This window comes from Canis lupus, chromosome 29 (genome assembly GCF_048164855.1).
Source record: "Canis lupus baileyi chromosome 29, mCanLup2.hap1, whole genome shotgun sequence".
Classification (NCBI taxonomy): Eukaryota; Metazoa; Chordata; class Mammalia; order Carnivora; family Canidae; genus Canis; species Canis lupus.
In genome coordinates, this window is record NC_132866.1 from 7690654 (window position 1) to 7831578 (window position 140925).

At 53.0% G+C, this 140925-nt stretch overlaps 1 protein-coding gene and 1 long non-coding RNA gene across 11 annotated transcripts; one reads left to right on the forward strand and one right to left on the reverse strand.

The window, feature by feature from the left end:
• The first annotated feature begins 31989 nt into the window (after positions 1-31989).
• On the forward strand, positions 31990-106402 carry CHST15 (carbohydrate sulfotransferase 15). 10 transcript variants are annotated; one of them, XM_072804982.1, is made up of 10 exons: positions 31990-32177; positions 59118-59227; positions 66535-66638; positions 72922-73988; positions 74674-75013; positions 77209-77355; positions 80395-80551; positions 95807-95963; positions 102082-102229; positions 103855-106402. In XM_072804982.1, exons 4-10 carry the CDS (start codon positions 73443-73445, stop codon positions 104043-104045), a joined length of 1686 nt encoding a protein of 561 aa, XP_072661083.1. In that variant the 5' UTR covers positions 31990-32177; positions 59118-59227; positions 66535-66638; positions 72922-73442; the 3' UTR covers positions 104046-106402. The 10 variants fall into 10 exon arrangements, with proteins under 10 accessions (XP_072661083.1, XP_072661089.1, XP_072661082.1 ...); XM_072804979.1 differs by lacking the exons at positions 31990-32177; positions 59118-59227 and adding exons at positions 43757-44047; positions 46590-46716; XM_072804988.1 differs by lacking the exon at positions 66535-66638.
• LOC140620735 (uncharacterized) lies at positions 72079-75038 on the reverse strand. The gene is made up of 2 exons (XR_012020455.1): positions 74513-75038; positions 72079-74356 (listed from the first exon to the last, which is right to left on the reverse strand). It is a non-coding gene; the product is annotated as an uncharacterized lncRNA (long non-coding RNA).
• Positions 106403-140925: the final 34523 nt, after the last annotated feature.

A 140925-nucleotide genomic window follows, 5' to 3' on the forward strand; every position in this document is an offset into this window, starting at 1 on the left:
ACCGAACAGTGCATCTCCAGCTGGCATCTGGAACCCAGGGAGCACCAGGGAGGTCGAGAGAGGAGAGACTGGGAAACTGGAAAGCCACAGAGGGAAGGAGAACAGGGAGGGGCACTTTTTACCTGCCCCACCTGCCCCCACCCCACCACCCTGGTCGCAGTGTCTCTCCCCACAGCAGCTTCAGTCCCACTGGAGATTGGGGCAGTAGCTGGGAGGATGTTACTCGCCTGGCATCTGATGTCCTGGCCCTGAGCCCTGGGTAGCCATGCCCAGAGTGACGTAGCCTTCCACACCCTAAGGTGCTGCATTCCTGGGTGGCTGCCTCAGTTTCCCTGCTCAGCACTCCAGGTCTTAGGCCACTCCTGAAACCCGTCCTGAGCTGCTGGAACCCTGATGGGTGACTTGGCATCATTTAGGTTCTCCCCGGCCAGCCCAGACAGAGCAGCTTCCCGCATAGCAGGGTTCTTGCTCCAAGTCCCTTTAAATGCCCTTCTGACCCCTGCAGGCTAGCCTAGATTTCTGAGGCCCCTGTGCATCTCCAACCCCGGCCCACTGTGTGTGTGTATGCGCGTGTGAGGGTGCGTGTGGGCATGTGCACCAGGCTGTCGGGTGTCCTTTTCTCCATCCTTCTATTTTCAGGGAAGAAGCAATGCCTTCCAGCTTCTCCCCAGTGCACAAGGAAGGAGGAGCTACGTTCTTTCAAGCATCCTGCAGGGCAAAGAGGTGCCCACGGGGGATGGGTTTGTCACAGTGACCTGGCGCTTGTTGGGGCAGGGGGAAGAGGATGGCTTCTGGAGAATTGGAATCCTGGTCTTTCTGTGCGTGTGCATGTGTGTGTGCATGTGTGTGTGCGTGTGTGTGCGTGTGTGTGCATGTCTCTGTGTGTGTGTGCACGGTACCTAACCAGTCTGGGACTCAGAGAGCACACTTGTAAAAACACAGCACTGCTGACAACCTGCTTCTCAAAGCTTCTGTGAGCCTCGACCAGCCCTGGGCCAGTGTTTGCCTAGTAGGCGGAGCTCAGACACCAAGAGCCAGCCCACTGCCCCTCTGCCCTCGGGATCAGGCAATCTCGTTTCCAGCAGCCTCTCCTGTGGCGAGTCAGAGTAGCTGTTTCTAAACAGTGAGTGGAGGCTGAGGATTGGTGGCCGGGACTCCGAGATGGAGGCCAGGTCCTTGCGCAAGCAGGGTGTGCTGCCCGGCGGCGGCTGTCTCCCGCACCTTCACGCCCTGAGCCAGGCCTGGAACCCGGTGACGTGGGCCTCTTCCTTAACGACAAAAGGAAGCAGGTGCAAGGGGATGGAGCTCCTTCCAGTTGACAGATACTAAAGGCCTGGGTGCTTCTGGAAACATCTAGGGAGGAATTGTAGGGAGTCAAAGTCGCAGCCAGGATCGGACTTGGAAACCCCTGTATTACATTAATTACCCCACTCGGAGATGCGAGCAGTGCTTCCCAGGAAGCTTTTAACATCATGGTCCCAGAGACCCAGGGCTGCGCCCAGGGAGAACGAGGCTCATCAATTATACATGGGCCGGGCGAGCGAGGCGGGGGCGTCAGCCGGGCCCTGAGTGGTCGGGACTGGCGGCTGAGCCTCGGTCCACGATCCCCTGGGAGAGGGGAGGGGAGGTGTCTCCAGGCTTTTCCCCCCCTAGGCTGCGCCTCCCCTCGGGAGGGACCCGGAGTGAAAAAGAAATCACTGGAGTGGTTGAAGGTTAAACGGGAAAACGATGGTTGGGAGATGTGTGCATAACGGGGCTGGTTAAGGTATGAAGGTGGAGCCCCAGGAGCTGGTTTCTCACGTCGCTGGGCGCCCAGCGCTGGCCCCTGGGCCTGGATGCCCACAGCTGTGTGCTGGACAAACCAGGCAACCAGGCAGTGTCTACTCCGTGCTGCCAATTTGTGGGTGAGGGTGCAGAGAAGGGGACAGTGACCCACCCACCAAGGTCGCAGAGCGGGTGCATGGAAGGGTAAAGCATGGTGGAAAAGAGGGGGCGCACAGAGCAGCTGCTTGGGGAGAGCCCAGGAGGTTGGGTGGGGAGAGAAAACACTTGCTCCTCCACATTTTGTGGCATCACAGCTCCAGGGGCCTGGAGGCCTGCTGCTCACTCCCTGCCAGCCAGTTAAGGGCGGGGGGAGCCCCCCCAAGGCTTGCCTTCTGTGTACCCCCTCTCCACACACCCCCAGCCTCCCTTGAGGGTTTGGAGAAGGAAAGAGGAAGCAGAGGAGTGAGGAAGGAAGCGGACAGATTGAGGGCAGCAGGGAGCAGAGATGGACAAGGGGACGTGACGGGGCAGGGCTCGGCAGAGGGGGCCTCGCACCGTCAGCAAGGGGCTGGCTTGGACGTTGCGGACCATTTCCCTCTCCCTGGGCTGTGCTCCCCATTCCCGCAACGAAGGGTGTTGGACGCCCTGGCATCTCAGACTTCTCCCAGGCAGATAGTCACTGATTCTGTTCTCTCTGGTGGGTTCCAGATGGTTCTCAGTCACCTCTCCTGTCCCACCCCTTGCCCCTGGGGACCAGGGAGCTCAGTCCTGGCCCAGTCCCCAGCCTCAGGGCCCCTGCCCCCAAGCGGAGTAGAGGGCGCCCTGCATCAGCTCTCTAGGCCAGGGGCAGAATGGTGATGGGCTTTCTGTCCACTCTGGGGATTGGCCTCAGTTTTATTTATTTATTTATTTATTTATTTATTTATTTATTTATTTATGTTTTTAAAAATAATTTATTTATTTGAAAGAGAGAGAGAGAGAGCACAAGCAGGGGGAGCGGTAGAGGGAGAAGCAGGCTCCCTGCTGAGTAGGGAGTCCGATGCAGGACTTGGTCCCAGGCCCCAAGATCACGACCAGAGCCAAAGGCAGATGCTCAACCTAGGCGCCCCCGGTTGGCCTCAGTTTTGAACACACACTGTTTATAAATTTTCCGAATATGTTTTTGATCTTCAGGTAACAGTAAGAGTTGAGCACCCTGCCCTGCGGCAAATACCCCGGGGCGGTGGGGATGGGGGGGCACCAGCAGGGTGCATAGCCTCTTCAGACTCCTGCAAGGCTTGCTTTGTCATCTTCTTCCCCAGAAGGGGATACCAAGGCCCAGTCACAGGGCAGTGGGGGGCAGGGCTGGGACTACTGCCTGGATCCTTGGGTCCCAAGGCTTTCCCTCTGCCCGACAAGGGAACCTCTGGTTACAGAATTTGGACACTGTCCTCAATCTTGTCACCACCGATGGCTCTCAGTGCTGCCAGCTGCCTCCCTGTTCTAGGGCCAGGGCTCCTGCAGCGCCCCAGGGCTCACAGGGTGGGCAAGGCCAGCTGTCCTATTGCTGGGCCATGGAGGCCCCGTGATGGGAAGCTGGGCACAGGGAAGCTGGGCACAGGCCCGAACAGTCACTGTCTTGCCTAAAACCTCCAGAAAGTCTATACTTCTCCTCGTCCCTAGGAACCTCGTACCGAGTCACAGCATGGACTGGGGGCTGCCCTCAGGGCCTCCCTGGCTGCTGGAGCCCATGGGTGCACACACCACCCCGGTCCCACTGGCTCAGTGCCTCTGCCCGCCTCTCCTCTCCTTTCTGGCCCAGCCCAGCACTCTGCAGTTAGCTGGGGGAGGGACAGAGCCCAGCAAAGGAGCACCCCGCTCAGGAGGAGCCTGAGGTCCCCCAGTGCCTGTCCCACTGCCCTGGTACTGAGGCTGGCTCTGCGGGGCTTCCTCGGCGTCTTCCACGAGGCCAGTGTGGTTTGGGGAGGAGGACGAGATGAAGGCGTGGGCTGATGGCTGGTCGGTGCTAGGAGGGGAAGAGGCTGGGGGGCAGGCCGGCTGGAATCTTCCGGGGGTCACACAGGGACTGGGGGCCTTGGGGCAGGTGATCGATCATTCCAGGGCTGGAGCAGCTGGGGTGGGCTGCTGCACGTACGTTGCTCAGATGGCCCTGACAGGCAGGTGGAAGGTGGTGGGGAATAGCTCTGATGTCCAGTCTGGGCTTTGCTTCCAGGTCCCCCTCCAAGCCTGCCTCTGGGCCTCCGGGTGCTCATCCTTCACCTGAGCGTGAACAGGAGTTCTCTTCGGCTCCTTCTGGGGGCTCTAGCCCCAGGAGGCTGGCATCCTGGGCCATCCCAGTGCGCAGGGCGGAGGGAGGAGGCCCCCTCATGGACCTTGGTGGGAGGGCGGGGAGGGCTTGCGGTGTCCGCTGAGCTCTCTCGGGGAAGAGGCCGTCGGGACTGCGCTCAGCTCAGAGGCTGGGGGAAGCCAGGGGCTCTGCAGCTGGGAGGTCGCACAGCCCACAGGGGCTAGATTTGGTGTCTGGCAAGAATACCATATTAAGGGGCCATTTTTCTTCTGTTATAAATCCATTAGGAAATTAAAAATCTAGGCTGTGGCTTTAAAATATGGAATGGAATTTCATTCCGGGCTCCTAGGTGTATATATATATATATATATATTTTTTTTTTTTTTTTCTGTAAATGCAGAAATGGAATGAATCTAAATCTCCTCGTTGAGGATAATGTTCCCAGAGGTGGCTCCCACTCCCTCCCCATCCTCTGACCTGCAGCTAGGTTGATGTTTTCGGAAATGTTAACATAATATCTGACAACGTGTGGGACGCCTGCGTGGCTCAGTGGTTGAGCGTCTGCCTTTAGCTCAGGGCATGACCCCGGGGTCATGGGATCGAGTCCCACCTCGACTCCCTGCTGGGAGCCTGCTTCTCCCTCTGCCTGTGTCTCTGCCTCTCTCTGTGTGCCTCTCATGAATAAATAAATAAAATCTTTGAAAATATCTGACAACGTTTGCCCTGGGCCGGAGCTGACATCTGTGCTCGTGAGCGTTAAGGACACCTACTAGGCGCCGGGACGCAGCACCTGCGGAGCCAGGGCCAAGGGGAAGGCAGGCAGGCCGGGGCGGCCTGCAGGTGGCTGAGGGGTGCCCCCATCCCAGAGCTCACAGCTGGTTTGAGAGACAGAGACCGTTTGACAAAGGTGCGGCCTAACTAGGCCAGGTAGGTCAACCGGGACAGCTAGTCTCCGGCGAGGGAGGCTAATGCGTAAGCAGGCTGAGGTGGTGTCCGACCAGGGAAGTCGGTGCGTAACCAGCTCAAGTTAGTGTGGACGAGGGCAAGCTAGTGTTCGAGGTGGATGTTCTGCTACCCCCACCCAGAGGTCGGACTTGGAGCAAACCTGAGTCCAGAACAGACTTGAGACCAGAGCTTGTAGGCCAAGTGGGATCTGCCCAGCCGGGCGCTTTCCTCTGGTCCTTCCCTCCACGTCTGCACGCCTCATGAGGCCCGGCCGAGGAGCCGGAGCCCGCCTGCCGTCAGCTAGCAGCCTTCGGCAGAGCCAGAAGCAAGAGCCCCGGAGGGACCCGCGGTCGGGTCGTTCAGAGCCCACCAGACTGCCTCAGACGTGAGATGGAGCAGACACGGCCGTGTGGACGCGGACTCGTGATGATCTTAAATCAAGAAAACTAGTTGTCACTGCGGAAGAATCCAAGAAGCACATGAAGATTTCATCGAGGCTTTTGACCAAAGTGGTTGAAATTCTAAAAACTCATGTCCTAAGGACGAATATCATTGACCTGGAGTATTTGATTTGATTTCATGCACCATCCTCTAAGCATGCTGGGTGAGTACGACCGTGTGGTATGTGTGGTGTGTGCGAGGTCTGTGTCTGGTATGTGCGTAGTGTGCGTGGGAGGGGTGCGTGCAATGTGTGTGTGTGGTACGTGTGCACAATGTGTGTATGTGATACATGTGTGGTACATATGAGATGCGTGTAGTATGTGTGTGTGGTGTGTGTGTGTAGTGTTTGTGGTGTGTGTGGAATGTATGACAAGTATGTGGGTGTGCATGATGTAAGTGTATGTGGTGTGTGAGGTGTGCATATTGTGTGTATGTGGTGTATGTGTGTGGTGTCTGAGGTGTGTGTGGCATGTGTGGTGTGTGTGAGGTACAAATGGTGTTCACATGGTGTGCGAGGTGTGCATATGGTTTATGTGGTGTGTTTGTGGTGTCTGAGGTGTGTGTGGTGTGTCTGAGGCATGTGTGGTGTGTCTGAGGTGTGTGTGGTGTGTCTGAGGTGTGTGTGGTGTGTGTGAGATGTGTGTGCTGTGTGTAGTGCATGTGGTGTGGTGTCTGAGGTGCGTGTGGTGTGTCTGAGGTGTGTGTGGTGTCTGAGACGTGCGTGTGGTGTGCGAGGTGTGTACGTGGTGTGAGTGTGGTGTGTGGGGGGCGGGGTCTGCGTGTGGTTGCTGACCTCGGGGCGGGGGGAGGGGGGCAAGGCCCTGGGAGCGGGAAAGGCAGAAGTGATTGAACGTGCAGTTTCGACTCCCTCCAAATCAGATAACGGTTTTCTCCAAATATTTTCATACAACTTGGTTGCGCTTAAACTCTCTCAACAAAGAGCCGTGTCCTTGGCAAAGACCCCAGCGGCGGCGTTGGAGGCTGAGAGCGCCACCCGGACCCGGACCTTGCAGACGCGGTTCGGAGCAGCAAGAGCGGTCATAGAGGTCATAGGCCCGATTAGGCACCAGGAGGCTGGATTCTCCGCCGGCTCCGCCCCCCCTCGCTGGGTGACCTGCTGCCACGACCTCACCGGTTTTCATTTTCGGCAGAATCTGCAAGATGAGGAGCCTCTCGAGACCCCAGCCCAGCCTGCACGAGAACCGCCTAGAAGGCTTTCTCCTAACGCGCCTGGCCAGTCACTCGGCCGATCGATCTACTGAATCAGCTCCCAGGGGGGAGCCGGGCCCGGGCGTCAAGGAAGCTCCACGAGTGATTTTAGCCACAAGATGCGGGCGGGGACCAGCTGCTTAGATCGTTCCAGCTCCTGCAACAAACACGCCCCCAAGTCTCACTGGGTCAACGTGATCGTCGTTTGTTCTCGGTCACGCGACCCTCCGAGCACATGCACCCGCAGCGACCCTCCAGGGGTGATTCGGCCCCGCGGACTCGAGCCTGTGCCTCTGCCGTCGTCACTGTCATCTTCGGGCTCAGGGGGGTGTCGTCTCCATCCCGGTGAGCACGGAGGATCTGTGGCGCGTGGATCCCTCCACGGCAGCCACGCGGCCCCACCTCCTGCAGGCCGCCTGGGCCCCTGCTCTGGTGGGGGGCGGCAGGGTCTGTCCCAGGGGGCATGATTGCTGAGGTTCTCACCAGCAGCACAGCTCCCGCATGGTCGCCCCTTTTGCTGCCACCATCACTGGGCCGGACCTCCCTGCAGAATGGGTTCAGTCCTCCAGTTTGCCCTGCATCAGTGTCTCCCCCCAGACACCGTGCTCCCTGCAGCAGGTGCTCCACCGTATTCATCACGCATGCTGCCCCCCAAAGCACCCAGCTCACTATTTTGCAAAGATTATGCACTCAAATGTTAGCTGAGTGGCTTATATATGTGATTTCTAACAAACCTGTAAGCCTTGGGGGGCAAAGGCAGGAGCCCTGGGATCTGCAGACCCAGATTCCATCCAGTTCTCTCTTTTACTCAACTGTGGCCCCTGCCCAAGCCTTGGCGTCAGGAAAATTGGCCAATAACCGTACCGGCCTCATAAAGCCGTGGTGAGGATGAATGAGGGAGTGCTCACGAGATGCTGAGCACGGGTCTGGGCGAACAATTGTACCTCCTCTCATCTCTGCGTGGGTTCGTGCCACCCTGAACCACGCTCAGCGGAGGTCACATCCACAGGCAAGCGGGACCCGGACAGATTGGCTCTGCTTGCCTATGCAAATGGCCTAGAAGCTTGGCACCATGGAAAATAATACCTAGAATGTTCAATACGTTACACAGGCGGTCCTGCTGACTCTTGAAGTCCTGGCAGCATAATTTCGCTATATAATTCCTTACATTCACATAGTACTTTGTGGCACTCATCGGTTTTTGACACCTGGGGGTCTTCGCTCAGGGTTCAGCCACCTTTCTCTGTAAAGTGCCAGATAGGAAATGTTGTAGGCTTATATAGACCACATAATCTCTGGCCTAACTACTCACTTTGCCAGCTTGGTGTGAAAGCAGCCACAGACAATATGTAAACAAATGCAGATGGTCACGGTCCAGTGAAACTTTATTTCCAAGACAGGTGGCCGGCTGGACCTGGCCGGCCTGGAGCTCCCCAGCAGCTTCAAGTTTAGTCATCAATTTGGCATCATGTGACTCTTCTTGCTGTAGCCGATTGCACCGGATGACAGTCATCCAAGACCAGTGACCAATCCAATTATTTCCCCAGAGCGATGGAATGACAGGGTGAGCCCATAAGGGTCACTCAGCCTTGCTCAACCTGTGTCCTGGTGCCACACAGTGTCTGGCAAACAAACGGTGGCACTTTATAGAAATTTCTGAAATGAAGTGCTAGACCAAGTGACCAGGAGGCTGGTCAGTGTGTGGTGGGCATTGAAGCAGCAACATCACACATACTCGTAGCAGATCGAGAGAGAGAGAGAGAGAGAGAGAGAGAGAAGAGAGAAAGGGGGAATGGAGAGACCACGTGGTCCAGGGAAGAGGGAAAGAGAGCCAGAGACTGAGACAGAGAAAGACAGAGACTCTGAGTCCTCATGACTTGCCAGCCCCACCTGAATCCTGCTCACCCTTAAGTCAACTCCCCTTCTGAGCCCTCTGTGTGGGTTTCTGCTCTGAACAAGGCACTGGTGTGGCCAGGATTAGGATTCAGGCCTCCTGAGCCGTCCCAGGACTTGTACTGATTAGTCAACAGTCCCTAACCCCCTTTTTCCATCACAAATCCTACTGAAAACCAGGATTCTCCAGGGGAGAAAGAGAGAGTGGGCTTTTCTAGAGAGGGTTACTGAGTCCTGGGCCCTCCGAGTCTTCTAGAGAGCTCCTAACCCCCTACAACTCCCCTGGATCCATCTTCCCATCCTTGGGGGCTGCACCCTCTGCCTGAACAACTCTTGGGTGTCAGAAAGCACCCCAGGCTGCAGTGGCCTTGGGTCCATCCGCATTTGTGAACGGAGTGCATTCCACGGGCAGTACACCAGCACATGCACCCCCCTCCCATTTCCTGTTTTTCTCACTATTGAGCCTACTGGCTGCTGGGTCTCCTCTTCACACCGCTACCATCTTCAGTGGGAGCCTTCTGGACAATTCTGCAATAGTCAGGCAGTGTTCCCAGTTGCCCTCATTTCCTCCTATTGTTTGAAGGGAATGTATTTGATGCCGAGTGTGTGTACATGTGTGAGTATGTGCGTAACTGAGGAAATGCCTGCAAGATGCTCTGTTTGTCAGGTTCACCAGTGAGAGGAAGGTGATTTTCAATTCTAATTCCTGGGGAAGAAGCATGGAGGGGAGGCAATCCCGTGTCCTCTCCTTCTGGCATTGGTAACACTGAGCACGTATTTGCCAAAGGCCCACCGTACTCAGCCCTTTACCGGGCACTGAGAAATGCTCAAGAGACGACAAAAGAAAATGAGACCTGGACCCACGTCTGGGGGCAGCTGACAACTTGCAGGTGTGAGGCAGAGGGAGAAAAAGCAGCCAACATTTGTGGAGCCCTTGCTGCAGGTGTGGGACCGCCCCAAGGAAGCCCCTTCCTCCACGCCACCCGGAAGGCGGGTTCCATTTTATAGATGAAGCCATCGAAGCTCTGTTAGAACATGACATAGCAAAAAAAAAAAAAAAAAAAAAGAACATGACATAGCTGTTAAGCGGGGAAGCTCACATTTGAGTCCAGGTCTGCCATGGCTATGTCACCAGACCAGACTGGCTCCAGAAATAAATAAAACTGGCAAAAGAAACCATCCCTGCCCACCAGATGTGAGCTGGGAGTGAGCCAGCTGCTGGACCTGCAGGTGCGTGGAAGGATTCAGGGAGTAGCCAAGAGTGAGGACAGGGCTCCCAGGCAGAGCGGTGTCTGGGTGGGGACACCCATCCCCACCAAGTGGCTTCCAGAAAGAGGTCCCTGCACAGGGGATGGGGACACTGAGCAGACCCAGCCTTGAACTGGTGGCCATTTCTGTGGCTTTAAGGTGGCCTTGACCCAACACACCCTGCTGCCTCTCCCCAACCCTCCCCACCCCTAGCCTCACCCTCCTGATGCTGGGTCTTCCCATGTCTGGAATGACCTCGTAGGCGAATCTGTTTCCTTAGGAGCAGAGAACTACATCTTTTACAAATAACTCTTTCTCAGATTTGTGGGGCCCTGAATAATATACCCCAATGGGAAAGGGACGTGGCTTTACACCATCCTTGAGGGTGTCTGCATGGCTGACGGATGCACCTGCTGTCGGGAAGTTAAAAGGTCTCAGGTGGCTGGAATCCCAGCTTGGGCCACAGCTCAGACATGGGGAGGAGTCAGGAGGAAGGCCGTCTCCACGGGCCCCGCAGCTGGTCCCACCAGCCCTGCAGCAAAGCCTGCCTGGCCCAGGAGTTTGGGGACCTGGGGTCCAGCTCAGGCTCTGAGATGGGCTGCTATGTGGGCAGGACAAATCCTACTTCCCTGTAGGTCAGGGGGCCATGGGCGAGACAGTGGCTGCCCGTTAGAATCATGGCAGCTCCAGGCCCTGAGACTCCAACTTAATTTGCTGCAAGTGGGGACCTGGTGGCCGGCGCTTCTAAAAATCTCCCCCAGCACTTTCCCAGGCCCTGCCTGGGACTAGAGGGCGCTCAGACTGGCCTCCGGGTCTCACGTAGGGGCACGAGGTCTTTGCCTCTGGGAGGAGAAACCAACCTGTTTGAAAATCAGAATTGTTTTCACTTCTGAACATCTGTCTCTTTATTTCGATGATCAGCGCAGAGAATGCGTAGGTACCTGACGGAGCTGGTGGTGGCTCTTGCTTCCGTATAATCAGGGCGTCTGACACGGAAGGAGGGCAGAGAGGTTTGCCCCGTCCCACGTGGTAGCCACCAGTCACGTGGGCTGATTTAAGTTCAAACTGATAAACATTATCTAAAATCAAAAATTCCATTCCTCGAGTGTTCAACACCCCCATGTGACCGGTGACCGCTGCGTTGGACGGCGTGGGTAGAGGAAGTGTCCATCATCGCAGAAAGTTCTACTTGGACGGTGCTGATCGGGAGACAAGACTTTGGTCCAACCTCATCATTTTATAGATGAGGAACCTGAGGCCCACTGAGGCTCGGTGGCTTTCTCATGGTCGCAGAGCTGAGGGAGGCGGGGGCCCCCGGGGTCCTGCATTCTGGGCCGGCTCCTACCCTTGAAGACAACTGGAGAAAGCAGTTAGGCTTTTGGGACTGGAGTTTCACAGATCCACATAATTTCTTTCTGCCTCGCTTCCTAATGTGCAGCGCTCAGTGTCTGGTCACCTCTGCCAACTCCTGGCACACACTGGGGGCTCAAGTGTTTGTTGACTGAATAAATGAAGATCAGAGCAGGCACAGAAGGGGCTGCAGGAGAAATCCTTTAAAAAGCAGGTGGAGGGGGAGCAGAGGAAAGGGAGCCCAATTAGAACAGTCACTTAAACTATTCCAGTTCTACCCCAGGGCCCTGAAAGTGGTGTGCTGATGGCACTATGGGTGTGAGCGGCGTCTCCGCTGGAAGATGAGAGGAGGGCACAGCTTCTTGGTGCTGCAAGTCGGCTCTAAAGATCTCATGGTGGCAGGAAGGCACCCCCGCCCCGGGGACACGGTGGCGATGTCATAAGATGTGTCGACTCCCCTTACGTCCCTAGAGGTCGGTGGGCAGGCAGTCACGGGGGCTCTCTGAGAAGCAAGCCCTCTCTGTCCTTAGGACAACAGTCCCAAATGCTGGCATGTGACAGAGGGTCAGAGCGCCCACTTCCCCAGGGGAGGCACTTGTGGCTTTGCAGCCACTTGTGGCTTAGCTCCTTGGGGTGGAACTAGGATTTGAACCCGGATTTCTCGCTCCAAATCACATGGGGTTCCCCTTCGACATACGAAGTTGTTCTTTGGGAAGCCTTAGTCCTCTCTGAGACTCTTTTCCTAGCTGGCAACTGGGTTTGTTGGGACAGATGAGTGGTTTGTCAACATGGATCATTGCCTCAGAGCTGGGGGCAGGGGGGTCCCCAGGTGTGGAAGCGGGATTGGAATGTGGGAAAGACTCTGGCACTGGAGTCACACTCTCTGGCCACAAATCTAGCTCTGAAGCCCCTTCTATGCTGGTAGGGGGCAGATTGCTTAACCTCCCCAAGCCATTGTATCATATCTGTGGAATGGGAATCTTTAAAGGATTATCCTCTCCCTCCCTCTCTCCCTCCCTCCCTCCCTCTCTCTCCCTCCCTTTCTCTCTCTCTCTGATTGCTAAAATTGACAAGTGGCATCCATGCACGGGATTTAGACCAGTGCCTGGCATATGCAAATAGGGGCATAATCCCGAAGCGCTGCTCGTCAGAATCTCCAGGGACATGAGTGGATTTGAAAAAAATGGCCCAAGATTTCTTCTAGAGGGACTACCGATGCGTGGAGGGTGGGTGGCCCATAAGTCCTCTGCGTTGCTGATTGGACTTTATGAAATCTTAGCTGGATGGTTAATTTTCTGTGGCAATTCCAGTGGGCCACAGGGTGCCCAGATACCTGGTTAGACATGATTTCCGGGGGTGTCCATGAGGTGTTTCTAGAAGAGATTAGCATTTGAATCTAGACCAAAGCAGAGCAGATTACCCGCCCCAAGGTTGGCAGGCATTGGCCCATCCGTTGAGGGGCCGAATAGAACAAAAATGTGCAGAAAGGTTGAATTTTATTTCTCTGTCTGCCTACTGAGCTGGGAAATTAATCTCCTGCCCTTGGACTAGGACGTACAGCCTTGGCGTCCCTGGTTCTCAGGCCTTTGGACTTGGATTGGAATTTACACCCCTGGATCTCCGGGGTCCCCAGCTTGCGGACGGCAGATGGTGGGGCTTCTCGGCCTCCGTGGTGAGCCAGTTCCTTGTAATCGCAATCCCACTCTTCCTCTACATCTATACCTACACCTGTACCTGTACCTGTTGCTCCCTCCCCAACCTTTTACTTCGCCTGTCCCTGATCTGTTTTTCCTTCTCACACTTGTCACCAGTGTTCCTCTCTGCTTGTCGCCTGCAGACCTCTAGAATTAATCTCTCTGAGGGTAGGGATTCGGTCTTCTTTATTTATCCAGCTGTCACTTGAGGTCCTAGGTCTGTGCTGGTGGAGAGCAGGGGCTAAATAAATATTTTTTAAATGAGTGAACGGATGATTTCAGAGATGACAAAATGCTTCCACCTCCATCAGTGAGTTGTTTTCCCCAACCCCCGGCCCCCAGGGCTGCTCTCCGTCAGCTTCCTTCTGCAGAAGAGAGAGACAGAAACATAGGAGGTTGATTAGCTCCCCCATGGTCCCTGGGTGAGGACGATGGCTCTGCTAGTTCAGTGCTCTATCCTTCTCCCCACGCCGGGTCCTGGTGGGAGGGCTTGCTGTGCACCCACCTCGCAACTGGGCCAGAGCCAGGGAGAAGGAAGCCAGGACTCAGGGAGCAGCAGACCACTGCTCTAACCCCAAAGCCCGGGGCGCTAGCAGTCCCCTCCCCCGGCCCAACGGGGCTGACCTTCCGTTGTCTCTCGAATCTCCCTAGTTCAGCTCAGCATCGATTGTGCGATGCTTTGGTTAAGATATTACATTTGGGGGGTGTAATTATTTCAAAGGCAATTAGGTATTCAATATTTCTTATTGTGCCTGCCGGTAGGAATTAATAGAAAACCTTTCAATCAGGAACAACTGCAAAACAATTTCTGACCCCAAAGATAATCAATATTACCCAGCAGAGCATTCTTCTTTCTTCGGGAGGCTGTTCATTTCTACTTTTAAAGCCAGAGGGGAATGTTCTATTTCCATCTTCATCAGAAGCCCCTGCCCGCATCCTTTACATACAGTCTTTAAAAAGAGGCAGAAATCTATACGGCTTTTCCTTACTGCCCATCTCCAGGGTGCTGGGCAGAGTGTTCTGCCCAGTGGGACAGTGGGTGATGGTCACGTTATTAAGAGTACTAGGTCCCAACTGCCTCTGACCAGATTTTCTGGGGTCCGTGGTGGGAATATGAGACCCTTAACCAAGCCACTAGGTGACATACCCTGCAGGTCCCCCAGGGCCCGTGAACCTGGCACCCTCTCAGGAGCACCTGTGGAGTAGTTGTTGGGGTCTTTCCTTCCCTCTGCCAAGCAGGCCCAGTTCCAGGGCTGGTCCCTGCCTCAGTTTCCCTGCTGTCACAAGGACTGGTGTTTGGCCTGCTTGGCAAGGTCCCTGACATCCTATTCAGCTCTTGTTGGGCTCCTCCCCAGGGTGGGAGCTGTAAGTACAGACACTAGGAGCAAAGGCTTATTGTTGGTTCCTGCTCCCTCTCTCCTTTCCCCTCACCATTTTTCTGTGTTCACGCCATGTTCTGCTCCTAAGTCTGCAGGAATTACAGAGGGGACTCAAGTAATGGCAATCAATAGAACAGGAAGATTTTTCATATGCTAATAGGAACAGCTGATCTCAGACCTCCATTTACACGCAACAGGGTTAGGAAAACTCTAGGGAAATGAGGTCAGGGGGCAAATGCAGAAAATGTTCTAGAACAAAGACATTCTTTGCATTGATTCTTGGATATGAGGATCCCATTTTCCCTGGAACCAATGTAATCTCTACACTTCCAGCCTCTACCACCAGAGACAGTGTGAATGTCTCATACCTTGGGTTCATTTGCAATGCTGGCTGCGTAGGCTGCTGTCTTGGGGACACTGTGGGAGTTTTGAAAGTAGATGGAAACACCACCACACAGGTACCTCTCAGGAAGGAGAAGAGGGACCTAGGATCCTTAAAGGTTTGAAGTCAAGGGCAAAAGGGAAGGGTGTCTCTAAGACCAGCTGAACATGAGGGTGGATTCAGGAGGGCTGCAGCTTAGCTGAGCCAACACAGAAAGCCTTGGAGAAACAACCCATCTGAGATGAACCCAAAGGTGTATTAGTGAATCTGCGGAAGAGAATATGATGCTAGGAAGGTACGAGTGACAGTGAGCGAATGCTCATTTCTAATTACAGACCCGAGGGCCATCTTCCAGCCCTGCGCTGCCACCCCGTGTTAATGGTCTGCTTCCAATTCCTCCAAAGAGCCATGCTCCTCTCCTCTGCCTGACATGGTCTCACAGCCCCCCTACCGTGTCACAGTTGGGGAAACTGAGGTACAGAGGCCTGAGGTGACTCCTTCATGGTTATCCAGTCAGAAGATGGAAGAGCCACAGTCTCAACTCAGGTACCTGTGATTCCACGTGCTTCACCCAGAAGAGGCACCCATGAGATTTTGAGATGACGCCCCACAAATGTCCCTTGAGGGCCCAGAACATCCCGTGGTCCATTTACCCAACATTTAATAAGCATTCAGAGGACGGTAGGTGTTTGCCTCAGGCTGCGTGGCTCATCTGAGCAGCAATATGACATCAAACGTCCTCATTTTGTGATCTGTTCTATTCTCTGAAGTTCCCACACTGGTCCTTCCTGGGCTTCAGGTTTCTGAGTTCTCCACTGTTGTTTATTGGTAAAGGGAATAAGGAAGGAATGGCTGTGATTACATGGTCCTGTTTCCAATTAAGCAAGATCTCCAATGTTGACAAGTTAGGTGCGGTGCTATCTCCAGGGCCGAGAGAGGATGGGCACTGTGCCCCTGGTGATGCCCTATTTCATTATATGTCTGATGTCCTTCTAGACCATGGCATGTCCTCAGTGGCTGGATGGACAGACTGCTCCATGTGTGGTTTCCCACACCTGGTGAAGGTTCTTGGAAAGGGTGAGGGGTGGCCTGGACTAGAGGGTCCTCAGCTCCTCCCAGACTCCAGTCCTACCTGCTCCTGATTCCCGAAGACCCCCTCAGAAGAGCCTTTGGAGCAACCTCATGCTTTTTGACCGAACAGTGCCTCTCTGTCTCGCCATCCATCCATCTATCACCCATCTACCCATCCATCCACCCATCCAACTATCCATCCATCCATCTATCCATCCATCCATCCATCCATCCACCAGCACATTTTCTATCTGTTCCCCACTGCCCCCAGCTCTGGGAAGACACAGACAAGTCACTGTACCAAGGAAGAAGAGGGACCCACCTCTCTGTCTCTTTTGATAGCCTTTGGTTGTGGATTTTCCAATCCCTAGATGGGAGCCATGAGCCAATCATGAAAAGTGAATCAAACCCAACTGGCTGTCTCAGGGGATCTCAAATCAGGCCAGGCTGGTGGAAAAAGACAAATACTACCTTCAGCTGATTCCTGGAGGCTGTGAGACTGGTCAGCTGAGCAGTCATCACAGCACAGTGGATGGCACTGTCTTTCTTCTCCCCAGAGCCTTGCATCACACCATCACAGCCAGCCATTAAAGGACACAATCCAAACTGTCTGCTCACCTGGCACCTCTCTTCCATGCCCCTCCTGGAGCTGGCCTCCCCAAGTCTTCCAAACAGTCTTCCCACTTGTTACTTTGGGTTTGCTTTTCTTTTTTGCCCGGGAAGGAAGATAATCAGCATAATGGCTCCCTTGTGCTGAATATAATGCCAGAAAGAGGTTACCAGAGCGGCTTGCAAGCTCCCCTTTTGCTCTCAATCCTGGCATCCGTGACCAGCAGCCTCAGGACTGGCCCAGTTTGCCTCCTCTGCCCCCCCCCCCCCCCAGAACAGAGGCAGCATGGAGTGGGGAAGGCCATGTGGGCTCCGATGGCAGAGAGTCTGCAGCTTGGCATCTTACTAGTTTGCCAAACAGGGGTAATTGCCCAACATCTCTGGCCCTGGATGTTCTCATCTAGGAAGAGGATAACCCGTATCTCAGAATCAAATAAGGTAAGACACTTGAAATGTGCTTTGCACACAGAGGAGGGCAGGAAACTCTTCTAGGACTGGGGGGACCAAAGCCTTGGAATTCTAGTGTCAAGGTAGAAGCATCCGATGAGGACTGTGATCATCCCATCCTCTTTAGTTTTCTTTAAAAAGAAAAAAAAAAAGGATCATCACAGAAATCTGCAAAATGAATTGAGAGGAATGTCTATAGCCCCCTGCCCTGGAGGGAAAGGGCCTGCTGAGGATCTTTCTAGGCATAACCTTCCACTTGTCCCTAGCACCCCTTGGGTAGTCGCGCCTTTCCCCCTGAGCCTCTACTGCATAAAAGGAAGGTCAGAAAGCAAGAGCCAGTTGTGTATTGATTCAACAAACTTCACTGAGCATCTACTGTGTGCTAGAACCTGTGCTAAGTGCCGGGGATATGAAAGTGGCTAAAGGAGGGGTCCAGCAGGGGTGGGTACCTGGGCTTGCACAGATGGCCCCTCAGCAGCCGGGCCCCCAAACAAACCTCATAACCTTTCTGAACTTCGGTCTCCTGGTCTGCAAAATGGGAACAATAAATGCTATGGACTAAGAGGATGATTATTGAGATAAGATGAGATGTGGAATGTGCGTAGAGCATTTAGACGGTAGTGAAGAAATGATAGATGCTGCTGATGGTGATGGTGACCATAGGGCAGATGAAGACAAAGTTCTTCCCCTTGGGGAAGCCCTAGGACACTCCAGAAGCCCAGAGTGGGGCCCTGAGATTCCCTGGGGGGCCTGGATAGCAGGCTTCTAGAGGAGGCAGCTCTTGGTTGTGTGAAGGGAAGGGAGCCCACCAGGCAGGCTGTCGATTCGGATGGACTGGGCCTCTGCTGTCATCACCACAACCCTCAAACCTTGGGGGTTTGACGTGTGTGATTTTTTTCTTGTTCACACACAAGCCTTGTATGTCCAGAGACTTAAGATCCAGCTGTCCTCCTTGTAATGGCTCAGTGACTGAGGCTGCCATCACCTGGGGTCCACTACCTCGCCAGCAAGCACACGGAGCTCCCACCGCTCCTCTAGGCTTCAGCCAGAAATGTCATCCTCCTGCCAGCACATTGGCCAGAACTCATCACGTGGCCAATCTAACTGCAAGGGGTGCTGGGAAATCCAGGGGAGCACATGGATCCTCAGTCAGCAATAAATGTGTGCCGCCCAGACGGGGATGGGGAGGGCCTCCCAGACTGGAGGAGCAATATATTCAAAGGCCCAGGGCCCAGAGGGAGGAGGGTATCTGGGAAACTGTGAGCAGCTCGGGGTTCCTGCAGCACTGAGAGCAAGAAAGGAAGGAGGCGTTGGGAGCCGAGTGGTGGTAAGGATGTGACAGTGGGTCAAGCTAGAGAGTGCTGGCTGCAGTGGATGGGGGGTGGGGGGTAGGCGGGAGGCAAAAGGCTGGAATGGTTGGAGGTTGGAGGTTGGAGGCCAGAGCTGGAATCTGCAGGAGGCCAGTAGAGGCCTGAGTTGGGGCCACGGCAACAGGACAAGAGAGGAGAGGATGTGTCCTTGAGCTATCAACAAGTGGGATCAAGAGACCAGCTAAAACTTAGGGGAGGGAGAGGGCAGGAGTTCAGGGCAATTCCAACCTCTGCATTTGGGTGATTGCCTTTCCCTGAGATGGCCATCAGGGAGGCGGCTTTGGGGGGAAATGGGGAGGGGGGCTCAGTGGTGCATCCAGTGGGATGCAATATTCTAGGGCTTTCAAGAGAGACCACAGCCGTCCCTGGCAGAGCCATGCTAGGCCCTGCTCGGAGGAGGAGGAGGCAGCCGCCAGCCAGTCCTACAAGAACTAGAGGGAGGCTGACAGATTAAAAAGCACCATCTGGTATCTCAGCCCCTGAAGTTCTGATCAATTTTCAGTCTGCAAGTTTCCAATGGGCAGGGGGAGCGGGGCAGAGGTAGGACAAAAAATTGAGGTGCTAATTGCCACCAGCAGAAGTATACCCTTAAGGCAGGGGACAAGCCACCCGGCTGGGGTGGGGAGTGGGGGCCCACCCTTCAATATCCTGCTTTGTAATTGTGGAGGTAATTGAGATGTGATTGACCCCCTGGGCTCTGGGATTGGGATTCCAATCTATGCTGAAGGGCTCCCTCCTGAAGGTGGCTCTCTCAGGGAGCCCCTCCGCAGACAGGAGCTGTTCCCATAAGCATCATAAAAAGCCTCGTGCATTATTAAGTAGCAGAGGTACTATCCGAGTGCCCCAAGTTCTTTTCTGTTTTTCCAGCCTGCGTTCCGGCATTTCTTTCTTTTTTAATAATAAATTTATTTTTTATTGGTGTTCAATTTGCCAACATACAGAATAACACCCAGTGCTCATCCCGTCAAGTGCCCCCCTCAGTGCCTGCCACCCAGTCACCCCCACCCCCCGCCACCTCCCCTTCCACCACCCCTAGTTCGTTTCCCAGAGTTAGGAGTCTTCCATGTTCTGTCTCCCTTTCTGATATTTCCCACTTATTTTTTCTCCTTTCCCCTTTATTCCCTTTCACAATTATTTATATTCCCCAAATGAATGAGACCATATAATGTTTGTCCTTCTCCGATTGACTTATTTCACTTGTTCCGGCATTTCAAAGGCTCCTTTCAAGTCCGCATAGACCCACAGGTCGACCTCCAGGGAGGAGTCCCCCCACCCCCAACAGGGAGACTATGAGGATGAATCAGAGGTGGGCCTTTTACAAGGCCATCAATACTTGCATTTGATTCTGGCCATTTTGCAGGCGGGTAAATGGAGGTGCAGAGGCGTTAAGTCCTCTGCTTGGCTCACTAGGAGAGTGAAGCTGGGGACAGAAGTGCCACTCTGGCTTATGTAAGTCATGGCTGCAGGTCCTCTGCAGAGGGAAGACCCAAGCCCTGCTACAAAAGCCGAGGGGTCCTCCCGAATGACTTGGCCCAGAGGTGGCAGGCGTGGGAAATACAGCCACACTTGCCTGAGCCTCTCTGCCCCGTAGAAAGGCCCGGCTGCCTTTTATTAAACAGAGGACTATTCAACAATAAATATTTCTCACACAGGGCCGGAGAAGTTACCATGGTTGGCTCCTGCCCAGCCTGCCTGAGTCAGCAGGAAATTAGCCAAGGTGCAGAAAACCTTGTGTTCTGTGGTCTCGGTGTGTTATTTTTTAAATACCGGGCTGGAAAGCAACAACGACTGAAAAACACACGTGAATGCCACCATCTCTGTGGGTTCCTAATCCCGGGGAAAAGCGGGTCAGGATCCTGGGGTGCCGGGAACGTCCTGGGGGTGGAAGGCTGGGTGCATGAACGTTACAAGGGATTTGGAAAGGCGCCCAAGACAGAGCTTCCCAACCTCAGTTTCTTACCTATGAAATGGGTCGAAGAACATCTACTCTCAGGGCTGGAGGGAGGTTGAGATTTTCTGCGAAGTAAAGAGGGTTTTTGGCAGGGAGAGCATTAGCCTGGGGTTTAATCCTTCCAGTTACACTTTTTAGTGGAGTCTGAGCAAGAACTGCCCCCTTTCAGAGCTACTGCTTCATTTATAAAAATGGTGCATTAGTATTTCCCATCTGGATCTTTATTTTATTTTTTTTAAAGACTTTATTTACCTGAGAGAGAGAAGAGAGTGTGTGCAGGAGTGGGGTGGGGGTGGCGGGAGGAGGGGCAGATGGAGAAGGAGAAGCAGACTCCTCACTGAGCAGGGCGCCCCATGTGGGGCTCTATCCCAGGGCCCTGGATCATGATCTGAGCCAAGACAGAGATGTTTAATCGACTGAGCCACCCGGGCACCCCTCTTGAATAGATATTTAAAAGCTGGAGTTGGGGGCTCAAAGACTGGACAAATATGAAAGTTTGTAAATTGTGAAGCCCCAGGCATGCCCAATGTGGGATTTGTTGGTGCTGCTGTGACCGCAGCACTTCGCCCGGAGCAGGTCCTGACGGCGTGTCCAGCTGCAGGTGAGACCTTGTTTATTTATGTTGGGCTTTTAGCCGAGACTAGGGACAGCTCCTTGGTTGGGGCTTAACAGAAAAGGGTTGGTTCTGTCCATCCCTTCCATAATTGATATTCCAAATAAGAATCATACAGTCGTTTCTATGAATATTTGATTCCTTGAATCTTCAAATATCAGCTCAGCTCTCGGGCTGAAGTGAAAGAAGAAATCATTGTTTTTACAATGACCCGAGCCAGGAAGGCAGCTCTAGGTCCTGGTCACAGCCTGAAAACTAATGACTCAGTTTGGTCGCTGAGATGTGTGATGTATGCGTCAGTGTCAGTGGCTTCTGGCGAGAGAGAGAAATGTCACTCAGCTCCTTGGAGGCAGACGTTTGAAGGCACCGGCTCCTCGAGAGCCCCGAGCCCCTGAGAGGCAGGAAGGAAGCCCCGTGTGAAGGCTGCACCCACGGCTCCTGGAAGCCCGGCCCCCCGAGGATGGGAGAGGGTGACTCTAGGCTTCATGTCCAGTGCAGCTTCCCCGAGTGGGTGCCTGTGGGAGGCAGGCAAGGACCAGGACTCAGGTGGCATACATCCCCATCCTCTTGGTGTAAGGACGATGGGTCTTCCTGGCTCTGGGAAGGGGGACGCCAGGCCCAGAGGCCTCTCTGCCCAGGAAAGGTCCTTCTTACTTCTTGGCTTCTTGGGTCCTGGGCTCCTCCCTCCCAGAATTCTCCCTCCCGAGGGGCCAACCAGAGGCCAGATACATCACATTTACCGTGATACAGCCTGGCGTGGGCCAGGCAATAAAAGGAGTAAACAAGAGATGACGAATGGCTCAGAGGACTTAATCGTAACATCGTCATCTGAAAATGGCTCACAGTCCTTGTTGGCATGTGCTACTGGTGAATAAATATGTGAATCAGGAGTGAGGTGACTGGTGGCTCTCTCAGGCTATTGAAAGAGACTCCTGACTGAGTGCTCCACCCTTTTGGTGCTAACCTGCTAGGGTAGGACACCTGGCCCATTTCTGGGATGAGGGGGGACCTCGAACAGAGCACTGAATCAAGGGGCAATGGGCCCTACCCTGTCTCCTGCTGTGCCACTGGTAAAGCTGTGTGCCTCTGGCCAACTACATGAGCCTCAGTTTGCTAACGTGTAAAATGGGGCAATATCCTCTTACCCTCACCCCGGCCATCACAGCTTAGCTGGTGTCTGGAAGTCACTGGTTTAAAGCTACAGAGGTTGTGATCCATGGACATCTTTCCTGTCTCCTGCAATCTGACTGGGTTGGCTCCTAATGTGTTGAACATTCCCCCCCCCTAGATTTAGTTGCCAATTCAATATTGTTTTGCAAATTGGGCTATTTCACAATAATACTCAGATTTCTGGCTCCCATGCTTCATCTAGCAGGAACCGGGAGCCAGCTGCTTCCTGGGATGGTGTGTGAGCTCCGTGGTGCCTCAGACCCCACCATTCCCTATCGGATACCTTGGTCTGCTTTGGCAGTGTCTCAGTCTAAGGTGATGGGCCAGGCCCCAGCACAGTGCCTGGATGCATGTCTTCCTCTGTCTCTTTGTAGTACTGAGGCTGGGAGAGCACCTGGTACTCCTGGGGAGGGACTGGTTCTCCTTTTGCTCCTTTTCCCTGTGGCCTCCATCCTGCCAGGCAATTGGCCCATCTTCTCACTCTGTCCATATCCTTGAGAGGCTGGGACAGGCTGGAGACCAGGCCTCTGAGAGATGCCAGGAGGTCAGGAGGCCTAACCCCACCACTGACCAGAAGGGCCCACAGCTCAATTCTGGATCGATGGCCCAGCTGTGAAGCCAGCCTCCTGTCTCAGCCTCTTCAGTGCTCAGGATGCCTAAGATTTAGAAGGTGACAAAGCAGGGCACCGTTAAGCAGCCAACTCTGGATTTCGGCTCAGGTTGTGATCTTGGGGTCGTGGGATCGAGCCCTGCATTGGGCTCTGTGCTTGGCATGGAGTTTGCTTATCCCTCCCTTTGTTCCTCCCCGTGTTTGCACACACATGTGCCCTTTCTCTAAAAGAAAGAAAGAAGGAAGGAAGGAAGGAAGGAAGGAAGGAAGGAAGGAAGGAAGGAAGGAAGGAAGGAAGGAAAAAAGAAAGAGAGAGAGAAAGAAAGAAAGAAAGAAAGAAAGAAAGAAAGAAAGAAAGAAAGAAAGAAAGAAAGAAAGAAAGAAAGAAAAAGGAAGGAAGGAAGGAAGGAAGGGAGGGAGGGAGGAAGGAAGGAAGGAAGGAAGGAAGGAAAAAATCTTAAAAAAAAAAAAAAAAAGAAGTATCTGACAAAGCCACCTGCAGTCTCTTCTATATCTGGGAGGGGAGGTGGTGCGCCAGGAGGCAAAACGCCTTAGTTGGTCATTCAGTGAAGGTGGAGGCCTAGGCTTTTTCCCAGGGCGGGCTTGCAGCTGAGGGTGGAGGTGTGAGCAGTGCTTGGGGTCTTGAGTCCTAAGGGGTGGCAGGAGGACAATTTAGAGAAGGAGGTCAGGTGCCCAAGCAAGGGGAGAGGCATCAAAGGTAGGCTTAGAACCCAAGCTTTCTTGCCTAAAGCAGCTCTCCCAGCTGGTCCCTCTTCACCCCCTGGCCCCTCCCTGACGCCCCCAGACAGCACACCACTGTTCCAGGCGGGGCCACTGCAGGGTCGGAAGGTGACTCAGAGCTCCTCTGACCACAGAGGCTATTAGGGATGCATGGATCCGGTGTTAAATACAACTTACTGAGTTGCTTACTGCTTTGTGCTTACTGAGAAAGATTTAAAGAAAGTTGATAAGTCTTCTCAAAAATGTATGCCAGTGAGGGGCACCTGGGTGGCTCAGCTGGTTAAATATCTGCCTTGGGCTCAGATCCTGATCTCTGGGTCATGGGATCGAGCCCTTTGAGGGGCTCTCGGCTCAGCAGGGAGTCTGTTTCTCCCTCTCTCTGCCCCTCCTCCCCCCATGCGTGCTCTCTCTCCCTTTCTCTTCCTCTCAAATAAATAAAATCTCAAAAAAAAAAAAAAAAAAAAAACCAAAACCTTACACCAATGAGAAAGTCCACTGAGCCCTTCCCTTAAATTCTGATACTTGCTAATCTCCTTGTTAACAAGGAGAAAATACCCATCAGTACCTGGCTGGGGTTTAATCACCTTGTTTTCTTTTAATTATATTTACTTTTTGATCATCTCTTATAGCAAATGAGAGTGGCCTTTCCATCCCTTCAAAATTCATTTGAAAAGCTCTTTTTATTGTGGACGTTTCCAAGCTCAGACCCAAAACGGAGATGGGTGCCTGACAGCCCACCTCCAGCGTCAACCATCATCGTCGGCCCGTGGCCAATGTCGTTCCTCTATTCCCCTGACTCTGCGCACACTTCATTATGGAAGCAACTCCCCACTTTGTCAGTGTGTTTCAGGATGTAAATCGCTTCCCCGTGAGTGTGTGGAAAGAACGCAGTAAAGTAAATCATCGCACAGGGAGATCCAGAAGGAGCAAAAGCTGAGAGTTGCCGGAATGCCTGGGAGTTGGGACCCTTGCCTGGGCCAGCTTCTTATGCGTGAGACACCTGTCCCCCATGGGCCCGGGGTCCGGGGCCCCAGGACAGGCACCTGGTTCTTTCTGTCTCTATCCTTTCCGATGGCGGGGGGGCTTCCAGAGGGCAAGGGTGCCATCTCAGAAGCTCAGCGGGGAGCATCCCCCACACACTCAGGAAATGTTTGCTGAAGGAATGGTCTGCAGGAGAGACCAGCCTATTGGACTTCCTTTTTTTTTTTTTTTTTAAGATTTTATTTATTCATTCACAAGACACACACACACACACACAGAGGCAGAGATATAGGAAGAGGGAGAAGCAGGCTCCCTGTGGGGAGCCCGATGTGGGACTTGATCCCAGGACCCCAGGATCATGACCTGAGCCAAAAGCAGACGCTCAACCACTGAACCACCCAGGTGCCCCCCTATTGGACTTCCTAACACAGATGGGTGGTCGGGTGAACTTTAACTGACCCCCATCACCTTTGTCCCTAGTGTCCTGCTTGTGAATGTGCTGGTTACATAGCAAAAAGGACCTTGCAGGTAGTTGAAGTCAACCTTCAGAGAGGGAGGTCACCGTGCATTACTAACATCCCAAATTCTCCTTGGTGGACTCAGCGTAACCACAGGAGCCCCAAAAGCAAGCAGAAGAGAAAGGCAGGGGAGAGCACATGAAAAGATGCAGGGGGGCCCCTAGGAGGAGAGAGAGCACCCCGGTTGATAACCACCGAGGAAATGGACACCTCAGTGACTGCAAGGAAACGAATATTGCCAACAACCTGAATGAGCTTGGAGGTGGTTCCTTCCCCAGGACCCGTGCATGAGAGCCCAGCCTCGCTGGCACCGTGACTTCATTCTCCTGAGACCTGGAGCAGAGAGCCCGCCAGACTTCTGACCTACAGAGCTCCAAGGTGACAGATGGATGTTGTCTTCAGCCGCTAAGTTTGGGGTAATTTGTTTCACAGCAGTGGAAGGCTGATAACGGATAGGGAACACTTTCTGCCGCTTCTCATTGATGGCATAATCAAGATCCGAATGACCCCCTTTGGCGAGAGCATAGTCTCAAGAGATAATCCAGTTCCCCACTTCATGTCAGGAGCAGGGAAGTGAGGTCCAGAGAAGGGAAGCCTCCCCCCACCCCCCAGGGTCTCAGAGCAAACCAGGGGGTCATCCAATTGCAGAACCTGAGCCTGGGGACTGGAAGCCCATTCACTAAGTACCCGAGTGCACCGAGCAAGGTTCAGCCGGGTTGGAGGGGAGGCCCCCTGAACCAGGTGCTCACTTCCTCCTAGCACCCCACACTGCACCATAGCCACAGCCACACTCACTGGGCTTTGTTCAGGGTCTTTGTTTTTTTGCTTAGACAACAGAAATTTGTTTTCTGGGATTCCCCGGGTGGTTCAGTGGTTGAGCGTCTGCCTCTGGCTCAGGGTGTGCTCCTGGAGTCCTGGGGATCGAGTCCCACATTGGGCTCCCTGCAAGGAGCCTGCTTCTCCCTCTGCCTGTGGCTCTGCCTCTCTCTCTCTGTGTCTCATGAATAAATAAATGAAATCTTAAAAAAAAAAAAAAAGAAATTTGTTTTCCCCCAGTTCTGGAGGCTGGGAAGTCAAAGATCAAGGTACCTCCCAGGTGGATCCCAGCCTGATGCTTCTCGTGGCTTGCAGGTGGCTGCCTTCCCACTGTGTGCTTCCATGACATCTTTGTGCATGCTTGGGAGACACATCTCTCTCTCCCTTTTCTCATAGGGCCACCAACCCTATAGGATTAAAGCAACAACAGAAGTAAATCTGATTGGTCACCACTGGAGGATGCTGGACAACCAAACCCTGCTTTTGAAAACAGTAAATGAAAGAATTTTTTACCTTTAAAATTAAGCATTTACCTTGCCTTCTCTTTACCAACTGTACCACAAGGTAAAACAGCAGTGGACAAGGGAAACTTCACTTTTATACAAGTATTCCATCTGATAAATGAAGAAAGAATAGTGGATTTTGAATATTAGAATTTTGGATTTAGAAACATTGTTAGCTATTAACATCACAAGAAGAAAGACAACCAGAGGTCATGTGCTCCACACACCACCATCCACCAAGCCTTCTTGCCAAAAATATCTGAGTCTGACCAACCAAGCCTGTATGACATCTTCTCTCTCTCTTTTTTAGAGACTCATTTTTTTAAAATTTTAGACAGAATGTGAGGGGTTGGGGGTGTGGAGGGGCAGAGGGAGAGGGAGAGAGAAAATCCCCAGCTGACTCCCCACAGAGCGTGGAGCCTGATGAGGGGGAGCCTTGATCTCATGACTCTGAAATCATGACCTGAACCAAAATCACAAGTCGGATCCACAACCGACTGAGCCACCCAGGTGCCTCAGGAATCCAAATTTTTAAAACCTCCCAGGCTTCTAAGGTGAGCCAGGCTTTGGGAAGAGGACAGTGGGTAACTGGAGGCCAAAGTGCTAAAGAAGACACTGGGACTTTGGCACCAGGCACCTGGGCAGGTGTGTGGTGGGGACCTGCACAGAAAGGGCTGTTGCAGAGCCTGAAGTGGGTCTGGATTGGACTCAGCAGCGAAGCCGGGCAGGGAGGGAGTGCAAATCGTGAACAGCCGCTCAGAGCCTCTGCGTGTGGGCGTCATTCCCATTACCCTCCCCGGCACTGCTTTGTAACATTTGACTGCATTAAATGCTCAGCCAGGAGAATGAAATGTATTTAGAAGGCTCAGGTATTTCACATCTAGGGCAGGCAATGCTGCTCTAAATTTACCAAGTCAACAGCTCATTTTTGCTGTTGGGTAGATTGTAGATCTTAGGACAGAAGCAAGTGAAAATGCTACCGGCTATAAACTTTCACCTTATTGGCAAAATGTCTATTATGCAGCTAGAAACACCTAGTTAATCGGCGCTGCCCTTCCACAATTGGTAGCAGCAGAGTCTCTGGCGGTGACAGCAATGACATTATGTCTCTTTCATCACCCGCACGTTCTTTGTATCGCCAATTACTGGCCCTTCATTCACTCCTGGCCTCAGACGCTGCAGGATAAAGAGGCTCTTCCCATGGCGCTGTCGTGGCTCAGATCAGCTGAGGTCCTCAACTGATTTGCCTTCAGGTTTTTGCCCCGGGTTTTGGGCTCTCCGATCTTCATTGGTGGGGAAGACATCTGATTCTAGGAAATTGTGAGAATCGTAGGAAGCTAAGTCTGATGGGCAAGGCACCAATCAAGCCAGGAGATTCCAGCTGGGTCATTGACCAGGCATTTAGCGGGTGTATCTGCAAGGCCAGGCTCTGAGCTGGGGCCGGGAATTCTGACACTCACAGGACCGTGCTCTGCCCTCCCTTCCAGGACTTCCAGCCGCGCAGTTCGGACTTCTCAGGTGATGCTTTCAGGCTGCAGCAGCACCTAAGGCGTAAGGGAGCTGCCCCTGGGGGAGGAGGCTGAGCTCAGGGTGCACACACAGGTTCCGATGACTGTCTCAAACTGGCCCCGTTCCTTTCTTCGTGGGAGTTTCGATGCAGAGCTGAAGTCTGCAGCTTTAAGGAACCACAATTTGTTATTACCCTAAATCCGGTAGAGGTTTTGGATCGGGTGTAGGAAATTTTCACAAGAACCTAAATTTCACGTCGATTTGTGATGGATTAGCATACCAAAATTGGCGTAAAGTGCACTTAATGGATGCATTACTGCAGAAGGGATCTGTCTAACCAGAGCATTTCTAAATTTATGAAATTGAAATGCACTTCAGGTTACCGAGCAGTCTAAATTTGTCAAAGTCACAGGGCTGGAGGCAGGTCGTTGCTGGTGGTGGAGATCCGAAGCCAGGTCCGCTGAACTGCATTCGAGAGCCTGTGCGCTGGTCCCCATGGACCCCTCACACCCAGGTGCAGGCCCTCCACACATAGGCGACTCCCCGTAGCCCTCCACCCCCATGCAGTCCCTTTGGAAACCACCTCAGCTGTGGGATCAAGGTGAAAGTGAACTGAAACTCCATCCCAGTGTCTGCTAATGTGCTAATTGAATATGAAGGTGTTAGCTGATAGCTAGGGCCTTTAGGTATCTAACATTGGGTTTTCTTTTGTGGGCTTTTACATTTTATTAGGGGGTGCCTGGAAGACCCCAAATGCTCAAGCCTCAATACTTTAATGGTGGAATGACCAATGACAAGGTTGCTGTTGGTTGAGCCTGGCCTTGTTTCCTTTCTTCCCCAGTGGTCTGCGGTCCCCACTTTCAAATAATGGCTCCAGTTCCCAGAATCATGATTCACATCCCTTAATATCCCCAAAAAAGGGACTTTCTACAGCAATTCCTCTTGAATTTGTAGCTCCGTAAAATGCCAGACTGTAGCTTTCAAGTCTTTCCCCCTCCAGTTGGAGACACAAAGTCCAGAGAGGGAGACAGCTGGTGGCTGGAGCAGAACCTGGGTCTTCTGAGCCTCAGTATTTCCCCAGTACTTAGCACATAGCTGGCATGGAGAGTGGCCCAAGCTGCGTTCACCCCTTTACTTGGTTCTCACTACACTATCCCATCAGGCGTGCCTGCCATTAAATTGAATTCATTGGCATCAGCTCACACGAATCTACAGATTTGGGCCCTTCCCCTATGTGGTTTGGTTTCAAAGCCTCTGTTCTTGCCTGAGAAATGAGGATCAGTCATACTGGCTCATTTTTGGCTTACAAGGCTGTGGTGAGGGTCAAGTGATGTAGCATGCAAAAGTGCTTAGCAGAGCGCTTCTCACATGGTGGGGCTCCAGAGGTCCTCATGTTTAGGAGGGGATGGAGACACAGACATCTTAGTGGCTCCAACATTTACTCCAGTGTGTGGCATGGAGCAGGTGTTTGGGGAATGGCTGCTGAATGAATGAGGGAGTGAATGAATGTCACTCGGTCACCATGGTAGGTCCCTGGCTTTTCAGTCTCTGATGTCCTCATAGTGTCTTGTATAGTCTTTATTTGAGCAATACTGGTTCACTTGTTCACAAGTGTGCAAGGGCCTATTCACAACCTTGGTCAAAAAATGTATTATGTGGGGGATCCCTGGGTGGCTCAGCGGTTTTGCGCCTGCCTTTGGCCCAGGGCGCAATCCTGGAGTCCCGGGATCGAGTCCCGCGTCGGGCTCCCGGCATGGAGCCTGCTTCTCCCTCTGCCTGTGTCTCTGCCTCTCTCTCTCTCTCTCTATGTCTATCATAAATAAATAAAAATAAATCTTAAAAAAATTTATTATATGACTGTTATGGATGGAATTACTTTCAATAATGTTGATTGCTAATCACAACAAATATTTCTGAGTTCTTACTATGTCCCAAGAATTGTGCTTAGTATTTTTCAAACATTTTGTCATGAATCTTCACACGAGCCCGCCAAGGGAATGCATCAGTCAGCTACTGTCGTGATAATGCTGCGTAACAACCTCTGGCATTCAGTGGCTTACAGCAAGCATTTCCCCCTTTGCTCATGGGTCTGTAGGTTGGCTGAGGCAGTTCTGTGGCCAGCTATAGGTGGGGTGACTTTGTTCCGGGCTACCAGCTGAGTTCAGGTCTGCTCCATGTGTGTTCCTTCTGTGATGGAAGAGGCAGCAGCTTCTTGTGACATCTTCTCATTATAAGCCACCAGAGTACAAGACAGCAAGCCTAGCCCTGCAAGACATCTCAATCTTCTTATTCAGTAACATTCCCTAAGATCTCATTGTCTAAAGCAAGTCATATGGCCAAGTCCAAAATCAAGGAATGGGGAAATATATTCCATGCTCTTTGAGGCCCCAACTAGGGTGTAGCAGTGTAATACCCCATGGGATCAGTTTAATTCGATTGACCACCAGTAGATGCTATTATTTATCCCAACTGAGGCACAGAAAGTCACATATACCCAACTAGTAGGTGTCAGAGATATGGCTTGAAACTGGGCAATTTAACTCCAGAATTATGGAAGGGCGTGCACATGGGGGAGGGGATATTTGTTTTCTTAAATTATCTTCATTTTTCCACCCATTATTAATTGACAGTGTCACACTGGCACCAACCTCCCTCACAGTTACGCATCTCACTGTCAATCCATCCGCTCACGGACACACATCTGGCATTTGGGGGTTCTCTCGACTCTCCAGAATAACAGACAAAGTGCAATTCTTGCATAATTTCGTGAAATGAATGCGGAGGGCAAAAAATTGCCCTCCAGTTAATCTCAGGCACGTGCATAAATACTTTTGGAAAGTCCCTAGTGGAATTCGTATCAAAGTGGTACCGAGATTTTACTTAAAAACAATTTGCTCCGTGTCAACCGTGATTTCTGACACCTGAATTTGAAAGTGATCCGGGTGGGCCCAGCGCCATCTCCATAACGGGGTCATGTGTTTACTTGGAGGGAGGAGAGGAAAGATGGAGGTATGTGTGGCCACGGAATAATGTTCCACACAGCCTTACAGGAGGGGATTTCCTCCTGCGTGTTTCCATAGAACCTTCCCTGTGTTTGTTTAAACCCATTGCACACTCTGGTCTGACAGCTGCCTGGCCCAGGGCCTCCCCCTACAACTGTACAACTAGCCCTCTTTAACAGCGCCCTGCACTGTGTCCCTCGATGCAATTACTTGAGTATATAAACTTCACTGAAAGGCAGGCTTTTCTTGGGAGCTAATAAATAAGCCCTAAAGCCACAACGTGTATAAGACCTTGAAAAATGGCATCATCATCTATTGGGAATTGTGAACCGTGCAAAAAGCAGCTCATTGTATTTTCAGAAAAAGGTTTTTGTTTAAAAAAATAATAATGAACAAAAGTCACCAAGTGGAGTCTACATGGAGAAAGCAATGCCGTCTGCCATTCTGAGGCTGGTCTCTTGCATCAATCTTTCTTCGCAGATTTTATGTAAGGGGCATTTATTTGCAGGAAAACAAGACACAGTTTTGAAGAACTCCCCTCTCATCCAGCTCCCCATCTGCAGTTATAATCCTCTGATTGTGACCTCCGAGTTAGTTGGGGGGAGGGGGGGTGGATGCTGAGCATCACTTTTAGGACCCCAGGGCAGGCTAGGGTGTTTGGGGGGGGGGTGGATAGGGGAAGTGAGATGAAGCCTCCTGAAATAGAGATCAGATTTTCAGAAGCAGAGGAGAGGCGGGCTGGGAAGGCAGGCCCAGGAAGCCCCCTTCAGCCGAGGGCCAGCACTCTGCAGCAGCACTTGGGAAACACTTTCAGCTTCACTTCTGGCTCCTCTGAGCACGAGGATGCTGGACCGTGGCCACGGGGACATGGGCAGGCAAAAGGCTGTGTGACTGAAGACAAAGATTTTTTTTTTTTTCTTCCCAGTCCCTTGGACCGGTTTCCTGAGATGCTGGGCTCGGTGCCCCAAGCGCCCCTGGAGTTGAGTCTTCCCGAATCCAGGGTCTTTTTTATTTTTTTAAGCGATGGCATCTTGGGTCAAGAGTCGGGGAGTGGATCCCTGGGGCCGCTTCCTCGGCCTCGGCCAGCCCAGGTGGTTTTCTGGAGCGGGCGCGTCCGGGCCACTGCGGCAGGGCTCCGGGGCCCGCCGAGCCTGCCCCTCCCGGCAGAAGCAAGCCGGCTGGGCCACGGAGCCCGGCAGGGCCTTGGCCTTCGCGGGCTGCAAAAATACAACAGAGGGCGCAGAACCCACCAGCGCCGTGGCCTTGCATACCGATGCACGGGCTGGCTGCAGACCGCCAAGTTCCTTAAAAATGTCTCTGGCAGACCCGAGGGGTTTCGGTTTGCTTTCTATTTAGAATCACCGCATCACCCCCGCCGTGTTTACTTGGAGGGGGCGGGGGGCGGGGGGCGGGGACCCAACCCACCGCGCGGCGCACACGCCTTGATCTCACATTCCAGACTCGAGCCGCTGGGTGTCAGCGCGACATGGGGCGGGGGGAGGGTTCTCTTCGGAGGTTTCATTCGCCATCCGCACGTCACTCCCAAACTTTTCCTCCCTGCGCTCGGGGAGTCAGGTTGACGCGCCCCGGATGCGGGGCTCGAGGCGCGGGGCTGGGCGCGCTCCCGCGGGGCCCGAGCCGCACAGGCTCCGGGGCTGCGCTCGGGCTTCGCAGGTACAAGTTGGCGCGGGGCGCGGGGCCGGGGCCGGGGCCGGGGCCGGGGCGGGGCGGGGCGGGGCGGGGCGGGGGGGTCCGGCTCGGGGCTGCGGCGCCCCTCGGCGATCCGGCCGGGCGGCGCGGGCGGCGGCGGGGCTGGGCGTGGGGAGTCCGGGCCGGCGGAGCTGCGCGCAGCCTCCCTCCCCGGCGCTCCCGGCGCGGCGGCGGCGGCCCAGGCAGACAATGAACTTGCGAGCGCGCCGAGCCCAGGCAGGTTGGAGCCCCGCGTCGCTCGGCCCGGCCTCCCCGAGGCCCCCGCGCCCCGCCGCGTCCCGGCCGCCTCCGGGCGCCCCGCGCGCCGGGGACCCCGCGGGGAGGGCTGCGGGGCGGCGGCGCCGGGGCTCGCGTGCCCCCTGCCTGGCTCGGGAGCGTGCCGCCGGGGCTCGGGGGCCGCGGACCGGGAGCAGGGGTGGCGGCGCCGCGCACAGCCGGAGGCCGGACGCACGGACACCCCGGGGTCTCCGCGGCGCGCGCGCTGGGGGCGGTGGAGGGGGCGGGGATCTCCCCAGCCGGAGGCTCCGCTCCCCCTCCCCGCGCACTTCGGGGAAGTTTCCAGGCGCAGCCCCGGGCAGGTAAGCGGGGCGTCCGCCTCTGTGTCCCCGGCTCCGGCGGGAGCCGCCTCCCGAGCTCCCGCTCCAGTCCCGCGGCCGCTTCGGGCGGAGGAGGCCGCCGCTGGGACCCGGCTCCGGGGGGGGGACCCCGCGGGGGCGGCCGTGGGGGGAGACGGGGGCGCGGCCGGGCCCCGAGCGGCCTGAACTTTTGCTCCCGCCCCCTCCCCCGTCCTCGGGCCCTCCGCCCCGCGCCCCCCCCCCCCCCGCGGCGGCCGTGGCTCGGGAGGCGCCGGGGCCCGGGGGTTGCCGGCGCTGCTCGGCGGGGGCGGCCCCGGGCGGGCGGCGGGGCGCGGGCGGCGGGGCGCGGGCAGCGGAGCGCGGCGGGTCGGAGCGGCCCCGGCGCGGGGGCGACGCGGGCGACCGTGCCGGGGCGCGGGGGCGTCGGGGTGAGTGTGCGGGAGGGGACGCCGCGTGGCGCACTGGCCCCCGCGGGCCCCGGGGTGGCGGGAGGGAGGCGCCCGGGGGGACGAACGTCGCCTTTGGGGAATGAATGAAGAGCCGTGACAGCGCCTGGAGACTCCTCGGGGCGAATGGCGGGGCCGGCGCGTGCGCGCGTGTCCAGGATTCGGAGCCGCCCGGGTCCTGGGCGGGGCGCCCCGTCGCGGCCCCGGGGCCCGCGTAGCCCCGCGCCCCGCGCCCCGGCCCGGCCCCCTCGCGGCTGGAGAGCCCGGCGGCACCCAAGGCTGGGCTCGGTTGCCGGCTGCTGGCGGCTGGATGTCTGCGCCGCGCGTGGGGAGGTTGGAGAAGCAGGCGGCAAGGCTGAGACTAGCTCCTGTGGAGGGGGGACCCCCCCGTTCTCCCATTCCCCGCGTGCACTGGGTAGGTCAGTGGCACGGAGTTTGGGGCATGAAGTTGTGCTCTCGGGAAGCCCCAGGACGCCCCGTGAAGGGACTTGGCGCGCCGATCAGCGACACTGAGCAGCGAGCTCCGGTTCCAGGCTCTTCGCTGGGTCCCCAGCCCCTTTATCAGCTGCGGTTGCTCTGAGCGCAGCCACCCGGCGACGGAGCAGAAAGCCACCTTGAGGGCATCTGCACCCCCTGCGGCACCCCCACCCCCACCCCGCAGGAAACTGAGGTCTGGAGATTTGCCCCAAGTTCCTCTCCAGCACCTTACCACTCGGCTCCTCACCCTGGCTTTCCTGCCCACGACCCCCCGCCCCCCGCTTTTGCAAAATCAGGAATCCTCCCTTACAGAAGATGGCACTTATTAATTTTACAAACTGCATGTTGAATCAGGATGGTTTAATTGGTACCTAAATACCTAGGAGTCATATAGGATTTTGCTTAAAATAGCGAGTGAATAAAAATACCTTTTAATTAGGTAGTTTTTAATCAGGTAAGTTTTTGTCTACAATACTCCCGGAAGACTGGCAGGAAAATGGTCTTCCTGCCTCCTCCTGGATGGGGAGCGTGAGCCAGCCAGGTGAGGCCACTTGCCGTGGTCTCCCTCTCCGTGTATATTTGAGCCAGAAGTGGAGCTGCAGGTCTGGCCTTCCCTTCAAGGTCTGGCTCCCCAGGAGAACCGTCTCTAGGGCCCTGGGAAGGAAATTCGACATTGTCTTTTCTCTTCGGATCATTGCATGACTGTAGTGAGCTGGCTCGTGGTGGAAGCAAGCAGCCAGCATTAATTTATCCAGGACATGGGAGGAGGGAGTGGTGGGAGAGTGGGGGCACGTTTGCCCCCACTGTGCCTTGCTTTTCTCTGATGACTAGAGCTTGTGATGCCTGAACCACTGTCTTGGCCGGGGATCCCAGCACTGTCACAGTGGCTTCTGTGAGGGCTGCTCTTTCTGCACCTTTCTCTCTTCTGTCTCTGCTGGCCCTGGCCAGGAGAGGCATTTGGTTTTCCACCTGCCAGAAAGAGAGAGGATTAATCTCTGCATCTGGAAGAGGCAGTGTTTGCGGGAGAGGTTAGGAGGTGGATTGTGCTTATTTGGTGTTTGGAGGAGAGCGTAAAAGAATCTCCCAAGTTAGCCAGCTGGGCCACAGGAACCCCAGGCCCTTTGAATCTGCACTGTGAGAAGCTTTAGACTCGTACCAGGTCGTGATTAGACTGTGGTTGTCCCAAGGCCACCTAGGGCCCAGCTGGAAATTGCTCTTGAAAGTGTAGGGGGAGTGTGAGGGGAGGGAGATTCTGGAGCTACCTGAGTAGGTGAGCCCCATAGGGGGCAGCTTTGACTCAGGCTTGGCCAGTTGGGGAAGAATGGACTTGCAGGTCTTGTTAATCTTCAAGAGAATTTTCAAGCGTGGATATTCAAGCGTGTGCTCAAGTTCTAGAATTGGACAAAAAGGTTGGGGCGGGTCCAGTGCCAGGGGGTTTGAAGCTTGACATCTGGCCCTGTGTATGTGTAATGGGAGGAGTGTCCCACCGTGGGAGATGTGACACATGATAGAAATGGGCTCAGAGCCCCAAGGGCTCAGAGACTAAGAGTTGACGGGTCTCCACGTGGCTGTGGCCCAAGCCGGGCTTCTTCATGTGTTTGTGTATCATGTACTCAGTGAGTGGCTACTTGATGAGCTCCCGTCAAGTGACGTGCCAAAACTTTTCATATAATTTCATTTACCAAATAGATCCCATGGTGGAACATCTGGGGATGGTACGGTTATAGGACAGGCCCAGCCCCGGCCCCTGGAGGATGGGGAGTACCAGAAGTACCTGTGCCAGATGGACAAATAAACCTCGAGTCAGGAGGGAGAGTATGGCAAGAACGGTGCTGGAAGGGGTGGGTTGTTTGGTGCTGGAGATGGTGGGTTGTTGGGGAGGAGTCTCCTTTTACAGATGTGGAAATCTGGGCTCAGAACAGTTGGGTGACTTGCCCAAGAGCCGGAAAGTGGAGAGTCAGTCTAGGTCTCTGATGCCTAGCTCCTGGGCCTGCTTTTTCTCCCCCACTATGCTGTGCGGGGGCCTCTTGGACGCTCCCAGGTGAATCCACACCCTCTGTGGTTGGCAGCTCTCACTTTTCCTGTCTGCTTCTTTGGAATCCATCCCCTTACCGGGGCCTCAGTAGGTCCAGGATTGCAGAGATGCCATTTGGAACCATGTGTCAGAGAGAGAGAGAGAGGACTTTCCTTAAATTCTAAAAGCAGAAGCTATGTTTGTTTAAACGTAGTGGCTGACACGGGAGGGTCATTTCTGGGAGCAGTCAAGCGGCGGTCACCCTTTAGCGGCGTGTCATTTAGAAGTGATCCTTCCCAGTGATCGTGGAGAATACTGCAGCCTGTCTTCCCCCCACCCTGCCACCCCAGTCTGTATGTTGGGAGGCTCGAGAGCGATATTCACTTCCTTCCATGGGTGATTTCGTTTCTGTCGTGTGAATCGGGAGATTGTGTTCTCACTTAGCCCACCAGGTATCGGGAGGCTGAATGTTTGGACATGCACAATGTATTTCTTTATTGTTCTCAAGTGCTGAGATCTGATTTCCTTACTGAGGCGCCCCTTCTTTACAGTAAAGCCCTGGGAGACGATGACCCGTGTTTTCACAGCACAAAACAAAGCATAAAGGTGGCAGGTACCTAGTTAGTCTATCCCATCTAGAGAGCTGAGAAGAAGAGTGAAGGTTTTGTGTTGATTTGGGCCAATACAGATTAAAAAAAATTTTTTTTAACCTATGGGGGTTGGGGAGGTAGACAGTCATGACAGCTGTCATTTGCTGGGTCCCTACTAGTTCCCAGCTGGCCCTGAGCCAGGCAGGTCAGATCGCTGTCCCCCGCTCTTTTGTTTCAATTAGAGGGTGGGGAGGTTGTTTGAGATCACCCAGACCAAGTTTTCAGCCTTCCAGCTGTACAGGAGGAGGGATGAAGAAATGACAGCAGAAGAGGGTAGAGAATAACAATCGTGGCCTCCCCAAAAGGGGAAGGCGAGCGTGAATCAGCAAGTGGTTAAGTTAGGGGGAGGTGGCCACGGAAAGGGGGTTCTCGGACTCTGCTGGTTTCAAAAGGGATGTGAGGCCTCGAGTGGCGTCTCTTTCATCCCTGGCAGCGATGTGCAGCATTTAGGTGGCCCCAGGTGTGGGCCTTGGGCCAGGTGCGCAGGGGCCTAGGGGCAGCACTGGGCATCAGGGCAGCACCCAATTAGTGGGCGAGGCAGAGCTTGCACAAGGCAGTTACATAAGGCTGCTGAGAGCGTGGCAGGGCATGGTTAGCAGCTCTGGGGTTGGAGAGGCCTGGGGTGACTTCATGCCCTGGCCTGACAGCTGCTGTCCTATACATGCATTGACACCTGCCAGGTGCTTGGAGGAGTGCCTGGCATACAGTAGGCACTCATAAACGTCAGCCCTTGTGGTATTTCTTGAGCTCTAGAGCTAGTAACCAGGGGCAGAGGATGTCTCTGAACTCCCTGAAATTGCACGTACAACTTTTGATGCAGATGGTAGATGCGTGTACTTTGGGGTTAGGAGGCATGATTTCTAGCAAATTCTACCCCAGAGGGCTTCTCTGACACCTCATAAGGCCAGGAGCCCCAGGACACCCAGATCCTATTCGGGTTTTCTTTGGCTGGTTGCTTCCCCCTCTCGGGGCTATTTCTTCTTGTGTGCGAGGGGCTGGATGAACAGCCTCTTTCTGACCCTTTCAGCTCACACTGTGGGCAGGCTGTGGATCCGTGGGGTTGTGTTCCCACTGGTCAGAATTAAGCAGGGGGCAGATGGGGCAGGTCTCCCCGGAAACGTGCTGGGTGGCTTGCTTTTGAATGTGACGTCTTGAGCCCCACTGTAAGCTTAAAAGGGTCCTGAGCAGGCTTGGGGGGGGGGGAAGGCCCTCTGGCTGGGGCGGGCTCTCTCTCCCTGACACCTATGCCACGTCTCTAGAGCTCGTCCTGGTCCAGGACTTTTGGGTCTCAGAAGAAAGTGAGGTTGGCAGATCCTCAGAAGCAGAGGGTGTCATTATAATGGAAACTTGGACACTCTCCAGAATTGTGTTTGTGATGAAAATATTGAAGCAGGCAGCCTAGTCACCCAGGTGCCTGGGAAATACCCCAACATGGGCAAATAATTAGATACAGACCGGCCGCAATTATTTTTTCCTGCAGTGTGCCGGGACCTGGTGGTTTCACGTTTTCTCTTGAAAGGGAATATGCTCCTACTACTGATCCGTTTGCTCCCTGTGGCAAACATGTCAGTGGTGGGCTCGGTGCGGGAGGCAAGACCACGGGGGCTGGTGAAAGCGTCCCTCCCGGGCCAGCCCTGGGTCAAGGGACGGTTCTGTCCTGCTCTACTGTGGCCTCGTAGGGACCCGCCCCAAGGGCCTGGGCCTGGCGCACCTTTGCTGTGAGCTTGGAAGCTGCGTCCCAGACTCTGGGAAGGTGGGATGTCGTGTCATCCCCTTGCTGAAAGGGGCTGGGTAGCTCTGTCTGCCCCTCGTGACACCCGTTTCCTTACGCTGATGCAAGTGAAGCTCAGCCTGCACCTTCATGTGTGCGGTGAACCAAGTGTTCGGTGCCTCCACGCAGACCTTCTTTTACCCCAGGTGGTGACTCCCTTGGAGGCCCCGGGAGCGCAGCGTGGGTGGTGGGTGAGCCTGGGCAAGTCCCTCCTCTGTTTCTTTCTTCTGTTACCCATGACCCTGGGCAAGTGGCTTGACCTTCCCTGATGAGCCTCAGTTTGCTCATCGGTAAGGAGGGGGTTAATAATTTCTACTTTGTATTGTGTTTTGAGTATTAGAGGTCACAGAACTTAGGGCTCAAGGGGTCTCCCCACGTCGAACTCCTCTTCCTGGCCGTCCGTCCCTGCTTGAAGCTGACGTCAGAGAAATGTGCCTGAACTGGTGGGCAGGCGGGCCTCGTGGCCCTGAACAGAGGGCATTGGGCAGGGGCGCCGACTATTGCCCCCGTGCTCCCCGCCCCCAGGTCATAGGCAGAGTGGGAAAGCTGCAGCTCCCCCCGGGGCAGCCCCCTCCTCCAGGGGCAGCTGGCAGGGCCAGATGCGTTCTACGGGTGGGAGAAGGCAAGACCGGGCTCCTCATGCCCGGCTCCTCCCCCCAGGCTGCTGGGACAGTGTAGACACCCCCAGGTGCAGACATGCAGGCGGAGCGCCCTCTGTGCAGGAGGAAACATTGGGCATGGGCTAGGAGAGTCCCTTGCGGACAGCGAGTAGTAATGCCGAGCCCTGGGCCTGGTCCTTGGTGGGGGTTGACAGATGGGGCCCATGAGGACGGGGGCATCGAGGTGAGGCGGCAAGACCTGTCAGTGACATGTTGTCACCTGCAGCACGTGGGAGTGATCACCGCGGTGAGATGATGATTCACTGGGCACCCCCAGGATGCATTCTAACTGCGAGGGGGGTCTCCCCAGGGGAGGTGCAGGCTCACCCAGAGCCTGGCCAGGAGAACCTCGTCCACCTCCTCTTGGCTCCCCACCAGGCCCCACAGCCCCCATCGCCTTCAGGAAACCTTTGCCAGGAAGTCACACCACGTCTGGCGCCTCTTCCCTGTGGCCCTCCATCCCTTATCCAAGCGCTGCTCTCCTCCTCTGAGCTGCATTCTACTCTGTCCAGCTCCACCTTGAGCCCAGTGCACTAGTCTCCTGCGTGCCACCTGCCCGCCCCAGCCCGGTGAGCCTCTCAAGGGTGGGGACGGTGTCTGGGAGGCCCGCTCATGGCTAGGCCCCTACGGAGTCTGGAGGGACTGGCGATGATTGAACTAATGCATCCACTGCAAATGATTCTTTCAAAAGCCCATTTTTCCTGGACTCTTCCTGGATTTTACATGGGCCCCTGGGTGTGACCCAGAGGATATCAAAGAGTCCCCAATTTGGTAGCACAGTATGGGAGTTAGCTTGCCACTAAATGTCTGAGAGTCAAGAGCCTAATGTAATAACCATGGATTTCCTGGCATTAGGTTTTTGGGCCATTAATTAGTTTTTTTGTGTGTCTTGAGTGTCTTGGGGAGAACTGTTATGGACATTTGGTTGGCTTTTCAGAAATATAAACAGGAGCCATCCACTCAGGGAAGAAATGTGGGGGCTGTTAGCATTTCTTATAGCTGGCGTAAATAGCTTGTCTTTAAGTTCCACGCGCCTTTGTTTGGAATGTAAATATTTGCATTAAAAATATAAAGTATATCCTGGCGTGTATTTATTGGGACCATAATTTCCAAACCTAAAATCAGACTATTGGTCTGCAGAGGATTATTTCCTCTGATTTGTGAACCTGTTTATATAGAGAGCCTTCCAGACGTACACACACAGAACCATATTTGCTTGTGCACGTGAGGGATTCCAGGGTTATTGGAGACCAGGGCTGCCCTGGGGAATCTGGGCCGCTTGTGCTTCCCAGCATGCATTTCTGATCACGCTGTCTGTTCAGTTGCAGCCACTCTGAGGATGGCCAAGTTTTGGCCCAGGTCCCATGGGATCGGCTGGCTGCTCTGTCCTCAGTTTCCTGGACATCCAGGCAGGGGGTTGGCTGCAGCTGGCTCATCTCTGGGTCATGTAACCAGACGCTTGATTTTAGCATTGCTGTTGCTTTAGGATGATGTGGAGAAGAAGGAGGGCTTGGTGGCCATCCTGTGGTCTGGTGAAGAGAGCAGGAAGTTCTCATTTCTGGTTCATGGCTGAACTCCAAAGGCCTCTGTTGGATGTCATCCTCCATTAGATTCTTGGGGACAGTTTGGCTTTTTATTCAAGTGTGAAGAACAGCCTGCTTTGTCAGATACTTGCTGGAGATGGAATATTACCATTTCACCTGTCTCTGCCCTCTTCTACTGAGTGAGGGGTTGGGGGCTGCAGTTGGGCCAGGCCAGGATGATGTTTCCTGATGTTTTGTGAATATGTGTGTGTGTGTGTGTGTGTGTGTGTGTGTGTGTGTGTGTGTGTGTTGGAGGGTGGAGGGAGTTGTTCTCAAAACCCTCTGTGGCAGCCCTGGTTAGAAACCCTGCCTCCCAAAGTCTCAACAAATGGAGAAGTAGAGGTCCGCTGCCCTGTTGGGAGACAACCAACCTGGGTGATAGGCCAGCTCCAAATCTAGGCTTGACCCACACCTGGCAAGCTCTCCATCATCACAGGGTGGAGGGCAGAGGGGAAGGGGGCATGGCCCCTGGTTGCCTAGTACCAGGGCCCATTTGTCCCTGCTTCCCAGCCATCCAGGCTCTTTACCTTGGGTGGGGCCGACTCCTCTTCATATGCTGCACCTGTTACCTTAGCACCGGACTTAGTTGAGGTAGCAAGAGTCCTCCATCTTGCCTTCCCCATCTCCATCTTGCAAAGGGCATAGCGTCCTCATTATAGGAGTTCAGGCCTCCCTGTGCTTGGGAGCTCTTCCTTCTTGGGCTCCCCAGATGCTGAGCCCGACATGGGAGAGGAAGTGAGGGACAGAGGTAGTCTGAGGGGAGAGGCTTGCAGAACCAGGGCTCAAACCCCCACGCTGCCCTGGGCTATCCAGTGTTAGGCATGGAAGTTCCTCTGGTTGGTTCTTACTTTGACCCATCAGTGAACATTCCTTATTCCTTATCCTAGTCCTTTTTGTCCGGCCTTAGAAATAGTGAGCCCTTTGGAAGGACTACTTCCTGTGTGCCTGGGTGTTCTTGATCTGCGGGAAACTCACAGTTGCCTTTTCTGTGGGCCTCTTTAACCTGACCCACAGTGATGTAAGCCTCCCCCCCCATATTCTCTGTCACGGTTCTTAATAAAGATCGCATGATCCTGGAAGGCCTGGGTGTGAAGCCCCACAGTGGGCCAGTAACCCAAGAGCGCTGTTCCAAAAGTCAGAGGAAATAGTTGCTTTTAGGACATGCTGAACTTGCCTTAGCATGTTATCAGTCTTATTGGAATAAATAAGAGGATGAAGGGACGCTCCGATTAATGAGAGTGGGAGCAGCCTGACCTTTGTGACGTCCTAGCTGAAAAGCTATTTATACCCACTATTGCCGCAACTGTGAGAAACTAGACATGAGAGAAGAGTGGGCACTAAATGTGGCCTCCTCAGGAGCACCTCCCGGGCCAAAAAAAAAAAACCAAACCCAAAAAAACAAAAACAAAAACAAAAAACCCCAAAAACCCACCTGCCCACAGGTTGATGGTTGCAAATCCAAGGATCCTTTACATTGGAAAAACTTGACTCAGAGAATAAAAATGATGTATTAAAAGCTAGGTGAAATGATGTATTAAAAGCTTGGTTGCCGTTTGGGTGGTAGAAAGGAAATTTGCTTTCAGCTGTTAAAACTGAAACAAATTGGTAGACAAAAATGCAGGCCTGCCCACGTTTGAGTCAGCAGTGTTTTTGGTTTATGGAAGAAGCAGATTTACCCACTGAAAATTAGCTCTGTACCTTTTGGACCAGCCGTGAAGCTGCAAAACTGTTGAGGGAGGGGTGTGTGTATGCGCGTGCATGTGCCTGCGTGTGTGTGTGTGTGTGTGTGTATTTATCTTACAAAGTTCTCATCTGGTTTATTTTTAACAATTATGCAACAGACTTTTTTTTTTTTTTTTGGTCCATTCAACCTATTCTTTTTTTAAAAAACAGCTCTATTGAGATGTAGTTCGCATACCACACGTTTAAATTAAATCCACCCATTTAAAGTATAGAAATCAGTAGTTTTGAGTATATTTACAGATACATGTGCAACCAGCATCACGTTCAATTTTAGAACATTTCATCATCTCAGAAAGAAGGCCTGTACCCGTTAGCTGTCAGCCCCCCGCCCCCCAGCCCTGAGCAGTGAGGAATCTACTTTTCCAGCTCTGTCGGTTTCTCTGTTCTGGACTTTTGTAGGACGGGAATCGTGGAACACGTGTCTTTTGTGACTGGCTTCTTGCACTTGCCATCGTAGTTTCAGTTCACCATGTTGTAGCATGTTCAGTACTGAAGTCCTTTTGATGGCAGATCATATTCCGTTGTATGGTTAGACCATTTTTTAAAAAAGATTTTATTTATTTACTCATGAGAGACACAGAGAGAGGCAGAGACATAGACAAAGGGAGAAGCAGGCTCCATGCAGGGAGCCCGATGTGGGACTCGATCCCGGGATGCCAGGATCACGCCCTGAGCCAAAGGCAGATGCTCAATCACTGAGCCACCTGGGTGCTCCAAGACTATGTTTTTTATAAACGTTTGCATTTTCTCCATCTTTAATGTCTTATGAATAAGGTTGCTGTAAACATTCATGTACAAGTTTTTGTGTGGACACATGTCCATTTCTAAGGTTATAGTTTACATTTTTACTTGCTCTTTTTTTGAAAGATTTTATTTATTTGATAGAGGAAGAGAGGGAGAGAGCAGGGGAAGGGACAGAGGGAGAGGGGGAAGCAGGCTCCCCCCCACAGAGCAGGGAGCCGGACGCGGGGTTCGATCCCAGGACCCTGAGATCACGCCTGAGCAGAAGGCAACTGCTCAACCGACTGAGCCACCCAGGCGCCCCTTTACTTGCTCTTAATGAGTCATTTGCTTTTTTTACTTTTTTCCCTGGCCCTAGGGAAGGCGTAATCTTCAGATGGGTTTCTGTGCCCCTTCTGGATTGTCTGACTTTTAGAGCTTGGAAGGGCCTTCGGGGAATCATAGTGTAGCCACACGTTGTAGCTGGGGAAACCGAGGCCCTCAGAGACCACACAGAGGCAGGACTGGATCCTGGTTTTCAGTCTGTCCACTTGCCCTGATCCTTCTTCCTGAACCCTTAGTTAAACTCCAGCTCATCCTCTTGCCTGGTGTGGGGTGGACCATGGGTGACCACCTTGCCAAGCCCGCTGTTGTCCCCCCCTCTGACCCGACAGAGGCCCGGGAATGGCTCATCCGCCCCCAGCTGCCAAACCAGAACTGGAACGTGCGGCGCCAGTGCCTTCTCATTCTTTTTCCCTGCGGCAATAGGAGGCCAACGCTTATCCGGGGAATAATTAAATTAGGAACCAATTCAGAGAATGAAATTTTATCTGATCTGGCTGAGCCTATAAACAAGGGGCTGTGGCTGTGACTTCAGGGTACATTATGAAGTTGTTCTTAAAACATTACACTGGGCCAGAGCATTGACAGACCCGCGCAGGCCAGCGGGGGCCCCTCCGGGGGCGCGGGCGGCTGGTGTGGCTAGGGGTTCACCCTGGAGTGTCGAGCTGTGTTACCAGACTAGGTTTTCTCGCACTCAGTTCCAGGTCCCGTTGAAGTTCTGATGCAGTAGATAGAAGTGTTTTAGGGCCTGAATGTTCTGGATGCTTCAGAAAGTCCATCTTCAAGATCCTCAGGGATACCTTTCACGTCGTCGTCAGGGACATCGTCCTGCACCTCTACACTGTGGTGAGAAGGTAACTTTGCAGGAAACCCACTGGCTCTAAGGTTGGGTGCTGAATTCAGAAACCCCCATGGAGCTTTTCAAAGGAAATACATGTGCTCCAGTCATTCATCAGGCCTGGGGGAGTGGGCCCTGGGCATCTGTGTGTGTGCGTGGGGACGCGTGTGCGGGCATTGTGTTAAGCTCTTTAGCTGAGAACCATTGGTGGGACTTAGCAGTGTTTATAATTATTCTAAGGAGAATTTCGAGTTCTTCCATGGCAAACGGGGGAGTAGATCGTCTCCACAGTGATCCTAAGGAACGAGCCTTTTTGTCTCTGTTGGGACTTGGATGGTTAGTTACTCTCTTTGGGTTTCTTGACCAGACTCCTTGGATGTGACCATCATATCTTTTCCATCACTCTGCTGCCTCTGTGGGGTTGTAGGTCTGTTTTCCTTCCCTGTGAGCTGCCCTGCCACCATCTCCACAGCGGCCCAGCCAGAGACCCAGGGGTCTCCCGTGGCGCTTAGCTGGTACTGCAGGGGTTGCTTCCTTAACATGTACCACTAAAGACACGTTACTTACCCTCTAAGACAGGAAGTGTGTCCTACTCAAGGCTACATTTCCAGGGCCTAGCCTATAGGAAAGAATGATTAGATGGATGGATGGACAGATAGATAGACACACGGGTGAAGGGAAGAAAGGCAAGAGTACACTGGGTAATTGAAAATCTTAGCCCCCAGTGTGGGGACAGCAAAGGTCTTACAGGTGCCCTGGTTCATTTTCCTGTCCTGCCCACAGCCCCTTTATACCTGGGGAAGCCACGACCTGTGGAGGTGAAGGGACCTACCCCTGATCCTTCAGCCTCATTAACATGAAGAATCATTTGGGAGCCTGACCCTTCAACCAGCTCTTTTGATTCAGTCTTTCTACCTTCCCTTAAGAGTCACTCTCCCGATTGAGGAATTACTCTGTGCCTGACACTGGGAATGAGTGAGCACCTGACACTGGGAATGAGTGAGCACCTGAGGTAGAAATGCAGCAGCACCTAGACAGACCGGTCCCTGTGGTCATGGAACATATATTCTCATGGGGACAAACAGTGGACAGTTTCACAAATATCAGAGAACAGAATGTTCTCTGGTGATCAGGGAAGGCCTTTCCAAGAAGGGGACATCTAGGCTGATCCTTGAATAAGAAGGCATTGCCACCTGAAGCTCTGAAAGAGAGTCCCAGGCAGTGGGAACAGCAAGTGCCAAGACCCCAAGAGGGGACCAGTTGATGGGAGAGGTGGTCAGAGGACCTGGTTTCTAGCACACTGGGGGGTGACATCCATTCTTTTGTCTTCCTCCAAATTATCATCTACAGCCCGGCCTTCTCACTCGCTGTACATCTCTGGGTAAAGAACACTTGTCTGATGCTGGCTGGCTCACAGCTGCTGCAGTTGCAGAAATAGGGCTAGCAGGAAACCAGGAGAAACCCCATCCTCCTTGTCCTCTCACTTAGGGTTTGGCTTGTGAGCAGAGGTTATTTTTATGTAAACATGTGCTTGAAGGCGAAGCCCTAGGGTGGGCAGCTGAAACTGTGTTCATCAACACAAGACTGAAATAGTGCCAGGAGGTTCCCAAGGTGAGTGCACGGCTGATGACCTGAATTTGTGACAGCTCCTTGAGGGCCCTGCCATTCATTGTCCCTTTCTTGGAATCATCTCCCTTCCCAACCCAGGTCCTGCCAAGCCATGAGCTCCATGGGATCAGCCAATTTGGTCTTCCGGCCTCTAGATCTTCCACTTCCTCTCTTGCAGGATACTCTGGGCCTTGTGCACACCTAGACTGCTCCATGCAACATGTAGTCAGTTCATGCCAGGACAGGTTAATGACAGCTTTTTTGGTGGGGAATCAGGTCCAAGGGCCCACTGGTCAACCTGACATATCATAGGGCCTCAACAGATTGTTTCTATCAATTCTTTCTATTTTTTAACATTTTATTTTTTAAAATTTATTCATGAGAGACACAGAAAAAGAGAGAGAGAGAGATAGAGACACAGGCAGAGGGAGAAGCAGACTTCATTCAGGGAGCCCGACGTGGGACTTGATCCCAGGTCTCCAGGATCATGCCCTGGACCGAAGGCAGGTGCTAAACTGCTGAGCCACCCGGGCTGCCCTCTATCGATTATTTTCAGACTTTAAATCTCTCTCTGGTCCTTCTTAAGGGTGTAAAGTAACATTGCAAAGTTTTCCTATAGATGTTTATCATTAGCTGTAGTAGATGTATAGCTCCATTTTTTATTGTTTGTGATGGGTTTTTAAACTCTGGACAAAACATAAATTTCCCTGAGTTTAGTAAATGGAAAAATAACAGAAAGAGGTTTCTCCCTCCGCCCCCCCCCGCCCCAATAGCCTGAATTAGAATCATTCCAGATGTTCACCCAGCGTCCTTTTCCAAATCCACGTGGGGCTATCCCGCCTGGAAACTGTGACTGTATTGACGTGTTGAAAACTTGCCGAGAATACCCTTAATCTTTTGGCATTCCTAGATGCTGCCTCATAATTTTATGGTAGCTTTTTATTTTGAAGGAATCTCGGACTCACATGAAGTTGCAAAAAATAGTACCAAGTTCCTGCGTGCTCTTCAATCAGCTTCCTGCAACAATAACCTCTTGTGTGACCATCGAACACTATCAAAACCAGGAGATTGACATTGGTAAAATACCGTCACTACGCCAAAGACCCTATTCTGTTGCCACTTAATTTTATTAAATCTAGGGATCTGCAGCACTTTAGAATTTCATAAACTTCAATGTTGTCGTTTATCTTTTAGATTGTCTTTGGATCTCTTCCAGTTGGCCATCAGTTAAAATTGGTTTCTATTGGTCAGCTGATACCAGAAGATCCGTGATGTGTGCGTGTTACATCCTCTCTGCGCCTACACAGTGCTCCCGGGGCGCATCACCCTTGGTGCCTGCACATAGGCAGCCTGCATCCTCTGATTTGAGGGATTCTCAGATCTAAGGGGCCCTAAGGAACAGTGTGTGATAGAGCCCAGAACAGGGAATCGGGAAGCTTGAGTCCAGGCTTTGAGTGGTTGTGCTGGTCTTTATCTACATTGTGTTTACTCTCGGCACCTCTTGATATAGACACGCTTCACACCCCCACTTACAGATGGGAAAACTGAGGCCAGAGAAGCTCACTGTGCCCATGTTCTGGCAGCTGGCGAAAGGTGGAGTGGGACTTGAATCCGGGTGGTCTGACTTCAGAGGTTGCATGCTTTCACCTTGTAGGGCTGCCTTCCTTGTTCAGGCGCTGACCCTTCTGGTCTCAGTTCTCACTGACGGCTGTGTGTCTTGGGGCTGCTTGCTTGACCTCTCTGAACCTCTTTCCTCAACTGCAACATAATGGGGCTTGGTGGAGAATCTGTCTTGTCCTTTCAATCAATCCATCCTTCCTTCCTTCCTTCCTTCCTTCCTTCCTTCCTTCCTTCCTTCCTTCCTTCCATGTTCCTTTAGTTTCTGAGTACAGTTGGTTTTACTGGTGAAAAAACAGTAGCTACTTTTAAGGTTGGGAAGATCTCTGCTGCCTGATTTAGTTTGATGGAAGCCTCAATTCCAATTGAATTATGCTCTGGTGTATTTTAATTAAACCATCTACAAGCCGATTTCTTAAAAATGCAAACTCCCCATGCAGCATGCTGTGTCTGAACCCCCTGTGCTCAGCTGTGGGTCAGAGTGATGCTCATAATAACCAGAAGGCATGTGTGAGGCTGCTCGCTGTCAGCCTCATGGGCAGCATTAATTGTGAGATGCCACCAAAACGAGATACGAGGGCATTATCAGCAGATACTTAATTGATTTTGCATTCTCCACAAAGGAAGGTTAAAATTAAGCTTGTTTGTAAATGGCGTTTAAACCTCGCAGTCTGGGTGATGGTTGTAGAAATTGACGGAGCAGGGCCCTTGTCCAGGGGCTTCATTTTCTTTGCAGGTGGTGGAATGAGCCCATCGCTCAACTAAGGTAAAGATTTCCCCATTTAAAGGGGCCAGAAGAGTGTAAGCTTCCACCGTAAGTTTCACAGAAGGGGCCTCCACTTGAGTGCGCGGTGCTGGGCTCTGGGATGAGTGTGTAATCGCATTAGTGTGATAAATTAAAGGGCCCATATTGTTTAAATTGTCAGGCAAAGCTGCATTAGAGGAGATGCTGCTATAGATCAGAGTGATGATAAATGGCCTCATGGAAACGCCTTGTGGTAACCTCGCTGCTGGTTTATAGAATGCAGGATGCTGATTCCCAAGTGCCCTGGGAAAGGTCCCTACTCAGACCCGTGATGAGGTGTAATGCCGTTTCTAGGTACTTGCTCTTTCAAGGGTACGTGTACCAGGAATAAGAGAAGCTCTTTGGGCATGATTTCTCTTTCCTTTTAATCCTAATTACATAACTCTTAAGATATCTCTGCAAGCGGCTGTATAATTTACAGGGCCCCATGCAACATGCAAATGGGAGCCCCTTCCTGAAAGATTACAGAGAATTTCACTTGCGTGAAGGGTCAATCATGAGAAGCCGGAGGGCAGGGCTGCAGATGCATCACCCCCGTGGACTCTGTGGGGCCTCGCAGGGGTGCCCGACTCCTGGGCACACTCCGGCGAGATTTGCTGAACTGAGTTGGTTCGTGGAGCGATTGTCCTGGTCTGCTGGTGGGATTTCCTGTGTTTTTCTTGGGTGCCAAGTGTTAGGAATCTGGAAAAATCTACCACTGTGCTCTTCAGAATGGACAAGCCCAGGGCACAAATCCTCCAAGGAAACTCGTGGTCAGAGAGCTCAGCTTACAGAAGAGAAACCCTGAATGTGAAACCCTTCTAGATTGTGTGTGTGTGTGTGTGCGCGCGTGTGTGAGTCTAAAGCTAAAATCCTGGTGATTTTTCACTGCACGGTATAAAAGGCTGACAAACAGTGATTATCTGGTGCCACTTAATGGATCCTGTGTCTCAGTCCCTAGAGGGGCGGCAGCCCATCCCCTCCCGGCTTTTCATCTCTGGCATTCACCGTGTGGGCCCTGCCCTCCCAGCTGAGTGGAAGGCCCCCCCGAGAGAGTCCAGGCTTTTGGGGCCACTGTAGGTTACTCTGGTCACTTCCCGGGGTATGAAAGAGGGGGTGGCGCAGTGCACCTCAGCTAGGAGACTCCGGTCCTGGAGCATCCTCCTCTGGAGCGAGTGGCCGCAGGCCTTGGAAGGCCCAGCTCTCCTTTGTGTGAAGCCTTTGTTCTCGCCCAGCACCGCCAGCCAGGACTTGCATGCGCTCAGTGGGTGCCTTTTTCTCTTAGGAGCCAGTGGAGAAGCAGAAAGCAGCATCCGGGGCCGGCTGCCAAAGAGAAGGGAGGCTCCAGCAAAGGAGAGCCTGGCCTTTGCAGGTTTTGAATCTGAACTGGGGCCCTAGGATGAGAATGAAAGTTTTTTTTTTTTTTTAATGGGGAAGGAGTGTAGGGGTCGGGGCTCGGCTCAGAACACTCGTGGACAGCTGCCCAGGTCGGCTCTTCGGAGCTTCGTCTCGGGGGAGTTACTGTGTGTTGGGTTTTCCTCCTTTTGTCCTTGGTTTGGACAGAGGTCATTGGAGACGTGAGCTCGGAGCAGCAGGAGCTGTGCTGTCCTTCGTTGTTACAGGGTGATGGGTCTGAATGGGCCTGTGAGCTCCAGGAGAGAAGAAGGAAGGGTCTTCTCTGCCTCCTGGCTGGGGAGAGGTAGCAAGGCGGGAATCCCGCCCTCGGGCCCGACACCCTGTGTTGCACCTGCTGGTCTGGGTTCAGCTCCTCCCTTTCAAGGGAGCACTTGGCCAGTGCATAACTTTTTCAGTAAATAACGGGCTTAGCATCTTCGTTTGCAAGCAGAAGCTGGTTTTCTTTCATTTCCCTGGTAAGACATCCATGGTCATTGTTTTTTATTTTGAAAAGAAAAATAATAGGAGAAAAGCCCACTATATTTTTATTACCTGGTGTGGGAGTCTGAGATAACTTAAATAATACTTCTGGTTTAAAGCTACTGGGGAAGAAAATATCAATGCACAAGTGAAAAATGAGAGAGAGAGAAACAGACAGACAGACAGAGAGAGACATGAAAAGATGAATGTGCTAGAATAATCTCTCTTCTCTGCAAACCCCAGAACCTCCACAGGGTCAGGGACCTTGTTTGGTCTACCTGCTGTGCCCCGTGCCACACTTAGCACAGCCACACTTAGTAGGACCTGTTAATGGACCAATGAACCAGACACTAGGTTCCCATTGGGCCTGTGAGCCAGCATTCCTGGACAGTGGCCCTAAATAGAAGGAAATGATAAAGATAGAAGAAAATCCTATTGTCTTGTTGGAGACCTCATGGTTAGTACCTCACGTAACTCAGTTAATCTCCCCTTTGGCCCCGAGAGGTAGATGATGTGATATTTGTTTCGCAGACAGGCAGATCAAGCACAGAGGAGGTCAGTCACTTGCCTGGGGTCAGCCAGCTGGGAGTGGCTGGGCTGAGATTTGGTCCTAGGACTTGCTCCACAGCTGTGATGTAGGAGATGTGAGGGTGGGAGAGAAATAATGTTTATGGACAGCCAGGTGTTGGGGATGCCTTGGTGTTCCCAGTCCGTGAGCTCTAACCCACAGAAGGACACAGGCAAGGAAGTAAACGCTGGCTGCTGGGGAATCGGTGGGTAGGACGTGTCGGGGCCCTGCAGACTTGGAGCTTAGAGTCTAGTGGACGGACTAGACATAAGCACTTAGTCAAATGATCGTTTAATTGCAGTGGTGATGAGTGTGTCGCAGGGGAGACCTTAGGGGTGGGAGTGGTGCACAAGCATGCTGGCTGATGCATCGAGCCTTCTAGCCCGGGGTACAGGGGCTGTCGGGGACTCTGAGGTCATGATGGACAAGGCTGGCGGAGGGTGGGCAGAAGGAAGCTCTGGGCCCGGGGGGAGGGAGGGAAAGGCCCCAGCAGGCCTCTGGAGGGGCAGTCTGCAGCTGCTGGCTAAGCGAGAGGAGAGTCCTGGTCACAAACCCCAGTGAGGTGCTGGGACCTGTGGTTCTGTCTGTGATGTTCAGAGAGTGTGGAGTCTTTGTTCCTGGAGACTGGGTTCCTGGAGAGAGCCACCACTCCAGGCGCGGCCGCCCCGACCCCCAGCATTGCGTCCCTGCGGTCAGGGTGGCCCACACTGCCTAGCACCTCCTGCCTTCTGCCTTCAGGGGACCTGGGCTTCCTCCAGGGACAGGGTTCCTGGGACCTCCATCCTCTTTCTCCATTGGGAGATTGAGAAATTCTCTGGAAGCAGCTTGCAGAGAGGAACCGTCTAAGGCCCAGGTGAGGACTCCGTGTCTCCCTCCCTGGGGGTGCGGGTCCTCTTGGCCGCACAGTGGGAGACCAGGGACCCAGCGGCGAGTTCCCTTTCCTGGCGGTGGGGCAGGGAGCCTTGGGCCTGCTGTTGATGCAGCCTCTGCCCCAGAAAGTCTCCTACGAGAGGAGGCTGAAAGAACACGTGAGCCAGCCCGCCCCGCACACCTCACCCCTGCCACGTGCCTGGCTGGGCCGCCGAGCTGAGCAGGCCCCGGTGCGGCCTCCTGGCCACGTCCACCCCGGAGGAGCCCTTAGGACCTGGCAGCTGGAGGTCATTAGCCGTCTGACTGCGAGCTGGGTCAGAAAATAAGCCAAAGAGGTTATGAGCTCTGTTAGTCACTCTGAGATGCACAAGCAGAGGCGGCTTTGGTTTGGCGCCTCTGGAAGGAAACAGGTGTCCATCCGATGGGAGGACATTTGCCTTCATCGAGGCGACAGGGCTGGATGGCGCTGGGGCGTCCGCGCCGTGTCAAACTGCCTGCGTGCCCTTTGCCTCTCTCTTGCTTTCTTATGGGGCAGAAACTTAGCGCCACGCGCTCTAACTTTCTTTCTGGATGAACGCAAGCAATTCCACTGATTACTCTGGTGCTGATACGTGCTGAAAGGATTCTATTGTGGATAGGTCTGGGTGACTAAGAGAGGTGAGAATGAACTTGATCTGGAACGTTTAAGCTTGGCTGTGGGGCCCATGCTCTCTCTCTGTGGGGCGTGCTGCTCTGAGGCTTCTCCTTCCGTGCTGGGAGTTGTGCCAGGTAACGGGAGGAGGTGACGGCTGCCTGCTGTCTCCTGTTGTTTTGCTCACCTAGAAGTGGGGTTTGGGGCTGATCACACATCCGGCCCTACACCTGGCCTCAAGGGTACCTCATCCAGAGGAGGGGAACGCCATCGGTGCACCGCCCCAGTGCCCTGCCCTTCCTGCCCTTCCTACGTCTCTCCTGGGGCTGCCTTTGGAAATGAGCTTTGCTCGGATGCCCCACTCCAGGGAGATAGAAAGCTAAGCTGCAGAAACGTATCCCAGAAAGTGAAGCCGATTTCGTTTCTGCGTGGCCTCGGCCCCTGTGTTTCTGGAGGGGAGTGGGAGCCCCCTGGACGAGTCCCGTGCAGGTGTGGCGGTCTGTGGTGCTCAGAAGAGCTCACCCGAGTGCCAGCAGATACTGTGGTGCAGCAGCTCTCACTAACCCCCACACTTAGCCCATCTGTGGGGTTCTGGATGCCTCCACCACCGGGCCTGCGAGCCCACCGCACAGGCCTTGTTTGGTTCACTGCTGTGCCCTTGGCCTGACACCACAGTGGGGTTTTGTGGACTTTGTTGAATGGGTTAATTTGGGGCATGCTGAATGCCCTCAATAGCCAAACTGTGGAAGGAGCCAAGATGTCCTTCGACAGATAAACGGATAAAGGTCAATATATGTGGCACCTGTGGTCAATATATACAATGAAATATTACCCAGCCATCAGAAAAGATGAATATCTACAATTTACGTCAACGTGGATGGAACTGGAGGGTATGATGCTGAGTGAGAAAAGTCAGTTGGAGAAAGACAATCATCACATGGTTTCACTCATACGGGGAATATAAGAAATAGTGCAAGGGACCATAAGAGAAGGGGGTAAACTGAGTGGGGAAAAATTAGAGAGGGAGACAAACCGTGAACGACTCCTAACTCTGGGAAACAATCAAAGGTTGTGGAAGGGGAGGTGGGTGGGGGATGGGTTGACTGGGTGACGGGCATTAAGGAGGGCACCTGATGGGATGAGTATTGGGTATTATATGTTGGCAAATTGAATTTAAGTAAAATATATTAAAAAATAAATTTAAAAAATTGGGGACATGCTGTCTGAAGACAGATTATGGCCCTTGGGGGTGAGGGACTGGCCTCCTTGAAGTTAAACCCCAGTGGGTGGGCTTGGGGGCTCTGGTTTGTGAGTGGGTAGGAGACTCAGACCAACATTGCACCTTATTCTAAAACTCTAAGTGCAGGGGATTCTATTTCCTTCCAAAAACTGTTCCTTGGACGCCACCAAAACATTACACATTGAAAGAGAAAACTTCCCACCTGTGCAGTGTTCTCTTTGTCCCCTTGACCTTCCTCGGCCGTTTGCTCCTGACAGCGCCCTGGGCCACATCAGTATTCTCTTGTCGTCCCAGGAAACAGGTGGGACCATGTGTCCAAATTTGGAAGAGTCCCATGTATGTGGGGAAGCAGAGTGAGGGAAATCCGTGCCTCTCTGAGGGAAGGGTCGGGGTCTGGTTCAGCAGGGACAGGCCGGCTGGCCTCTGTCTCAGGTGTCCCCCAGTGGGAGCTCACGGATGACTTGGAGCCTGGCTCATCGGTCCTCTGCTTGGCCGTTTAAAGTTAGTGACTCGAATTTCTACACCTGAAATTATAAACTTTCCAGTAAATACCCCGCCCTCTTCAGCTATTACCAGGCCATAGGCCCTGCCCACTGCGTGTTTGAGTTTCTCCTTCTGTACTGGTTGACCTTGACAGTGACATCACAGCATGAGGGGTCAGGCACCAGGTGACTTGCCAGGGGACCTTGGGTCCCCCTGGCAGCAGCTTCCTGAGGCCCAGACCCTGTAACTCATGCCATGTTACATGGTTCACACAGTCTCCGCCCTTTGTCATCCATTCCAGGGACGAGCTTGAACCTTACTAGACTCCTGCGTCACCTGGTTGTACATATGGTCTGTGTGGCATTGATTTGTATGGTTGCCGAGCTGGTGGGATTTGTCTGTGACCCCAGTTCTTCCTGCATTTGGGAGTTTTAAGGGATGTGGGCAGTCACATGAGATTTCGGCTTGTGGGGAGTTTGTGGGGTGAAACTCAGCCTGGGAGCCCCCGAGGGAGAGGCCTCTGGGGCACGATGCTGAGCTGGATGTCTGTGCAGGGACGGGCTGCCTCCCCACCTCTGAGAGGCGGAGTCCCCACCCTGACTGGCCGTGTCCCACTTAAGCCTGACTGCAGCTTAGCCCAGAGAGGGGCTTGCTCGAACCTGTTTGGATACTTTCTTCCTAGCTTGGATTATCTCCCTGCTAATGCTTTCTTTGTGGGCTTGAGGCCCAAAATCAAACCTACCATTCTAGGATAAAAATGATCCTGTTTTAATCACTTGTATTTGTTTTTTTTTTTTTTTAGTCAAAATGGAACACTTTGCAGTTATTCCCAAGGTCTTATTTTTATTTTATTTAATTAATTTATTTTTTAAAGATTGTATTTATTTATTTGTGAGACACAAACGCACACAGAGAGAGAGACAGAGACAGAGAGAGAGACAGAGACACAGGCAGAGGGAGAAGCAGACCTCATGCAGGGAGCCTGATGTGGGACTCAATCCCGGGTCCCCAGGATCAGGCCCTGAGCTGAAAGCGGCACTAAACAGTGGAGCCACCCGGGCTGCCCATTATTTTTAAAAGAACTGTTTCCTTGGTCTTTCTGGCTCTCTCTCTCTCTCTCTCTCTCTGTGTTTGTGTGCGTGCGCTTGTGTGTGTTTAAGGCTATCAAAGCATTGATAGGAAAGCAGGATTTTTTTTTTTTTTATAAGAGCACAGCAGTTCTTTTTAAACTGACTTAGAAGACATGAAAATGTATGTGTTTTGATCTTCTTTCTCTGGATTAGAATACGAAGGATCAGTTGTTGCAACAGACAGTAAGCAAAGTAATTCATTTCTGATGCATTCTGGCAAGCCAGCCTTCTAGAAGAGGCCAGAATGAAACACGGAGCCGAGGGAGACAGACCAGACCAGAGAACTACCTGACGTGTCAGCAAAACACAGACCCAAAGAGCAGAAATAATAACAGGAATGGGAGTAATAGTAATGGTGAGGGTAAGCGTGATTGGGATGGCTGCTGTCTATTCAAGCACTTAGGGGGTGCCAGGCTCCTTCCCCATCACTGTCCGTGGATTATCCATCCTCCTTTCAGTTTGCTTAGACTAGACATCCTCATCATCATCCCCAGTTCTCAGATGGGGAACTCATGTGGGCTTGGGGTCAGGCCTTGGAGCCAGAATAAGAGCCCCAGCTGGTGGGATGACCCCCATGTTCGTAGCCACCACCCCACTCCTGAGCGGTTGGCATGTGGAACCCCTCCCCCATGGAGACCCCTCTCTCCCCGCTCCCCGGCTCTGCCTGTGACCTCGCAAGCAGGTGAGACCTGGAGACAGTGACTCCCGGAGTGAGCCGGATGCTCATTTTTTGTTTCCATTGTTTCAATAACTCAGGCAAACGTTGGGGGAGCTTTGACACGAAGTATCTGGATAGCTGCTTCTATTTTAGGTGTTTAGACGCAACTTTTCATGCAATTTGAAAATCCATCTCTACTTGGGGAATTTGGATATTTACCTATCTCTAACTTTGTTTCCTAAAATTCCTGGCTCCTTAGGCTTCCAGTTAAGAGCTTAATTGCCCCCAACATAACATCCTCCAACTCCCCTGCTCATCAGACTTGAAAGCCAGTTCAGGTTTTGGGCAGATTGACGTCTCCTTGTGAAATGAGAGCTTGAAACTGGGTGATCTCCCAGGTGTGTGGTTCTGTTCTGGAGGCTTCCGTACCCAACGGGATGGCAGGGGTTAGGAGGGCAGGACAGACGCCGGCTCTCTTCTGCCTCTCTCCTCAAGGCCTAACCGTGGTGACGAAGCAGGTGGGTCTGAACGAGATGCCACAGTTTCATTGATGTGAATGGAAATTACTGGCCAGAAAATATCCATGAAAGATAGGTATGTAAGAGCTTCATGCTACCTTTGAACAACGTTCTTATTTTCTTCTTTGAAATCCCCCGAGAGGATTTTAAGGAGGATGGAAGCATGCTGCTCGCAGGAGTCTTGGCACATTACCGCATCCTCCGGTATGAGTGCAGAATGTGGCGTCTGGAGGCTGCTGTCGCATCGCCCAGGCTGGGGGCCTGCATGCCCGGCGATGCTCTGAGGCCAGCCGGTTACTCTGGGATTTGCAAACAGCTCCTCTGCTCCATCTGCAAAACCCGTTTGTGGCGGGGGGGCTGGTCAGACCCAAGGGGGGGCGGGGGCGGATGGGGCCAGAGCAGGAGGCCGAAGCCGAGGTGTGTGCCGACGCAGGTTCTGTGGCCAGAAGGCCCCGCAGGGTCCCCAGGGAGGTGGCCAGCCGTCCAGGCAGGGGTGCTGCCCTGACCAAGCCGAAACGGCTCCATCTCTTTTCCAGATTGTGTTCAGTGAATGCTTTTGGCCACTTCTAGCATCTTGGGGATTTGTTCCCAATCGTTCACTTTTGCTTCAGGTTTTACGACTGCAGAAAGGGTGTGAAAACCTCAGAAACACTGAGTCGGCCAAGGACGGTCCAGCCGGGTCGTAACTGTCATCAGAAAGTGAAAGTCATCCCGGTGGAGGAACATTTAGAAAAAGGATGAGCCCCCATCGCCATGTGACAGCGTCGAGGCGTTTCTTCCCGCCGGCGTGGGAGGGGAGCGTGGGGAGGGCCTGGGAACAGACGCAGAAGCTGGGCCAGACGTGTCCTGGCGGCGGTGGTGCAGGAGCGCCCAGGGTTCGAGCCCTGGTTTGTGTGAACTGGGGGGGCCGGGAAGCGACTGGGCCACGCTGGCCACCCTGCCCGCCCCAGCCCTGAGCCCTGTGGCGGACTCCCCCCACCCGTGGACCCCAGGAAATCCCTCAAATTAATTAAATCGAGGCACGCATTGGATTTTAGGGGGAATTGGTGTTTTCTCCCTCCTGAAGTAGAGAAGTGGGGACAGGAGCAGGTGGGCCGCAGAAGGAGAAGAGAGAGAAAGCGAGGAGGGCAGGGAGAGGCAATTTGGGTTTTTGGTGCACTCTCCGAACTTGGCGTCTTTGAAATGTTTCCAGAGCCTTTACAGGAAGGAAACGAAAACGATCCGAAAGGCGGAGGGGTTTTTCATTTCCCTTTTGTTTGGGACTCAGTCCTGGGGTTTGTGGCATCGAGTGCCGAGAAGTGGGGGCGTCCCAGTGCGTTCGGAAACATGCTTGAGACGGGGCAGGGGGTGTCATCAGAGCTGAAGATGGGTAAACACAGAACGGAAGAAGCAAACCTCTGGCCGCAGATAAGAATCCTATAATTTATGAAGACATAGCATTTTGTGTCTTCTTAAGTACGAAAGCTAATTTAGAAGAGGGGTGACATTGGCGGGAATGAGGTGCTGTCACAGGCCCCTGCACACCTGGGGCGGTGGGGGGGCCCTCGCAGGGGTCGGGACCCTGGGGCCAGCACACGGCCCCAGGCTGGAAGCTGGTGCAGGCCCTGGAGACACCAGGAGGTGGGTTTTCGGTGACGGAAGGATTAATCCTAGAGACGCAGGATTTCAGCATGGCAGGATTTTAAGTTCTCTTTTAAATACCATCCCTTCCCCCCCCCCCCCGCATTTATTGGGAATTCTCTGTTTGCAACGTGCTGTATTTTTATATGTGTTGTTGCCTGCCTCCCGCCTGCCTCTCTGATTTTCTCCCTTTACGAAGAGGTGGTTAAGTGTGAGTAGAAGAGACACTCTTGCTGCCGTGGAGCTCACAGGACAGTGGTCAGGGCGGGGGCCAGTCCAGGAAACACACACAGAGATGGGAAGGGTTGGACAGATGAGTGTGGGGTCCGACTTGGTCTGGGGCTTGGGGTTGGGGGGCCTTGGCTGACATCAGAAGGGTGACAGGAGTTCATGGGCCAAGCAGGCCGGTGGTGTTGGAGAAGATGGCAGATGGCCAGGGAATGGGGGGGTGGGCAGTGGGATGGATGGTAGTGGGGCAGAGGGGGCACCCAGGGCCTCTGTTTCTCCTTTAACCTTCCTGGAGTACGGTGGGAGAGTAGATAATGTCCTCTGCCCGGCGGCTCAGAGGTGAGGTGGTCTGCCCAAAGTCAGACGGTGGGTGCAGTGCTTCGGGATCTGCTGGGGACTCTGGGCCGCAGGTGCCCCCAAGCTTCTGTGTTCCTGCTCCGCTCACCACACACTCCTGTCTAGGTCCAGTGCTCGGTTTTTGCTCCCACAGCCTCTGCCGGGCCTTTGGAAGGATGGGGAGGCAGCACGTACGCACTCGGGTTATGTCGAGAGAAATTCTTACTGCCTGTGAGCCGACTTTGGGTCTCAACAACTGTACACTGTAGCCAAATATTTATTTTGCAGAAACAGAGACCAGAGCGGTTCTTGATAGGAAGTCAGCCGCAAGGACTTTTTTAAAAATTAAAAAAAAAAAATTTTTTTTTAAGAGTTGAGACTTTTTTTTTTTTTGAGCTCTGTGCACATAAGTCCTGACCTTCATAATGATGCCTGAAGGCTTTCCAGATCTTTATGAAAAAGATTCCACTTTTCTGTGGTTAATTTGAAGAGGTTGCTTTGTTTACGCAGAACGGAGGATCTTGCAGCTAAGCTGTCTGATTTCATGTGCTGTGTAGCTGCTCCTAGTCCTCCACTCTGCTATCCCTACCTGTGCTGAGAAAGAGGCTTTGTCTCCTGGGCTTGCACCCCCCGCCCCCCCCTTCATCCTCGAGACGGGCAGAGATGTGGCTTGAGAGAAACGGAGGTATTCTTGGAGAACGTAACCTTTCCTATAAAACTTATCAAATGTTCACCTCTCCGGCTTCAAGTATGGAAACTCAGGCTTTTTGGAAAGTATGGGCCACTAAACACTTCGAGTGTCTCCACTTAATGGAGAAGAGGACTCCTTTGCCGTCGCCTGGGCATATCCACGGTCAATGTCTGGGGGGATAACTCGTCTCGTCTATAAATAACCCTTGCTTGACCTGTTTCTTTTACAGAGTTGTGACTGTGGATGCCAGAGTTGAGTGAGGTTATCAGACACTGAGCCTGTTTTCTAAAATGTGTAAAGGAGGCTTCGAAACCACCACCGTGTAACTTCATTCCTCTGGTGGGTCTCTCCTTCCATCCACGAAGCAGCGCTTGGCTCCGGGTGTCCTGGTGGCATTGGCGTCTTCGTCCCCACGTCCTCACCACCGAGGGCTTCCTCCACTGGCCTATTTCCGTTTCTCCAGACCTGGCCCATTTGAAGCCTCTGCAGCTTTCCTCCTTCCTGCCTCGCAGCCAGACTTGGCTGGGTCTTCATACAGCGGGTGGGCAGCCCTCCTGCAGAGCTGAGACCCTCGCAGCAGTGGTGGGAGGGGGAGAAGGAGGAGACATGAGGATGGAGGTCCACTTGCCAATTATTGGTGCTTGGCGCCAGCGGCCGGCATCCAAGCACCTCGAGTGGATCATCCCACTTGATGCCTGTGGCTCTGTGGCAGGTGTAGCCTGGTCTCCATTTTGCAGATGAGCAGACGGGCACACAGCGACCAGATGGGCATGTGTGTGTGTTCACATACTTCTCACTTTGGTTTTCTTTTTTCTCTGCCACCACATTCCTCCTTCCACGAGAGCAACATGCCCGTTCTGTGCCCGTGTACCCATCTGATGCTTGATCCCAGGTCATCAGCGTCAGAGCCTCATTTGGCATCAGTGAACAGCACAAGGTGTCCTCCAGGGGCCTCTTGTGCTCAGGGCCCCTTGGTGCCCTCTTGGGCAGTGGGTGCACGTGGTTATCAATGAGCACGCCCTCCAGGGTTTCCGTAGCAGTGGCAGGGAAGGCAGGGCGCACTCCCAGGCACAGCATTCCTAGTGAAACGGGAATGGGATTTTTTTTAAATGACAGTTAAAGGTTATAGTACGTCCGGTGGGAAGATGCTATCAATGCAAAAGCAACTTGAGAACTAAGGGGATGAATTGAGGCTTCCATCTCATGTTTGTACTTTGCACAAAGCCCTTTAGTGCTGCCAAACCCTGTCTTGAGGGGTGCTGTGGCCTTGGTGCCACCCCCTCAGCCCCAGCCACCTGAGCCAGGGACTGGGACAAGAGTGCACTCATTTCTCACAGAAGGGGAAACTGAGGCTCAGAGATGAGCACTCCTGTCCTGGGGGCCTTGACCCTGTCCACTGCCCACTTGTCATGCTGTTTTATTCAATATCTATTACTGCTACTTCCCCTTTACTGTCTTTGTGGTGATGAAAGGGATACTTGCCCTGTGTAAGTGGACTCGGAAGTCAGATGGAGAAGTGTAAGTGGAGAGCATATCCCTCCGGCTGCCCACCTCCACGGCTGGCGTGTGCGCCTGTGGGCCCCCCCTCCCCACAGGGATGGGCAGTTTGGGCTTCAGTTCGTGTTTAAATCCAGCTCTGCGTCTTACGAGCTGTGTGATTTAGGACAAGAGGCTCCACTGCTCAGTGTCCATTTTCTTACCTGCAGAAGGGGGCAATTGCAGAATGAGACAGTACCTTTAGCTTGGCCTCATCTTCGAGGTGGACAGGAGGCAGCCCGGTGCCTGGCACAGAACAGGTGCTGGGTTCCTGTGGGTTCTCCACCCGCTGCCCTACAGCAAACTCACCTCCAGCACCCACTGGGGCAAGCTGCAATTCTGATGGGCACATTTTGTGTCATTTAGTGACAGATCTGAGCTTAACTTCACTTAAGAACAATGTTGGTAATGTTTGAAATGTTTGAATATTTGAACATGGAAGCTTCAAATTGTCTTGTAGCTCCCTGCAGCCCTTGGCGCACCTCCCACGCCCCTGGAGCACTGGCATACCTACCCACATACCTGGGGGCTGGAGCACCTCCTCATGCCACTGGGGGGCCGGCATGGCCCCCGATATTCCTGGAGGCTGGTGCATCTCCCCATGCCCCTGGGGAGGTTGGCATAGCCCCCAATATTCCTGGGGGCTGGTACATCTCCCTACACCCCTAGGGGGGTTGGCATAGCCCCTGAGATTCCTGGGGGCTGGTGCACCTGCCGACACCCCTAGGGGGGTTGGCATAGCCCCTGATGTTCCTGGCAGCTGGTGCACCTGCCCACACCCCTGGGGGGCTGGCATAGCCCCCAATATTCCTGGGGGCTGGTGCATCTCCCCATGCCCCGGGGGGGGGGCCGACATAGCCTCCGATATTCTTGGGGGCTGGTGCACCTGCCCACTCCCCTGGGGGGGGTTGGCATAGGTCCCGATATTCCTGGGGGCTGGTGCACCTGCCCACGCCCCTGGGGTCTCTACACCCAAGCTGGGTTGGTGCTGGAGTGGTCCTTGCCTCTTGCCACACCTAGTAAAGGCCAGGCCTGTGGGCAGATAGTGAATGTCCATTGCCTGCAGACAGCAACCTGGAGAAATCTCACTTCACCTTGTTCTAAAACCCTCCTGCGAACGTTGAGATTCAGTCATATTGTTCACTCTTGCCATCAAAAAGAAATAAATTCTGAAGAAGTGTTTTTAGGAGGTTCTTCTTATTCAAGGGTTAACCAGATTCTTATTTTGCTTATCTTTGGAAATAAAACAATGTTTAAAACTATTCAGATCAGCAAAGCCATCTGGTGGGGAGTACGCAGCTGCTCCCCATTCAATTGTGCTGCCCTTAATTTATTCATTGAAGGGTGCCGCTGTACATCTGCAAGATCATTATTCGCACTTGGTTCTGAGCATGTGAGCTATGTCTATGCAAGACCTCTCTTCTTCTGAACTGAAGGACATCTGGGTTGGGCTTCCTCTGCTCTTCCACGGCCTTCCACTCTTCCTGAATTCCTGTCCAAGCAGGTGGGAGGGTTCTGGGGACTCCGCCTGGGGAGAGCCACCCTGCTCCTTATGGCCCTGAGATGTCATCTCTGTGCCTTATCCTGGGAGCTGCTGCTGCTTTGTATTCATTTTCCTGTTTGTGTTAGGGGAACATTGTTGAAAGGCAACTAGAATCTGCCTCTCTTCTTCGCAGTCTCGCTGCACAAGAGCTATAATAACCCCATCGACCCACATCGTGTCCCTTTTTCCTGTCAGTTAAGGTTTGTCGTGACAGGTGTTGGAAACCCTGAAAGCGTGCGAAAAGAATCGTAACAGAATACATCATGTACCTGGGTTCCTGAGATCACTGGACTGTTGTGATGTGTCTGCTTCCGGAAGAAGACGTTGAGGGGTCTGAGTGGTGCCGGGGTTTGCATCCAGTCACGCAGCTGGTTAAGGGGCACGGCAGGTGCTCCGCCCAGGCCTACTGATTCCCAGGATCCCCAGCTCTCTCTCATAGAGAGACTCTATGACTCTCTGAGTCATATGGAGGAGGAGGGGTAGGACATCAAATTCTCTGAGCCACAATTTTCCCATCTGAAGTGGAAATGCTAATTGTGCTGTCCTCTTTAGATTGTCATGATGCGTAAACAAGATAATCCCCAAAGTCCCAGCCTGGTGTCTGGGCATAAGGAAGCCCTAATAAATTTTAGCTCTTGTCACTTTTATCGTTGTCATAAGTGGCCAAAGCCCTGTTATGGATTATCTGCTGGAAGTTTACCTCTTTACTCATTAATTAATTAAAAAAAAAAAAAAAGATGTAGTGAGTACCACCTGGTGCTAGGCACAGTAGATATTGAAGCTTGTGTGGGAGATCTAGTGCCTGCACTGATTTGAATTCAGGGCTGAGTGTCACCAACCCTGCCATTGTAGAGCTTACAGGGAGAGTCACGGAACTGCAGCAGCACCTCTTGCTGCCCCGGGAGCCTCAACTTCTGAGTGGGTTTCTCCCAGAGCCGCTGTCTTCCATGGTGGTGTGCTACGGGACAGAGCTCATGGCTTTGCAGCCAAACAGGCCTGCAGTTGCATTTTGGTTCTCTGGGTATGTGTTCACCCCAGGTGTGCCTCAGTCTCCCACATGTAACACGGGGGTCCCAGTGCTGACCCCAGAAAGTTGCCATCCAGAGGGGAACTCACATTGGGGCACCTGGGTGGTTCAGCTGGTTGAGGTCTGACTCGTGATTTTGGTTCAGGTCATGATCTCAGGGTTTTGAGATCGAGTTCCGTATTGGGTTCTGCTCTCAGCACAGAATCTGCCTGAAATTTTCTCCTGCCTCTGCTCCTCCCCACACCCCCCTTCAAAAAAACAAAAAAAAGGGACCTCACATGGTACTCTTGTCCTCTGGGGTCCCTGAAAACCACATTTTGAGGTATACATCCCAGTCTGCACAAAGGGTGATATTGAATTTTGAATGCCTTAAAACAGACTGAACGTTGCTTCCTTGAAATGCTTTCCCTTTATGTGACGGCTGTTGCTTCCTTGCCAAGAGCCATTAGGTGGGCAGGCTTCGCAGCAGATTGTGAAAGCTCGTCTCTGGTAGGTTCTACCTTAATAGAAAACCACCATCAGTAGATCTGTAAGCTTGAGTGGAAAATCTAGTACCTCAATCTAGGATGGATTTGCATTACCCTGGGAGTAATAAAATGAGTGAAAAGAAAGAGTTTTCCCCCCGATTGGTTTCAGAAAAAGACCTTTAGTGTCTTGTGCACATAGACGTCATCGTGTGCCAGCTGTGGCAGGAGCATCCTAAAGCCTCCTGTGTACCCTTCCCTCCTGCTGGGGACACCTCATCGTGCTGCACCTGGCGCAGAGACGGTGTCTGGCTGTGTTCCCTGCATGTATTGGGCAGTTGCACAGGTTGCTGGGGCACATTAACCCTCTTGGAGAGCCACCAGCTCAGAGGGGGCTCGGAGTGTCCCCGCCGCCTTCAACCACCAGAGATCCCTGGTGGGATCAGGGTCCCTGTTGTGAGGACGCCTCTCAGCTCTGCGAGCCGGTGCTGGCTCTTCCGGGGTCTGCAGAGTCAGGGCCTGGTGGGCTTTGGGGGCTATGTGTAATTCTGTGTAATTCTGACGGTGGACATTTTTTCTGGAGCCTCTGGAGACTTTGTTCTGGAGTTAAGATGGAATATTCCAGAAGGCCTGGGCTTTCATATTTGTAGCTTTGGCAAATGCAGTGGGTGCTTGATAAACATGTGCTTTAAAGGTGTTGTGAGCTAAGGAGAAGACACTTTTATGTCTTTGGGGCTAATTGTGCAGCTTTTTTTTTTTTTTTTGCCTAGCGTGAAGGTGGTATGCACCAGCCTTTCAGCACTTGCTGCAAGACCGCTGGCTTCTTAGCAGCCTTAGAAGACATAGCAAGTGAAGACAGTGGGTTGGTATCAGGGAAACATTCACTTCAAATCAGACTCCCGTGAGTGTTCGGGCTGAAGGAGGTAGTGCCAGCTCCAGGTTTTACCTACCAGGAAACAGGCCCAGAGGTGCCGTGACTTGCCCTGGGTGACCAGCCAGGTTCCCACTGGGAAGTATCAGCTCAGGGGCCATGTGCAGTAGTTTGCTGCCTCGTTGGGAAGGTGCTGCTTTTGAGGCTACAAAGTTTAAAAGCACAGTCTGAGAAGCCACCACCTCAGTCGTATAGGTTCCAGGGTTTTCTCTTTGATGCATAAGAAGGCGCAGGGGGCTTCTTCTGCCTCCCCCACATGGGGTCCTATCCATTCCTCCCTGCTCTCTTAGCTCCAGCCTTCTGTTAACGGACCAGCCCCCATCTCTGTCCCCTGCCCCACACTTGGCACCAGGCCAGCCTCTGTCAACTTTTGTCACTGTCCCTTTGCAGCTGGAGCAGATGCACCTGCATGATGAGTCTGTATTGAGACAGTTTAAGACTCAGTGCCCCGGGCTGACAAAGTGATTGGAGGAGGTACCTGCCTTTCGCCCCACGTCTGCCTCCCACATATCCAGGACCCCCTATCCTGTATCTCTGTGCAAATCTGTTCTTTTTTTTTTTTTTTTTTAATTTTTATTTATTTATGATAGTCACAGAGAGAGAGAGAGAGAGAGAGAGAGAGGCAGAGACACAGGCAGAGGGAGAAGCAGGCTCCATGCACCGGGAGCCCGATGTGGGATTCGATCCCGGGTCTCCAGGATCGCGCCCTGGGCCAAAGGCAGGCGCTAAACCGCTGCGCCACCCAGGGATCCCGCAAATCTGTTCTTTAGAAGAGAATTTCCAAAGGGAGGCAAGGGGCTGGAAGGAACTTCCAGACTGTTCTGAGAGCCAGGCCAGGGTGATGGGGTGGGGGTGAGGATGGGCTCCTCAGGTTGGGTTGAGGAGGTGTGGGGCCTGGGCAGGTGGATAGGGATCAGGGTGTTGGATCTCTGTAATGAGATGCTCACCCTTGGGGTTGTACAGGACCATATTGGGCCTCAGTTTTCTCGTCTGTGAAATGTGGGCCTAGTAGAATGGGTACCCGCAGGTTTGATTCCCTGGAGCCTGTCCCGTTGTTGACCTGCACCCTGACTCCTCACCATCATTTTTGAGGTGTTCCAGGTTTGTCATAGCATGAAGGACTTTATGGTAGAAGTCCCCAGGAATCCTCCATGAGTTCCTTTCTGCTCTTAAACCTCCCATTTGTAAAGAGGCGGCTTGCTTAGCCCAGACCTTTAGACCTCTGCGGATGGGCACATTTCTGGAGCACTGACGCTCCATGTTAAGCACTGAAGCAGATTATGGATGGATGATTATTCTGAAGGTGCTGGGCTTTTCCCAAGTTGCACCCACTGCTGTCTCAGGCTTTCCAGGGCTCCCCACCCTGGTTATCGGGGCACCAAGTGATCACAGTCAGCAATGCTCACTGGCATCTTATTTCTGCTGTAAAACTTGGCTCTTCTTTCTTCTGTGTGCCTGCCTCTCACCGCCACCTGTCTCTTCTCATTCATTACTTCAAATCAGCTGCAGACAGGAAAATTGGACACCTGTGCCTAGAAGTATGTATACATTGAAAGCAAGTAGGCCTGGAGTGAGGTCCTGAGGGCTTCTATAAGAATGCAAAGGACACCTGTCATATATTGAGGCTCGCTAGGTGCCAGATGCCGGAGGAAGCATTTTATGTATATTATCTTATTTCTTCCTCACATCCATTTTAGGTGACACAGATGGTTTTATTCCCATTTTACAGATGAGAAATAAAATCACAGAATGGTCAGGTTAGTTGTCTGAGATCATAAAGCTGGGAGAGAGTGCAGTTGGATCGAAATGCAGGTCTGCCTGACTCCAAAGCCTGTAACACTTGGTTTGGATTGCTCAGAAGACATTTTTTGCTACATCCCAACTTTGTGCAGAGTTGCAGTTGCAGAGCATTGGGCCTCTTACACTAGATACAAAGGAGGAGCTGCATCCTGTGAAGATCTGATCACAGAGGAAATACCTTTTTCTTATGGATGTATTTTATAGGATGAAAGAATAGTTTGGAATATATTTTCTATACCGTAAGGCATGGGAAGTAGTCCTTATTAACAGCTGTGTTGATGATGAACTTACTATACAGTCAAATATGCTTTAAAAATAATTTTTTACGAACTGCCTGTGTTTCAGATGACACACGCTTTGGGCCCATCAGGAAGACCCTGCAGTTTGCACAGTGTGAAAACCCCTGTTTTAGACAAAGCACGGATGAGGTGTCTCCGTTATCAGGAAAGGTAAAATCTGGCAAGGACGTCCTAAGGACTAGGCTATAGGACGGGCTTGCTCAAGGAAGCACAGAACGCATAGTGGCTCCAGAGCGAGGCAGGGAGGAAGGGGTCTTTAACAGGAAGTGGGGAGAATGGGGTCAGTTGTCCAGATAACAAAGCATAACAGCTGCGGTTGTCATAAACACGCATTTTGCCAGAAAGTAACCTAGTGCGTGACATTTGGGCAGTTATGTCTTGTTCGAGAGCAGCTGCCATCTGGGTTTCTAGCACTGTTTTGGCATATCTGCTTGTGGCATTAGCCAAGGGGTTCTATTAGGCAAAAGCATTGATTCAGTTGATTTACTGGGTCTTTGGATGAATTGCTTTGGCCTGAATCACTCATGATTCACTTTACTCCTGTAAACCCATTTTTTGGAACTTGTAAAATTATACCAGTTTAACTTAGTAACACCTAGTGTTTATAACCTGCAGAAGAGTGTATCCATAAGCTTTTATCACATACCCAACCACCCCAAGCACTGCCAGGCCACCATGTTCTTTCCATGGTGACAGCAAAGGTGCAGAGGGCAAGTGAGTATGTGGGACGGGTCTTAAGGCCTAGGCTTGGGACTGGCACGTGGTCACTTCTCCCTCATTCTGTTGGCCAAAGCAAGTCTCCCACTCAAGCCAAAGGGAGAAGCTGCAAAGTCATTCATGTGACCAAAAGTGGAATATGGGGTAAGATAATAAACTGGAACCAATAGTGAGATCTCTACCGAAAATAGTAATTAACTGCTTGCTTACCAAACACCTCTTGTGGGCCGGGACTATATCCATATTTAAAAGAGCTAACATTTGTTTGGCACTTCCTATGGGCGGCTCTTTGAAGGACTTTATGTGAATTGACCACTTCGTGCTCACAGCATGGGTCCTGTGAGCATTCCCCATTTACATCCAGGGAAAACAGGAGAGGACTATAATGACTTGGCCAATGTCAAAGCCAGGTTCTGGCTTTGGCACCCAAGCTCCAATGCTATATGTGATTTATTACCATCAAGGATTTCTTTTGAGAACACAGAGGCCCAGATCACTTGAGTGACTTGCCTGAAGTCACCAGGTGGACATCGCGTTGGTATCCTGGCCCGCAGGACTGCTGACTGGCTTCCTTCTACTGTGCTGTGGCCAGTGAGGGATAATCAGGGGTCTTGGCTTTGTTCTGTTGACTGACTGCATTGTGATTAAAAGCGTAAAACTCCAGGTACGAGGTTGAAGCTGATAATCTGTTGTTTGTACGGGACTCTCCAGGCTTGCTGCTTCTCAGTCTCAGAGACAATCTTATGATGTCTTTGAGCTAAATATGAAAAATGTTCCTTCTTGTAGTTGTTGATGAATATTCCTTGAAGAAATGTATTTCCATATACATAGCCCAAAGAGAAATGTCAGCAGTGAGACATGCTAATCAGAAGAAAGCCTTGTGTTTTAGTAAAGGTTACTTAAGACCCATCAAATTTTTTTCCCTTAAAACATGCAAGTAAAATAATGTAATTAGCTATTTTTTCCCTCTCTCCTCCCAGAGGGTAGATGTAAATGGTCTACCTAAATGAAGCTATTTATTTAAATCTGTCCAGATTTCTTTTGAAGTTTTGTACATCTTTCTTTTGCTCTATCAGCTCATAGCTACAATAATTTAATAAGTTTCTCCTAGGGTGAAATTGGATGCCCTTTATCGATCTTACACCGAGGGGGCATTCAATTACTTACTCTAAAGTGGTATTTCTGGGTCTCTCAATTACAATTTTGTTATAAATGGCTTGCTAATGATGCTTGGGGTGCATAGGTTAATAGGGGGCATCCTAGCCAGGGCTGGGTAATTGAACGCTTTCTATTTTGGGACCAGTCATCTGATCTCGCAGGGGGGTATGGGTTCCCACACTCACTGTCTGCCTCCATTGGGTGCAGCACTGAGCCCAGGCTGGGAAGGGATCTCACTGAAATGTATACCTGAGTACTTTGGTTTAGTAGCTGCATGGGAACGCCAAGGGTCCTCGCTTATCTGAGGACTGGCACCAAAATGTGGACATTCCAGACAGGTAAAGTGCAAGGGACATGCATCACTTTATATTTTAAAGAAGAACCACCTAAGTGTTAGGTTTCTGTGTGACTGTTCTCAGGGTGATTTGTGGCGGATGGAAAAGGCCAATTCACGAGTATAACGGCAGTCCCTTTTCCCTTCAATACAGTCACAGTAATTCGATTTTTCTTCATCGGTTATGTTAGTTAATAGTAATACGTATTGTAAAGATCCTTTCGAGAGAATACATGGCATGCATCCTTTTTTTGCACTTGAACAAATCTCAGCCCTGACTCTTGCCTCCCGGGCCCTACAGGATCTGGCTCCTGCTTCCTCTCTCATCTGGTTCCTACCCCTTACCTGCCCCAAAGCCCAGGGTTCTACCTTCCTGGTGGTCCCCCTCGGCTTTGATCCCCAGCTTCTCCCCTTCACGGGGTCTTTGTTTTTCCCGATCCCCACATGGATGGCTTCCTTCTTGTCATTCAGGTGGCCCCTCCCAACTAGTCTTCCCTGGACATCCTGCTGCTGGACCCCTTTTCTTCTGGACTGCAAGTCTCACCTGGGGGTGGAGTTCAGTGCACAGAACAGCCCCTGATGCAAAGAGTTATCTGGCCCTAGTGCTGCCTTGGAGAATGCCTGTTGTCATGGTTTCATTGTATTCTTTGTATTTTCTTCATAGCCTTTATCGTTGTCTGGGATGATCTTACACCTTTGTCACGTTTATTGTCTGTTGCCCTGTAGCCCCTCACTCCTGGTGGGATGTAAGCTCCAGGTGGGGAAAAGCCTCCCTGTCCTGGGCACTTCTGTACCACTCCCATCCGGTCAGACAAGGTTTGGGCTGGGAGCCTCAAAGCTCCAGGCTCTGCACTTACAGGGACCCAGCCACGAGTGGGATATAGTCATAGGACTTTTTTTTTCATTGACATCAAGGGGTATCTTATATACTAAAAACCAGTTGTATGTTTTGGTAAAACTTGTAAATGTAAGATAGTTTATGTTTTTTCTCAAAGAGGGTCCCCCTGATGTTTCCTCATGCCAGCAAACTCCAACTCTCCAGACACCAGCTGGGTGTCCAACAATTCAGTTCAGTTCATAGTAACTACCTGGAGCTCACACAGACCCCATAAGTTAAGGGCTCGGGCCCCCAAGACTGCCCCCACTTCAGACGCCAGTTGCAAGTACTGGGTCCCTAGGCTATGCAACTTCTGTCTAACCTGGCTACAAATACTCTCCTTAGGTCTGATAATTCAGCTAGAACAAGGCAGAAAATTCAGGAAAATGCCTTCTTTACTATTACCAGTTTGTTGTAAAGGATACTTACTGCTCAGGAATAGCCAGATGGAAAACGTGTGCGTGGGGCAAGATATGGGGGGATGGGTGTGGAACTTCCATGCCTTCCTCTCTGGGCGAGCCACCTCCCAGCACCTCCACATGTTCACCAACTAGAAGGCTCTCGGAATCCTGTCATTTCGGGGTTTTTATGGCGGTTCCGTGACATAGGCGTGATGAATAAATCATTGGCCCTTGGTGATGAACTCACTTGCCTCCCTGGAGGTTGGGTATGTGGGGCTGTAAGTCCCAACCTCTGACTGTCTAACCAAGGTTTGTGCTTTCTGGCCACCAGCCCCAAGCTGAAGCTCTCAGGGGTGCTGCCCAGAGTCACAGCATAAATTCCACTGTGGTCGAATGGGGGCTTGTTATGAATAACAAAAAAGATGTTCCTCTCACCCTTTCACTTAGGAGATTTCAAGGGTTTTAGGAGCTATTTGCCAGGAACTGGGGACAGAGACCACATGTTTATTTTTTATTCTGTTACTCCCCATCTTCTATTGGTTTAGGGCCCTCAGGTCCACTGCATCTGCAGCACTGGCTGGTCCACACTTGCTCTTTAGAAAAGATCTGCGGAGCACAAGGACAAACGAACGTGTCGTCACCCCAGTTCTCTGCTCCCCAATTTATGTTCAAGAAGCAAGACTGGAAGAGGCCTAGCTGGAGTGTGCAGCCACCCCAAGGGTACAAATGCTTGGGCTCACCGAATCCCAGAGCCTCCCGTTAAGACTGTCAGCTTCCCCAACTATCCAGATCTGTTCACTTCCTTGGCTTGTAAAACAAACCTTGTTTTTGTTTAGGAATATTTTGTCCAGATTTTTTTTTTTTGTACATTGTTGTCTTAGGGCTTCAAAGACTGTTTTGAAAAAAAATCTAATTAGACTTTCTGCACAGAAGGGTGCGAACACGTTCCCCACTGAGATCCTGGTTGGAGCCTCCTTTTAGCCCTGCTTGGCCTTGTCTTCAAAATGTAAAAAAAATGTTTTCTTGGCTTAGTGATAGGATTTCCAAGTAGGGGATCTTGCCCTTTTGTTTCTTTGGTTTGGAAGAATTGTTTGTACCAAGTGATGGGTCAAGGGTGGTGGAGCGAGTGGGAGGCAGATTCGAGCCTTGAGGCTCCTGTCACGTCCCTCCAACCTCTCTCAGAGATGAGGGGCAGAGCCCCGGATGTTGGCCTGGCTCCAGAGTGGTTTGCTCCCTGCACACCCCCGCTCTTCTGCCCTTCCCGGAACCGTCCTGACCCCAATCTCAGCCTTTACTAACGAGCATTTCTCAAGCTTGTTCCTTGCGACATTCGTGAGAATTCCATGGCCAATTATGTTTTGGAAGGTTTGCGTATTATATTCCTCTCCTGCGGAGCCACAGGGCTCACTGGCATATTAAAGGTTCCCCAAAAAGTCCTGTTGTAAAGAAGTTTGTTTGATTTTTGGCCTTCTTACCTTTCCACCAAGTAATTTAGGCACAGAACACATATCAACAACGTGCAGAACACTGAGTGGAAGACATTTTAGGAAGCACTGCTTGGCTATTTCTTGGTCAACGTATTTTGATAAAGCATGGGTTTTCTGTCCAAGGGAAGGGAAGGGAAGGTTTCTGCTGGTGAGTCCTCATTGTTCAGCCTTCTAGCTAATACGAGGAGGCCTTAATGCAGGCTTAGTTAATCCCACTTTCTCTGGGGACAAGCAGGACTGTTTGAGGGCTGTGCATGTGGGCCAAGCTGGAGGGGTGAGTCTACTGCTCTTGGGTAACCCTCAAGCGCAGTAGGAAAAATAACATGATAGGATCTCCCCTCTTTGATTCCACTTTGAATGTTCTTGGCATTCACTGACAATTAAAAATCATAATAGTAATGGTCATTGATGATGCTATTATAAAAATTGCCTACCTTTTAGGGGCCGCTAATAACTACATGTAGGCATTATGCAAACTCTCCACATGTCTTAACTAATTTAGTACTTCCTATATGCTTATAAAGGAGGTACTCTTACCCTAATTTTACTAGGGAGGGAGGCAAAGCTCAGAGAAGTTATATGGCCCACTCGAAGTCACACAGCTAATTAGTGTTGGTTTACCATTATTGGAAACTAAGTCTTTTTTTTTTTTTTTTTTGCTTTTTTTACAACACCTACAAAGAAGTGTCATGTGGGCAACAATACATTTTATAACCACAGAATTCTGTTAATGGATTTTTAAGAATCATGTTTTCCCCAGGATGATGAAAGTGAAAAATGATTTCAGGGTCTGAGTGTTATGTTACTCAGGGGAATACTGCACGTTGGGTTTAATTGCTTAATAACTTAAAGTCAAATGGTTTTTTATATGATACACTCTGCTGAAGGAGAGAATCATTGCAGTGTTTCTAAATTTTCATTAACTTTTGCCTCCTAAACTGATAATAAAGGTTAGTTCTCGGTAAGAGACTATTGGTGCTATTGGGAGAGAAAAAAACATATTTTCTCTGCATGCTCCTACCCTACCAGGTGCTTTTTTGGATATTTTGTTGATTTAAAAGCACAGGTACTTCAGTTAATCTCTCAACTTTTATAGTCACTGACTGGGCATGCATCTGAGAAGGACTGTGACGTTCTGAGATTTGGGGATTCAGTACTTAGCTGTGGCATGGCTGGGACGTTAAAGGATATATGGGCGGTACAAAATCTGAGGTGTTTGATATGAGGTTGGCGGTGCTGGTGCTGCAGCCACATTTGGTGGCAGAGATTGAGCCCCAGAGCCAAGCACCAAGGACCTCAAATCTCTCCTTTTATCCTATGTGATTTTCTATGACTTGCTTGTGACCGAGCAGATTAACGAAAACTACCGGGAGTAGAAAAGAGAACTTGTCTCCTTGGAAGGTGATCCCAGGGATATTGCTATCATCATGTAATGTAATAAAACTTCTTTGTTGTTTAGGTAATCCGACATCTTAAAGATTTTGCTCCCCCTGAAGAGGAAACATTATAAAGGAACACGGGATGTAGAAGAAGAAATCTTCACAGGCCTCTCCAAGGATGGCATGCCGACCCATCCCTCACTGAGACCATGATCTCTTCTAATCTCTTGGATGTTTCCATGTTCTCCAGCGAGAATTCTTCTACTTTGTTTTGTGCCATGGGAAAAACCTGAAACAGGCAGCGTTGCTCCCAAACTTGGGGATTTTTCTAAGATTGTAGTGGCTCTTACAGAACATGACAATTGGAGATCACTTCTTTTTGTTGTCTTTCAAACTTGAACCAAAGAAGGCCCTTCCTCGTTCTCTAGTGCGTTGGTGCCTACTCATTTTTACATTATATTTGTTTCCGTTGCTGGTGCCTTAAAACCATCTCGTATAATCAAAAGACCTCCTTTAACGTTTTCCAGCACACCTTGCATATATCTGGGCTCCTCAGGGGCTCGCCCATGGCTCTGTGCGCCAGCAGTCCAAGGGCATTACCATGAGGCACTGCATTAATTGCTGCATACAGTTGTTGCCCAACAACGAGCGCAAACAGCAGGTGGGCTGCGGAGGAGGCCCTCTTCACAGTCACCCGGAGTGCCCCGCGTGCAAGGGCGAGAACAAAATTGTGCTTCGTGTGGACGGTAAGCAGATGAACTTGCTTGCTGTTCTCGAGGTGAGGGCTGAGGGGAACGAGAGCTGGGGCAGGTTTCTGCGCTTCAAGAAGGGGAAGCGATGCAGCCTCGTTTTTGGATTGATGATAATGACCTTGGTGATGGCGTCTTACATCCTTTCTGGGGCCCACCAAGAGCTTCTCATCTCCTCGCCTTTCCATTACGGAGCCTTCCCCAGCAATCCCAGCTTGATGGACGGTGAAAACCCGAGTGACGGGAAAGAGCACCATCACCAACCCTCTGTAAATAATATTTCGTATGTCAAAGACTACCCAAGCATTAAATTAATTATCAACAGCATCACAGCCAGGATAGAGTTCACCACCAGGCAGCTCCCAGACATAGAAGATCTCAAGAAGCAAGAATTGCACGTGAGTAGCCTTGTGCTAATCTCCATTTGCTGATTTTTTTTTTTTTTAAACAGATGCTTCCTTTTCCATCACCACCTTTGGGAACACAGTAAAGAAACGTGACCCAAAAATGTCTCAGGTGTAACAAGGGGGACTTGACAGCCTCATGGATCAGAGGGCACTGTGCCAGGTCTCTCCGTTGACGGTGTTCGCCCCCAGGAGGGAAGTCCGGGTAGCAGGGGCGCAGGGCCACCCCTTCCCGTAATGCCATCGTAGGACTTGAAAGGTGGCTGGGGTGGTTGCCGTTGTTTTTGTAGATCACCGTCGTCCTGCTCCTATTGTGTCCTCATTAGTATTTTTGCCTCGAATGGGGTCATTTAAATACACACCTAGTAAAAAAAAAAAAAAAAAAAAGATTCCAACTGTGAAATTTAATTAAGATTGCCGAGCCCAGCGCCGCAGAACGGATTTTGAGCCTGATTTTATCTTCATTCTCTCCCAAGTTTTAGTTTAATGTTGGGCCAAGGGAAAACGTGGCCACTTACCCAGGTCTGCTTTATTTTCGGGTTTAGCTATTGTCCAAGGAGACTTCTCGCGAGAACACCCGTAGCGAGCATCGGGCGTGACCGCATCGTGCTTAGAACGTGTTTTTCGCTAATTCGCCGCCTCCGGGTGTCTCTCTCCCCCTCTCTCTCTCCCGCTGCAGATGTTTTCAGTAATCCCCAATAAATTTCTTCCAAATAGCAAGAGCCCGTGTTGGTACGAGGAGTTCACGGGCAGGAACACCACCGACCCGTACCTGACCAACTCCTACGTGCTCTACTCCAAGCGCTTCCGCTCCACCTTCGACGCCCTGCGCAAGGCCTTCTGGGGCCACCTGTCCCACGCCAGCGGGAAGCACTTCCGCCTCCGCTGCCTGCCGCGCTTCTACATCATCGGGCAGCCCAAGTGCGGCACCACCGACCTCTACGACCGCCTCCGGCTGCACCCGGAAGTCAAGTTCTCCGCCATCAAGGAGCCCCACTGGTGGACCCGGAAGCGCTTTGGTGAGCGCATGCGCACAAGCCCCCCCCCGCCTCGAGGGGCGGGGCCTGCCGTGAGGGCGGGGCCTGCGTGCGCATGCGCCTCTCCCTGTCCCCGCCTCCTGCCTCTTGCGCAACTTGGCCCACGTGGGTCCCATCTGTCCGGCCCGGGGTCGGTGGGGTCTGTGGAGCGGGCGCCAGGTGCAGTGCTGAGCGCCGCCAGGGAGGCAGGGCAGCAGGAGGGGAGGACCCTCACCTGAGACGCAGAGAGCACACGGTTCGCTAGTCCAGGGTCCCCTCCACAAACATCCGCGGGGCTGGACTCCGCTCCCGCGCGCCCCAAGGACACTTATTGAGTGCCAGCTGTATGCAGGGCAAGGGGAAGGTGCAGAATGGCAGCCGTTCTTAAGAGCTTTGGGACAACTGCCATCGGTGAGTGCCAGGTGCCAGGTGGGTGTTTCTCCGGGGGCACCCATCCCCAGCTCTGCAGCGCCACTGCCCCTGGAGCCCCCCACCCCTCCCTGGGGGGACACTGTAGGAAGGAAGGCTGCCTCTCCGGGTGAGGTTTGAGCTGCTGCCTGGCTCCTCCAGGGCGGCCAACACTCCTCCAGCTGCTTCGGGGCTCATTTCCCTGAGCTGCTCTGGAGGAAAAGCACATGGATGGGATTCTGGGGGACTTCGCCTCCAGCACCCCTTCCCCGCAGGGGTGACTGTGGACCCGGCCCCCCGCCCAGCCTGAGCCACTCTGCAGCCCTCGGGTCACTGTTTCCTCTTCTTAACCTTTTCCCTTCTGCCAGGAGACGTTTGGTCACTTTGACAAATGTCAGAGGTGGGAGGGATTCCAGGGCGTGTTTCAACGTCCAGGACCAGGTTGCTTAGAAGGGAATCTTAACGTGTTTTTCCTTTGTAGGGCCCAAGTGGAGCCCAAGTCCTGTTTGTTTCCTGACAAATTGACTTAATCCTTTTGATGTTCTTCCTGGAGCTAGCGGACAGAAGTGTAAATGTGTCTTTTGTGGTTTGGCGGAGGCAGCTGTGGGAGCCCCGGCTTCAGGGTTTCACGTGGGCAGGCCCTCTCCTTGCAGCGCTCACCATTCGCCCGAATGAGAACCAGCCTCCTGCTGGCAGGGATGAGGGAAGTGCAGGGGCGTGCTTCTGGGACCCGGGACTCAGAGTCTCCTGGAACCTCTTGCTCTTGTGCACATGGACGTTTTCTCTCCCCTTTCCATTGACCTTGGCAGCTGTGGTTTTGGGCAGTGTGTTGTTAATGTTGTTGCACGTGAAAATCACCCATTTAAAAACAAATATTTATTTATTCATGGGAGACGCACAGAGGCGGGGGGAGGGGGGCGCAGAGACACAGGCAGAGGGAGAAGTAGGCTCCATGCCAGGAGAATCCCAGGACTTGGACTCCAGGATTACGCCCTGAGCCAAAGGCACGCATCAAACCACTGAGCCACCCAGGGATCCCCAAAATTCACCCATTTTTAAGGCAAGGGGGTAAGTTTAGGCTGCATTGGCCAGTGCCAAAATAACTAGTGACTTCAGCTGTTTGTCCCTGGGTTCTGGGACAATTCCCCTTGTTTGTACAGACAAGTTGCCTGATCAAAGAGGCTAGAGATAGAAGCTAGATAAAAACCACCTTCTCTGGGGCACCTGGGTGGTTCAGTGGGTTAAGCGTCTGCCTTCGGCTCAGGTCATGATCCCAGGGTCCTGGGATTAAGCCCCATGTTGGGCTCCCTGCTCAGCACGGAGCCTGCTTCTGTCTCTGTCCCTGTCCTACTGGTTCTTTCTCTCTCTCTCTCTCTCTCTCTCTCTCTCTCAAAATCTTCAAAAAAGCCCACAAAACCCAACTCCCTTTTCTGTTTAATAAAGTGTGTGCATTCTGAATGCTGTTGTTGCTCAGCCACTTTGGGGCCCCACCTGGTACGTATGTCAGCCAGCCCCAAAGGCTGGCCCTCTAAGCAGATGCATTTAGAATTCTTGAATAGGTGTGCCATGCTTGAGGCTGCCGCTTGCAAATGATGGTTTTCCACCCCTTGAGGTGAGCATCGGTGAAACATTCTCCCTGGGAGCCTCCTCCTGCAGTTTACTTGGATGGAGCCTAGGCTGCCGCAGCTGGGCCCCTGGCCTTCACATCTCTCCCTGGTCACTCCCCAGGAGGCCGCCACCCAGCATTGGCAGCTTCGTGCTCAGTAACTCCTGCCTCTTGGTTCTCATAGGAATTGTGCGCCTGAGAGATGGGCTTCGGGACCGCTACCCCGTGGAAGATTACCTGGACCTCTTTGACCTGGCTGCACACCAGATTCATCAAGGATTGCAGGCCAGCTCTGCAAAGGAGCAGAGCAGGATGACCAGAATCATCATCGGTACGGCTTCTGTGTGGCTCCCTTCAAGGCCACCCCTGCCCTGGGGTGGCCCCCCGCTCCTGCCGGGCCCCTTCTGCTCTGGGGCTGGCCCAGCTTTTGTTCTGCCTGCCACCTCTGTGGAGGGTGCACTTCCTGACCTGGCCATCACTCCTACTCCTGTGTAAAATGTTCATATCACTGACACAATTTGTCTAAAGCAGAAATATTTAGCAGACTTTTTCGTTCTGTGGGGGCTCCAGTATACCTGAAATGGCTTTTTATAAAAGTTGACATTTCTTTGTTTTTATTTAAATTAAGTACACATGCTTGGTTTCTTTTCATGACATACTGATCTAAGTTTGGATGGGGGATCATAAACGTAATTAGCCAATTAGTCATTGATTGAATATTGTGGCTATTGGAATACCTGGCCCCAGGATGCAGTGAAGACAGAAGCAATCTCTCCAGAAACAAGATGCCGCCTTAACTCATAGTTGGTGATGAATTGCTGTTGAAAAAGCCTAGCCCTCATCAACTTAATGTCCTTAGACATTCAAAGTGAAGTGGTTTGATTAATATTTTTTTTAATTCACAAAGTTTTATAAAGAGCCCTATTTGCTTTTTGTATTAGATTCAGCTTAGGAGAAGACATTTACCCACTTATACTTTCTGAAACAGAGAAATCTGGCCACGTAGTTTACTTAAATTGGTTACCTGAGACAGGAATCTGTTTTTGTATTTTCCTAAATTTGTTATATTTTGATTCTCCAAATTGAATGAATCTGTTAGTGACTGAGAGGAATTGTAATCAGCCATGTGAAAGCTGTCTCTTTGCTTTTGACTCTCCTGTCCAAGGAGAGAGGCTTACATGCCTAAGCCCTGATTTGTTTATTGTTTTATTTTTTAAATCAAGTTCTGAGAGCCTGATGAGATCATATACCACCCCCACCCTGGTGTGAGTTGACTACTAGCTATTTTCTGGCTGCCTTGGGTCCACACACCTCAGATCACAAGTCTAATTAATATTTGACTGTGACTCCCACACTGTATGCCTCTGGGAGAGTCTCATGTTCTTATGAAAGAGCTAAAAATATACATCCTAGGGCTAGGAAATAGAGACTAAGATAATGAATGAAAAAGGAAAGCCTTAGTTTGGTTTTCTAATTTTACTTATTTCCAGATTTAAAAAGGAAGATTAAAGAAAAAATTCTCTGCCCTGATATTTACCTAAAGCAGAGTTTGGGGAGTTTTCTGGTAGTGGAGAGGCGTGGGGAAAGCTGGCAGTGAGCCCGCCCATGCCACCAGCCACGTGCCACATGATGAGTCAGTCTCCACGTTCCTGAGCTCAGCCTGCACATCCGTACAATGGACTTGTTGGAGCAGCCTTCATTCTGGCTCCTCCAGGCCCTGGAATGTGATTCAGCTCTGCTTCAGCTTCCTCTGGTTAGGTCTTTGGTAGAGTGTAAGGGTCGGTCTTCATCTTGGCTCAGGGATCAGAGAGAGCCTTTCTTCAGTGGTCTGGGCTAATGGCTGGAGTCATGAAGGATTCAAGTGACCGGGTTCTCAGGGGTGGGACAGGCTCTAGACACAATGAAAGGCCACTGCCTCTACTCTCACGGCACCCGCTCTGCCCTGTCCAAGTGCTCACCTGAGGATCTGATTGTTTATTTATAGAGTTGTCAGCCTTCCCTTGGGTCATAAGGTCAGAGAGGAGAGGGTGTTGTCTGTCTTATTTCCCTTCTCTATCCTGATGCCAAACAGCGCCAGGCACCTAGTAGACACCAGATGAATGCTTTTGGGATAGATGGATATGAAATGAATGGAGGATGAATGAATGGGTGGATGGATGTATAGATGGACCGTGGATGGACCAATATTTCTGTGGTTAGAGAAGTAGTTTATGAGATTTGACAGAGTTATGCTAACTTGGTTTTAGATACTTCTTCTGTTCTAATATTCTTGTTTCAGTGTGAGTAGAATTTTCAAAGGACTTCTGATTGACTTGTGTTTCCTGAATTCTGTGGTATTCTCTTAAAAAAAAGAAAAAGAAAAGACTAGAACAGAAGTGCTCACCTGGATGTGATTGCACATCCAACAGAATAGATAGGACCCTGCCAACTCCCTGCATTACTGTGATGCACTCATCACTGATCAAAGACCCTAGGCTTTTGGCTCAGATTTTCCCTGAATAAGTGGTTTTGAGATGTATCAAATACCCATGTAAAATGTCGGGAAATTGAATTTGTATGTAATTGATCGATTTGCCTTTCTTTCTAAATCTCTGAAGACTCTCCTAAAAAAAAAAAAATATAAAAAAGTCAGGGAATTGGTTCAAGTATCTGAGTGAGAGATGTTGAAATGTGTATATCTTGGCCTCATCGCTGTCCTAGAATGTGTACTTAACATTTTATCCCTTATTCATGCAGACCATGATAAAACAAGGGCAGGACCAACTTCCTGTCCATCTAGTCAGCATGGAATGAATGCCAGCTGTGTGCAGGGTGATGGGGTAGGTGGGCACACAGGACAGGGCACCCAAGACTGAGGTCCCGTGAGCCTTCCCGCAAATTCTTTGTCTCATTTGGTCTCAGAGCCAGCCGTTGGTTGTGATTTCAGGGAAAATCCGATGCAGATTGCATCTGATTTCCTAATGAGGGTCAGCTTACCCAAACTACTCCTTCATCCTTGGTGCTCTTTGAAGGAAACCATCTAGTACATTCTCAGTGGGCCCTTAAAACGCCACAGAGCTGTGCACCATGAGCAAAGTCAAGTGTCGTGAAATTGAGACCCAGATGCTGCTAGAAGGTTTTTTTTTTTAAAAAAACACATCCTAGAGAGGAGCTGGGAGGAAGCAGATGCTCAGTGTTGCCTGGATCACCTTGCTTTCCAGAGACCGCTGGGTGGATGCAGGGGAGGTCACTGTGGCAGAGGCTGCTTGTTGGCCTCATCTTCCTGGAGGCCTGCATGCTGGTGGTGGAGCCAGGTCTGGCCCCCAGCACAGGCTGCCCTGGGGGGGCCTGGAACTCAGCCCTGCTCATCCACAGCGTTCTCTGTTTCTAGGGGAGGCCAGCGCCTCCACCATGTGGGACAACAATGCGTGGACGTTCTTCTACGACAACAGCACAGACGGAGAGCCGCCCTTTCTCACCCAGGACTTCATCCACGCCTTCCAGCCGGACGCAAAATTGATTGTCATGCTCAGGGACCCCGTAGAGAGGTGAGCACTCTGGAGTTCTCGTATCTGGGGCGAAAAGGCAGTTTTGAAGCAACAGCCTGACTTCTCGTCATAAATAAGATCTGCTCTCTCTCTCTTTTTTTTTTTAAATAAACAAGCTTAACTTGCAATGTTACTGCTATTTCTTATGTAAATGTTATTGTTGGTGCAATCTTCACTGGGTCTAAACAAATTGTGGATTGTTTTCTTAGACATCCTGCCCATGGTCTGGCTGTGGGCCCTCACCCTCTGGCCTGTTTGACCTGGGGACATGCGACCCCCACCTTGGGTACTGTCAGGGCATGTGAAACCCCCTTGGACTCAGGGGACGTCAGGGTTTGGCGAGGGGTTTGGTTCCTATGATTCCTTGTGTGATGCCTTTATCTCCATCAGTTCTCAGCGTTTAGTCTCAAAGAAACTGTGTTCAGTCTCCAGAAATGACGGGCAGAGCTGCTTTGTTGTAAAAAAGCTGGGGTTGCCCAGTACAGCCAAGACACAGCCAGTGTGGGACTGGGCGATGCGGGGGTGGCTGGGCCAATGCTGGTGATGCTTGAGTCACGACAAAGCCAGTGTGCGTGGCAGAAACTGAAGGCTTCAGGACCTGACGATCACTTTGCAGTGATCCACGTGGTACTGCCACATCAGAGATAAGGGGCCCTCAGGCTGGACCCTTGGGCGGGAGTCCCCCTACCCAAGATGACCACTCCAAATCTGTGAGAATACCCCTCCTGTTTTGAAACCACATTTGTCTTTTGGGAGCATCCATGCTGGATCTGTTTATTCACGTAGAACCATCTAGACCCAAGTGTCACTCTCCCTAAATGGGAGGGCCAGCCAGGTGTTGAAGCCAACCCAGCCCTCTGTGTCCCTTTCCACTGGGTGACCTGCCTCTTGTTACGGGTTGAATTATGCCCTTCACAAGGATGTGTTGTAGTTCTACCCCCACCCCATACATGTGAATGTGATCTTGTTTGAAAACGGGTCTTTGCAGATGGACTTAAGATGAAGTCATATTGGGTTAAGGTGGCCCCTGATTGGGTGGTTGGTGTCCTTATGAAAGAGGAAGTTTGGACCGGGGACACACAGACGGGGAGAGCACCAGGTGGTGATGGAGGCAGAGATCGGAGTGATGTGTCTGCACGCCAAGGAACACCTAGGATTGCCAAACAGCACCAGCAGCTAGAGATGGGCCTGGAACAGACCCTCAGAACCCTCACTAGGAACCCATCCTGCCGACACCAGGATTTCAGACTTTTAGCTTTCAGAAATGCCAGAGAATAAATTCCTGCAGTTACAAGCCACGAGACTGTGGTAGCAGTGCTGTGGTAGCAGCCCTAGGAATCTAATACACCCCTAATGCCTTCCTTGGATGGCACACATTCCTGGCCTCACCATCCTTGCCAGTGATGCTAATAAGACGTGTTTGCTGTGGAAATTTTAGGAGGTACACTGGAAATCTGTCAAGGAAAACTATTATAAAAAGAATCTATAATCTCCCACCCAATAGCTGGTATTTATATTTGATATATTTTCTTCCAGACTGCTTATCTATGCAGATAAGTGGTGTGTGTATGTGTGCATGCACACAACTGTATGCACATGCGGTTTCCTGTCTCACTTTGTTTCACATTGTTGCCCCCAGAAAGATATGCCTTAAAGTCCTGCCCTCTTCTCTCCTCCCTGAATTTATCTCTGTCCTTCTGGTGGAGTTCTTGAAATGGGCCCTGCGGCTCCGAATGTGATCTAGTCAGAGGAGAACTGGATTATTCCCCACCGTCTCCACCCTGGCAGCCCTCCTGGTGCTACGCCATAAGACACATCTATATGGCCCAGATGGTTCCACTCTGGCTCTGTCCTTTCAGCCTCAGGAATCTATCTGGTCCAGTTCTGAGGCAGCCACTGACCTCAGAGCAGCTCCCTCATCCTACCTGCCAGTTCCCACACTTGGGAAGCAGGGAGTTTGGCCCTTCTGCTCATGGAGTAGGCCAGTCCCCCTCGGCCTGAGAACAGTTGACACAAACCAGTGGTGCTCTCGTGTAGACACGATTATGTAACTGTCAGCCTTGAAAGGAGAGGCTCAGTGACTAAGTGACCCCTTGCCGCCCACTGAGGTGTTTTCACAGCTGCTCTGCCTCCCTCCCCCAGACAGCCCCAAGCAGCAGTTCACAAGGTCGGAACATTCTCTCAAGAGTGTGCTTTCTGCTCACTGAATGTCTTCCTGTCACATCTCCTGAGTTTCTCCTTCTGAGGAAGGTCACGCCATGCCTCTACCTCAGAGGGCCAAGACTGTGACATTTTGTCACTCCCTGGGCATAGAGCAGTGGGAACCAGTCTGCATCTGGGCCTGTTCAGTGTGTGTCCACCCTGTTCTAGGCCCTGGGCTTGGGGAGCTCACGGCTGGTCATAAGCCAGGAATGGCTGTGGTGGTTATGGCCTGTGGAGTCAGCCAGAGCAAGAGGGAGGGTGAGAAGTGTACAGAAGCGGGAATGAGCTCCAGGTCGGGAGGCCTAGAAAAGTTATTCTGGAGGAGCTGAAGCCAGGCTGGGTTTTAGAGGATGAGTAAGAATTTGCCGAGCCAACAAAGAAGGAACATGCTTGAGGAAGAAGCATTCTGAGCAGGGAATCAGTGTGGACAAAAGTAAAGACCATGGGTTTTCTTGTTGGAGAGTGGAGTCAACCTCCCTACGTGTGTCTCTCTCTCCCTGCAGATCTGATTCTACACCTGAGGACGCAAGTGCCATAAGGCGAGCCTTTGAATAGGGATGGGTCCTGGTGCCACCCAGGGTTAGACAGTGAGCCAGAAGCAAGACCTGCCCAACTTGCCTCTCAGACCTAGCCAAAAGTCTGCCTTCCTTTAGAAGGCTCAAGGGCCACAAGATGGCCATTCCAAGTAGTCACCATGTTTTGTTTTGTTTGCTTGCTTGCTTTCTGGAATAAATACTATTTATTGTAGGAGCTGAAAGTGAAGGTTTCTTGCTATTCTGGTCCTCAACAGAGATAGTTCATCAGTTCACAGATTTATTGAGCCCTGACAACATGTTGGGCACTGTGCTGGGTGCTGAGCATATACATATCCATGAAGGATGAAGGCCCACCCATTGCCTACTCTTTGGGAGCTGGCGATTTTTCAGAGAAGTGAGGCCTTGACTGTCTCACGGTGGATGTCATGGTGCTGAGGAGGGGAGTGGTGGGATGCCATGGTGGCAGCCTTCGTTAGGAGGCTACCCCACTCGTTGGGTTGCCTGGTGTGTTACATTAGTCATCTACTGCATAACAAATCACCCGAAAACTTAGCAGATTAAAACACCACACACTTACTATTGCAGTGTCTGTGGGTCAGAATCTGGCACAACTTACTATGTCTTCTCCTTCAGGATGTCTCTCAAGGCTGCCGTGAAGGCTTCACCAGGGTGAGGTCTCATCCAAAGGCTTGACTGGGGAAGGCTCTGCTTCCAAGCTCACATGCTCATTTGCGAAATTCAGTTTCTCAATGGCCATTGGAAGGAGGGCCTCCTTTCTTTGCTGACTGTTGGCTATGGTCTACCCTCAGTGCCTTCCTTCTGGGTCTTGCCAACATGGCTGCTTGCTTCATCACAACCAGCATGGGGGAGAATCTAACAGGTCAGAAGTCATAAACTTTTGTAATCTGATCATTAGAGTGTCAGCCCATCCCCTTGACCACATTGTGTTGGTTAGAACCAAGCTACAAGGGCCAGGCCACACCCAAGGGGAGGAGATTACAGGGTGTGCATGCCAAGGAACAGGGGTTATTGCCTACCACACCTGCACTCCATTTCCCTGTCTGTCCCTCCAGGAACCTGGGTGCCCGCCCTGCAGCCTGGAGCAGGGAAGCTGCCAGTGCGGCACCGTGTCCGGAGGCAGAACCTCCACATGCACAGTGGAGTGTGTGTTCATATGCACATACTCTGTGTGGGTTACTGACAGCAACAGCTGTTCCATTTGCTTTTTAAACATTGACGAAAAGTATACAACAATAGGAATTTCTTTTTTGGAACCCGTGACTCATGGCCTATCTTAAATGTCTGGCTTATTTGCCATCCCTGCCGGAAAGGATGATAGATACTCAATGTTTAGATTGAAGAAACAAACACTTGGAACTCCTGTTCCCATTGGTCTAACTGGGTCCCAGGCCATCAGCCCACATGGGTCGTTCTGCAACCTTGCTCTTCTGCAAGGGAAGGTTCTGGGGGTTGCTTGCTGCCAGTGGGATTAGGCTAAACTGTTCTTTCCATCTACAAATTGGTGGGGTGGGGGTAGATTTTATTTCAAGTTCCAGATTCACATTTAGCCTTTATTTCTAGAATTGATCTGAGGTAGAGGATTTTAAAAATGTTGGAGTTGCAAAAAGAATCAAATCAATTGCTTTTAAGTTTTCAGAGAAAGATATAAATGGTAAGTTCGCCTCCAGTCCCCCACCCCCACGCCCTGAAGGAGAACAGAAGAATAGTGGGACGTGGATAGGCTGGTTCTTATGGCCAGAAGGGCCAGCCAAATTTCACGCTGCAAGTTTCTCTACGTAAGGGATAATGACAGTTTTAAAAAGTGAAGCATTTGTAGGCCAAATTGGCCTAGTTAATTAAGAAGCAGATTTTTTTTCTTACTTTAATTCGACTCTATAGTAAGAAAAACTGTTCTTTTCAACACATCTCCCGTTAGCCTCCTGCCTCTTCATTTGTGAGCGATTGACAGAGTTTGCCTTGTAATTTGGAGGCCGCCTCCATTAACTGTGACAAATGGCTGGGAGGTGCTGAGCTCTCTGATGTAGTTCATTCAGGGGATCCTTGGAGTAGGGTCACACACCATCTGTTAAGGATTTTACCGTATCCATTTTTTGGGTTTAATTCCGTGTGTAGTCTTTTTTTTTTTTTTTTTTTTAGAAAGATTTTTAAAAATTTATTCATGAGAGAGACAGAGAGAGAGAGGCAGAGACACAGAGGGAGAAGCAGGCCCCCTGCAGGGAGCCCGATGTGGGACTCGATCCCAGGTCTCCAGGATCACACCCCTGGCTGAAGGTGGCACTAAACTGCTGAGCCACCAGGGCTGCCCCTGCATGTAGTCTTTTTTTTTTTTTTTTTTTTTTTTTTATGATAGTCACAGAGAGAGAGGCAGAGACATAGGCAGAGGGAGAAGCAGGCTCCATGCACCGGGAGCCCGACGTGGGATTCGATCCCGGGTCTCCAGGATCGCGCCCTGGGCCAAAGGCAGGCGCCAAACCGCTGCGCCACCCAGGGATCCCTGCATGTAGTCTTAATGCAAGGTACAGCAGTGACCTGCACAGGATGCTGGGTGCTCATGTTCCATGATGGGTCAAACGGAAAGGAAAACTCCACTCAGTTACGAGTGAGAACTTGATTTTAACCCTGACTCCTTGAGCCTTGGCACCTGGAGCGTTGTTTTCTTCATCTGCTTGTAGAAAGGGACTTTTCAACAATCCACTAGACTGGATCAATAATTAATCTATTTCTGATGATGCACTAGGAAGGGAGGGAATGAAGCACTTAATGAAACGCATCCATTTGCATGTAGTTTGGTCATTCAGACAGAGTAATGAGTGATGTTAAGCCTTTAGACAGGAATCCTAGTTTTATGGATTTTACTCCATCTGCAAAGCAGGGGTGGGTAGGGCGTGTGGGTGGCAAGCGGCAAACCAGGGTCACCTTGATAGAGTCATAGCCTTGGGGGGCCAAATGGTCCACATTGGAACCCCAGCTCTGTAACTCACTGGTTCTGTGACCTTGGGCAAGCTACTTGACCACTCTGTGCCCCATTTACTTATTGGTGAAATGGGAGAAAATAGTCCTGCTTTTAGGGTTGTGAGAATAACTTTATGTAACGTATTTAATCAGTGCTGGACAAATGCAAAATATTATGTAATCGTTAGCTATTATTACTAGGTTACAGTAGTAGTAAATAATTGCAGTAGCCAGACTGAGCACTCCTTTGCTCACTAAACAGTCACTGGACACCTTTGATGTGTTAGATGTACGTACATTGGAGAGCAAAATCCTTGTCTGCCCTCCTGGAACCTGTGTCTCATGGAAGGAGTGGGGACAGCCCTCAATTAAGTGACCTCAGCGTTAACTCCAGGCACCCTCTGTGCTAAGCCTGGTTCAGGCATTGCCTCATTTGAACTTGGCAAGGAGGTGTGCGGGCTCCGTGGGGCTACGTCCCCTACCCACAGTACCTGGTTAGTAGCGGCTAGGCTGGATTGGAGCCCGTGTTGGTTTGATGGAAGAGTCAAGCTGTCCTTGCTATCATAGGCTGGTCCTCAGGATGCGGATGTGGAGAGAGCAGTGTGTGCGTGCAGGAGGTTTATGGGACCCATTGTGGGAAAAGCTTGGGTGTGTGTGGGGGGGTGACGGGGTGGAGAGTTGGGCCGTGATGCAGTCACATGGATGGCTTCTTGATGCCATCAGGACTTGTGTGGCTGGGATGGCCCTTCAGAGCTGTCGCCCATGAGGCTTCTCCCGCTCATGGGCCACTCACTATACGTGGTCTGCCCTGGGGAGGCTTAACTGTGGGTGGAGCAGATCTTCTCAGCTGAGGGCAGATGCTGCTGGGACTGGAGTGTGAGCCAGCAGCAGGATGACTCCCTGCATTTGCAAAGCACTGTAAGCAGTAAGGACCCCTGTCTTCATGGTGCCCAAGCACGGACTCCACATTAGTGAGCAGGATGGTGATCCCAGGGCCGGCCTCGAGCTCAGATGGCTGGAAGCCGTGCCGATCCATGCTTTGGAATTGCTGTAGACCTCTGACCTGAAACCAGGATTTCTCTCGCCGCTTGGCCTGTGCTGAAGATCTTCTCTGAATAGCTCAACTCTCGGTCCCTGGAAGCACTGATTTAGTGCCACAGACACGTCCCAGGCAGGAGAAGAGAGCTGGTGCTCTGGGGTCACGTGACGTTTCCTCTATCACACATTCGCATGAGGATCAGAAAGCACGCTGTTCCTCAGCACTGATAGATCAATTATTAAGGTCAATTATCTTAAAGGGAAATTCAGAGAGCTCCTCTGTGGGCAAGGGCTAGAGGGGGGAGAGGCTATTGGAGTGTCGAGGTGGTGACAGCAGCCGCAGATCAATTCCACGCCCTGCCTCCCTCCCTCTGGCTCCCACCCTCGCCCTTGTCTTTAAAACCCTGGAGGATGAAGGATGAGCGGCAGTCTGGAGGAGACCGTAGTGAGGCTCTCAGCGGCCTATTAGTTTTCTGGCCAATTTAGGCATTTTGCTTCTCAGAATGAGCTGTCTGTCTGGGTGTCACTGGTATGCCTTTAATGAGCCCTAAAGATGGCATGAGGTCACCTTCATTGGGCTGAACTGTGAGCCACCCAGGGGCCAGGGGCCCGGGGGACCTCAGACATCAGAGCAGGGAGGGTGAGCTGGCCACGTCGTGGCCAGGACAACGTGGGCCTTTGTGACTCCGTTCTGGGGTAGCCACCTGGTGAGGGACCGCATCTTGTTACTGGGGAGAGAAGAATGGTCAAGCTGAAAATTCCCGTGTGTCTGACACTATTTAGTTTTTTGGGAAACATTTACAGAGTCTTCGGCAGTCCTGATGATTCCAACACGGGTTGTTTGCGCAAGGCAAGAAACACCGGGGAGAGGGGCCCCCATCGCTCAGTCTGCAGAGGCTGTGAGCTGTGTGCCCACCAGGCCAGGATGGGGGAGGACACTCAGCCCACTCTGAATCCAAGGTCACTTCAGGGACCTCGGATTAGTGAGGTTGGTGAGTTAGAGCTGGTTTTTTTTTTTGGAGGGGAGGGATAGCACATGCCACACCCCAGCTGAAGGGGGCAATGGCCACACTCTGTGATGAGGTCCCACATCCTGGGATCCTGGGATCCAGGCCTGGCTTCATTGCTGCTGTAACCAGGGGTAGCCCGGTGATCCTGTGCACTGCCTTTTCTTTCCTGCTACCAGACACTTGCTATCAGGATCACTGGCAAACTGTGAAAGTGCCTGTAAGCCATGCCAGGCTCATAGATCAAAGGGATGTTTGGTGTTGCCTCTGAGAGGTTCTACTCTTTGTTCCATGAATGTTGACTAAAGACCCATGATTGGATGCTCTAGAAGAAACAAAGGTGAACCCAGAACTCCACTGCTGCACCAAAGGAGGAGAAAACGCAGCCCAAATGACCTCAGTGAGCTGGAGATGTTGCATCCATGTGGATGTGTTTAGACCCAAACCTGGATGTTCTTCTGTGGCAGAAAATGAGCCTCATCAGTGTCACCCATGTGGACGGCCTTGGATGACTCTTGGCTTTTCCCCCCAATGAGCTGGCCCGGCCAGTCCTGCTTCATCGTTCCTCTTGGTGAGAGAGTCACAGCTTATGATTCAGTGAGACAGAAGGGCCTCCCGGCCATATTAAATGGTCTTTATTTCCTTGTAGGAAAAATATACATAAATCATTATTGATGGCACCATATCAGAGGTCAGGAAGTTATTGATCGGTGATTTGAATCTGGATGCCGGCAAATAGAGAGTGCTGAGGGGGCTTTCTGGGTTTCATTTTTGTAATCATCCTCTGGGTGGCTGCAGAACCTTGGTGATGTCATTGGTGGGAGGAGAGTGACGCGTGAGACGAGAGCATGCCCACTTCCTGGGGGCTTCTGGTGGTGGAAATAGGACCATCACATGTATGTCGTTGCGAAGGCAGCTGGCGGGCGCTGTGGGCGCACAGTGAAGTCAGGGCCGGCGCAGCCTGCAGTGAGCCAGCCCAGGAGCCATCGGCTGCTCCCCACCATCCACCACCTCAGCGTCTGCCCCCAATCTTTTCTCAGAGCCTGGCCCTCTCCGATGTCTGATGCGTGGAGCAGTAACTGGGAGCAGTGGCACTGCTCAGGCTCTCGAGACGGAGCTGGTGAAGGTGAACCTTACGTGTGGCCCTGCGGGCGTGGGAATCTCTGTGACTTCTCATGTGAGCCTCCCTGGGAACGGAGGAGTTAAAACCTAGAGCGACTTTCCGGGGTGATGAAAACCTTCTGGAATTGGATGGTGGTGGTGCTTGCACAGCTTTGCGTGTCTGCTAAGAACTACTGAATTGTCGCTATGTGGATTACATCTCAACTTAAAAATGATACGAACAAGACCATTAACAAAAGGAGGAGAAACCAGCCTCCCCGAACTAGGGACATTTGAGCTGGAACTTGCGTGGGTCTCCTTATGGCAGCAAGGCTGACTGATGAGCACGTCACCATTTAAGAACTAAAACCATTCAAAGCAAATGAGTTGTTGCAACAGCCAATGACTGTCAGCTTACGCACGTGCTCAGAGGTCACTCCGGGAGCTCTTACCTGAACACCTGTTTGTTGTCGCTGTCATTTTCTGGATGTCCGGTGTGGTTCTCCATAAACACTGGCTTTCCCTGATTGTGGCAGTGAAGCTCCCCGTGTTTATTCTGAGTGTGTGTTTGCTCTATTACATGTTGTGATTGCTTTTCTGTCTCCTGTACCTCATTAACCAGTTCTCTAACAGCATTGACTTCTGCTTCTAAATCACTGTGCACCTAAAACAATCAAAACATCAAAACCCAAGCCCATTGGCTCAGATGGTTAGCACCCTGCTCTCATCAGCTGCTACTTGCTCCGTCCCTAAGCTCTGAGGCTGGGGCCAGGCCTGTTGGCTCAGGGGACTCAGGACTCAGGCAAACTGGGGTTTGTCTGGACCCCAGCCGCAAAGTCGCCTGGGCTGCGTAACCTTGGGAAGTCCCCTAATCTCTCCAAAGGCCAGTCTTCCCCTCCTAAGACAGGGTGGCGATACTCAGCTTGTGTCTTGGGTCAGAGGGCAGGTCTTGAACAGGGAGTAAGGACAGGCATGTGGAACCCAGCACAGGACCTGGTGAGGGGCAGCCGCATCGGGGATGGAAGCCCACAGCCCACTTGTGTGAGCCTGACCTGCAGGGGCGGCCCGTGGAGTAGTGGCTGCCTCCAGTGTGGGGCGATCAGTGCCCCCACCTCTGCTCACGTAGGTTCGGAGCAGCACCCTGGCTGTGTCATTGCAGAGATCAGCACTGGCCTTGGCATAACCAGCCCGATTTTACATTGTGGGGTCTTTGTGATGGTCCTGACGGCCATTCCTCTGTTTCCACGGGAGAGATGTGGTCCCTTCTGGAGGAAGCCACCCCCCCCCCCCCCCCCGCCGGGCACATATGTTTTCTCCCACTCTCCCTCATGGCAATGCTAGGACCCAGGACCCCCCCTCCCCCCGCCACAGCACAAGCAGGAGCTGAGTGCACCTCCACAAGGGCCGACCCCCCGGCATGGGGCCGCCCAGCAGCCTTCTAAAATAACCACAGCACAGAAGGCCTGGAATGTATTCGGACTTATATTTGGAATTGCTGTTGGAAACAGTCCTGGCCAAATGTAACACCCATCTGTTTGGGATGGTTGAAGAAGAAGAAAATTAGGTGGTTCAGCAGAAGGGGCCTTGGCAGCCCCTACGCTGTAAGGGGGCCTGCTGGGTGTCGGTGTCAGCCGGCTCTCCCTCAGCAATGCCCCCAGCCTTGACTGCTCCTGCCCTGGGGCATTTGTTTCCTACTGGACTGGCCCAGCTGGAGATTTTTTTTCCCTCACATCAAACTAATTACAGAACCTTCTACTCACTAGTCGGTCCTTCAGGAGGATGGTTCAGGTCTCCTTCCAGCACAGGACAGCCTTTTGGTCATTGAAACATTTGTCCTTCCTCCTAAGGCTTGCTTCTTCAGATGCAACAGCTCATTCCTCCCACCATTTGGTACCTAGCACTGAAGTAGGCAAGCCTCCTCTGGGGTCCCCACCTGCTAGGGTGGAGCAAGGTGACACCCTCCCATGTCCTCAATGTCATACCTTTGTGAATGCATCCTGAGATCTGCTTAAGTGTCCAGGCAGTTCTGTGGTGATTCATTACGAGCTTATGTCAGCTAAACCTATTGTGTATTTTCCCTTTTGGCTTCTCTCCCCCGTTTCATCATCGTACAGTTGATTTTCAAGACCAAAATGTGGATGTTTAGATTTAGCTCTTGTTACGTGAGTGTGCCTACTCCAGCTTTTGGACACTTATTCTTGATACATTTGCTGCCCTTCTCAACATTTTCTGAATGGCTTTAAACCATGCAGGTGGCTTTTAGTCATCCATGGCCACTACCTGGTCCGTTCCTCCCAGAGGGTAGCTGTGGGGAAATCACAGCATTGATTATTGCCAACATTCTTGTGAAGCATGAGCCTCATTCTTCAGGGGACCCAAACAGTGCTTTTCCTTCGCCTTCCTTCTTGTGTCTCTGGGAAAGCCGACCACCTGCCCCCATCCAGCTGCACACTCAGGACTCTGCTGAGGTTTCAGGATAGGAGAGAGGTGCTGGCAGAAATGACTCCCCAGTCTTCCTGGCATTTGGGGGTTAGAACCTGCATGTATTTCCCGGGGCCATTGCAACAGATTTCCATAAGCCTGGTGGCTTAAAGCAACAGAAATTTCTTCTCTGGAAGTTCTGATGGTTAGAAGTCTAAAGTCCAGGTATCAGGAGGGTAGGTTCCTTCTGGGGCTTCTGAGGAAGGGACTGTCCCAGGCTTGTGTCCAGCTGCTGCTGGTGTCCCACAGCTCTTGGTATTCCCTGGCTTATGGTGGTATCACCCATCCTCTCCCTCTGTCTTCATGGGGCCTTCTCCCCTGTGTCTGTCTCTCCTTTGTAAGGACACCGTCATTGGACTTACAACCCACCCTGTATCCAGGATGATCTCATTTCAAGATCTTCCACATAATTTCATCTGCAAAGAGCCCTATTTCCAAATTAGATCCTATTCACAGGTACTGGGTACATATTTTGAGGGGATCTATAGAATCTGGATGGGAAGGATGGCCATTTGTTGTGATGAACAAAGACTCTGCTCAGATGTTTTTGACAAAGTGGAGCGTGAAGGATGTATTTTTGCAGATATAAATCTGGGCATGCATGTGGGCTTCAGGGAACCCCGAGGCCTGCTGTACGTTCTGTGGGCAGATCCAGGGTTCCTGGGGGTCTGAGAGGCCAGAGACATCCCCCCTCCACTCTCCTGAGGAAGTGGGTCTGACTCACAGAAGGTGGGACCCCTGTGTTCATTTCACGTCACCTCCAAAAGATGAAAATCCATCCTCCTGCCCGCCGGCAGAGCTGGGTTGACCTGGTTGGAACATCAGACATGTTCCAGTGTGTGCCCTGGAATTACTTCCTAATCCCTAAACAATTGTATAGAATCAGCAAATTCTTCATGAAGTTACTTTGTACTTAAAATTGAGGCAGCTTTAGGGGCTCTTGTTTTATTTATGAGCCTAACGTCCACAAGAAATATTGCTACAAAATCAACTCTCAGTATGGAAAACTTGACTTGGTGGTTGGGTTTTTAGATAGTAATTTATGGGATAGAATTCCAGTACCACCAAAGAATGTGGATAGTCTTATAGGAGTCATTGGTTTTGGATTTCCTATTAAATAATAGATTTTGATGACAGTTTCAGAGGTGTCTGTTACTTTTCCTGGACATACTTTCTTGGCCTGGGCCATAATATCAGTTGGACTGATAAGAAACACGTGAGCTGGGAATGGTACCCCATCGGACTCATGGCCACATGGTACGCCTTGGCACATACAACTGAATTGCTGTGAGGTCCATGCAAAGCTGATTTTGGCATTTAACCATCAGCTTCTAGATTATATTATGACTAACCTGCAGCGATGGATGCCATGATGAACCTACTGATGTTGGGGGACACTGTAACGGGCAGATGTGGTATCATCCTGGGTAATATGCTCAGGTGGGCACGGATCTGAGGGGTGTGAACTCACCAGTCACTGAGCATCACTGAGGACAAGTCTGGAAACAGCCTTTTGAAGTGTTTAATGGAACAGGTTGAGGTCTACAAAACTCCCATGCCAGGGTGTATGTAGACTCTAGGCAATCTCTGGGCAGATCCCAGGCATCTTCAGACTTCTCACAGGTGTCCTCTGTGAATACTGGCTGTGGATGAATTCTCAGGGTCATGTCAAAGGCACTGTGCCAGAGGTGAAGAAGCTCTTGTCCCTGACAAGCCATGCTCGAGGTACCGGTACATCTGCATATTCTCCCATGACAGTAGTTGGAGGGGAGAGGTGTGGGAGGAGCATTTGCAGCTGACCTGTGCAGTGGGGGCCCTGTGGTTTCTGCTCCAGTGAGTGTGGCTGAGTCCCAGGGAGGGGCTGGAGCACCATTGGCAGGACAGATGTGTACTCCTCAGACATACGGTACATAGTAAGTTTCACTGAATTGCCTTCACTGGAATGAGTGAAGCCACTTTGGAGAAGTTGGGGGGGTTAATATGGTGTTAGCAGAAGAGAGAATGTGGGTCCTTGGAGTCAGGGGGCCGCCCCTCGTCAGCTCCGTATTCCCACAGGCAGGCCGAGGATGGTGTATGAGGCAAGGGTGCAGCAGGGAGGTCACGTGGCGATGGGCATCGAAAAGGCACAAAGACTTAGCCTCTCTGCAAGCAGAAAGAAGAAGAGGGGTGGGAACTCACAGCTCAGTTCTGTTAAAGAAAAAAGTTATTTGGCGACAAGTAGAATCAGGTGTCTGTCAGGCTGCAGTGTACCATGTTAGCTGCTCTCATGGATGCTCAGAATCCTCCAAACCAGGTGATTAGGAGAGTGCCACAGTGGTAGGTCTGCAGCCTGACTCCATCCGATGTAATCTGATGCCGTCTGCGTTTTCAAAAATACAAAATATGCAGATAGATGCCTGAGTAGGCAAAGAAAATTTCTCAAAGGCTTTTTCAGCAACTGATAATGAAGCTCATCTTTGGGGAGCAAGACTCCCAGTTAGGACCACCAGAGAACCTGGGCAGGAAGGCTTTCCAAGAGAGATGGATTTATTATGTTGTTAGAACTCATCTTGTCTTACCGCTTATTTATGTGATGTAAGAAAAAGAAATATCCCATGCTTAAAAAAAAAATCTGTCTGTAATGCAGAGAGTTCAGTAAAATATATTTGCAGAAGATTTATTGAAGGAAGAAAAGATAGAAAGAAAGAGAAAGCAAGCAAGCAAGCAGGTCCTTCTGGTGCTTGTTCAAGACTGAAGGCAGGCTTCATTGAGGACCATTGCAGGGAGGTCAGGACATGGTGTGGGGTTTCCTGTAGGGGACAGATACTGGCCTCCATTCATGGTACAGCAGGGAAAAGTGGGGATTTATAGCCAAGGAAGGGTGGGGATCAGTGGGTTGGAAATTATTGAGAGGACACATCAGGGTAAGCGAGTCAGGGCTCTGGCCAACCCGATGTAGCAGGATTCCCACTGAAGGCAGGCTGAGGGGATGAGACATGCCCCAAGTGTTGGGGGGGATGAAGAACCCACCACACATCCAGGATAATCAGATATCAGAGGGTGGGGGATTCTGGCTAAACTGACCCATCAGAATTCTTGCTGAAATTGGGCAATTCAGAGATGATGTGGCCGTTTACAAGCTGGGAAGAAGGTTTAGAGGAGCCTCAGTAAAGTTCAGCCAAGGAACCCACACCACCAGTTCCCGTAGGAAAACCTGGCACATCCATGTGGTGGGATCCGCATGAATGGACCCATGGACATGGACAAGCAAACAGATATAGAGGTGACTGCATGCATATCTGGGCGTGTTTTTATACTGCGTTGAAAAATAGGTTCCCTACCAATCTAGGAAGATATATTTCATGTATTTTTTAAAAAACCTTTTTACTTATTTTTTTTACATTTTTAAAAATTTAAATTCAATTTGCCGACATGTAGTATAACACCCAGTGCTCATCCCATCAAGTGGTATTAAAAAAAAAAAAATTGGAATGTCTGTGGAATGGGCAGGAATTTCCCAAGGAACTGTAATGTTATAAGAGCGACAGATGTTCTTGTTGCCTCGGATGGAGGAGAGAAGACAGACCGGAAGGAAGATAACATTTTCATGGCCTGACTTTGCTCTCATTTCTGAGCTCACTAGGACAGGGAAAGCAGGGCTGCACGCTCAAGTGGCTGGAAAGAACAAAGAAAGTGCTGGTGGCTTGTCTGGGGCCAGTGTAGATGAGTCTGAGTCCAGGAGAGTGTGGGTAGCCCTGGCAGGGGTGGGGAGGTGTGAGAAGAGGTAGGGAAGTGGCCCATGTGCAAGGGAACAAAGAAATGCCAGAGTCTTAATGAACAAGACGAGATCTGTGATTGCACGTTGATTGTCATTGTCACCCAAGAAGCATGATTTCACATTCCTGGGCGGTAAAAATATCCATTTATTTTATTCACAGGTTGTACTCCGACTATCTCTACTTCGCAAGTTCGAATAAATCTGCCGACGACTTTCATGAAAAAGTGACGGAAGCTCTGCAGCTGTTTGAAAATTGCATGCTCGATTATTCCTTGCGTGCCTGTGTCTACAACAACACGCTCAACAATGCCATGCCTGTGCGTATCCTGGAAGCCCGGCCCCCCTCAGAACAGGCTCTGTGGTGCTTATTATGCAGGCGGCATGGTGGATGGGATGGGAGCATATAAACACAGAGAAGCATTTGAATGTGCAGATGCCTCTCCCCAGGCCTCTGCGCGGCGGCTAATGCACACACAAATATGCACGGACATAAAAACTGTAAGAGGGATGGGCCCTTTCAGCTGGCACCAGGCTTTCTTCCCTGCTGATCTCCCCGGTACAATTCTCTCCTCCCTCCGCAGGGAATGAGGGCGCATTTAGGAAGATTACCATGTAGCGAGGCTCCGAAAATGCACCCTGCAATTAGGATTGGCAGACACGGGGACCCAGCTCTCAAACTGTCTTAAGCATGTTCTCCAGTGGTGGATTGTAATGGTGGTTTAAAAAAAATTGCCCACCGGTGACTTTCAGTGTTTCTTTGGCAGGGCCTAAATGGAAAAATGTTTTTTCCTTGATCTCTCTTTTCTTTTCTCTTGTTCGCCTTCAGGAATATAGCCATATGCATCTTGCTTTTTTTTTTTTTTAATGCAAAAGAAACTGCTGGTGGTGAATTCCACACACTTTAGCTAAGGGTGGATTTCTGCTGCACCACTTTTGGGTTGTGGGCGTACCTTTGTAGTAGATTTGTGCAGCAGGAAAGCCTTTCACAGTGAAGCCAGCGCTGCCCCTGTCCCGGGGTGTGGTTCACAAGTGCTGCTCTGCAGAGTGCATCATGTGGTAAACCACCCACAGATGTGCTGGAGGTGGAGGCTGGGAACCCCCTGGGCATGGGGAGCTTCACAAACCTCTCAAGGGGTTTCACTGTCTCGTTATCAGAGGGGGTGTCATCTGGAAGGCAGGGTGCATTGGGCAGTGGGTTGGATTGAGGCTCTCCTGCTGGAGTTTTTAGTTTGTCAAGGATGCTGCAGACCAGGGCACAGATCTGCACAGAATCTGGCCAGGGGTGTAGGATGGAGGAGTGGCCTGTGGAGTCAGATGGTGGTGTGGGTGCAGTTCCCAGCCTGGGGATTTACCAGCTGTGTGACTCTGAACGATTGTTTGAGCTTCTCTGAGACTCTGTTGCTTCCCATAAAATGGAGTAATACTACTGCTTTACCAGGCTGTTGGAAGGATCAGAGTGATATTCATTCACATGGAGGGGAGAAATAAATCATCCCTTGGCTCTGGCCGTCTTAGAGTCATTGGTTGGGACCCCATAAATTAGATGACAAAAGACACATTAACAAGAGGGGAAAGAACCACCAGCTTATTAATGTCTGTGTTGCAGATACACGCATCCTCGATGAGTAACTCACAGGGGTGGTTAGAACTCAGGCTCATGTGACGTGGTAAGAGAACAATGCGTTTGTAAAGAGGTGACCAGACAAAGGAAAAAGACTGAGTTTCTAGGGCAGGAAACTGTGGGAAGGCAAATAAACGGGTGGGGGTGATAAGGGCTGGTTTTAGCAAGGTTTGTTCTGTCAAATCTTTGGTGCTGTCTTCAGGCCGACAGAGGTTTAGAGTTTCTCCAGTGATTAACTTTGGTCCATCATGGCCAAGAGGGGAGGAGGGCACCCTCACAAATTTACTGCTTTTAGGCAAACAGAGTGAGGGCAGAGAGCTTTTCTTAATTGTTTCTTCTCAGTTGCCTTCAAAATAATCCTTACGCCAAGTGGTATATTTCAGGGCTGCGTATTCTGCTACCCTTCACGTGCATTCACCACTTCACTATGTGTGTGAGTGGCCTGCGGGCTGGGATGGCAGCCATGGCAGGACAGACTGCCCAGTGCAGCCTCAGCCCTAGCAGGGAGAGTGACAGGCTGGGACAGGAGCTGTGCCTCCCAGCAGAGGCTACCCGGACATAGGGCATCAGAGGGACTCTCTCAGAGAGGTAATGTTTGTGTTGAAGCTGAAAGGATGAGTCATCCAGGGATGTGGAGTTGGTGACATGTCCAGGTGAGGGGAGCAGAATATGCAAAAGATGAGAGGTGGGCACAGACCGTGTTTACTACAGTCAGCACAGCACATAGTCGTGTGGGTGGTGGGGTGATGGTAAGAGGAAGGTGTGAGCCTGCATCACCGAGGAGCTCTGGTGAGCCTTGGAAGTCTGGACTTCATCCTGAGGGTGCTGGGACCCCAGGGAGGGCTTGAGGGGAGGATAGTTGTAGCAGTTGTGCATTTCAGAAAGGTGCCCAGTGTACAGGGCCCTCAGGGGTGGGAGGGTGGGGTGTATCCCAGAGACAGGGAAGCCAGTGGGGGTGGGGTGAGATGAGATTTCTGTAAGAGAACTGGTGGCTGAGTCAGGGTAGGAGGGGATGCAGGTTTCTAGAAACAATTAGGAGGCATAGTGGAAGAGAAGTGCAGATGGGTTGGATGAGGATGAGGTGGTGGGATAAAAGGGGGAAGCCACCACAAGGTGGTGGCTTAGCAGACACCTCTGGTCAGAGAGAGAAGCCCAGGGGCAGCATCTGTACACAGGACAGAGGGGGGCGGGTGTCACAGATCGCAGATTGGCCGTTACTCTTCAGCCCCTGGCCAGCTCCTGCTCAGCGGGGAGAGCCAGGCAAAGGAGATTGAATCTTTAATTCTGGGATGAGGGAAGCAGATTTCCCTCCAGCTGAATCCCAGCTCAACCACAGCCCAGGGTGGACCTTGGTACGACCCTTCTGAAGACATTCACTGCCCTCCTACAGCACCAGAAGGAGCGAGCCGGCCCGGCTGCCACCCCCACCTCCTCCCCGCCACCCCCTCTCCATCACTGCTCTGCGGCCACACGCTCTCCTGTTCAGTCCTCAGGCCAGCCTCTTGCCTCGGAGCAGGGGTTTGCAGAGCGGGTCCCTGGACCAGCAGCATCGATGCCCCCTGGGAACTTGTCAGAAACACAGACTGCCGGGCTGAGCCCCAGACCCCAGAATCGAGCGCCTTGGGGGTGGGCCCGGCAATCCGTCTAGCAGCCCTCCAGACAGAGCGTTGTCCCCTGAGGTTGAAGAGACAGGTTCCAGCGCCTTTTCCCACTTTCCTTTCCAGGGGACAGGCCTCTCCTGGGTGTTGGAGGGCTTCTCATTCTCTTGGTCTTGCTTTCATCTACCGTCTGCTCCCTGTCCCCACCCTGCGTGTGTCCCGATAGCGTGGACTGCAGCTGCTGGTTACAGGTGTTGGTTTCTTGGGTCCCCCACTAGGTTCCAGGCTCCAGGAGGCCAGGGGCCATGTCTGTTACGTAGCAGCACATCTCCACTGACAAGTGGGGCATTTGGTGTGTAGCATGCACTTGATTATTTGCAGAACAAGTGAATGAATGAACGAGGAGTTTTTGGCACTAGCAGACAGCAGATAGGCTGGGTGGGGAGTTCCACCTAAGCCCCGATCGGGAACTGAGAACTGGTGGGTGCTCCCAGCTGACCCTGAGCCGGCCCTCCCACCCCTCCCTGGGTTTCTGTTTTTCCATCAAGAGTTGGCTGGGGCAGATCACCTCAAAGGCTTCTCTCAGCTCTGATGTTTTGTAATTTTATATCAATCGGACACTTCCCCTAAATACTCTTTTTATCTTCATTCCATTTTGATTCTCCAACTCTGCCGGGGGAGAGGCGAAGAATTCTGAGTGGGCCTGTCCTAGGTTGGTCTTAATGGCGCACAGTTGTAGCAGCGATGCTGCTTGCACCAGAAAGTGTCAGTCGGGGTGACCAGAGCTTTCCTGGAGTGGTACAGGGGCGGCGGGCTGGGGGAGGGGTGTTCAGGGGACCAGGGAGCCTGCTGCTATGGGAGCCAGCCTGCCTCCTTTCTGCAGAGCGCCCGAGTCTGTTTCCGGCTGCAGGAGGACCTCAGCCAGCAGGTTCTGTCCCCCTGGGAGCAGTGGTGGGGGCTCTGCCCATGATGGACATAGCAGGCCTGCCCAGAAATAGTCTGTCACCTGTGGCCAGGTCAGGAGTGGGATCCCGGCTATTATACAGTGCTCCTTCGTGTCGCAAACACCAGCTTCTTTGATTCTAGAAAGTTCCCCAGTTCCAAAAGCGGGCTCTCTGGAAGATATGGCCCTTGTGAGGCAGGGCCTCCCTGAGAGGGGCCAGCCGTGAGCCTGACATAGAATTGAAATGTTCTGTGAGGCTGATGACTCAAGCAGATGTTCTTGTAAAGGTTTGTCTGTGTTAGAGGCGACGCACACGTGATTTCTGAGGCTGGCACATACTCATTTCCCTGTGGCTTTGGCCCAGCTTGGGGTCTTCTGTACAGGTTGGCACACAAAGAGGCAACCACCTGGGTGCTGGAGGCAGCTGATGAATTTTGGAGACAGCTGATCCCCCTCCCTGTTTTTCTTCCTTTGTGTCCTCCCACATGATAAGAAAAATAACAGAATGAGAAAAGAATAGCGGGAGAGGAAACAAGTTGTGAATCTGGTCAACTGTCTCACCATCGTCGTCTGCTCCCACGGCAGTGGGCACGGCCGCCAGGGCCTCCAGAGCCCTGCTAGGGGAAGACAGGAGGAGCCCAAAGGGGCCGAGGCTTGGAGGGGGCACCTGGGGGCTGAGCACAAGCCAGACCAATTCTCTCCACACTTGGACACCGTGGGGGGGGGGCGCGGGTTGGGAGTGGGGACCGTTTACGGTAGTGGCAGGCGAGGGCTGGCTGCTGGAGACTAGACAGGAGCAGCAGTGAGGAGACCGTGCAGTGGGGCCTGACCGGAGGGGCAGCGGATGGAAACATCTGGGAAGGTGGCAGAGACAGAGCAGCAGACAGGAAGAGGAGTGGGGTCCCGAGGACGTGGGGAGGCCGGGGCGCAGGAGTAGGAGTGCAGGACAAGGGGCCTTGGTGGAAGGGGAGAGGACTGTTCTTTCCTGAAGCTTTGAGGAGCTTAATAGCAGCTGCAAGGTTAACGGGAACATGCCAGGACCACTCTGAGTCGTGACGTGTTTGTAAGTCAGGGGTCCCCAAAAGTGGTTTGGGGGCTCAGTATTTTTTTTTTAATTTTTTAAATTTATTTATGATAGTCACACAGAGGGAGAGAGAGAGAGGCAGAGACATAGGCAGAGGGAGAAGCAGGCTTCATGCACCAGGAGCCCGACATGGGATTCGATCCTGGGTCTCCAGGATCGCACCCCGGGCCAAGGCAGGCACTAAACCGCTGCGCCACCCAGGGATCCCATGGGGCTCAGTAATTGGAAGGAATCCCAGGGCGCACTGAAGACGGTGGTATTCGTGGTTACGATTTACAGCAGGGAAGGGACAACCATCACCCATCAGCCTGTGCGGGGAAGAAGCACACGTGACGCTACGCACTGAACATTGCCTACCAGGGAAGCCCACCGAAGCCCTGGTGTCCAGGCTCTTGCCTGGGCTCAGTCACATACCTCCACGTGGCTGGCCTTTACTGCCCAGCCCCTGCTGCAGGTCAGACTGAGCCTGTGTGGCCCAAAGCTCCTGGGGCGACTCATGCTCTGTACTGTCGGGTGGCCAGATGCCCCAGATGAGCAAAGATGCTTATGAGGTAGGACATCCAGGTGACCTAGAGGTCACCTCCTAGGATCCAGGGACAAGGGGTCAGACTTCCCTTGGGCAAGGTTATTCATTGTGCAAGCTTGCAGTTGGGCGTGAGAGAAGGCAGAGAAGGACGAGGACCCCGGACGTGCAGTGGCTGCATGTAACACTGCTGTGCCGGGACGTACACACAGCCATCTGGCACGGGTGTTCGGGTGGCACCGGGCACATGGCAGTTCCCTCACCTGGCTTGTCTCTGAGGCGTTGACTGGTGTTTCTCATGGTCGTCATGTGCTGGGTGTAGGAGCAGAAACAGCCAGGACGTTGTGCAAAGAATGTCGGCACTGTTCATGCAAACAGTCTGGGGCACTTCCTTCACCACAGTCTTTACTACTAATGTGTCACGGAGCTACCTAGAGGGTCATCGTGAGGGTTAAACGTGACGCCAAGTAGGAACCCCTTGCGTGGGTAGCTCAGAACCCTCCATGAGGACTCGAGCATGCATGGCATTTAAAATCCATCCTTTGAAGGCAGTTGTTTGCTTGGATAAGTCTTTTGGGGTTGGCTTGTACGCATGCCATCATACTTGGGGAAAAATGTTGGGGGAATCACTCCTGAGGTAACGCCTGCCTTCTTCTTTGGCTCTAGGTGAGGCTCCAGGTCGGTCTGTATGCTGTGTACCTTCTGGATTGGCTCACTGTTTTTAACAAAGACCAATTCCTCATTCTTCGCCTGGAAGACCACGCATCCAACGTCAAGTACACCATGCACAGGGTCTTCCAGTTCCTCAACCTCGGTATGAATGTCGCGCTGGAGACCGTGGAGCCGGCATGAGCTCCGTGGACACTGGTTGGCCGCGGTGCTCGCTGCGTCACATCTGGACTCCGTGCACCTGGCAGGGGTGGGCCGAGCTGGGTGGCTAGTTCAGTAGCTGTTTGTCAGGCGCCGAGCCTTGTGCTGGGGTAGTGAGGGGATGGCCCCTCATCTGGAAGCTTTCAGGGTAGCAGACAGAGAGGAGAAGGAAAGCCTCAGCTCAAGGAACCCAAGGCACTGATAGAACGATGGGGAAGGTTAGTGTCCTCGCAGTAGGTTTGTACATGTGACCTGGGGTCCCAGCTGCTGAAGGACAGGATGGAAGGCTTCATGGAAGGAATGGTCAGTGGCCTGAGCCCTGAGGATGGGTGAGATGTCAGTGTGTGCCTGGAATAGTGTTGCGGAGGCCGCAAGGCTTGGAGGAGGGCATGGACAGGTCATTGCCTCGTCCCAGATTTCTGTCGACCCCTGATGTTGTCAGGGCCACATGGCTGGTGGTACGTCTGGGAAGGCCCACTGCTCCTGGCCATGGTGATGGCTGGTAGGGGTGGGCATGTGGACACGGCGTGCTGCCCATGTGGATGTGCCCCCAAGGATTGCTTGAAGTCTAGAGCAGAGCTCATCATTCATCTCCCGCAGCCCCGTCTAATTATCCGGCCTGGGAATTTTGTTGAGGGAATATTTCCTGAAGTATGTGTGCCCACCACTGGCCTTGGGACCCTTTGTCATAGGTGAGCTGGTGATATGAGGGAGTGTGATTACTCTTCCCTTTGAAGGCCCAGAACCATTTTTCTTTGATTTGGCCGCTGGTAGATTCTCTTGCCTTGATGAGCTTGCCTTTAGTCCCTGAGACGGACAGTGAGGCAGCTCTGTTCCTTCTATTACATGCAACCCAAGGACACTGGAATAGGGTTTTCTGTGTAAAGGCTTAGGACCTTGGCCTTGTCACCATCCCGAGGGCCTGAGCGTTGATCCAGTTGGTTAAGCCAGTGAGAGGCCTATGGTCTAGAGGGCTGGGGGTGGAGGTGGCTGGTTTGTTCCTGGGCCTCGCTCCCTACGACCTTGCTGCAGGAGAAAGTTCAGCTCATGGAGTCTCTGGGCATAGGTGGCCTCTACCTGCCCCCATGGGCCCTGCATAGCACAACACACAGGGTGAAGTATGGCCCAGCCACAGGCCCTTTGCATCAGCAGCCTGAAGTGGAAAGAACAGGGACAAAAATTCTGGCAGGCTGGTTAGCAGGAGGATCTAAGCACATGGATGTGCAGGTTGGACAGTTATCAAAGGACAGGCTGGCAGCCAAGTGCCTGCCCTCGAGGGGTATCTGGCCAGGAAGCCAGGAGGTGAGGCCCAGGTGAGCTGCATCCCACAGGTCCAGCCACACTTCCGAGGGCAAGAGTGCAACCCCAGGCCCAGGAGTCCCTGCTATTTCATGATGACACTTCTGCTTTTCACCCTCAGCGACTCCAGAATGGGTCCAGCTGAAGCATTTTAATCTCCGCACACTGAAGGGGAACTCCTGTCTCGACACACGAAGCATGGCTGGGAGCTTTGTGGGGTTCCATCCTGCCGTGCCTCTGGCCTCATGGGAGCCTTTTCTCTCTGTTCAGGGCCCTTAGGTGAGAAACAAGAGACCCTGATGACAAAGAGCCCCGCGTCCAATGCACGGCGTCCTGAGGACCGGAACCTGGGGCCCATGTGGCCTGTCACCCAGAGGATCCTGCAGGACTTCTACGGGCCTTTCAACACCAGGCTGGCGCAGGTGCTCGCTGACGAGGCGTTCGCCTGGAGGAAGACCTGAGGGCTGCGTTCCCGCTGTGGTTTCCACTGTACCACGATTGAAAAGTCTCTCTTTGTGGGGGGGCCCTTTTACTCACAGTGTGGAGAAAACCCCAAGATTCTTCTTCCCCTCCCGAGGCACGTGTTTAGCATAACCATTTGTGGTGTGAAATAATCTGGGAACTGACCCTTCGCAGGGCCTCTCCAGCCGAGGCCATTGGAAATCCACTTGGGAAACTGTTCCCTCCTGCAGCAGCGTGGCCAGGCTGCGGGGGTGAGGCGGGCGGTGCTGGTGGGGGCGCTGGGGGACGGGCATAGCTGGGGGCTGACGATGCTGGGATCCGATTGAGCACGCCAGAGGTCACGCCGCCACGCTGGAGGTCATGTCACCATGCCGGAGGTCATGCCACCACACTGAGGTTATGCCACCATGCTAGGGGTCATGTCACCATGCTAGAGGTCACACCACCACACTGGAGGTCGTGCCACCATGCCGGAGGTCACACCATGGCATTGCCAGAGCTTACACTTCCATTCAGTTTGGAAGCACTGTTCAGGCCAATACCTTCGTTTGGGCAGAGAATGGAGCCTCTTTCCTTTTTTTCCTTTTACTCCAAAGTCCACCCTTTTTCTCTTCAGATATAAACCCTCTTAACTTCACTTTCATGAGAGAGAAGAAAAAAAATCATCAATTTTTGGTAGCACATTTGTTTCTCGGACCATCTCCCATTCTGTCCTTGTGCGTTACTTACGTTTAACTAGAAAATGAATGTTTGAAACCACTTTCTGTATCTCGTTAGCCGTAGCTCCCTTTTCTGCCTCTTTAGATGTTTCCTCAAGAGTTTACTCAGTTTATAATCAGAATACAGAGTCCGTTTCTAACTGGAAGGGAAGTTGTTGCAGTTAATGCCAGACTGAGCACCTTCCAGGGGTTGAACTCTTCCTGGGAAATCTGGGCCTCTTGGACTCTCCTCGCACACTCAAGGTCACCACCAGGCCTGGAAGGTGTTTCAAGTTTTAGTTCCGGCCAAGGACGCTCTCTGTTGCTCTGCCTCCCCCACCCCCCCACCCCCCAGAATGAGCTCATTACGCACATTCTCCACCACGTGTGGCCAGAGGCCCTTCCTATGTTCACAGACTACAAGATGCTTGCTCTGATTCAGAAACACAATGAGTGAGCTATACGTGGGCCGCGCATGGTATGCTGGGATTCTTAATGGAACTTACTGGGCCGCTCGGCAGCTTGGTTTACCAGTGGATGGGCTAAAGGTCTCATCATTTCTTGGAAGTGATGGGGAGAGAGTGAAGAGAACACTGGAGCCCACTTGGCACACAGCCCCAGGTGGGACCTCGATGGAGTTTTGCACTGGAGTGTTTCCAAGGGAAGCTTCCTGGGAACCAGAGCTCTCTGGACAAGTCCCATACGCCAAAGTCAGAACATGCGGATGCCTTTGTGTCCAGCCATGTGTGCAGACGTGAGGATTTGCTCAGCTGTCCAGCTCTGGCGTCCTCATCTTTCTGCCACCAAGAGGTGGGATGCGCCGCCCGGGTGAAGGCGTGCAAGGGCCATCAGTATGGCCGTAGCCGAGCTGTTCCTGCTACTGAAGGAGCTGTGTGTCCTGAAGACCTGCTTTGTGGGATAGTTACCTGGCCCTAAGTCCCTCACAGGCAGCCAGCAGGGGATCCGGCCTGAGCACCAGGGGCTGCAGGGAGATGTCACGGCAGCGTGCGTGTGTATTTATTCACAGTCCCGGGTGTGCACGCGCATGCGTGCGTGGGCACCTTCCACTTCTGTTGCTGATGAGGCACCTCCGCTCTGGACACCACCTTTTCATGGATTGATTTCTCTGCCAACGAACTTGTCACTTGAGGACACATTTCGCTCTCCCGCCCCACCCACGACTACGACAGAGGACTTTTCCTACGCACTCGGATGCATGTGAATAACATGTAGTGTGATTCTGCTTCTTACAGAAGTATTCCCGGAGGTATTATTTCCAATATTATTTGGTTTATGATACAAATCTTTTTATAGACGCAGGCCCAGCCCTTCGGTGCCAATCATGCCATCCAGACAGTTCCTCTCGAGGGGCCTTTCTCCGGAGGGCGCCCCTGGCGCCCCTGCTTTCTCACAGGCAGCCCGGTTCTTGCTGATGGCCCGGGTGTCGTTCCGGACGGCGGTCCTAGAGCCTGTCGTCCAAAACCAAAGTGAATGGGAGCGTTTCTCATGACCTGGTATTGAAGATACTGTGTGTCCCCAAAGCCGCGTATCGGACTGTATTCAGTTGTACACCCTCGGTAGTGGAAGGTATGCTAAGTGAACCACAGTTACTCTGTACTTTTATTAATATTTAACATAATTAAATGTGGCCCCCGTGACCCGGCCCGGGAGTGCATGCGGTGCCTCGCCCCCCTGTGCGCCCGGGGTAGGTCCTCCACCACACCTGCTGCTTACAGATGAGTCGTCGAGATCGTTCAGGGTCTCACCTGTGTGCTTTCTGCGCACACCGGGGGAGGGGACCCCCTGCATATGGGGACGGGAGAGGGAAGAGCTCTGACATCACCAGGGACAACCCACGAGTGGCCTGCCATGGGTGTGCGGGTGCCAGGGCCCGCCGTGCCCACAGACCAGCCTCATGTGATTGTCGGCCGTGTGGGTTGGAAGGTGGGGTGACTGACCACAGGCCCTGCTGTGCCCACGGGCTGCTCCCAGGATGGCTGCTTCCCTCATACCCGGGGGCAGTGAGTGTGTGTCACTTCAGGGTCCTCTGGCTGCAGGGGGATGGGCCAGCCAGGTAGAGGAGATGGGGTTGACCCACATTTGGGGTTCCAGAGGCCTGGGCTTTCAGGGGGCCAGTGTGGACCACGGGTTGGTCCCCCTTTTCTGAAAAGACCACCTTGGGAGAGTCTCTCCCCCAGCACTCTCCCCCGTAGTTGTGTATTGTGGGAGGGGGGCCAGCAAGTCCAGACCTGGAAAGAGGAGGACCCCATCTCCTGATGAGGGAGCCAGGACCAGTTTGGCTCAGCAGAGAAAGCCAGCCTGAGAGGAGAGGGGTGGGTGGGACACGAGGGGCAGGATGGACGGGTGAGCCTTGAGGTCCCTTGATTCCCTGTCCTGGGAAACCCTCTCCCCTGTGTGGGCGCCCCCCTCTTCGGGATCCAGTTCACAGGGAACGCTCATCTACAGCTTAATGTTGACCTCCCTTTGGAATGACCTCTTCCCCATGCCCCTATTTGGGAACAAGCAAAGGCCGTGCTCTGGAGGAATTTCTGGTCTCAGCCAGCAGGGAGGGAGAGAGGCCTTGGGTGTGGGCGGGTGTTTCCCTGTTGCTCCCGAAATCTCACCCTGGGGGAGCCGCTCTCCTTGTGGGCGAGGCAGATCCTGTTAAGACTTGCAGGAAGAGGCACCTTCCCAGAACCTCCCGGGCCAGGGCTCCCGCCGAGCAGCCAGGAGGGGGCAGGCCCGTGGGCGGGTGGCCCTGGGGAACCGGACCAGGATCCCTCGGCTGCTGGCGCTAATTATGCCAGACTAGCGCCTTAAAACAACACGAGTTGATTATCTGGCAGCTCCGGAGATGAGAAATCCGGAATCAGTCTCCTGGGGCGAAGGCCAAGGTGTGGGCTCCGTGCCTTCTGGAGATGCTGGGGGAGGACCCGCTCCCTTGGCATCTCCAGCTTCTGGAAGCCTCCCCTTTCCATGGCTCGTGATCCCTGCCCCGGTCCTCAGTGTAGCATCCTCGAATCTCTGACTAGTTCCGGGGTCACATCGGCCTTCTCTGACTGTCCCCCTCTCCCTGCCCTCGGAAAGACTCCAGGGATGACTCTGGGCCCCCCAGGTAATGCAGGGTCCTCTCCCCGTCTCAGGGCCTGAGTAAAGGCCCTTTTGCCACATAAGGTGACTTAGAGGCTCCAGGGATTAGGATGTGGACATCTTCGGGGGTCATTGTTCAGCCACCCCCAGGAGGGCGACCCCGGGAGGCAGCCGGGCAGCCAAGGGAGTGGACGCCCCCGGCCCAGCCTTTGCATCTTTGCCCTGTGGGGCCCAAGCAGATCTGAGGGGACAGGCGGCTGCCCAGCAGAGGACCAAGCTTCCCTCCCGACCCATCCGTCCCGAGGTGGTGCGTCTTCCTGTCCAGCAGGTCCTGTGGCTGGGGTGAGCGGGACGGGGGGAGGCCAGGCAGGCCACAGACCCACTTTTCTCCCAAAGTCACCTTGCAAGCCGTTCTGGGTGTTTCTCCAGGTGAGCCCAGGGGCCCCCCACCCCAGATAGATTGCTGAGTGCTTAGAAGTTCTGTTTTTTCCTTTAAAGTCACTTTCTCGGTTCCCCAGGAGACCCGCCTCAGCCACAAGGGCAGTTGAGAGTTTCTGAAGTTCAGCTGTTTCCGGGTTAGTCATGCTTCAAGGGGAGCAGCTTCTGAAAGCCACCAAAATAGTTCGCATGGTTTCTGGTCCCCGAGAGAGGCCCGGGGCCGTGACCTCCACGGGCTCACGTCTGGGGGCAGCCTGGGGCCGGCTGGACTGCAGTCCACTCTGTCCCTGCTCCTGGCGCCCTGGCAGGCCCGACCGCGTCCCCAGCCCTCCCGCCCGGCCATCCCCCGGCCCCGTCCGCCTTCCCCTCTGCTCACCTGCTCCAGCCCAGGTCTTGGGCAGAAGGGGGGAGGACTGATGGCAGCCCAGGGTGTCTCGGGGCTGCACGGCCTGCTCCCCCAGAGCCGACACGGGCCGGGTCTGAACGCCCGGGCGGACACGGCGCCCTGGGCACCTGCAGCCGGCCTGTGAGGGACAACAGCATGCCCTCCCGAGCGCGGCTGCCCATCCTCTTGCCGCGGGCTCCTGAGACCGGACGCAGGCTGCCCCCACGCCCTTCACTGTTGCACTGAGGACTAGGCAAGGAGCCAGATGGGCCCATTATCTGCTGGCCGCCCTGTGGGTGGGGTGTGGGGGGTATGGGAAGGGGCCCCCCCTCCCACGGTGGGGATTCCTTACTTGGGGCACGGCATGGGGAGAGCAGGGAGGCCACTGGGGCTCTCGTGGGTTTCCAGCATGCACCCTGGCTCTGCCGGCCCCCAGAGCCCCTTCGCGGTAGGATTTAGAAGCAGGGAGGTCTCTGCAAGGCTGACACCTGGGCCTCTCTGAGTTGCATGGCTTTCCCAAGGCCACATGGTGACATAAGAGCGGGGACCCAGTGGAGCAGAGAAAGGCCGGGCCCGGGGAGTCCTGACGGGACCGTGTCCAGCTTCCCCCCCAAGTCAGGAGCCATTCTTCACCATTCTTCCACCAAGAGGGATGGTTTGACTTGCACCCACCGAACTGCGCCCAAAGAGGGACGGTATGGGAGGAAGATAAGCCCCAGGCCTGGAGCCAGACAGGGTGGGTTCAAGGCCCAGGTTCCCCAGTGGAGGCCTGAGAGGCGCCCACCCCATCACCTTGAGAACACCTGAGAGGCGCCCACCCCATCACCTTGAGATTGGCCTTTCCCACATCCCCAGGTGTGGGGGCCTCGTGAGCGAGTGGGACAGTTAATAAGACCACGGTCTACAAAAGGACAAACAGGATCAGAGAGGCTGCCCACCTGCCTGAGGTCACATGGCCTGATCCCCAGTCGCAGCAGAATGGCAACTGGTTTTCTACTTACTAATTTCAAAGCCGATGCCTTTACCCGCTGTGCCACCTGTATAGGCACCGTGCCCCCAGCAGGGCTCCCCAGCCGGTACCCCAGCCTTTCAGGTACCGCACTCCTCCCTCGACCAACCCCCATTTGGAAGGCCCTCGGGGATGGGGCAGCGGTTTCTGCAGACCTTTGTCCCAGGGCTCTGGGTGGTGACTGGAGCTTCTAGGGGAAAACAAGAGGAAATGAACTCTGTTCTGCCTAATGGAACGGGCAGTAGAATCCCCTGGGCCTCCCACCTACCGACCTACCGGCTCCCCCCATAGGAGCCAGCAGAGTCCTCAGAAGTGGGCTGCCCACCCCTGGGCCCAGCCCCACCCCGCCGCCTCAGAGGCACCAAGGGACACCCTGCAGCTAGAAAGTGCACAAAGACTCAAAATTTAATTTCTTAGCAAAGATTTTCTGAACATCTACTTGGCAGGAGGCAGTGGGCCAGAGGTTGGGGTGGGCTGGGGTGGGGGCTGCGTATCTGCTCCCTCGCCGCTTCCTTTGCTGCTTCCTTCACCAGGTGTTTTCGGAGTGCTGCCTGGGTGCCCGGCGCCGGAGGCTTCCGGGAGAGCAGACCCGGTCCCTGTCCGTGTGGACCTGGGATCTCGTGCAGCACTTAGATACAGACCAGAGCATCACCCAAGCAGTGCAGAACTGCAGCACCCCTGGGTGGCCCCGGGAGAGGTGCTGAGGGCAGCAGCCCGTTCCTGCTGTGACCTCGGCCCCTCCTGAGGCCACTGCATCCCACGTGCGACCTCCCCTCCCTGTCTGTGGCAGAAACCGAGTAGGGATTGGCGGCCCGGCTTCCCCCAAATGGCCCGGGCAGCAGAGCCAGCATGCCTCAGACCAGGCCGGGGCTCCTGCTCGGCTCCCCTGTGCCCGGATCCTCCTGGGAGCGAGCAAAATAGATACGCAGGCTCCTGTTTAACAGGAGGAAAAGCACATTGCCACCGGTATTTCCTGGTGAGATTTTCCAAGTCACTCCCACCGGCCGTCCTAACCCTCCTTAGCGTGACCACCCTCTTCACCCACTTCTCCCCTGGAAACCACCGTAGAGGCTCTTGCGTGCTGGCCCACCCTGGTTGACCCCCGGGGTGGCCCCGCGCGGCCTGGCGGGCCCCCTCCTCTTGGGAGCTGTGAGTGACACGTTGTGTCTTCAGTGGCACTTGTCTCCTGGTCTGTGGGCCTCACTGGGCCTGAATAATAATAAAACCTCCATGTAGGGGCGCCCGGGTGCATCTGGCACAACTTCAGACTCCTGGTTTTGGCTCAGGTCATGATCTCAAGGTCATGGGATCCGCCCAGAGTCTGCTGAGGTTTCTCCCTCCCTCTCCCTCTGCCCCTCCCTGCTCTTCCCCCCCCCCCAAATAAATAAATCTTAAAAGAAACACAAAACACCTACATGTAAAACCATCCCACCCCCGATGGTGGGACCCCTGCCAAGCACCCCTGCCCCCCACCGCCCAAGCTCTTTCCCTGCAACCTGCAGCCAAGGCAACCTGTTAACACATCCCTCAAACCACGTCCCTCTGTACCCGGAAACCCTCCTCAATCCCCCAGCTTGCTCAGGATGAAATGTGGAGCCCCTGCCAGGTCCTCCCTGACTCGCCCTGCTGACTGACCCCTGAGCCCCAGCTCCCCCCACCCACTCACCCGGCCCCCCTCGACTCCAGCGCCGACCTCGCAGCCGTCCCTCATGCCCACCCAGCCCTCGCTGTCCCCAGCCCGGGACACACCCTCCCAGGCCTTGGCAAGGCTGGCGACCTGACCTTCTGGAAATTTGTGGTGGGAGGCCATGGGCTGGCTGGGGCGGGGAGGAGGGTAGTCACTGTGCTGGCGGCCTCTGGAACTCTGGAATTCATCCAGGAACTTGGGTAAAGGGGAAATCCTACTGAACCATATATATGGTTTTTAACATTTTATTTTTACATACAATATTTAAAGGGCATTAGTTTGTCCATCCTGTAGTATTAGGGCCAGAGCCTCTCCTCCCTAGGTGGGCGCGCAGAGAGGAGCCCTGGGCCGTGACTCGCAGAGGCAGCGTCCTGATAAATCAGTGCCGGGCTCTGGTTTGGGCTCCCTGTAGGGCACGGGGACCCCAAGGCAGCAGCCTCGCAGTCTGAAGGCAGAGTCCTTCCTCCTTTGTGGCATTTTCCCACCGCATCTCCCTCATCTGTGCTAGGACGTCCTCAAAGCTTCCAGGCTGGTTGGCAGCGAGCAGTTCCTGTTGGCTCTCCCGGGTCGTGAGTCCACAGCAGTGGCTCCCACGGGGTCCGGGTGCTGAAATCTCTCGGGGAGATGCCCCCGCCCAAACTGGTTTCACGATCATACCCAGAGGTTGTTTGCCCTCACACAGTCCCCGTCCTTCTCGGGGTACAAGCGACGTCGCCCAGCTGTTGGGGTCTGTGCAGGTGCTCCACAAATCCCTGGGTGGTCGCTTCCAACCGGGTGAGCATCGAGGGATGGAAACCAGATAACCAGAATCTCTGGGGCCTTGGATAATTTTTAAGCATAGAAAGGAGTCTTAATCCGAAACAGTCTGAGAACTGCGGCTTTGTGTGTTTAATTAAATCGCGCGTTTATAAGGTCAGGCGCAAGTGGCATAGGATGGATTTGGGAACAGACATGACTGACTCGTGGGAAACGGAATCCACTGGAGGGCACTTTGCAGAATGGCCAAGAGCACCGAGCAGGCCCCGAGCGTCAGCCAGGAGCGGAGGAGACTCAGGGACATCTGCTGACCGGGGAGGCCGGGTCAGTGGCGGCGACAGTAATCACGGCGCCAGCTGTTTACTGAGCACCTGCTGTGCCAAGCGCACCTTCGTGGTCCCCTGGATCCTCCCCTTCAGCCCAGAGGGGGGTCCTATCATTATTGGGGCCGACCATCGTGCAGATGGGGAACAGGCAGGACAGGGCCCCTACCGGCTCCTACGCGGCAGGGGTGGTCCTTGGTGTCAGGCCTGCTGGTCTCCAGGACCCGGGTCTTACCCTGCACACCTCAGTTCTGGGTCCCTGGAGTCTGAGTGTGCAAAGAGGTGGGTGGGGCTGGGTGGTCGCATTGCCTTCCCGCCTGGGCGGGGAGGCTGACAAAGGTGCTGGGGCTGCCGCCAGGCCCGGGTGGCATCTTCAAGGGCATTGCCTTGTGGACACAGCTGAACGGATCCAGACGACGGCGCCCCTTCTCTCTCCGCCCCCCCGCCCCGGCCCCGGTGCCCAGCCTTGCCGGGGACGTTGAGGCCGAGAATCCACCCTGGCCTCCACCCTGGCCTCCTGCCCCGCTCCCTGCATCCCCTCTGTGTCCCGAGCGGGCTGCTGGGCCTCCAGAGGAGCCCCTGACGTCTCGGGCCTGCGCGCTCCCTGGGCCCTGACGCCCGGCCCGAGGCCTTGGCGGAGCTCAGCGTCCCAGTTCCCGCTCCTTCCGCTGCGAGTTCGAGTCACGACTGAGGAATGGGGAGAGGCCACCCCCCCCCCCCACCTCGGGGCTGGCCTCCAGAGCTCACGGGGCGCCAGACGTCTCCTCTTAGGCCCCACGGTCGCCGCGGAGACCATTTGTTGACTCCTACCTCCACATGAGATAATCTGGAGAACTGCCATTTTCTGTACTTTCAACATAATGGAATTCAGGAAATTCCCAAAGCCAAGCCAGCACCCCCCGCCCCCCGGCCGGGTGCTACAGACAGAGACCGAGGCAGCCCGCGTGGACGCCAGGCTCAGCAACGTCCCTGTCAGCCTCTAACCTCCTCCTCCCCCTCGAGGCCCGGGTCCCCCCCACCAATGCTCTGTTCTGCCTCCCTGCCTCTGCCCAAGGCGTTACCCATCAGAGTGCCCGCCCGCCTGCCCCCTGCTCAGCTGAGTCAGCCTCTTGCTCCACCCCAGGGACAAGCTCGGGCGGCGCCTCCTCCTCCATGACGGCCCCCGGATTCCACCCTCCCTCCCACCTGCATGAGGAGGACCCCCTCATAGTCCCTCTCCCACCCAGTGTGGCATTCATGGCTTTCTACCTGGCTCCGCAGTCGTTTGTGTGCCCCCCGGCCATCCAGACAGCGAAGCCTGGGGGACCCCCCACCCCATAACCAGCAGCCGGGCGAGGGAGGCAGTGGGTGCCTGGAGAGAAGGCTGGACGGGGAGCTAGGGAGCGGGACGATATTGGGCAAGCGGCGTAACTGCTCTGAGCCTCAGTTTCCCTAGCTGCTGACCAGGCTCAGGGCCTGGAGGATTTCAGATCTGCTGGTCTCTGGGTTGCATTTTAAAAACCTGCCGCTCGCCCCACGACTCTTGACTTCCTAAGGCGTTTTTGCAGAGGCGGGGTGTGGAGAGGGGGTGGGGAAAGGGGCGAGGCGGGGACTGGCAGCCGGTCCCCAGCCTTCTGGGGTGCAGGGGGGCAGCGGACGGGGAGCAGGAGGGACGGAAACACAGCCCCGCGCTGCCCCCGTGTGGCCGGCGCGGGCCCTGCAGCCGGGAGGCCGACCCGGGCATCGATGATCGATGATGGATGATCGAGATCCACCACCCACCTGGACCCCCGCTGCCCCCCACCCGCCTCTCACCTAGGCCAGGGAGCTCCCTGGAACCAAGGGGAAGCCCAGTCACGGGGCATCCAAGGGCGGAAGGACTCAAAGTCTCCCTCCAGCCAGTTCGGAGCCTCCCTCTGAAGGCTCCTGGATGTGGGAGGAGTGTGGTCCTGGGTGTTCCCGGCGTGCACCCCGCCTGCCTGCCTCTTGGCCTCCAGGCTCTAGGCATGGTCACACCCAAAGTGTCCATAGGGAAAGGAAGGCTGGGCGAAGGCCAGGGGCAGAGCCGAGGCTCCTTGGGAACCGGCCTGACTCCCCCTCCAGTGCTCCCTCCACTCCACCTGGCGCCTCCAGGACGTGACTCCGATGGGCTGAGCTGAGGCTCCTCCAGCCTCTTTGTACCTGGCAGCAGTCCAGACACCTCCTCCCCACCTTGGTCCTTCCACCTGGGATGCCTCCCCTTCCCAACCCTCACTCCCAACCCCCCCTTCCAAGCACCCAGTCCTGAGCCAGCCTGTGGGTGGCCAAGGAGGGCCCCAAGGGAGCCATCACCTACCCGGCAGGCCTCCAAGGTGGGGCTGTGGGTGGTTGGAGGGCCTGGCTTGCGGCCTCTGCCCCAGACCTCAGCACTCCCTCCCTGCACGTCCTTGTCCCGCTTCCACCATCGCGCTCTTCCCCTGCATCATCTCCCTGCTGTGCTCTCCTCTCTGCTCTCTGTTCCCTGCAAAAGGCCTGCCTGGCTGCAGGCCCCACCTCCGGGGGCCTTGGTTTGTGACCTCTTGGCTCCCCCTGGCCTCAGGCCAATCTTCCCTAGGTGGGGAGGGAGGAGCTCCGGGGGTCCCAGGGGCTGCTGGGCTCCCACCCCGGCTTCCGTTCCCAGGGCTTCCCTGTGCTAACGGAGCACCTGTCCTGCCTTAGTTTAGACACTCTGGGGTCTGGGACCTCCACGGGCAGCGGTAACTCATCCTGCTTGACCCGTCTAACAGGACAGACCTGACCTCCTTCTGTTCCCTTTGCTTTTGACTTTCTGCTCCTTCCTCCCACTTCCTCTCTTCTCCCTCCTCAATTGCTGTCCTTCCAGCAGGAGTTTGCTGGACTGGGCATGGTTGGGCTGGACTGGACTGGGCACGGCTGGGCTGGACTGGGCATGGCTGGGCTGGACTGGGCATGGCTGGGCTAGACTGGGCATGGCTGGGCTGGGCTGAGCTCGGGTTCTGAAGGGCAGATCACAACCCAGAGAAACCCCCGTGCCCCACATCACCAGGACATTCAGAGAATCAGTGAAAGCAGCACAGGAAGTGATCCCAGTTTGCTCGCATCTGCTGAGACACTTTCCTGTGGCTCCTCAGGCTCTGGGCTCTCAGGCTTTCACACAATCCCAGGGGCTCCGAGGCTTCTCCCTCGCCAGCTGGGGCCGCCGTCTCTGGAACACTCGAGCTTCTGGGATGGGCATCAGAGGAGAGAGCTCACCCCTGCCTCCTCTGAGAAGTGAGCCCAGAACAGTCGGTTCCTGTAGTGGTGGCCAGAGCCCACCTGAGGCAGGTGGGCTAGCAAGTGCCCGGATGGAGACCCGTCATTTCACGGCCATCCTCCCTGACCCCTGCCTGGCCCTCCTCACTCTCCTCCCCAGTCCTTCATCCCTTCCAGGTTCTAGCTGCTCCCCACATTTTATCTGCACCATACTCTGTGAAATATCCTTACCTTCCTCTCTCCGCTCCCCAAATCTTTCTGCTTGTCTAAACCACCAGCTCTGCGAGCTCAGCTATCGTTTTTCGGCTTCAAATGACTTTTTTCAGGATCGTTTTCAGTTGTGGGACTTCAACGTGGTTCATTTTCAAATTTAATTTTTGCACAGAATCCTGTTCTTTCCATACGGTTCTCATTCCTTCTTTACATAATCATTTTAAACATGCTTTAAGTATGATTTATCATCTCAACTGAACTAGTCTGTTATTTAAATGTGATTTATAAATGATTTAAATTTATGTATGATTTAAATATGATTTGTAGTTTCACACGTCATAAAATGTAAGTCCTACATTTAAGTATGATTTATAGTTTCATTTGAACTGTTTTGTTATTGCAAATGCTTGGGGGATCTAGTCCCCTTTCCCTGCTGACTTGGCCTCACTGAGAATTGTTTCCTTGTGCAGTTTGTGATTTAAAGAAATTATTGTGAGTCTTTCTTCAGCTGGTGTCACCAGTTTTTATTATGGGAGCCTTTCCAGCCCAGAGCAGGAAAGTATCTCCAGGCAAGTGTTTGTCTCTGCTTTGGCCTGGATCCAAGCGGTCACATTTCTGAAGCCAAATTTTGCAAAGACTTTCTGGTTTGGGATGTCCTTCCGTTGTGGGCAGTGCACACTGCAACTCTCCCTAGGCCTGGTGTGGGGTGGGTTTGGAGCTTTGGTTTCAAATGGGAGCCTTTTTCCACCTTCACCATTTCTGAGCAGAGTCGAGCTTCATTCCTGAGGTGTATCTCTGGTTTTCCTAGTCTCTCTTAGAAGGGAGGGCCAGTCTTCCAGGGCCCTGGCTTTGTTCAGAGTTCCTAGTTCACCTCTGTCTCTTGTATGTCAGAGCTGTGACTCCTCTCCTATAAGCACGAAAACCCAGCCCCGGCGAGATCCCCTCTACTTGCCAAATGAGAGGCAACACGATTCCCAAATTGCTTAATCAAGCCAATTAAATCTTCATAAACAAATAAATAACCCCCAGCCCTGAGGACACGTACTTGCATCTGATACTCCCCTGGGTTTGGATGGTCTTGGCTCCTGAATGATCCCTCTGGCTTGCGGTTGCTGCTCTACGTCTGGCTCGAGAAGTGCTCCCTTTCCTTCTTTCGGGCTTGCCCACGATTTGCAGAGAACTGGACATAGATTTTGGGGGCAGAGATGGTTAGTGGGGCAGAGATGGGAGTTCTCGAAATGACCTTTTGTTATTCATTCCTAGATTAATGACACGGTGACCAGAGGACTGACTTAGCTGTGAATGATGTCAATCCCTTAAAATCTGTTGGCGGTTGCTTCACGACTCGACATATGGTTCATTTTATTAAATGTGCCCTTAAAAAGGTGTGTCCTGTCAATGTTGGAGACGATGTTAATTAGGTCAAGCTGATCGTGCTGTTGAGACTTCATCCTTACTGATTTTCTATTTCTGTCGAGAGGACTGTGCTAATATCTGCTAATATTATTGTGGGTTTGTCTCTTCCTCCAATTTGGGGCTTATCGGGCGTCGTTTTCAGTGTTATCATCTCTTGCCCTTGTTTGAATCTCTTGTAACTAATTTATAAGTCAGTTTTAAGAAAACTCTGATAGGACAATTTTAGTCTTCCTCGGAATATTTAGTCCATTTACATTTAACATAATCATTAATATGTTGGGATTTTTTAAGGTACAATTTTACTATGTATTTGCTATTTGTTGCACCTGTTTTATGTTGCTTTTCCACACCATTGTTTTCGTATTTTCTTTACAGGTTGATAGCTTTATCACTCTATTTTCCCTATCCAAACTTGGCACTAAATTATACTTTTATTTGTATGTTCATAATTGTCCTGGAAATTACAATATATATCCCCTCCTTATTACCATCTAACATAATTTAAGACTTTTATTTCTTCCACACAGTGTTCAGATCTTAGAACACTGTATTTTCTTACCCTTTTCTGTTATTGTGATGCATTTTGATTCTACATTTTATTTTTTATAAGATTTTATTCATTTTTAAAAGGTTTTTTAAAAAAGATTTTATTTATTTATTTATTTATTTATTTATTTATTTATTTATTTATTTATGAGAGACACAGAGAGAGAGAGGCAGAGATATGGGCAGAGAGAGAAACAGGCTCCCTGCAGGGAGATTGATGTGGGCATCGATCCCAGGACCCCAGGATCATGACCTGAGCCAAAGGCAGACGCTCAACCACTGAGCCACAAGCGTCCCAGATTTTATTTATTTATTTAAGAGAGAGAGAGAGAGAGCATGAGTGGGGAGAGGAGAGGGGCTGAAAGAGAGGGAGGAGCAGGCTCCCTGCTGATCAGGGGGGAGAAGACAGACAAACCATCGGGTTAGCCTGGAGAGCAGACAAATCAGACTCCACCTGCCTCAACCCTGCAGCATGGCCTGGGGGAAATGAACCCATGGGCTCCTTCTAATCCCACAAACCCCTCTAACTGCGTTGCTGGTTAGGAGGACCACCACAGTCCTGGGGGAGGGCACGTCGCAAATAAAAACAAAGCATGGAGCTGGCAGGTTCCTGGCTTGTGACGTCAAGAGCTGTGGTCTAATGCTAAACACAAAGTTGAGAAAGATCTGCTCAAATGTCTTCCTTCCCGAACAGTAGCTTCCCTTCCAGCTGCAGCAAAACCAGGTGGCCGGGAGCGGGCCTTCTGGGGAAGTGGCACAGGGACCACGGCACCGCCGAGCTTCAGGGGGGACCCGGGCTCAGGGCCTGAGCACATCAGCTTCTCCGAGGGCAGCAGCCAGAGGGCTGAAAATAAAAGGTAGCAGCGGTGTCTGGGGAAGATGACAAGGTGACCGGCACTGTGGAGAAGCATAGTCGAGAAGGTGCCAGAACCCGGCGAGAAGACAAGGGGCCTTGCCCTGCAAGTTGCTGGCCGGGCCTGGTGCTAGCAGCTACACTGCAGCCCCGCTGGCCCCAAATTAGGAATTTATAAACGACTGCGGGCTTGCAGGCATCAAAAGCATATTCCTGCTCCCGTAGAGGGTGTCAAGATCTAGAAATAGTGACATCCGGAGGGAACAAAGTAAACACAATCTCTGAGGAATTGCTGCTGGGGCGGCTGGAGGTGGGGCTGACCACAGGGGGACCTGCTTGGCTGGGTTTACCTAGGACTTTGCTCATTTCAGTGCTTTCTGGAATATTCCTTTGGTCCTGGTCCCCCCAGTAGGGCTACTGGGCTGGAAGTACAGGCTGAGCTGGAAGGTGGGATCCCCAAATTCTGTCCCTCTGCTGAGTCCTGCCTTCCTGAGCTGTGGGTCAGGAGGTGAGGGTGAGGGCTTGGGGTCCCCAGTGCTGCCTGCGCATTCCGAGGGACAAGAACGTTATGGGAAGCACCCATAAACACAGAAGAGCGGGACCAAGGCCTGGGGGTCTGCAGCCGAGACCCCTCCCTGGGTGCAGCTGATGGTGGGGAGCCTGGTGCAACCCACTGTGCCCAGTGCCAGCTGCCCACCCCTCCCCACTGGGTGCCTGCTAGGTGGGCGCACAGCGGGTACGGTGAAGCCCCCTTCCTCTTGACTGCCCTTCCCCCACCAGCTTCCTAGGCTGGGAACTAGAGGACACTCATCCAGAATATTAAAGTAGCACACAAATGACTTGACCATATCCCGGCAGAGAAGATGAAGCAGCTCGCTGTCCTCCCGCCAGGCCACCCTCTGCAGGAACCGACCTCACGGCTCTAGGGAGCCACCGACTGGTGCAGGGTGGTGGGGACCTCCCGGGAGGTGCTGGGGGCACGGAGTCCCCTCCAGGGGGTGCTCCTCCCGGGAAGCGGGGACTCCCACCCCCAAATAGATTGATCTGTATCGCCGCTGTCTCTGCAGTGCTTACCCGCATTTTCTAGCACTTTCCTGACAATGTAAGAGCTTTGCGGGCAGGGTTGGCTCAGGGGTCAGGACAAGATGCGCTGCCCGCCTGGTACCTTCCCCTTAGGCGCCTTCTGACTGGTCCCACTGCCTAGAAAAGAAGGGTCGGAGTCGCTCCTCGTCATGAATCACAGGAGTAATCAATACTCAGTACACTGCGGCACATTTTAAGAAGTACGTAGAGTCAGGTAGAGTTGGCTTCTCAGGCTTTTCCTGGGCTCCCTGCCTAAGGCTCTCAGCCAGGGATGGATGGGGGAGGAGGGAGGAGAAAAGAGGGTCAAACCCTGTGTGTGTGTGCGTGTGTGTGTGTGTGTGTGTGTGTGTGTGTGTGTATCTAGTACCCTGAGGCTTCCGGGTTGGGTCCTGCACATTCAGGAAGGATGTTCCTTTCCATTAGGGTCCCCGGAGCAGCAGAGGCCCTCTGGATCCCGGGGCCCCAGGTCGCGGGGCCCCCCGCCCCGTTCTGGGCGTTGGCACAAGAGCAGCAGGTGGCTGCAGGGCCCAGGGCAGAAGAGGCCTGGGAGGGGGGTGCTGGTCGGCAGTGTTCGCCAGGGCCCGAGGGCTGCTGGACGGCTGGGGACGTAGCCCGAGCAAGATGTGCGTCCGTCCTGGAGGAGCTCAGGGCACCCCCTGGAGGAGGCTGGACCACGCAGAGCCAGGCGAGGTCCTTTCGGGGCTGGGCTGTGCCGTGGAAAGCGTGAGACCGGGTAGTGCGGGAGGGTGGAGGGTGGTGGCCAGGAGGCCAGGGCGGGAAGGGAGCAGGGGTGCGGGCGGTCACGCTGAGGGGGGGCGAGGAGGGGCAGCCCCCAGGACATTCCTCCGGCCACACTGCTCTCCAGAGCTCGGGACTGTCACGTCCAGCAGCCTATTGGCCTTTTCCTCCAGGACGCCTAGGGGGCACCTCGCACTCTTGACCCTCTCTGACCTTCACCACCTCTGGAGACCTGCTGCCCACCTCCTTCCCATGGCCTAGGCCCCGGCCAGGAGCATCCTCGCCTCCGGCCTCTCACCCACACCCCACGGGCTGGGGTGCTGCAGGCGAGTCCTCCAACCGAGTCTGGACTCTGACCGCCCTCGCATCTCCACGGCTGCCGTCCACGCCCGCTTCGTTCTCCTGGCGAGTGGCTGACGCTGGTCTCCGCGCTCTCGGCCCTCGCCCGGTCTCCTTACATGCGGCAGCCCGAGAGGCACCCTGAGCGGGAGCTGGAGGCCGTCCCTCTGCCCCGACTCCCCACTACTCAGCCGTGCGCCAAGTCTCTCTCGTGGCCTCTACACGGCCTGCTCTCATCCCCGGGGACCCGGTTCCTGCCATGTCCCCTCGCTCCCTCGTCCCAGGCCCATGGGCCCCTGGCCATTCCTCAGACCCCAGGGATACCCCTGCCTTGGGGCCTCTGCCCTGGGATGCCCCTGCCTGGGCATCCCGTCACCTGGCAAGGAAGCCACCTGACTCCCTGCTCTTCTTCTTTTTCTCATAGTGCTTTTCATCTTTCATACAATGATCATGTATTTACCACGTTGGCTTATTGTTTTCCCACCTCCCCCTAAATAGCTCCGCAGAGGTAGGGAGTCTTGACTTTTTGCTACCTGACGTCTCCTATTGGGAGCTCCCAGGCTGGCGCCCAGTAGCGGGTTCATGCTCCGTAGATGCCATTGAATGATGGTAAACTTGAGCCCTGGTCGGCCACGGAAGGAACTTGAATTTTTTTCTGGCTGCAGTCATGGGCAATTGGGAGGGTTTAAGCAAAAGTGTGACCCTCGCCCCTTCCACCTGCCACGTGGAAGATGGACTGGCGTGGGGGCAGGACACCCAGGACAGGCGGGGACCCTGGGCTCTTTCATTCCCTGACAGATCCTGGGGCAGCGCTGTCCCTCAGGACTTTCTGCCGAGGTGGAGACATTCTGTACCTGTGCTGTCTAGGGCGGTGGCCGCCGGCGACGTGTGGCCACCGAGCCCCGGAGCCTGGCTAGTGTGATCAAGGAGCTGGGTGTCGAATTTCACGTTCTTTTAAATGATTGAAATGTAAGTTGCGACATGGCCAGAGGCTCTGTGAACGCTGCAGTTCTAGAATCGTGGATGAGAATGGAAGGCAGGAGGCTGGTAGAGGAGCCACACTAGGGATGCATTTGGGAGAGGGACCCCAGACACTTGGATTCGGGCAGGAGGAGAGCGGCTTTGGCCTGGGCATCAGACGGGATGGCCTAGGGGGAGACGGGATGTTTCTGTGGTCGGGAACAGCACTTCTGTTCTATTGTGCGGGTCCCAGTCCCAAGCACCGGGAGAGGGCTGGTCCCCAGGGAGAAATGGGAGTCACCTGCAGGGAGACACACTTTGATCCGGAGGAAAAGTGGAGATTGGAGGGAGAAAGCACAGCTAGGGCCGAGAGAAGCTGGTCCTCCCGGACAGGAGCCCCTGGGTCTAGATGCCACTTGCTGCTATTAGGGGAAAGGGGGCTGGACTCCCAAGTGAGGTGCCACCTCAATCCTTGTCCCTCAATGTCGACGGTTTCAGTTAGGCCCTGGGGCAAATATTTTAGGCATTTGAGCCTTGAGTGCTGAACTCCAAGTAGCCTCTGGACTCTGAACCACGGCTTGTGTCACAAGGTCCCGTGTTAGGGACCTATTGGCCGTCGGTCAAGGGGCTCTAACTCTGACAATAGAGCGATACTCTTGCCTTCTACTTACATGTGAAGGGACTGGGGCCTGTGGGGACGGGGTGACCTGGAGCCCAGCCCTCTCACCCCCCGCCCTCCACCGCCTCTGCCATCCGGCTGGGAGAAAGTATGCTGTTCACACATTTTGTGCAATTCAAGGAGCAATTTCACTGACCAGCAGGACATAAACTAACAGTTCTCGGTCCAGATCAGTGGGTAGAGTGGATGGCACAGGGCTACGCGGCACTCTATTACTGATTTTGTGAGTTGTCGCTCCCAGGTTAGGAGCGTGGACCTGAAAGGGTTCCTGAGTCCCCGACGTGAGAATGAGGACTCCGTTTTCAGGTCCCGAGACAGGCCCAGCAGAGGGCAGGCTGGCCCTGGGAATGCGCTGGAGGCGACTCCAAATGGGAGGCGCCCGCTTCCCAAGCAAGAGCCCACGGATGCCTGAATCTGTGACTCCCTCTCCCCGCTGGCCCCGCCAGGACCCAGGTTACTCCCCGTCAGAGAGAAGGGCTCTGGGAGTTCTCAGCAGGGTCCCCTTCCCTTCCTGCCTTACTCCATCAGTAGGTGCCCTGCCCTACTCCATCAGTAGGAATGGCCTGGCTCGCCTGGCTCCTGGGGCCTGGGGTTCTGGGGGCTTGAGAGATGGCTGGCTCCCTCTCTCCTTCCTGCTGCTTCTTTGGGGCTGCTCAGTTTAGCCAGCTCTGGGCCCGCTGAGCCCACAGGGCAGCCCCGGGCCACCCCACGGCCCCCCTCGGTTCTACCCCTTTCTGCCTAGACAGCCCGGCACAGAGGATAGGAGCCCGCATTCTAGACCAGCCCGGGCTCTACCGGCTGGTGCGAAGTGACCTCGGCTCTCCGCACTTTGTTTTCTCATCTCTAAAATGGGGCTCAATGGGTTCATATTGGAGAACTGCTTGGAAGAGTGTCTGTGATATAATCGGCAATCGATAGATACCTAGTAGATAGATGATAGGTGATAGAGCAGATATACACGATTTTCTTTCTTTTAAAGATTTTATTTATTTATTCATGAGAGACACGGAGAGAGAGGCAGAAACACAGGCAGAGGGAGAAGCAGGCTCCCTGCGGGGAGCCCGACATGGGACTCAATCCCGGGACCCTGGGATCATACCCTGAGGCGAAGGCAGACGCTCAATCCCTGAGCCACCCAGGTGTCCCATACACACGATTTTCTGATGCTGTGGGACATTTTGGTTTTCTACTTGAAACCCTCAGTGACCTCAGTATCCCTAGGCCGGGTGCCCACAGGCAGAGCGGGGGCTGCCCCTCACCAATCAGAAGCCTGCTTGTGTGTGAGCTTCGTCAGCCGCCACCTGATCTCTGGGCTCCTGCGACCAGAGATCAGCGGTGACTCCTGCTCTGTTGTCTTCGAAAGAGACGTGAAACTGCAAAGTGCCGCGGAAAGAAAGGGGATGGAGTTTTCTTGCTCTTTCTCTTAAGGACTTAGAGGTTGAGTTTCAGTGCCAGGCTGGAAAAGTAAGGAAACCCTGAAATTATATATGAGTCTGGATCATTCCAGGAGCCCCCAGAGATATGCAAGACTGCTGAGAGCTATGAGGAGCCGCAAAGCCTCCTCATGGCCTCCCTGGTGGCCTGGGCACAGGAGGCTGACGCTGAGCCAAGGGCTCTCATGTGGCCAGAGGAGGCCGGGGCGTGGATGCCGCAGAGGATGCAGCACTGCCCGGGGAGTGCTTGTGTACCCCGTTTGGGTCCCATCACGGGAGACTGGGGCCCTGCACGAAGCCCCTTAATCTGGGTTAACCCCAGCCCTGGGTTTGCTTTTGAGGTTGACGCAGGCCCCCGACCCACCCCAGACCATCCCGACAGGCCATTCTTTCCAACGAAGTCCACTGGGAGTGGCTCTGTTCCTTCTTTGCTTCCTCAGCACGGGCTGGCTTCTGCTGCATCTCCCCATATTTTAATCGAATGTGTGCATTGTGTGAATTCCCATATGAAATCTTTTTGGGTTCATCATCTTCATTTTCTTGGTTTTCCTCTGACTCCCATGACCAGTTGAAATGTTAATTCTAAAGAGATGGCCAGGTGCACAGAGCTGGAGGTGACTTGGTCTGGCTCCTTCATAAACAAAGGATCCAAGGAGTGACTTGTCCTCTGTCACCAGCCGCTGGCAGAGTGAGACAAGGTCTTGAATCCAGGCCTCCTGAGCCCTTTCCTTGGTCCTCAGGGCTTGCTTCTATGCCGCTGCTGACTCAGCTTGCATTTCTAGCACTGGTCTGCCTGCAAGGAGCAAAGCACTAGAATGACCCATGAACGCAGGAAGCCCCAGCAGGAGCTCGGGCCTTCTTGGAAAGGTCTGGAGCAACGTGTAGCCACCTTTTGACTGTGGGTTTGGGACAAGGGGAGGAGACATGGAGCTCTTCCTTTCCTGCTTCTGTCATTCATCAAATGAGGACCCCAGGGCCTTGGATCTCCTCCCCGCCCTGGGGTGATGGGTGACATTGGGGCTCTGCTGTCACAGAGGCAGGATGAGGGAGAGTGGCCACGCTGGCTCATGCTGGATGGGGGGCCAGGAAACCAGCACTCATAGATGTGCCAGGGGTCCTTGGGCAGATCAGAGCCTCAGTTTCCCTATCTGTGCATAGAATGGGGGCAATGCTACAGTTTGTTTCATTTCACAGTGTTATAAGGAGAACATGGAGTCTCTAAGAGCCTTTCTAGCAAGAAAAGTCCAAGAGGAGCTGACAGTTATGACAACCAAGGCTACTGGTGCTGCCTGTCTAGTTGGTGAGAGTGGGGAATTAAAGAACCGTGTCACCAGCGTTAAAGTATTAAACGAGGAGGCCGTTAGCCTGGGTGGCTCTGATGCCTTGGCAGCTGACCTAAGCTAACCCAAACCGAAGCCCGAGTCGGTGCCCTTAATGGCGGAAAATGAACCCTTAAGAATAGTGAATCGCAGAGAGCTAGCTTTCTGCCAGGAAAGCAACCACTTAAGCTATAGTCAATCAAATAAATTTCTTTGCTTTGCTTCTGCGTCTTCTCTATAAAAGCCTCTCCCCCAGGGCCTGTCAGTGAGGTGTTCCTAACCTTTCGATTCAAATCGATGTATGCTCAAACAAATATGCCTCAGTTTACCTTTTTTACCTCTAAGCACTTTGCACAGCACACCCCCATCGGCCTCCTCCAGCCCCTGTGGGGAGAGCAGGTGTCCGGGTGGAGACGGGGAGGGGGCGCCCCTGCAGGTGGCTCAGGGACGGAGACATGTTTTCAGTTCTGGGGGCACAAGTCCTTGGAAACCAGCCCTTGCCCTGGGGCAGCTGTCACTAGCAGCCTGGGGAGTGGGCCCTCACACCCCAGGACCCCTCCAGCATCATGAAGGGTGGGAGATGGGCAGGCCTCCCAAAATGAGTCAGGCCATTTCTCATCCCGGTGGGTCTGCGGGTCTGGCTGGGGAGCAGAATCCAAGTGTTGGAGGGTGCAGGCTTGTTGGCTCAGGGTAAACGGGGGGCCTGGCCACTGCGGAGGTACGAGGAGGGTGGACTCAGCACCATGCGGAGGCTCCGTGTGCTGAGAATGTGGGCACTGGGCACCAGGTGTGAGCAGTGGCTGGTAAGTACCCACCGTCTTTCGAAGAAGGTTGGTATTAGTCTTGGAGATGCAGCGGGTGGAGGGCCCAGTGTAGACACGCGAACCACACCCCTCAACACTGCATTTCCTTCTGTCCGTTCCGACCAAGCCATGGAAAGTCAGAGCGCCGGATAGTGGGCGGCCGGCCTCCCTTCACAGCCACGGCCCAGGTGGCCCGCGTGTGTGCACGCGCATGCGTGTGTGCATGTGTGTGTGTGTATGTGTGTATTTTAGGTGGCAGTGTTTCCCAGACTGGGTTTGGAACACATGGGACTGTTCCAAATTTAGAAAGCAAATGTGTGAAGGATGAAGGGGGCGCTGCCAGAAGGTGCGGGCTGGTGCATCTCGGTGCCTCTGCTGGAAATGAAGAAGAGTTCTAGTCGGAGCCCTCTGGCCGCCTGCCGTGCGGTCTTGGAGAGGCGTTTCCCTCTGGGGCTGCCACATCTCATCTGCTGTCATTACGGCCACTGCACAGTCTCCCCCAGGGCTGTGCTTGGGGTGAGGAGGGACCCCCATCTGCTTAGGGGTTGGAGGGAGTTGGAAGGCAACTGGGGAGACTGGGAGTCCCAGGCTTGTTCTTTCAGGAGCACAGAGTGAAGCAGCCTCGAGCTGCAGGCTCCCGCCCGCCTGCTGTCCACCCACGGTGCTCTAGAAAGTGTTTATTTGAAATAAGGATTCTGCAGCTCGTATCATTTGGAAATCTTCACATCCAGGGCTCGAACATTCGATGATTCTGCAGCAAGCCCTCCTTCTAGGGCACCAACCATGTTGGTTTGCCCAGGATGGAGGCTTCGGTACTGAAGCCGGGAAGGCAAGGCCAGTTGGCCATCCTATCATGTCCTCGCTGAAGCAGCTTTTGGGGAGGGAAAGACACACCATTTAGAAAGCCTCCCCGATGCCCATGTGCCAAGAAAAATGGGATCGGTAACCCAATCCAGTAGTAACACTGGATGGGAAGGGGAGGAAAGCTCATCCCATCTGTTTCTGCAAAAGAAGCTTTTATTTTAACTTGCAAAACACAGAGAGAAGGCAACTGGAGCCAGGGTTGGTGTGACTGATGGGAGCCGAGGGGAAGGGGGGACTCTTAAAAAGAGGAGAAGAATTTCACACTGAATCTCTTAATCTGTTTTACAAAGAGACTCATAAAACCTTAATATAGCCCTGGGACTGTCATATTTGTGGGCACGGTCATTCGCCAGCACCATATCTGCGGTGCTTGGACTGGGCCCCGGGAGCCTGCAGAAAGGCTAGGAGGGTTGGGGTGTGGCCGCAAGTGGCCGAGTGTCCCCTACATAGGGCAAGGGGCCACAGTGGGCCCCAGCACGCCGAGAAGGCCCAGCTCTATCCTAGCCTCAGGTGCCAGGTCTCTTCCTCTTGCCTAAGAGCTTGGTCCTGCACAGTCCGCCCTCGTTCCCAGGGAGGAAGGGGAGCCCAGGCCTGGGGAAACCCTCTCCTGGGTGAAGGCAGGCTCCCACGTTTATGGCAGTGTGTGATGCCACCAGCATGGGGTGCGGCGCTCGAGAATGGCTGGAGGTAGCTGAGAAGGAAGGGGAGCTGGCTGCGGGGGACAGGGAGGCTCCTGAGGCTTCCCGGTAAGGCGCCCCGGGTGGGTGGGGGGTTCCAGAGCATTTGGGAAGGCAGAAGGGAGGGCACTGGCCGAGGGGCGAGCGGCCTGGAGAGAGACCAGGGAGCCGGTGAGTGTGGTGGTGCCGGGAGAGCAGCAAGACGGGGGCCCCCAAAGTGATGAACTCCCCCCTAGTCCTGGCCTGGGGGAGAAGAAGAAAACCAAAGCAAAGCGTGTCATTCCAAAGAGCTTACGGTCTAGACTCCCTCCTGGGGGAGATGAGCTTAGGAACAGGTGCACGAGCAGCGCCGTCCGAGCCAGGGCAGGCCGGATAGTCAAGCAGACCTGGGGCAAGCCACGGCCACCGCCAGGCCTTCTGAATCTTGGTCTCCTCCCTTTCCTCTCCGCTTCTACCCCTGCCCCAGGAATCTGGGAACCAGCATGACTCTGTGTTAACATCGTGGCTTCTGAATTTTTGCCTCTCACATGCTTTGAAGAAGAAATTTCCAAACTGTGGTCTCTGTGGATAAATGAGGAAAGAACCAAGCGTTTCCTGCTCTAAGGCAAAATATGGAAAATTTAAAAAATGTAATGAGTTTTTCATAAAGCTGAGGGTATTCGACTTACAGGAATGCCCTCTGCACGGCGCGTCCTCCGTTCCCATCCTCGTTGCTGTTTGATGGGATTCCTGTAGTGGAAGTGTGGGGATAGGAGACGGCGCTTTGCTTGCTCTTGCTCTGCGTTGTTCTGTGTATTTGTTGCTTTTTCTCAAGCTGGCAACCCAATGTCAGCCCCTGATTCAACTCAAAATTGAAAGTAGTTTCAGATTCCTGAAATCCTGAAGGCTGAGGACTGCTGGTTAGGCCACCGACTCTCTCCCTGGAAGTTTGATGTGTGCGTATGTGTGCATGTGTGTATGTGTGTATTTTAGGTGGCAGTGTTTCCCAGACTGGGTTTGGAACACATGGGACTGTTCCAAATTTAGAAAGCAAATGTGTGAAGGATGAAGGGGGCGGAAGGGGGGCTGGAGGAGGCCGATGGGGGCATGCTGTGCAAAGTGCATAGCAGTAAAAAAGGTAAACTGAGGCATATTTGTTTGAGCCTCCCTCCATCAGGAGGAAGGAAGTGTCTGGACGGTGGGAGACCAGGACCTAAGTGATGGGGCACGCTGTGTCCGTGTAGAAGACAGGGCCCATGGAAGGCAAACGCCGCAGGTTCCCTCCTGCCTCTTTGCCTCTGTCCCTTGGGAGATGTGCGTTAGTTACTGTGGTTATGGACGGTGAGGACACATTGGGAAGGGTTTGGGTAATGCTATATGATTAGAACCTACACAGTCTTTCTGAAGGTTTGAAGCAGGTATGGGAGGGGAGAGAGTGGAGGGCGGGCTGTTATCACACTGCTTGTTCCCCGGCAGAGCCCCAAGGAGACCTCTTGCAGAGGGAATATGATAGCATCAATGTACAAAATCTATAGACGAGTCAGAAGAAATTGGAGAAAAAAAGGAAAAGCGGGTATAGGGGAAATGAGGTAGAAAATTGGAAGGTCACATTAGAAAGTCTTATGTGCAGAAGAAAGCCAGAAAGAGCACACGAAGAGCTCTTTGGCCTTAGCCGTGAGGAGAAAATTATTAAAGAAGGAATTCTGAAATTCATCTGTTAATGCGATGTCCTCAGCTGGGTGAAAGGTAAGCATGTTGAAGCCTAGACAGACCCCTGAGCCCTCCTGCACCCCACTCCCTGCTTCCAACGCTCCCCATCCCGCCAGACAGGCCTCCCGTGCTGTCCCACCTCAGGGAAGAGCACAGTCATGGGCTCGGAGCTGGGGCGGAGCTGGGGTGGAGGCAATGCCGGGCTTGCCACTTTGTTGTCTGTGACCATCTTCCCAAGTCCGGGGGACTGCTGGAGGTGGGGCAGGGCTGATGCCACACTTCCAGGCCCAGGGAGAGGCCTGACTTGATCACATGAGTGATGCCATTTGCTCCTGCCCCACTGTGTTCAGCAGAGAGCTGAGCCCACAAGCGGAGTGGAAGACAGAAAGGAACCGGCCTAGAACTTCTGCGGAGATTCAGTGGGAAGAAAAAACAAGGGGGAAAGGAATCTCAGGCAAAGTCAGATGAACCACAGGCCTCCGGGGGGAGGCTTGCTTGCACAAGGGAAGGAAAAGGTCAAACGAGCTGCCCACAATTCAGCAGAAGCCCCAGACGCAGTGGTCTGAAGAGCGGGGCTCAGGTGAGATCTATGATGTTTCCAGGAGGAGGTTCTGGAAAAACAGAAAAAGATGAAAGGCAAGTTGAGAGAACTGAGGAGGCAAGGGGAAGAGAAAAATGAAACCTCACAGGGATGGAATCTGTGTGCAAAGCAGCAAAATCCTGAAAACACGAGTTTGACGACATCGCACAGATCCAACCTGCGTGAGCAAAGATACAAACGTGATGGCGGAGAAGATGTGTGCAAGGGAAGCGAAGAGGAGCGAGCCTGTGCTTCCGGAGAGGGGAACAGAAGGAATGGGACAGAAAGGCTGTTCAAGGGAATTATGAGAAATAACCTTTCTAGAAAGGGAACTTCTTGAATCTTTAAGTTTTTTTTTTTAAGATTTTATTTATTTATTCATGAGAGACACAGAGAGAGAGAGAGGCAGAGACACAGGCAGATGGAGAAGCAGGCTCCCTGCAGGGAGCCCGATGCGGGACTCGATCCCAGAACCCTGGGATCACGCCCTGAGCCGAAGGCAGATGCGCAACCACTGAGCCACCCAGGTGCCCCTTGAATCTTTAATTTAACAAAGTACATGTGTCCCAGAAAAGGAAAAATGCAGAGAGTGATGAACGCGGGACATAAACACATTTCACTACTGGACACTGGGCTGGAGGTAAAGTCCCATGAAGAACAAAGGCAAACAAACCAAACAAGACAAAAATCCCCGCACAGCATTCCGGGGCCTATGGGTGGTGGCCAAGGTCTGCAGAGTGTGGAGGGAAGGGGGAATGGGCCCCTGCATCCTGGGATACAAGAGGCAGCGGTGGCAGATGGTTCCGAAAAGCCTTTTTATGACAGACCTCCGAGACCTCAAACCGCGGGTCTCAGAACCCAGGCACCCCCTAGACGGGCTGGTGGTGAGCACAGAGTCCATTCTGTTCTGGAATTAAGACTCTATAACTCTTGGAATGACGGCGTAGGACAGGACGTTGGTGTCGCCGAGCTGGCCCCCCGTGAATAATGATGCCAGCGACCAAACTGGCCGGGCGGAGAGTGACTCGCTTCCACGTCAGAAAGTCCAACTTGAACCCACAGTCGTCTCAAAATATAATAACCTCAAGTTCTTTTTTATTTTTATACTCTTTCCGTCTCTTCACTTTGAAGGGATCTTTCGGTTCTTTTTTATATTGCTTGCATTTTTTTTTAATGAGCATGATTTTTTTTTTTAATCAAAAAAAAAAGGTCATTATCCTTAAAACATTTCTTTTTGAGTTTTCTCTTTTCCATCTGGTTTGCTTCATTAAAACAAAATAATAATAATAAAAAAAAAAAACCAGAAGAAGAAAAAGAAGAAGAAAGAATTTCCATGCCTTTGAAAGGCAGCTATCCTAATCCAACATCCCCAGGGCAGGCAGGAGCTCCGAGCTGCAGGCCAAGCTTGGGAGTGGGGGACCGGGGGGTGGGGCGGGGGTCTCCCTGCTGAGTGGCGCCCGCTGAGAGGTTCTGTGAGCGAGCACCCAGCTCTTAGAGAAAGGGTCCGTGGCCCATGGGGGGCAGAGGGGTTGCCCTGTGCTCGGGCTGGGGCTTGCTTTGCAGGGAAGAACGCTGGCAGGCCTCCCCCAAAGCTGGAGGGGAAGCTCCCCTCTCCCCCCCATCTCCATCTGGGGTTTGGGGTCAGACTCTCCCAGAACAGCCATCCTGCTGCTTTGTCTGTCTCCAGTCTGTGCTCCTCCTGAGCTGGAGCTTGAGCAGAGAGAAAGGGGGTGTGCACACTGCAGGGGAGGCCCAGACAAGGGGGCGCCACGCTCATCCCTGGATTTGTGCACCGCACGGCCCCTCCTTTCAGGCTTTCTCAATCTCTGGGGACACAGAGGGGGTCTGACACTCTGAGGCCTCTTGGTGTCTCTGGCCCCTGTGAGGGGACCACCGGGAACACTGTCACAGAAGCCTTGGGGCCATAGGGGAGTTGTGGGGAGCTGGCTGTGTACCGGGCGCCACCCGAAGAGTGCGCACGATGGTGGCTCCAGGCTGGGAAGAGGGTCGCCTCTTGGAGGAAGGCCTCTGCGGGCCTCGGAGGATGACAGTGGAGTGGCTCACGTCGAGTGTCCTCCTGGCTTTTCTCTGGCAGAGGCTCCCCTGTCCTTAGATGCCTGTGACTTCTTGCCTCCAGGTCACACTGGTGGATCCAGGCAGGGACCAGCTTGGCCCAACCAGCTTGGCCCAATCAGAGTGAAAGGGCGCCAGGCTTCCTGGTTCAATCCCAGCTCCTTGACTGATGGGTTGGGTGAGCCAGCACCTGCTGTGTGCCTCTGTTTCTCGACATGAAACGGAGCCAAGTCCACCCACTGCACCGGGCTGTGGGAGGATCCGATGAAGAGCGTTTGGCACTGTGCTCAGTGCCCGGTCGGTGACGGCACAGATGTGCCCAGGAGATGGGGGGCATCCCGGGTCTCCTGGGGGCACAGCTGGTTCAGGCTCTGGTCCTTCCAAAAGGCTGACTTTTCTCTTGTTCTTGGAGTTCATAATCCAAGCTGTGTTTTTATGAAAAATTCTCCTTTTTGCTAGTGCTGTGGTGATGGTGGTGGTGGTGGTGATGTTCTGTTACTCGCAATGATGACCTGGGGGGTGAGGGGGACAGGGATGTGCAGATGTGGTGGGCCAGGGGATGCCTTCTAGGGCTTGATGGACACCAACCAAGCTAAGCAAGCTTGGGTCATGCGGCTCACCTGGAGCACAGAGCTTGGGAAGGGCCAGCTTCGGCCGGGCCCAGGCAGTGGGGGCTCTAAGTGGCAGCCAGGATGCTGAGGTGGGCTCAGGCACATCATAGGTACCCGGTAAGAATTAGCTTCCACCTCCCTGCCGCCTGACCCTAGTGAGCCCCTGCTCCCCCCCACCGCCCACCCCCACCCTCACCCCCATCAGCCTCTCCTGTAAGGGGCCGGTTGAACTAGAGATCTCCAAGCCCCCTTCCAGCCCCAGAAGCTGACTTCTCCGGCCCAAGTGATGCACTTGGGAAACGTAATAATACAGCTCATGCTCATGTAGGCACACTTCAGACCCCTGCACGGGCATCGCCCCGCAACCCTCAATCCTCGCTCTCTGAGGATAGATGGGGACGTCGAGGCCGGGGAGGTGCCACCTGCCCCACAGGGAGTGGCCGAGACATCTGGCTTCTCCAACTCCAGATCCCTCGTGTTTAATCAGTCTATTCTTCTGCTCCTGGGTGGCCTGGTTAAATGACGATTCTTTCCCCCCTTCTAACCCGTGAGTAACAAAACGCCCCAAAGGGAAGACCGAGGCAGTGCGCACAGAAAGGACAGTGGGCAGGGAGAGAGGGAATAAAGGCCTGTCAGAGAAGAGCTTTGCCAGAGCCATTTCCCCTTAATTGAGAAAGTGTTTGGAAAATACTCCCTTTCCTGCATAATGAGAGACCGTAGGAACCGGCTTATTTTAAGGTACCGGGGCTAATGCATATGCATGCGGACGGGGATGCGCAAGCCTGTGTTATGTCTGCCTTCTCATTTGTTTTCTCTGGATGTGTCTGCCTTCAATATACATAACAAAAATGCCTCCATTGTGGTCTGTTTCTCATTTAAAGAGAAGAGCAAAAAAGCCCGAGATTTAGAAACTTGCAGGAGAGAACCAAAAGCTCTGAACTCATCAGCTTCATTAAAAAAACCCAAACCAAATCAAACACGATAAAACAAGGCACCTGGTTTCCGAAAAAAGGGGTTTCGCCAGGGTCCCGGCAGGCAGGCTGGCTGCCTCTGGGTGCAGCCCTTCCTCCCCCGAGGGTGCTCATCCCAACTCGGCCGCAGAGCCTCCGTGGCCCCCAGCGCTCAAGTAGGTATTTGCTGTGTGGACAGAGGAGAAGGGAAGAGCTCTCCCTTTAGAGAGAATCCAATTATCTGACCTTTTGTATCAGAGACCCATCTGGAGAGTTTTAATCATTCCAGCAAGAATGGAAGATTCTGGGGGCTCTCGCTTGATCTCTGTGGCTGCATTTTAATCTCCACGATGATGTGGTTTTATTATCTCTCTAGGTAAATAAACAAGGACGCGCTCCCGGAGACGCTCCTTGCCAGGGCGTGTGGGCCGAGCGCCCTGTGTGCTTCCGAGGGGAGCTTGTGTCTCCAGCTGAGATGGGGGTCCAATTGTACTTTAAGGGGATCAAATCACATGCATGCCCCGGGTTCTCTGAGCTCTGCTACTATTGCTGACCTTGCTGGCTCCGATCCTAGGCTGGCAGCGTCCCCCACGGGCAAGTCACTGCATGCAGCGCCACTGTTGTCACCTCCGGCCCCTCCCCGGGCACCTGCACCCGGCTGAATTAGCAGGTGTCTTGGCAGCCCCGGGGTGAGCAGGGGATGGTGGCCATGGCCAGGAGAGGCTGGGATGGAGAGGACAGGTGTGGTGGGGAGGCGATGGGGACAGTGAGTGTTTTCAACCACGATCTGCTGTCTTTCCTTGGGTTTCCCGGTGCTGAGCCTGGCTTTAGGTCCACCCAGCCCCCAGCCCTCTACCTGGCCTCGTTTTCCCTCTGGCTCCTCTCAGCATTTCCCTCTAGGCCCTTCTCCTGGCTGGGGTAGAACCATCTATGACTCTGCTTCTGGAGGCCAAGCCTCACCTCACATCTCCTGACACGATGCTGTCCGGGAAGGTCCCTACGCACTGCAGTCTGTGCTTTGATATGGGAAATAGAGAAACAACAGCAGTGCCAGGTGCCCCCAGGGAGCACACAGGGAGGGTGTGATGCTGAACTGAGCTTTGAAGGGAAAATGAACAGGGTGTGAGGAGTTCTGAGCAGAAGAAACAGCGCATGGAAAGGCCTGGAAGCACACAGTCGTGCATTTGGGGATTCTAAGTGGTTAGACGGAGGGTGCCTGTCAAAGATAGGCACAGGTGAGGCCAGAGAGATTCGGGGGCCCAAAGACGTTGAAGTTCTCTTGATGTTTGACTCCAGGCCACAGGGTACAGTTGTGTGGGTTGTGCACTGCACCATTCCAGGAGCACCCCTAAACCTGTGCAGGGCGCACCCAGAATGACAAAACAGGGTGGCCCTGCTCTAATGAAGGGAACTGAGCTTGATCCCAGTGGCAATGGGAAGGTATCAAAGGGTCGTGAGACGTAGAGCACATGATTATAAACATGATCGTGGGGAGCAGGTTGGAGGAGGGACAGGAGGCAGGAGCAGCAGCTGGAGGTTACTTACGGGAATGCTCTGAGGCCTGCTGGGGAGAAAGGTGAGGGAGATGTGTTGTGCGGGGTGGGGGTGGGGTGGGGGTGGGGTGGGGGTGAGGTGGGGAGGGGCGCGTTTTGCAGGACTGCAGCCTCCGTGGGCTGAACACAGAAAATGCCCAAATTGTGAATACCTTCAATGAATAACAACAGCCTTGTGAAATTAGCTCCCATTTGTCATTGCTTCTGCCACAGGAACTTTCCAGGATTTTTCTCCTCCACGGTTTCAATGATGCTTGAAAAATTATTTTGCTTGTTGCAAATAATATGCACACTTGGAGGCATTTCCTTGTTTCACTATCTCTTCCAAGCTGATATTCAATACCTTTTCCCTCTTTTTTTTAGAGAGAGAGAGAGAGCGCACATGTGCACAATGTGCACTTGCAAGTGGGAGGGGCAGGGGCGGGGGTAGGGGGAGAGGGAGAGAGAGATCCCCAAGCAGACTCCCGGCTCAGTGTAGAGCATGATGCAGGGCTCATCCCACGACCCTGAGACCATGACTTGAGCCAGAAGCAAGAGTCAGACGCTTCACCAACTGCACCACCCAGGCACCCCAACACCTTTCCTCCTCTCTGACTTAAAGGACGCATTTGGTTCCTACAGCCCTCGTGCCGCCTGCCTTAGTTCTGGACAAGGAGAAAAGCTTGGATGCCAGAGCCGGAAAAGCAGCAGTGTGCCCAGCCCCGTGTGTGCGTGCCCCCCTCCCCAGTGAGTGCTTGCAGAGTTTGCTAGGGCCTGGCCCCACCCCACAGCTCAGCCTCTCATCCCCGACACTAAAAAGTTGCGATTCCCTCACCTCTTTTCTGTCTCCACAGCTGCCCCGAAACCCATCTGTCCTGTTTGGTTGTCTCCTGGCTGCTGTTCTCTGTATAGTAGAGAATCCGGAGTTGCTCGAGGTAGGGGTGAGGCAGAAGGAGGAAGGGCGGAGGGGAAGAGAGGCCCAGTGATGTGCGGAAGCTGAAAGCGTTTCTGGGGGGAGAAACAGCTCCGGTGGCCGTGTGGCCGGAGGCCCAGAAGGGGATTCGGACGGAGCCATCTGCACAGGCTGGTGTGAGCTGGCCGCTCTAACAGCAAAACCCGCACAAAGTTGTGTTTCACTTCTTGCTCTCAGGAAGGCCTGGGGGCTGGTCTCCTCCCTGTAGTCGCCCAGGGACCAGGGCCCCTGTGTCCCTCTCGGTCCTCATCCGCATTGGTCAGCGGGAAAGGAGGGGACCTGGAGGGAACATGTGTGGGGCTTTTACAGGTCAGTCTCTGCTTCAACCACTTCATTGAAGTGAGTTGTATGTGTCATGAAACTTGCGCATTTCCGATGTATAATTTAATGAATTTTAGTAACTTCAGGACATTTTCATCACCTACTCCCCCCTTAAGACCCTATGTGCCCACTTAGTGTTTCTGCTTCATGGGTAATTCCTTTTTTTTTTTTTTAATTTTATTTATTTACTCATGAAAGACACAGAGAGAGAGAGAGCCCGAGACACAGGCAGAGAGAGAAGCAGGCTCCATGAGGGGAGCCCGATGTGGGACTCGATCCCGGGTCTCTAGGATCAGGCCCTGAGCCAGAGGCAGACGCTCAACCACTGAACCATCCAGGCGTCCCTCCATGGGTAATTCCTAACTTGCTTTTCATCTCTACCAGTTTGTCTATTCTGAACATTCCTATGAATAAGACCATCCAATACATGGTCTCCTGTGTCTGGCTTCTTTCACTGAGCATAATGTTTTTGAGGTTCATCCTGACACAGCTTGGGTCAGTTGTTCCTTTTTTTTTGAAGACTTTATTTATTTATTTGAGAGAGAGACAGAAAGAGCACAGACAGGGGGAGCAGGAGAGGGAGAAGACTCCTCGCAGAGCAGGGAGCCTGTTCTGGGGCTCGATCCCAGGACCCTGGTATCATGACCTGAGCGTATCATGACCTGAGCCAAAGGGAAACTTAACCACTTGAGCCTCCTAGGCACCTCAATTTGTTCCTTTTTAATGCATAGGTGGTGACACGGTCCCTCCTGCTCCCATCGGCTAGAAGCCAGGTCACATGGCCAAACCCAACCTCAAGAGGAGTCAGGAAAGGTAGTCCATGTGCCCAGCGAAGGCAGCCTATTGTGAACAGGCACCGGACACTCCCTTGATGCCTCTGTTACGCATACAGGTGCCACACAGAAGTGGTGTATGTGTGTGTGTGTGTGTGTGTGTAGAAACCACAAAGGCCAGGTCTCAGCTGGCTCCACGAGCAGCACGGGGCATGCATCGAGGAGGTGGGTGGGGGCACAAGCCATACCTCAAGGGCCAGAGCTGCTCTTGGGGACGTGAACATGACTCGTCCCCTGCTCTGCTGGAACTGCAGACCTCCATGGGCCCTGGAGAAGGGTCCGTGCAGACCGTACCCACCCCTCCGAGGCAGGGAGACACGTGGCTCACAATTCATGGAATCCCTTCCAATGCACTTGAAAGAGTTCTTGAGGGGGACCTTCTGGTGGGGCTGGTTCTAGAGACACCTGTTTTGTGCTTTCAGATTTCCACATCAGCAGTTTTTTGTTGCCTCTGTTTAGCTGCTGATGCATATACATCAGCCCAGCTCAGAGTCTGGAGGCATAATCTTAGAGGAAAATAGGAACTCTGCTTACACTCGGAATAGTCATCAAGGGGGAAAATGACTTTCAGAAGAAGTGTGGTCTTTGTAGGGGAGGGAGAGAAATTGCCCCCCTGGGTCCTCTCTGAAGTCGGTGCTGCTGCCAGAAGCTCGCGGGGGAAGCTACTGGAAGTGCAGCCTGGGAGTTATTTCAGGACACATCTTACCCTGGCTCTCCTTGATTCTCAGCAGTGTTTTTCACTTAATATTAATCATTTGGCCAGAACAGCGAGGCTAATTCCTTTGTGGACCCTGGGAGCTCTCCAGGCCAGAGCATTCCATCACCTTCCATAATAGGCCCAGCTGCCCACGCCGACCTGCGGGTGGCCGGCTTCTCGGGCCACTGAGGCCCCGCACCTGCTCTGCGGAGCTCACACTCCGGCTTCGGGTGCCTGAGAACCGCCAGGCATCTTCGTGACAAAGAAGTATTGCCGTTTCTTCCCTTCAGAGGCGGGATGTTGGAAATGCGGCGGAGACTCTGTCTGTTTTCCAGAGGGCAAGGGCGTGGGGGTTAGAGAAAATTCTGCAAATAACTCTGAGCAGTCATCTGCAGATTTGCTCTGCTGCATCCAGAAATTCTCGTCCAGCCACAGAGCAACCGTCTGAGGAGGGTCGAGAGGGTGGGAGAGTGCTGGAGCGTTTTGCCGAAACTTCCTAGTCATTTCTTAGGAAAGCAGCTCTGTGGTCCAATTCCTGCAAAATGGCAAGGGTTTGTCGAGGGTCGAGGGTTTGGATTTCATACACTGGCTCAGTCCCCTTATTTTAAAGACCCGGAGAACAGAAGTGAGTGAGCCGGTGTCGGAGCTGGAAGTAAAACACTACAGATCTTGGTTCGTGCGTTCAGAGCCAGTGTCAGACCTGTTTCCGCCACACACGGAGGAGCAGTTCGGGAGCCAGGATTCAGGTAGACTCTGCTCTGTACCAGAGACTATTTTCAGCAGGTTTCCTGTGTTCCCAGGTAATCCCCCCAACCCACTAGTTGCACACGATTGTTATTCTCCTTATATGGACCGAGGAAACTGAATTGGGTACCTCCCTGGAGGTCATGCAGCAGGTAGGAAAGAGTCGGGATTTGAGCCCAGGTCCACCTCATGCCCAAACTTTGGTTCTTTGCACCACATCGTGGATGAAGGGTTCTTGACATTCCAACCTTGCAGGACTCACATATCCTGTGCCAAGCTGTGAAGTGTTGCGAGATGGCCCCAGGTGGAAGCAGCAGCAGGTGACCAGGACAATGGGCTTCTTTTTAATTTTTTTTAATTTTTTTTGGGGGGGGGCTTCTTTTTTAATTTTTATTTTTAAAGATTTATTTATTTGAGAGAGAGAGAGAGAGGGAGAGAGAGGGAGAGAGAGAGAACATGTATGAGCAGAGGGAAGGGCAGGGGCAGAAGGAGAGAGAAAGTCCTCAAGCAGACTCCCTGCTGAACATGGGGAGACCGACGTGGGGCTTGATCCTAGGACCCGAGATCATGACCTGAGCTGGAATCAAGAGTCAAATGCTTAACCGACTGAGCCACGCAGGCATCCCATGATAGGCATTCCACAATGGGCTTCTTTAATTAGAATTTCACAAAGGAAATTCTGCCCTAGCTCCAGCTCTGGAGTCAGAAATACCTTCTCAGAGTCACCGAGGGCACAGACTCTTCTCTTCCATGGGGCAGCAGGGGCTCTGTCTCCCCTTCCCTCCAGCACCAAGGCAGTTGGTGCTTGCCTGTGTAGATGGCGTAACCACTCTCAACAGTCCCACCATGGCCTTGGCCCTGGACCTCCACTCACTGGGGCTGTCAGCAATGTCTCGGCAACCTGGCTTCAGTCCATTGGCACACGCATGCCCCAGCCATACAGCCAGCGGTGACGTTTTTATGATCCTGCTTGTTATTTTTCTCTGTACTTTGTGGGCCTGAAATACAGCCCAAGAGAGCGTCTGGCCTTCCTTGCAGCCTGCTGGCCTTCTGAAGATTTGCCTCTTGCTGATCATTCTAAGGTTGTGCTTGAGTCCGCAGAGATCCCTGGGGTGTCACATCCTGATATTATTGTTGTTGTTGTTGTTGTCATCATTTGTGGCCATACACTGCTCCACTTTCCAGGAACTCGTACATTCACATCTTTACTGTTCAAAAGATCCTTTAGTAAATGTTAAAATCATGAGTCTCAGAAAAATGTGAAGTGAATACAGGCAAGTTTAACTCATCACTTAATGAGGAAACCACTAGTATGTTACAAAGAGTTCAAAGATAAATTCAGAGAATCCACGAATATAGAAGTAATCGGGAATACTGAAGTGAATGTAGAAAGAGGTACAAAACTGACCAAAGGCCACAGGGCAACAGTCAATTGCATTCTTACAGATAAAACTCATTTGCTCTTCTAGGGACAAGAACCATTTGTATTGTTCTAAGTTCTCTGTAACTTGCAGAGTAGTCAGTTGGCTCAGACAATGAGAGGTACAGACCCCTAGAAAATCAGATGACTTTGGTGGGGTGCACTAATCACCTTTCTATTTCAAATTCTTGCAAATTTCCCCAACACCCTCATAAAGGTCCATGCACATGTGGGCTTGTGAGCCGTCATACCTGCTGCTTCTAGGTTTGTATTGGGTTCCCTCATCCTTATCTCAGATGATGCTCAGAGAGGGGAAGTGGCTTGCTCAAGATAAGGGCTCTTTCCCCCAAGCACCCCAAAGGCAGAGGAGGGTGAAGGTCATCTAGGGTCCAGCCTGCTGCAGGCGCAAGGGCCTTCATTATAGCTCTTGCAAATTTTATGTTTTAGCCCCTCATTTATCCACATTGGGTGAAACATTAAGATGATGTTTTAAAATTAATCAGTTATGAGTTGAAATGTGTCCACCAGAAAGACAGGTTGAGGTCCTGACCCCTACAGATGTAGGGGAAGGACACTAGGGTTCCAAGCCAATGGCCAAGAAAGAATTCTTGAGATGTCTTTGGTGCAAAAAGGTGGATTTTTTTTTTTCAAAAAGGTGGATTTATTAAAGCATGGGGACGGGACCTATGAGCAGAAAGAGCTGCCCTGGGGTCATGAAGAGTGGAGTTGAGAGAGCATTAAGGATAGTACAAGTCTCAAAGGAGTTGGGAAGCAAGGTTTCCAGGATGTGAGGGGGCCAGCTATTGTTGGGAAAAAGCTCTTTATTACTGTTTAATAAAACCTTTATCATGAGACCCTTCAGATATATATTGGTGAGTCATATGCTTGGGGGATGATCGTCAACATCTATCTCGGGGGG

What these genes read in the sequence shown, in the direction of transcription:
- CHST15 (XM_072804982.1), top strand. Translation starts at nt 73,443, where the DNA reads ATGAGGCACTGCATTAATTGCTGCATACAGTTGTTGCCCAACAACGAG. An exon ending in GATGACCAGAATCATCATCG is followed by an intron (nt 77,356 to 80,394) that starts GTACGGCTTCTG and finishes CTCTGTTTCTAG; the next exon opens with GGGAGGCCAGCGCCTCCACC. An exon ending in CTTCCAGTTCCTCAACCTCG is followed by an intron (nt 102,230 to 103,854) that starts GTATGAATGTCG and finishes CTCTCTGTTCAG; the next exon opens with GGCCCTTAGGTGAGAAACAA.